Source organism: Oncorhynchus gorbuscha, linkage group LG02 (genome assembly GCF_021184085.1).
Source record: "Oncorhynchus gorbuscha isolate QuinsamMale2020 ecotype Even-year linkage group LG02, OgorEven_v1.0, whole genome shotgun sequence".
NCBI classification, from domain to species: domain Eukaryota; kingdom Metazoa; phylum Chordata; class Actinopteri; order Salmoniformes; family Salmonidae; genus Oncorhynchus; species Oncorhynchus gorbuscha.
The window spans coordinates 24,913,097-25,020,052 of NC_060174.1; the positions used below are offsets into that span (position 1 = coordinate 24,913,097).

Consider the following 106,956-nt stretch of genomic DNA (forward strand, 5'->3'; position numbering starts at 1 on the left):
TGCAAGGACTGACCATCCATGAAATCCAAATCATAGTTTTAACCATGTTTGAGGCTACATGGTGTTTGCTTACATTTTCTTTGTTTACAAACATGGGAGACGGAAACGGCGTTCGTTCGTTGAAAGAGAGTCGGACCGAAATGCAGCGTGGTTGTTACTCATGTTCTTTTAATGAATGAATCGCGATACATAAAATAACTTATACAAATACAAAACAACAAACGGAACGTGAAAACCTAATTGCAGCCTATCTGGTGAACACTACACAGAGACAGGAACAATCACCCACGAAATACACAGTGAAACCCAGGCTACCTAAATACGGTTCCCTATCAGAGACAACAAGAATCACCTGACTCTGAATGAGAACCGCCCCAGGCAGCCAAGCCTAAACTAGACACACCCCTAATCAACCACAATCCCAATGCCTACAAAAACCCCAATACGACAACACAATAAACCAATGTCACACCCTGGCCTGAACAAATATATAACGAAAACACAAAATACAATGACCAAGGCGTGACAGAAGTAAAACAAGCTTATATTTGGGGATCTGATGGGGTACGACATATTATTCAAGAATCAATGGGTACAATGGATGTAGCAACTGCTCATTTAAATGACAATTCAACCGAATAATGTTGCAGCAATGGTAATCTTACTTGTTTCTAACTACAGAATCCATTTCAGAACAATAGACATTATGCAAACATTTTGACCAGTGTTCAATGACTCAGGCTCCCGAGTGGAGCAGCGGTCTAAGGCACTGCATCTCAGTGTTGGACGCGTAACTACAGACACCCTGGTTAGAATCCAGGCTGTATCACAACCGGCCATGATTGGGAGTCCCACAGGTTTGGCTGGCTGTAGGCCGTCATTGTAAATAAGAATTTGTTCTTAACTGACTTGTCTAGTTAAATGAAGGTTACACATATGTGCGTTGGGCAGCAGTCTCTAAGGTGCAGGGCAGGGTACTGGGTGGAGGCCAGCTAGCAATGACTGCTTAACAGTCTGATGGCCTTGAGATGGAAGCTGTTTTTCAGTCTCTCGGTCCCAACTTTGATGCACGTGTACTGTCTCCTCCTGCTAGATGGTAGTGGGGTTAACAGGCCGTGGCTCGGGTGGCTGAGGTCTTGGCCTTCCTGTGACACCGGGTGCTTTAGATGTCCTGAGTGGCAGGCAGTGTGCCCCCAGTTATGTGTTTGCCTGACCACACCACCCTCTGGAGAGCCCTGCGGTTGCGGGTGGCAGTGTATGTACTGTATACATTTGTGAGGGTCTTAGGACTGACCATCCATGAACCTCTTGAGGTTGATGAGGTGTTGTTGCACCTTGTTCACCACAGTGTCGATGTGGAGGGACCATTTCAGGTCCTCAGTGATGTGCATGTGGAGGAACTTGAAGCTCTCCACTGTGGCCATATTGATGTGGATGGGGGTGTGTTCTCTCTGCTGTCTCCTATAGTCCAAGATCAGCTCCTTTGTTTTATTGGCATTGAGAAAGAGGTTACTTTCCTGACACCACTCTGCCAGGGCTCTCACCTCCACCCTGTAGTCGGTCTCGTCATTGTTGCTAATCAGGCCTGCAAATGTTGTGTCGTCAGCAAACTTGATGATTGAGTTGGAGACGTGTGTAGGCACACAGTCATGGGTGAACCGGGATAGGGCAGTGTAAAGTGCAATTGCGATTGCGTCATCCATTAATTTCTTGGGGTAGTATGCAAATTGTAGTGGGTCTAGGGTGTTGGGTAAGGTAGACGTGATATGGTCCTTAAATAACACTTCATGATGACAGATGTGAGTGCTGCGGGGCTAAAGTCATTTAGTTCAACTAAAACAACATGACTTAATCAGTTTGAGAGACGGACCACATAGTTCCACACCACTTCAGATTATTATATTTTGGTTTTAATCCAAGTATAAGTCAATATCCACCCAATAAATAATGGCCTTGCATTTTAGAAAACACTTTCTTGAAGGGTTGTACATTTGAGAAGATAATAATGAAGAAATTGAACCAAGGTTGTTGATTAGAAACGGATAATCTCAAGTCACTTTCTTTCTTCTTTAAATCATGCTTAACTGAGCTGTGTCACTGGAGAAAATCAGTGCAGCATGCTTCCACTGTATTAAATTACAGTACGAAAATGACCCTGCTAAAACAGGCCCTTTCCGGTTCATATTTGAAGTCTATTGAACAAGTGGCAATGGCAGGCACAGATAGCTTATGTAGTACTGGGTCTAAACTGGGAGGATCTAATATCAATGGTCTGATGCTCTAGTCATAAACCTAAGAATGGCATCATCCTGCATGTCTCGTAGACATGACAAGCAAGCAGCAGATACATTTATACATTTATGATTGTTGCCCTTTCCTAGGATTACATTGGTTGCTGCGTTGCCAAGACAACAGCAATTAGCAGGGACTGGGTTACCAGGCAGACAGTGGCTATAACACTCTATGCACCTCGTAGCCATAGCAACCAAGGTCAGGCCAACAGCGGAGCGCTCCTCTGCTGGCTCCTTAGCTGTGCAACAGAAGACACATATTCCACATGAGGCCTTTGCCCGATCATACATTGTGACTAAACATACATCAAATTAACATGAGGCGTCTGACATTGACCAAGAAAAAATGTTTTTATGGACATTAATGTTCATGCATTTGTACAAGACCACCTTTATTTCATGTGTGCCAGTAACAGCAAAAATACCTACAATACATTAGAAGTAGAACGTAATACATGTGTTTGTCACTGAGATCATCTCCTCCTATTGTTCATACATTACTGTGATCCTTTCGTGCAAATGAGTAAATCCATTTCCAATATGGTGAACAAACTTCATTTATGAGGATCATTTACCAAATTTTCATTGAAAGATACAGTACATCAGCATCAGTGAAGTGAACTACAAGTCAAAAAGGGTGGGTATACTTTCAATAATGCAAAGAAGTGTAAAGACAAGCTACCGTATGCTCCGTCACTCACTCACATGCTAGATTTCACATTTCTCTGAGACATAATGAGATCTACAAGATATTTAATTCATCCTACATCAGAAAATATTACAAATTAATCAACTAATTTCTGGAACCCCTACCTAACCTCTCATCACCACCACCACCCCCTCCTATTCCCCATTCCCATCACAGCAGCAGAATCCTCCGATAGCTGTCAAGCAGGTGTTTGAATGTGTTCAATTAGCCTGTAACCAGAGGCAGGGTGAACACTTAATCCCACAGCACCTGCTGTCTGTTCACAAGTTAACCCCAGAGAGCTGGGCCTCTGATGGGGGCCGGCAGGATATCACTACGCTTGGCCCTTTGTCCAGCTGCCCTGGACTTACTCCCACTATCTGATTGGAGATTACTGCAGAGTGGGGTGACAGGCAACTAGCTGGGCAGCAGTTATTACTCATACATTTATTCTAACATTTGGTTAATACAGTAAGATACGTTTCAGGATTGATTTCTTACTGAGGAATGGACACAGATACGAAGAAAAAATGCATATCAGCACCATGCTATACATTTCCCAACTTTAGTTTCCCAAGTGTTCAAAGCCTACTGTAGAACTCACCTAACTGTTATCTGTTATTCAGATGGGACACATATGCCTAAGTATTTCAGCCCTGAATCAAGCTGAAATGGATTTGCAGTAAGAGATTGTTTAGCTGGTATGACACGCCTTTGTCTTTTGTGATAAAGCCTGTTACCACACTTTGATTTATTCCATTGAGTCTACAGATGGGCACAGAACACAGAGGCATTTAACCTTGAGAGGTGCTTAAAAGAGGATAGTACATTAAACATCTTATGAATGTTGGTTGACATGAACGTCATCTATTTCCCTTCACTTATAAATCTGTTGTAGAAGAGTAACCTTCTGATTTACAGTTGGTCCATATTTATTGGCACCTTTGATAAAGATGACAGAAATGTGCAAAAAAAAAAATAATAATACAAATACTGGGCTAAATTGAACAAATATATAAATGCAACATGCAACAATTTCAACAATTTTACTGAATTACAGTTCATATAAAGGAAATCAGTTCATTAAAATAAATCAATTAGGCCCTAATCTATGGATTTCACATGACTAGGCATGGCCGCAGTCATGGGTGGGCCTGGAAGGGAATAGGCCCATTCACTGGGGAACCAGGCCCAGCTAATTAGATTTTGTTTTTCCCCTCAAAAGGGCGTTATTACAAACAGAAACACTCCTCAATTTCATCAGCCGTCTGGTTTGCTGGTCTCAGATGATCCAGCAAGTGAAGAAGCTGGATGTGGATGGACTGAGTTGGCGTGGTTGTGAGGCCGGTTGAACGTACTGCCACATTTTCTAAAACAACGTTGGAGGCGGCTTAATTGAATTAACATTCAAATTTATGGAAACAACTCTGGTGGACTTTCCTGCAGTTAACATGCCAATTGCACGCTCCCTCAAAAATGTAGACATCTGTGGCATTGTGTTGACAAAACTGCACAAAATTGTCATTTTGTTGTCCACAGCCCAATGTGCACCTGTGTAATTCTCACTAACAGGCATGTAAACAAATATTTGCGAAGCATTTGAGAGAAATAAGCTTTTTGTCTGTATGGAACATTTCTGGGATCATTTATTTCAGCTTATGAAATATGGGACCAACACTTTACATGTTGCGTTTATATTTTTGTTCAGTATATATTGCATGCTAAAAATGTTTTGACAATTAGATATTTTCTACTAAGAAAATTGAGAAATAGATTTTGTTTAACAAGTAATAAATATAAAATCCACTAAGAAATGCTTAATTGGCAACAAGCTCAACATTTTGCAATGCTCATCTCAGTCTCTGGAATTGAACCCCATTGAAAACCTGGGATTTGAATTGAAAAGGGTAGTCTATGAGAGCAGGCGAAAGATATCAAGGTTCTGGAAAGATTATGTGTGGAGGAATGGTCTAAGATCCCTCCCAACGTGTTCTCCAATCTTATAAAACATTTTAGAAAAAGTCTCAACTTTTGCTTGAAAACAGGTGTCAAAATTATTAACACACCTATCTTTTAGAGATGTTTTTGTATTACTTGTTACACCTATCTTCCTCTGGGCAATTGTAATAGTATAAAATATAATTTCCTAATTGTTTAGAGCATACCATATAGTTCAGTATTTGTAATTCTTTTATAGTATTTTTTGCTCATCTTTATCAAGGGTGCTAATAATTATGAACCTGAATGTAGATAAATGAGCAAGATAAAATCATCATAAATTGAGGGAAATGCCCTGCAAATTTTACTTCCTATTTTTTTTAAACGGAGCTGATTGCACTGTGAAAACATGATCGCCATAGCATTTATTTCTTCATTCCTTTGTCTTTTTGGTCCCGTTTTGCTGCAGTATCATTATGTCTGAGTAAAATGAGAAAGGTGATGTACACAAACATCTTCCCACTCACACACCCACAGAAAGCTCCAGTTGGATCACACTTCTCGTTCCACTCCTCAGCTGAGACTTTTCACTCCACATTTCCTGCAGGCAGAGGCTCATGCAGTGGATAATCCCAAGAATGCATCCACCTCAAGATTTGTTGATTTTTTTTATCAGTAATGCAAGCAAGATATCTTCGGTCAAATTCATAAGTTGGAGTAATTACTAGCATGGATGTAATATTCTTTACAAGGTACATCCAGTGATATTCTTTAGTGTTTTCGGTGATCGGGTCAACAAGGAATCGTTATTTTCATATAACATTAATGGTAATTTCCTTTATAACTTCCCCACATAATATATTTAATTTCTAACACAGTATGAGCTGGGTTAGCAACATATAGTAGATCATTTGTTAAATTGGAAAAGAGGAAAATAAATTACATTGTCCCCTTTTTGCTCATGTTAAAGATGGTTTAGACCAATCAGGTTTTAATAACTAAGTCCACTAAGCAAAGCATATTACAGATAGTCCTTATTCAAGTAAAATATTCATAATAAAGAATCACAATCAATATTTAAATAATTTTATTGAAATATAAAACAAATGTAAAAAGGCTAAATAAAAATACATAGAATAAAATGTGACCAAAAAAGTACATTTTGAGAGCCAGAATAAAATGTGACCAAAAAAGTACATTTTGAGAGCCAGCCAAAAACATCTTTGGTCCCTGCAAGGAATCCATCCCCCATCCCCAAGCTCCCAATTTCAACTTCAAGTGGTTCCGCCCACAGTCCAGTCTTATTTTGTTCCTCACACTAGGGGGAGAAAAAGGACAGAGTGACTACTTTTTGCTCTACACAGTACAATGCCAAGTTCTCCAGGTCTAGTCCACTGCTTTCCTCTCATACACAGACATGACGCATGTGGAAATTCACCACATACTCAGCGTTGGTCCTCTGTACTGAGATGGCGAACGGCTCAAAGGGGTGGAATGTGAAGGCCACCAGCCGCCGGACGGCATGGTTAATGGGCCGGCCCAGGAGGCCTGCCTGGATCTTGAACTTCAGCAAGCCAGAGTCCCGAGCGTAAAACCTGCCGTTATAACAAGAAAAACAGTCAGTCTTTTCAAATGCAAGTTTGAAATGAAAGAGGGTATCTAGGAACACACAGTAACATCCAAATGGTTGTCCTATAACGTTATTAGTTATTGTAGTTTCATTTCCTAACAATAAATGTAATCATTTCAAAAACAAGAGAGCTTACCGGTACCATAAAATGTCAATTAAACAGTATCCAATAAGTCCCTGCCTTTTATAATGGCCAGGCATCATTTACACATTTGAGCTAATAAATGGCGGTCTCTATAATAAACACCTGGTCAAGAAAAGTTTAATTATGCATTCATGCTCCGGTGGAATCGAACAGAATCTTTATCTCGCTCTGAATGATTGATGTCTCTAACAGACTTCGGGGCAGCTCCACAGTTGAAGCAAATAACACCCCCTTATACATTTTTATGGAAGTTTTATGGTATGAATGATTGATTATTAATTACATGTCATTTTTACTTAAAGCAAAAATGTTTGTTGTGCCCTACAGAAAAACATTAGAAATCAGCATTATCTAGTCAATGTTACCTGATGGGGTGGTCTCCACATGTTTTGGGCCGTTCCATCACAGACACCCACTTGTCGTCGTAGCTGAAGAGAGAAAGATCGAGGTAGGGGCTGCTGCTGTAGGACTGAGCACTAATGGGCAGCTGTCCCAGCAGCCTCCTCACAGCCTCAGTGTGACCGCCATACTTTGCATTCACTATGGTGTCTTTGAACCTGATGAGGAAGGAGCATAAGCAGCAGGATTTCTGAATCACTTAACTGAAAAATTCTAAGGAATACTGTGAAATGCTCAGAACTCTACTAAACACTGTTTTAAGAGTCTAATTTCTGTAAATTGGTTCAATTTATTGGCCTTTGGACTGGGACACACTGTATGGATTCATTTTCATGGTAGCCCTGTGGTGGGCCTTCCCCCCCAGTCACCAATACCTTCTCTGGACCTGCCGTGCAAAGTTGTTGCTGGAGGCAGAGCAGGGGAACTGAACAGCTTCACTGTGGAGTGTGGCGTTCCGGAACAGGTCACAGAAGTTCTCAAACAGCTCCAGCAGTTTGTCAGAGGTGTTCTCAAAGACTGCCATCACCTCTGTGCTCACCATGTTGTACACTACAAAGAACGAGGGCTGAGAGAAGAGCAGACAGATATGAAGTTAGAAATAAAGATGATATGCACTAATGCCACAGCAGCAAACAATCATATGAAATAGGCCTATAGTTAATGTTTGAGACAAAATCAATTTCAATTTTTCATAACAGAAGTTTTCTGAGCAATAAGCTGAAATGAGCCTGAATCTACAGTATTAATTCCCCAGTCCCTTTATGTAGAGTACAGAAAAACAAAATCAAATAACAGGATCTAATCAACTGCAGATTGGATTGACAGATAGCACTTTCAGAAGTGCATACTTGTATGATTTCCACACCAACAAGGCCTTATTACAGAAACTTAATTATGGAAGAGGGGGTAAGTGTACCTGAGAGGGGTCAGTGACTCGCAGGGTGACCACGTCCTCACTGGTATATTTGATGAAGAGGTGGTGCTCATCTAGTAGCTGCATCTTCCACATCCTCAGCTGTCTCAGCTGGTCAAAGAACTGGAAGAAGCGTCGCTTGGCGGTGGCGCTGCCGTCCTGCTCAGCCCGTCTCCACAGGTAGACCAGTAGTCTGTGCTTCAGGGAGTTGATGGTCTTCTCCTTGTAGAGGCGGGAGAAGCCTGGCTGGCCCTCGGCCCGGGCCTCAGTATACACCGCAGACAGAGTGAGGAGGTCGTCTTCGTAGCAGAACCGACCAATGGTTCGCACGTCCAGGAACGTCCCCTCTGATGTCACCTACCGGATGAAAGCAAAATGTTTGTAAAAATGTTAATTACATTCGATAATCTTACTTCCAGGTAGGCATAGGGTTCAGAGGGTGATGCAGGATGAGATATATACCTGAAAGACATGGATTGTCTGCTGCTGAACAGAAAGAACAGCCAGTATGTTACGGTAGAGGTAGAGTCCCTGGTTGTGCGAGAGGATGATCTTGTCGCACTTGAAGGACCTGGTGTCACAAAGCCGGCCAGTGTGCAGGTCAATGACGTGCAGTGAGTAGTCCTCCAGAGGAGAGCGGGGGTTGGGAGTCACGGACTCATTGTTGCGGTACACCTCAAAGAAGTGTGGAGAGGGCTCCTCGGGCACATAGACCGCTGAGCCCACGATCACATAGCGACAGTCATCAGTGAATAGGCTGCACTCTCGGTTCAGGTGCTCTCCATTGGAGGCCACATTAGTAACGTGCAGTAATGAAAAAAAGCGTTCAAAGAGGCGGCCGCGGATGTTGAGGGAGCGTTGGTCATTGCCATTGGCCAGGGTCTCCCCATCCTGCCCCAGCAGCAGATCCTCAGCCGCCTGGCAGCCCTGGTACTCATAGATCTCCAGGGAGGTCTGGTCAGAGGAGAAGGCTATGAAGCAGCGTCCATCTGGGGAGAACTTGCGGAGGAAGCAGGGAGGCTTCTCTACATTGACCACAGTGAAGTTGGGGAAAAGGTTCTGGTGGAAGCAGCGCACGCGGTACCAGTGGGCTCCAGCCCGTCCAGAGAAGATCCGCCGCCGCTCCAGTCGATGGACTACATTCTGGTTCTGGATGCGCCTGGGTTTCAGGGTTGGGGAATCATCTTCCATGGTTTGATTGTTGCCAGCTCCCACTTACTGGTTGCTACATCACAAATCTCTCTGTATAGCAACGGGTAAAAGAGGTAATACAAACAATGATTATATCAGTTTACAATTAAGTTGAAAATGCAACAAGCTTATCAGAAGATTCATATATCATACAGGTAATTTCTAACTAAAATGAGTTTAGCCTAGATCAGGGGTGTAGTCACTGAGACCAAGCAATGTGAAACGTACACAAATAGAAGCAAATGGAACTAAAAAGGGACCTACATGAATTTGTCCAATACTCTACGTGGAGTAAACCGTTTCTGCCGCAAAAAGTTTTACAATGGTGTGAAACGTTTTGCAACAGTGTCCGACTAAATGAATACACTACAGGGCTGTGTTCAGTTCGTTTCAACATTTGCTACATTACATGATGGGGTAGGTACTGGACAACACATTCAAAACAGTGCACAATGTTCCATAGCCAGTCCATCCAGGAAAAAAAGAATGAAAAGAGGGCTTGAAATTTCAACCAATTACTGCACATTTCCTGCATAATATGGTTCAATCAAGCCACACATCAACAAACATGCATATTTTCACGACAAGTTGGACAACCATTGCATATTGCCATGCAAAATGCCAGCATTGCCCCAGTAAAATCATGAATATTTGCCCAAAAATATCACACAAAATTTCCCTGCAAAATCCATTCACTCCCGTTTGATGGGTGTGGCCTGATCAAAATGGGTGTGTTCATTTGAAATCGCAAAACTCGTACATCACACACTATACACGATCTCCCTTTGGGCCACCATAATCACACTGTTCTTCAACTGGTTGTTCTATACAGTACTGTTTCCATTGAATTAAACATTGAACACTGTTCTTTAGTAGAGAGCGCACCTTGTTCACAGACACTTCCGCACAGTGTTTGAAAACATACACAATAGAGCTCGCCAGCTTGTATTCCTAAAAAACAGAAATAAGTTACCTCTGGTTCATCAGCCATTCCTATGTGGAAAATAAATCAGGAAATAATGGGGTTTTGGGATAAACGCTTAAAATAAGGCCTGAGGTTAACACAGGCTTAGGAGATCTTATATGTTTTGTTCTATGAGATAATATTCCGTTAACATGACCTTTATGAATTATGATGCCTTTGTGCTTGTATTTAATTTGATTACATTTCGGGGGCTCTCAAGAGGTGCAACACAACTGGCCATGATTGGGAGTCCCATAGAGCGGCGTACAATTGGCTGAGCGTCGCCCGAGTCTGGCCGGGTTAGGCCATCAATGTAAATAAGATTTTGTTCTTAACTGACTTGCCTAGTTAAATAAAGGTTAATATATATATATATAAATTCTTCAACATTCACAAAAAGTGACAAACTGAAGATTATCTCAAAGAACAAAAGGTCTGTATTGATATGTTGTTAAAAAAAATTAAAGGCTTAGGAGATCCCTAGGCCTTTAAAAAAAAATAACAATATATCAATACAGGAAGTACATGTGGGAACACAAGTATATATATAAATAATATACAATGGACAATTGGTCTAGGGGGTACAATATCGCATTACACAAGGACCTTAAGGGACATGCATAGAATTATAATTCTAACAGCTTTTGTTAGTAGAGTATTTAATTGTCTTAAAATACAGTTCCATTAATTTTTGTAAGGTAAGAAAATGTGGTGTTTTGTTTGTAAATTTACATTTGTGAATATGAAATTTGGCCAAAAGAATAATTAAATTAATTACATTTAAAAAAAAAATCAGCTTATTTCTATCGTAGGTAAAGAATCCAAGCAGTACATCTCTTCAGAATAGTGTAAGATCTTCATAAATGTGTTCAATTATAAATCTACTGATGTCTTGCCAGTTTCCTTACATGAATACAATGCCAAAAAAAGATGCAACACTGTTTCTGGATGGTCATTACAAAAGGAACAATTTGAGTTGATGTTTGCCTTAAACGTCTTCATATAGTGGTTAGCAGGATAATATTTATTTATTTAATTTTGTTAACAAGTAGGTATGTGTGTGGCAACATCCAAACTTTTGTCCAACAGATCTTATTGGAATGGATTTATTGATAATATCTCCTAAACCTGTGTTTACAACATGCCTTATTACCGACGTTTATCCCCCAAAAACATGGCGGAGTTAGTGCCTACAAAAAAAATCCATTACTATTGTTCTCTATGGGCAATGCGCAATTAGCCTGTGTAGTGAGTCGATGGAGTACAGCTAAGAGCGGAAGTAACTTTTCGTAGCAGGTTAAGAGAGCAATTTAGCTAACTCTAACTCTTTTCTTAGCCTCAGTCTGCTGTTAATTTACCTAACCTGCTAAGTAAATTATCCTAGCCTGATACGTTCGTAGCTGTATTACACCTAGTCAGAACCATTAACTTGGCGACGGGTTAGTAGGTCATTATTTCATTTTATAGATTAACCACAGGAAAAAAAAAGTGTGGCTCCCATTTTCCATTCATACTAACATGCTAATTACCAAGCTAGCCCTGAAAAATAGCAGCTAGCGTTCCATCTGAAGTCACGAGCTTCCCGAAACGAAGCTGAATATTATTTCGTTTTGGGCCAGACAGTAACAGATGCAGCAAAATACACCACCAACAGAAATACATTGTCAAGCCGGTATGCTAACGTTAGCTCGCTAGCTTGCTACTAGTACTAGCCCAGACAGAAGGCTTATAAATATATTTGGTACTAGTGCTGACTGTGCAGTCACAAAAATAAACAAATGCGGGAATAACGTTTAACTTACAGGCTTGAGGCTAGCGTCTTGAGGGCAGGCAATAAAAAAACGAATGTATGACAAGCTTGGAACATTTGTTCTGCACATACGACATAAGTGAGACGTGATTTCTCAACACTGTTCAATGTTGTTGGTATTAGTTAGCTAGCTAATAGAGCCGTCAGCGAAGACGCATCCTCTTCCGTGGAACCATTCCTCACAGCGCCACCGTAAACTCAGGTTGAAAAGAGTATTGCATCACGTTGACACCACATTTGACCAAATACAGACTGGTAGTAAGCCTACACTGCAATGACACAGCAATTGCCTGGGGCACAGACCCTGTGATTTCCTGGGGCCCTAATAGTGTTTTTTCTACTTGAAATTAATTTGAATATAATTACTTTAAATATGTGGTCAGGATGAAACCCTAAGAGAGAAGCATGAAGTGATTAAATGAGAAAACCTCCACTCGCATGTAGCTGACAAATTCGGTTCAGTAGTTTTCCTGGCCATATGACCATAGTACACTATGTACACTATGTACTATGTACACTATGTACATAGTACACCCTCTCTCTCCAGATGAAATCTCGCGTCTTGTGACGGCCGGCCGCCCAACAACCTGCCCGCTCGACCCTATCCCCTCCTCTCTTCTCCAGACCATTTCCGGAGACCTTCTCCCTTACCTCACCTCGCTCATCAACTTATCCCTGACCGCTGGCTACGTCCCTTCCGTCTTCAAGAGAGCGAGAGTTGCACCCCTTCTGAAAAAACCTACAATCGATCCCTCCGATGTTAACAACTACAGACCAGTATCCCTTCTTTCTTTTCTCTCCAAAACTCTTGAACGTGCCGTCCTTGGTCAGCTCTCCTGCTATCTCTCTCAGAATGACCTTCTTGATCCAAATCAGTCAGGTTTCAAGACTAGTCATTCAACTGAGACTGCTCTTCTCTGTATCACGGAGGCGCTCCGCACCGCTAAAGCTAACTCTCTCTCCTCTGCTCTCATCCTTCTAGACCTATCGGCTGCCTTCGATACTGTGAACCATCAGATCCTCCTCTCCACCCTCTCCGAGTTGGGCATCTCTGGCGCGGCCCACGCTTGGATTGCGTCCTACCTGACAGGTCGCTCCTACCAGGTGGCGTGGCGAGAATCTGTCTCCTCACCACGCGCTCTCACCACTGGTGTCCCCCAGGGCTCTGTTCTAGGCCCTCTCCTATTCTCGCTATACACCAAGTCACTTGGCTCTGTCATAACCTCACATGGTCTCTCCTATCATTGCTATGCAGACGACACACAATTAATCTTCTCCTTTCCCCCTTCTGATGACCAGGTGGCGAATCGCATCTCTGCATGTCTAGCAGACATATCAGTGTGGATGACGGATCACCATCTCAAGCTGAACTTCGGCAAGACGGAGCTGCTCTTCCTCCCGGGGAAGGACTGCCCGTTCCATGATCTCGCCATCACGGTTGACAACTCCATTGTGTCCTCCTCCCAGAGCGCTAAGAACCTTGGCGTGATCCTGGACAACACCCTGTCGTTCTCAACTAACATCAAGGCGGTGGCCCGTTCCTGTAGGTTCATGCTCTACAACATCCGCAGAGTACGACCTTGCCTCACACTGGAAGCGGCGCAGGTCCTAATCCAGGCACTTGTCATCTCCCGTCTGGATTACTGCAACTCGCTGTTGGCTGGGCTCCCTGCCTGTGCCATTAAACCCCTACAACTCATCCAGAACGCCGCAGCCCGTCTAGTGTTCAACCTTCCCAAGTTCTCTCACGTCACCCCGCTCCTCCGCTCTCTCCACTGGCTTCCAGTTGAAGCTCGCATCCGCTACAAGACCATGGTGCTTGCCTACGGAGCTGTGAGGGGAACGGCACCTCAGTACCTCCAGGCTCTGATCAGGCCCTACACCCAAATAAGGGCACTGCGTTCATCCACCTCTGGCCTGCTCGTCTCCCTACCACTGAGGAAGTACAGTTCCCGCTCAGCCCAGTCAAAACTGTTCGCTGCTCTGGCTCCCCAATGGTGGAACAAACTCCCTCACGACGCCAGGACAGCGGAGTCAATCACCACCTTCCGGAGACACCTGAAACCCCACCTCTTTAAGGAATACTTAGGATAGGATAAAGTAATCCTTCTCACCCCCCCCCCCTTAAAATATTTAGATGCACTATTGTAAAGTGGCTGTTCCACTGGATGTCATAAGGTGAATGCACCAATTTGTAAGTCGCTCTGGATAAGAGCGTCTGCTAAATGACTTAAATGTAAAATGTAAAAAAATGTACACTACTGGCCCTGCTAATAGGTCTAATCAACTGAAACCATCACAAAGTAGGGGATGGAGAGATATGGGTCTTAACGATTAAATGTTCTATACAATCCCAAAATGGATCTTGTTCTTAAGACTCAAAAATTGCACAGAAAAAGCAGAAGGAAGACCAACAGAAGAATGCCTTCATGCTTGGTCTTGAGAGCATGATAATGGCTCTATGTGCAATTATCCCTGAAGAACCTGTCTCGCAGCTTACAAGTCATAATTTCCAGTAATAGCATGCTGTTAACAAGGAAAGGTAGTGCTAAAAACAGTGCCAAGAACATAAAATGGTCTACTTTTCAATGTACTGTAGATTTTACCATGTCATGCAATGCAAGCCTTCTGTGGTATTTTTTAAATACCCAATAATAATACCTGGTGCTCTGTTACTCAGAGGGGATTTGTGTAGCACATAAATAACTTATTCAGGAAGATTATCCTCTCCCACACCTTTTCTTTTGGGTTTTGTATATCAGCTCATTAATTTCTTGTACTGTATGTCTTATGCTCTTTTCACCTCAGCTTTTAGCAGCTGTTTGCAAAGTATGATTTGGATTGAGAAAAGGCTATGGCAGAAGGGGTATTCAAATACTTTTGGGCTATTCTTTCTGGAGGAATAGAGGGATAGAGCCTAGATCAATTGACTTCCTCCATATGCCCCACATACACGGAGGCTGTAATTATGAGCGGACTGGGATAAGGACGAGAGACCTCAAGGGACCATTTCAAAGACGTATGTTTAACAGCTAATGGAAAATAAACACACAGTGCCTTCAGAAAGTATTCATACCTCTTGACTTATTCCACTTTTTTTACAGCCTGATTTCAAAATGGATTAAATAGATTTTTTGTTTCATCCATCTACACACAATACCCCATAATGATAAAGTGAAAAAAATGTTTTTAGAAATGTTTGCACATTTATTGAAATTGAAATACATAAATATCTCATTTACATAAGTATTCAGACCCCTGAGTCAATGCATGTTAGAATCACCTTTGGCAGTGATTATATCTGTGAGTCTTTCTGGGTAAGTCTTTAAGAGCTTTGCATACCTGGACAGTGGTGGACCCCCCCCCCCCCAATTGTAATACTTGAGTAAAAGTAAAGATACATTAATAGTAAAGGTAAAAGTTAAAGTTAAAGTCACCCAGTAAAATACCACTTGAGTAAAAGTCTGAAAGTATTTGGTTTTAAATATACTTTATTATCAAAAGTAAATGTAATTGCTAAAATGTCAAAAGAAACAAAATAAGTCATTGAAAATTCCTTATATTAAGCAAACCAGACGGCACCATTATTATTTTTTTATTATTTTATTTTTTTACAGATAGCCAGGGGCACACTCCAGCAATCAGACAAAATGTACATGTGTGTTTAGTGAGTCCGCCAGATCAGAGGCAGTCAGGATGACCAGGGCTAAGTGCTTGAATTGGACAATTTTTCTGTCCTGTTAAAAGCATACCAAATGTAACCACTACTTTTGAGTGTCACAGAAAATGTATGGTGTAAAAGTACATTATTTTCTTAAGGAATGAGGTGTAAAAGTAGTAAAACATATAAAGAGTACAGTAAAATACAGATAAAGTCAAGTACTTACACAACTGCACCTGGATTGTACAATATTTGCACATTCTTTTAAAAATATCATCAAGTTCTGTCAAGTTGGTTGTTGATCATTGCTAGGAAGCAGTTTTCAGGTCTTGCCATAGATTTTCAATCAAAACTGTAACTAGACCACTCAGGAACATTCAATGTCATCTTGGTAAGAAACTCCAGTGTATATTTGGCCTTGTGTTTCAAGTTATTGTCCTGCTGAAATGCAAATGTCTCTCCCAGTGTCTGTTGGAAAAAAGACTGAACCAGGTTTTCCTCTAGGATTTTGCCTGTGCTTAGCTCTATTCTATTTATTTTTATCCCAAAAAACTCCCTAGTCCTTGCCAATGACAAGCATACCTATAACATGATGCAGCCACCACTATTCTTGAAAATATGAATAGTGGTACTCAGTGATGTGTTGTGTTGGATTTGTCCTAAACATAACACTTTCAGGACATGACGTTAATTTCTTTACCACATTTTTTTGCGGTTTTACATTAGTATCTTATTGCAAACATGATGTTTTGGACTATTTTAATTCCCTACAGGCTTCCTGTCTTTTCACTCTGACATTTAGTTTAGTATTGTGGAGTAACTACGATGTTGTTGATCAATCCTCAGTTTTCTCCTTTCACAGTCATTCAACTCTGTAACTATTTTAAAGTCCCCATTGGCCTCAAGGTGGAATCCCTGAGCAGTTTTCTTCCCCTCCTGCAACTGAGTTAGGAAAGACACATGTATCTTTGTGGTGATTGGGTATATTAATACAACATCCAAAGTGTAATTAATAACTTCATCATGCTCAAAGGAATATACAATGACCACCCATCTACCAATAAGTGCCATTCCTTGTGGTTGAATCTGTGTTTGAAATTCACTGCTCGACTGAGGGACCTAAGTCGGAAGTTTACATACACTTCAGCCAAATACATCTACTCTGTTTTTCACAATTTCTGACATTTAATCCTAGTAAAAATTCCCTGTCTTAGGTCAGTTAGGATCACCACTTAATTTTAAGAATGTGAAATGTGGAATGATCGTCGTAGGTGGAAGAAGAGGAGGACCAATGCGCAGCGTGGTAAGTGTCCATGTTTAAAAAAAACATAAAAAACTGAACACTGAACAAAAATACGACAAACGAACAGTCCTGTACGGTGAATGGAAAAACACTGAACAGAAAATAATCACCCACAAAACACAGGTGGGAAATGACTACCTAAGTATGATTTTCAATCAGAGACAACGAACGACACCTGCCTCTGATTGAGAACCATACCAGGCCAAACACATAAACGCAACATAGAAAAACAAACATAGACTACCCACCTCAAATCACGCCCTGACCAAACTAAAACAAAGACAGAACAAAGGAACTAAGGTCAGAACGTGACAGTACCCCCCCCCCCCCCCCCCCAAAAAGGTGGCTCTGGCGCGGGACGTGGACCCCAATCCATCATAGTCTCGGCACACTTGAGTGGCGCACCTGGCGCGCCGACCCCTGCCGCCGACCTCGGACTGGGGACCCCTGTAGAGGGTCCCGAATGGAGGGGAGACACCGCACCGGACAGGCGGGAGACTCCGGCAGCTCCGGAGTGAAGAGCGATTCCGGCAGCGCCGTAGTGACGGGCGGCTCTGACAGCTCCTGACAGACCGGCGGCTCTGGCAGCTCAAGACAGACGGACACACCTGGAGGGAGGAGACGGAGAGACAGCCTGGTGCGTGGGGCTGCCACAGGAACCACCAGGCTGGGGAGACCAACAGGAGGCCTGGTGCTTGGAGGAGGCACCGGATGGACCGGGCTGTGGAGGAGCACTGGAGCCCTGGTGCCTTGGCACCACTCCTCCAGGCTGGATGACCGCTTTAGCCCGGACCATCCAGAGTGCAGGCACAGGTTGAACCGGGCTGTCGGTGAGCACTGGAGCCCTGGTGCATACCACTCGCACCTCTGCCTTCGGCTCAATATCCAAATTCGCCCGGCACGGGCGGAGCGCAGGCATAGAATGCACTGCCCCCTCCCAGCGCCTCGGAGACACAGCACGCAGAGCCAGCACAGGATACCCTGGGCCGAAACGGTGTACCAAAGACCAAACACGCTGCGCTGGCACAACATGCCCTGGCTGGATGCCCACTCTCGCTTGGCACTTGCGGGGGGCTGGCCTTTAGCCCACCGGGCTGTGAGCGCGTACTGGTAACACCGTCGTCTTGCCTGACGAGTACTGCGCTTCTTTCGGTAAGCACGAGGAGTGAGCTCAGGTCTCCAACCTGACTCTGCCACACTCCCCGTGTGCCTCCTCAACCTTTCAACCTTTAAGTCTTTACTGAAGACTCATCTCCTCAGTGGGTCTTCAGTAAAGACTTACAGGTGTCTCAGTGGCTCTAACCCTATTACAGGGGCTGATTCACTGGCTTATTGGTGCTCTTCCATGACGTCCCTAGGAGGGGTGCGTCACTTGAGTGGGTTGAGTCACTGACGTGATCTTTCTGTCTGGGTTGGCGCCCCCCCCTTGGGTCGTGCCGTGGCGGAGATCTTTTTGGGCTATACTCGGCCTTTTCTCAGGATGGTAAATTGGTGGTTGAAGATATCCCTCTAGTGGTGTGGAGGCTGTGCTTTGGCAAAGTGGGTGGGGTGTTTGGCCCTGTCCGGGGGTATCATCGGATGGGGCCACAGCGTCTCCTGACCCCTCCTGTCTCAGCCTCCAGTATCTATGCTGCAGTAGTTTATGTGTCGGGGGGCTAGGGTCCGTCTGTTATATCTGGAGTACTTCTCCTGTCTTATCCGGTGTCCTGTGTGAATTTAAGTATGCTCTCTCTAATTCTCTCTTTCTCTCTTTCTTTCTCTCTCTCGGAGGACCTGAGCCCTAGGACCATGCCTCAGGACTACCTGGCATGATGCCTCCTTGCTGTCCCCAGTCCACCTGGGCGTGCTGCTGCTCCAGTTTCAACTGTTCTGCCTGTGGCTATGGAACCCTGACCTGTTCACCGGACGTGCTACCTGTCCCAGACCTGCTGTTTTGAACTCTCTAGAGACAGCAGGAGGGGTAGAGTTACTCTTAAAGATCGGCTATGAAAAGCCAACTGACATTTACTCCTGAGGTGCTGACTTGCTGCACCCTCGACAACCACTGTGATTATTATTATTTGACCATGCTGGTCATTTATGAACATTTGAACATCTTGGCTTGGTTATAATCTCCACCCGGCACAGCCAGAAGAGGGCTGGCCACCCCTCATAGTCTGGTTCCTCTCTAGGTTTCTTCCTAGGTTTTGGCCTTTCTAGGGAGTTTTTCCTAGCCACCGTGCTTCTACACCTGCATTGCTTGCTGTTTGGGTTTAGGCTGGGTTTCTTTTCAGCACTTTGAGATATCAGCTGATGTAAGAAGGCTATATAAATACATTTGATTTGATGTTTATTCAATATATCCACATACTTTTCCTACCTTATGATGCCATCTATTTTGTGAAGTGCACCAGTCCCTTCTGCAGCAAAGCACCCCACAACATGATGCTGCAACCCCCGTGCTTCACGGTTGGGATGGTGTTCTTTGGCTTGCAAGCCTCCCCCTTTTTCCTCCAAACATAACGATGGTCATTATGGCCAAACAGTTCTGTTTTTTGTTTCGTCAGACCAGAGGACATTTCTCCAAAAAGTATGATATTTTTCCCCATGTGTAGTTGCAAATCGTAGTCTGGCTTTTTTATGACGGTTTTGGAGCAGTGGCTTCTTCTTTGCTGAGTGGCCTTTCAGGTTATGTCGATATAGGACTCATTTTACTGTTGATATAGATACTTTTGTACCTGTTTCCTCCAGCATCTCCACAAGGTCCTTTGCTGTTGTTCTGGGATTGATTTGCACTTTTCACACCAAAGTACGTTCATCTCTAGAAGACAGAACGCGTCTCCTTCTTCAGCGGTATGACGGCTGCGTGATCCCATGGTGGTTATCGTTGTCTCTGATTGAGAACCATACTTAGGTAGCCTGTTTTCCCACTGTTAGTTGTGGGTGGTTATTATCTGTTTAGTGTTGGTTGCACCTTGCAGAACTGTTTTGGCTAATCTCTTGTTATTTTGTATTCAGTGTTCAGTCAGTTAAGCTAATAAAGATGAACACGTACCCCGCTGCATTTTGGTCCAATGACTCCTCTTCTTCATCTGACGAAAGCCGTGACAGGAGGTCTACAATTTTTTTCTGGGGACTTGGCTGATTTCTTTTGATTTTCCCATGATGTCAAGCAAAGTTTGAGTTTGAAGGTAGGCATTGAAATATATCCAGTCTGTAAACAATTGTTGGAAAATGTACTTGTGTCATCCACAAAGTAGATGTCCTAACCGACTTGCCAAAATTATAGTTTGTTAACAAGAAATTTGGGGAGTGGTTGAAAAACAAGTTTTAATAACTCCAACCTCATTGTATTTAAACTTCTGACTTCAACTGTATCTGTATGTGTGGGGTACAGAGATGAGGTACACATTCAAAAATCATGTTGAATACTATTATTGCACACAGAATGAGTCCATGCAACTTATTATGTGACTTGATAAGCACATTTTTACTCCTGAACTTATTTGGGCTTGCCATAACAAAGCGGTTGAATACTCAATACATTTCAGCTTTGCATTTTTTATGAATTTGTAAACATTTTTAAAAACATTATGGGGTATTTTGTGTAGGCCAGTGACACAAAATCTCAATTTAATCTAATTTAAAATCTGGCTGTAACACAACATGTGGAAAAAGTCAAGGGTATGAATACTTTCTGAAGGCACTGTATTTAAAATAAGTGTAGACCTGTAGAAAGATAGTAGGCTACTTGGAAAATGACATGGATAGTTAATAATTATACATTTATTGTGTACATTTTTCCCTCATAATATTGTTGTACATTTCCTCTTGATGCTGAAATAGCTATTTGAAAAGGTTGCTCTTAGTACAAAGAGTAGGCAGAAATACATTGTTTCACCATTTTTGTATGTCTATTTTCCTAAAGGGTTGTATTTGACATTTTGGAAAAGCTTTTAACTTTGTAAGACACACTAAATACGCATGCATTTTAGAACGCTATCCGGCTATCTCTACCTATCTGAACCTTTCAAGTCTTTGTGAGTGAAGTAAATTCACGGTTTTCTGAGAAGTAACGGCATCCTCACAAGTCCATTTCAATGCATCAACTTTTAAGAGTTTCACATTCAAAGAACTGAAGTCAAAAGAATGTTACAAACTAGGGTACATCAGTTACTTGGCATGAACACAGCCAATCAGTTCGAATAGTGCAACTCTCATCTAAATCAATCAACAAAGACAAGCTATCTTTCTCTTCATTTCCTAAGAGATCACTACTTGATTTTCAGAGGAAGACAATTGGATGTTTATCACTATTAAAAGATCATCAATCATTTAGAATGTAATAGAAAGCCTGCATAATTTGCTTAATGTAACAGTTTGGTGTCTGGATAGTTGATAGTATTCATTGTTTCATGATATAATGTACAGTATTTTATTATTTTGGATACAGTTATAAAATACTTATAACGAAATGGAATTCCAAATGTAATTAGAATGTGATCACATTTCCATGACATTTTAATATTCCTGAATTTAATTTCCTTCTTACAATAACCTACTTACAAAAATACTTTCAGAACCTGTGGCTTCTATTTTACATTTTGTGTTTGATTCTTGCATGAAACTGCATCACAGGACATATTTCTATATCTGAATGTTTTTCAGAACTCCATTTCCAGGCTGAAAATATTGTTTAGCCCACCAAGATTTGTCCCTTTTCTTGTATAATGGGGAACCTTACTGCTCAACATTCCACATTTTACATTTTCTTCAAGTATGGGATGATTTTAAGTGCAGTTTAACACAGAAATATCTCAATGCTGAATTAATTAAGATGGTGAGAAGGAACACAGCAGTCAAGGATGTAGTCATGCCACTTACTTGTTGGTCCATTTACATGTGTGTTCATGAGTAGTGCCATGTGTTTGCTCATATGATTCATGCTATTATATCAAATATGAAACTCTTCAGAGTGCTATTATATACAGTTAGAAGACTTTACTGTTTTTCCTTATAGTACTGATTACTTCTTCCTATTTTTACGCTTTTACGAAGCACATATGGACTGTGCAGTGAAGATAACAACAGAACAATGACAATGCTTTTCTAGGGGCACCTTCTTCTAGCAAGGTCAGTGGAGATGGATGAGAAGTTGGGGAAAGAAATTATTAGCCATTTTTCAAAAACCCTTAAAAGGAGGCAGTGAGGTCAAACACTAGCGCCTGGACTCTGGCTGAATTACCCTTTTTACCTCTCCAGGAGAAAGCTAAGGGGGCCTCAGTGGGGGACATAACCGTTGCGCATGTCTGTGCCGCAGCTTCTCTGTCGCTGTAGAGGGTGGCAATTTCTGCCATTCTGAATACGGTTGAGAGAAGAGTGATGGGCACTTTTCTATTATTACTGCTCTGCTGAGTGTATAAGACGCATTAGTGCAAAAGAAACTTGTCCATCTATTTCAGAACACTCTAACTCTGACCCCAGCAGTGGTTTGATGTGACTATCCTGTTTGTTTGCACTCTTTCCCTCTTTCTGATGTTTATGTCATCGTTTAAAATTCCCCCTGTCTAAAAGTATAGAACTAGGCCCTGGGTAGAAACCCTGCTTTGTCAGAAAAAGGATCCCTTGTTTGTAAGTATTAACCCAGGGAGAGGTCATTATCTGATGAGCACAGTTACCTAGAAAAGAGATGCCTTGTGCCAGGTGTTCTGGGATTCTTGGTGGGTCAGGGGTATGGATAAACAGATGCTCCATCTCAATGAACACAATTAATTACTTATAGGCTGCTTAGGCAAACAAGGAATTGTTCTGTGCATGTTTGCATAACACTGATATGGACATGTGTTAGTGCAACTTTTGAACTTGGCTGCTCTTTGGCGATATGTAACCAAACTCTTATCAGTTGTGCTGTAGCCCTGTACAGCTCATAAAAACCCTCTGAATAAAGACAACACCCCAACAACACTTACTTGACGCCTAGGGCTTTCTAAGTCTCCAAATGTGGTTATCCATGCTGTGTGAAGACATTTCAATGTATATTAAAACCATACTGTTGTTGATCAATTGTGTTGTATCCTCATTTCATTGTGCTCATACCAGTCATCCTGCAACCACACAGTGATATACACTGAGTATACCAAACATTCGGGAACACTTTCCTAATATTCAGTGGCACCAGCTCTTGAGACAAACCGGTGCACCTGGCACCGACTACCATACCCTGTTCAAAGGCACTTAAATATTTTGACTTGTCCATTCGTCCTCTAAATGGCACACATATTCATGTCTCAATTATCTCAAGGCTTAGAAATCCTTCTTAAACCTGTCTCCTCCCCTTCATTTACACTGATTGAAGTGGATTTAACAAGTGACATCAATAAGGGATCATAGCTTTCACCTGGTCTGTCCATGTCATGGAAAGTGTTCTTAATGTTCTGTATATCTAGAATATTGGTTGTTATATTACATTATGTAAGAGGCATACACATTCCACTCAGAATGATAGGACATTGTAGCTACAGTATAAGAGATCCACAAACACTAGTGTCTAATGGTCTATTGAATAAAGGGAAAATACTACAGATAGTCACAGATGAAAAGGTATTTCTCCACTATCCCTGTATAACTGCTCAGAGACTTGAAGATGTCATTGATCGGTAGCCCTGTAAAGTGACCCAGGCTTCTGAATCAGACAGTACAGAGCCATTGTGAGCTTTCAGTGGTGCCTCAAACACACATCAGAGTAAAAAACTATCTTTACTTTCATCTCCAAAGAAACATTTGTCAAGATGCAGAAGAACACACATATAGGCAAAACACACCCCCATGGATAAATACACCACACACAGACACACTTGCGCACACACAGACACACACATGGAGATACAAATATAATGAATCAAACATTTAAAATAATCATGTTTAGTCTGGGAGGAGAACACTAAAGTTCTCAGCACAATGGGGTAGCACATTTGTGTCTGAAAATACACTCTTATGCAGCTTTTTCTTCAAAATCATGGAAATGTACAATTGCAGACTGTGATTTTTGCAGCTGTCATCTGCTAAGTGCCTAAAATCCATTTTAAAGTAAAATCTAACATAATTTTCCAATTTATTTGTTGAGCATTGACAGCAATTTAGTCCCTCTTATTATTGCAGCGAAGGAAGTGGTGCTGACTGGAAGAGGCTCTTTTTATGAAGGATTCGGACTCAAAAAGAGACATTGATTGGGGGGAATGGGGGATCATGCTTGGTGGTCTAAACAAAATCCATTCAAAGAAGCAAACTGCCTGCTAAATAACTAGATGAACATTGTTCAAAAATGTTTAGTTGTTATTTTTCTCTTGCGGCTTTTGTATTTAAAGTACAGACAGTATCAATGTTGTATTTTCTGGTAATTTAATCACTGTCTCTGGAGACATGAAAATTAGAATAGTCACGAGTATTGAGATGCATGGAGGAAACCTCAAATACAATAGATAATGCATAAAAACGGTCGGTGTATCCTATTTCCCTCTGTTGCTAAAATAATAGGAGCTAGATTTACTCTGTTCTTTCCGTGTGTTTATATAAGGCTACATGTATAAACAATTTCCTAACTGAATGTGACATTTGCCCATATGCTTGCACATATAGTTGACATGTATTAATAACACCACTGAGGTTGTAAACGTTAGATCTATGGGTCATTGTGATCATGGTGTCTTTAAAATTGGACCATTCTCTCCAATAAGAATCTCATGCAAACGAACAGAACAATGTTATAGAAAAAACTATTCTAAGAGACATGTATCGCCTAGTGTAGGTCTAGCCTACTGATAAGGTCCGCATTTTTACAACTAAAGCTACTGGCTACCATTTATTATCTCATTCTAAAATACATCCTCTGTAGGACTTTTGTTGTGAAAGATGGGTTTTTATGTCTCCCCTTCGTAAGCTGACGTCACGCTCATGAAATTGACAGGCCACCTGTGGGGACGAATCGGGATTTAAATGGATATGGCCGTCATAAAAACTGTAGGTTGTGATACGGCACATGGCAGAAAGATGCACAGTCAATACTTTCGATTCCAGTTCCAGAGGCGGCGCAGACAGCATCTGCAAGGTAGGCTATCTCTGATTTCTGATCGACTCTTGTTGTTTTATGTTTGCTGAATGATAGAATGATAAAATAATGAATGAGGTATGGATGTAAAGAAACACAGGTGTATATAAGGAGGGTAGTCTGTTTTCTCTTGACTATAAATCGTGTTTTGCAAAACCGCCTGAAACCAGCCACATCTGATTGACAAAGAACTAAGCATTGCTACAATTATACGCCTGATTCTCGAGAAGGCAAGTTGGCAAAATGAGACTTGAGAGGTGGAGCTGAAATGCAAAGAAAGGATATTAAATGCATGCCAATATGTGGGTCACATCGTGGGCGTATGTATGTGACTCTATTGAGTTGAACATTTGATTATTTCACAAATGTGACTTTTCATTTTGATTCATTTTTTCATACTCTTGTACCACACTTTCAGATGTATACGTGGGACGACTGGTCAAACCGCAATAGTTCATGTCGGGAGGGATGCTGATCATATCAACAGGTAGAACGCAGCGAGCACAACTTGTTGGAATTATTTCTGAGGGTGTCTATAGCATAAACTGTTCCTGTAGATTCGTAATGTTCCTGTGATAGCCTATATAATCAGTAAAATCTCAGCTTTATATTTTCGCATAATGTGAACAATAACCTATTGTGCGATTTTTAGTAGGCTATCATAGCCTACATATGCCCTTTAACCTCCCCATTACAAATTATTTATTCGACTATAAAAACAGAAGGTCAGAGAAAATCTGCACTTTGTTACTGTGTAATAGCCCCTAAGCAAAGTTCAAAGTGACATTTTTCTGGTTTCTCTCCGGCAGTTAGAAGGAGAAGACCGAAGGCTTGCGAAAAGGTTATATTGATTATAGGAAAGACCCCCGCAAAGAAAGATAATGTCCCTGTGGTTGTGTTTACATAATGGCTATAATTAAATTTGAAGAGCTCTTTATTACAGTTATCCCTGACAAATCCATATCAGCCAGTTGGCTATGTTCTCGTATTTACTGTTATAGTAGCCTACAATACTTTTGTTTAAGGGTGACTGGCGAATTGGATGGGTGAAATAAGACAACGTTTATCGTTCTACTTTAGGCCTACTTTAGACTCATATGGGAACACATGCTCCCGTGTAGCTTCGACCATAAGTAATTGTCACTTCAGTTTGATGGTTTAAATAATGACTAATTTTCCATTTTTGAATTGAATAATTATTTTACTATAATGTCATGCAACACGTAGTTGTGAACTCGTTTTGCAGCCTTTTAATAGCAATGACCATAGCCAAGTAGTAAGTTATGCTGGTTATGACCTCTGGAAGCATATAGAAATACGATGTTTTTAAAAGACCATAATAAGCTAATTACTTTATACTGGTCAACCTTGGAAATCAAGCAAATATAAAAGCTTACTCACATTTCTGGAACAAATATAACACAAAAATCACGTGCTTTACTATTCAGCGTGAGGTGAGTTGTTAAAAACCTGTTCACTAATCATTTCAGCACCACCGGGGTGACCAGCTCCAATGTCGAGTAATAGGCTGTGCGGGACACGTTCCCGATCAAGTCTAATCATTTCAGCACCACCGGGGTGACCAGCTCCAATGTCGAGTAATAGGCTGTGCGGGACACGTTCCCGATCAAGTCTAATCATTTTCAGCACCGCTGTTTAGTCCAAATAATCGGGGGCACTTTAGTTGAATGGAATATTTATTTTCAACAACAAGTGTTACCTAAGCATAATCAAATGTCACCATTCACTTGTTAGGCCTACATGTTTTATGATACTAACTAGGCTACAGTGTACGTCCTAATTGTAACTAATAGTCTTAGAATGTTTTATAAAAATACTTCATATTTAGAGACGCTCCTTATATCTTATACCTACGATTTGTGCAATGTAGCCTTATTACAACTCTCACATACTTCTGCGCTGTGTCTATGCTGAACAGGCTGGCTGGCAGGTTGTCTGAAACATCATGATTACACATTTACATGGAGAAACTCTCCCCATTATGGTGCCACAACTAGTGTGCTACATATTCAGTCTGTACCCAGGCAATACAATTATTTACAGCAGGTGTTCAAACAAGACCGTTTGTGCATTGATCCAATTAATGCAATTAGATGCAGCTTGGTTATGACTTAACAATGTCCAACTAGTGCATGCAGGGATAAAGGAGTAGTATGCCCCGAGAAGAGTGTTGACTCATTAGCAGTAGCTATCTCTGGGGGAAAACACCTGTCTGAATTCACTGATATGTGAACCCAACACATGCCTTAAATAAAATAAAATCTCCTCACCTATAAACACATCCAGGCATTACCATTTTCTGTTTCAATGGATTGTTTGAGACTGTAGGCTTTTGTCTTTACAGCAAACAGATGTATTCCATATCAAATTAAGCCCATTGGATTGTACAATAGCAACCATCTTCTATTTGATGAAGATACCCAGCATTGTAAGTGTGTATTTACCAAATCCCCTTCTGTTGGCACCCTCAGATAGCTAGCTGCTTTCTGTGTAACACATTTTACCTCTAATTTGGATTTATAATGTTTATAAAGTGAGACCATTGTTGGCTTCCCTTTGTGGAATGATTGGCCATCATGTCCATTGTAATTTAAAGGTATAAGAAATAATATTCTTAAATAATCTTTGTGTAACCAGTAATATTGACATCTTCAGACAGGAGCTCACCATGCAGTGGTGTTTTATCCCTCTTGGCAGCTAACCTCAGAAAGAGGGCAATCTGACGTTTTAAGGAGTACCTCCACATGAAACCTCCCCTTTTTGAGGCTTTTAAAGAAAAAGAAAGAATGAATAGCACCGTAGGGACATTTTATTGACATCAAAACATTGCAGAATCTGTGTAAAGCGGGAGCCATTTGTCGCTGTATTTGAAGTGCAATCACAATCAGCACGCATTGGCAGTGACAATGCTATTCCTCCCTGCCCCCTCCAGCGATCCCCCATGGAGCAGCAGGGAGACTGAGACCACTGTTTGATCTGGCCTTGTTACTGGCGTCTGAAGGATGAACGCTCTGCTCCGCACAACACAAAATGATCCAGGGTGAGAGAGAGAGCTTGCAAAATCTTCTCTCCTCCCAATGGCGAAATGTGTATAATTGCAGCAACTTGCTTTAAAACTGCAACATTTTCTCTACGCCCCACGGCAAAATGTGTACAATTACAGTAAATGAACTCAAAAACGTTTGTTTTCTCTCCTCCGTCAAAATTTTGCTTAGGTCCCTCAAAAGGCTGTAAACGTGTTTGTCTAAGTTGTTTTGCATATAAATTATTTAAGCTAACACAAAGTGACATTTAAAGTGCCATGCTTATGCCGGTAAATGTGTGTCATGGATTGACATTGCTTTTGTTTCTTTCTGAAGACAATTCTGAGACAGATCTTAAGGGTGCTGGCTGACATGGCTTGTTTTTCTCCAACAGAGTAATTATTTATGAAATTGTCAAATTGAAATTAATTGCACTTGTATGTCACTCTGGATAAGATTACTAAAATGACTCAAATGTAAATCAGCCTGGAAGTGAGTTAGAGAAACATTGTCTTTGCAGAAAGACACATATTGTAATATTTACATGTGATATGTATGTACAATATGTGCATCATATGTGTGGATACAGCTTTGTCTCAGAAATAGGTTGCAAAGGGACGGTATATTACTGGAAACGTTTTAAGTGTACTAGTAAATTACCAGAATTTTGGTATCTTTCAAGGATTTTATCAAGGATTTTATCTAGTGGCCCTTTTGGGTACTTCAGATTATCACAGGTGTCTGTAATTATCTCTGCCCCTCTGTGTGGCCTTATCACATGTAAAATATCTTAAATAATTCAATCATATTATTTAAAAATAGAATGACAAAGCTGTAAAAGGTTATCCTAAATATAAACCATCAACTTAGTGAATACCATTGGTGTTTCAGCATTAAATACTTTCTTTTTTTACACTTTCATTTATTTTACGATATCAATATGTATTTGCTGTCGATGTTTTGGTGTCAAACTGGTGGCAGTTGTGAAGAAAAGTGAATAGTTGGAAGAGTTGCAGAGTTAATTGAAAATAATTGAATTGTTAAATAGATGCTTTTTTCATTAGTTAGGCTATTCTCTCTTGAACAATATGGTAAATCTACTAGAACCTCATGGACAATATGGACAATTATACTTCATATAAATATATTTTTTTGTAAAGTTATTCAAGCGTAAATAACAAAAGTTACGATAGATTGCCATATATTTTCTGTTAGTTACCAAAATTACTGAAGATTCTTGTAACTTTGGTAAATTATAGGTAGCTTTGCAACCCTAATCAGAAATAAGTTATACCCTTGAGGCTCCAAAATGTTAATGTGATATATTGTTAGAACAATATAATTACAAACAAGAATTTAAGTTCTGGGTCTATCACTAAATTGCATTACATGTCTACATGTCAAAACATTTCTAATATTTTCTTTCAAGGTCTCGGTTGTGTGTGTGAAGTGACATGCCAAGCATTGCATTTTCTGCCACTGGTGCATTGTAAGGAAATTCATCAACATATCTGTATGTGGAAATGTCGTTTTTCTGACACCTCTATTTGTCAGAGAGTTTCTGTGGATGATTAGTGTGCCTCTGCTTGAAGCGTTTAAACCGAGCCCATCCACTGGATCTGTACTCAACCTCCATTTTGCTTTGGTTGCTTTGGTTACCCCACCTTCCAGGAATGTTCCTAAAGATATAACAGCTGTTATCCTACACATGCTCCCTTCCTCTCTCTGGTTGCCATGAACCTTTGTTCAGAGTGGTATACAGGTGCACAACCCGGTTGGAGAAGCTGGCTGGAATATAAAAAGCCTTACAGTGTCCTGGTGTATTGACTTGAACTGCACATCAATCCAAAAGGCATCGGTAGTGCAGTCAGGGGGAGGTTGAGGCGATTGGAGAGATTGGGGGATGGGGGCTGAGGTGGGGCATGATGGAGGATGTGCAATCTCAGAACGAAGGCAGGGACTCAACATCAGAGGTGGGCCCAGCGAGGGGCCTTAAGTCACAAAGCCTGCCAGGCACACCTCTCCTCCAGACAGAGCTCTTCCACCGCTCCAGCATGCATCCACAGGAAAGCCCCATAGCATGGGTTCACTGAACTCTCCCAATGCAATCCTTTAACCCATGAGTGGAGATCACAGCCATGATCACATGCTGCTGACCCATTGGTTCTGACGGAACACAATAGTGTTCAGTGTTCTGTCACTTTATCCATTCTAGCCCTACGCTTCCTTTGTCATTTTTAGTAGCAATCGTTTTGTGAAACTTCCACAAAAATAGGATACAATTGTGTTGATGATATCAGTAAGTCTAGAAGGGAGAAACACACCACTGTTGTAACCTGCTATTCCCATTTTGCCCAATGAGCTTGATGTCATTTTAAAACCATGATTGACATTAAACATATCCAGTTGACATTTGAACATACTGCTTTTATATTGTATTCAGTTGTACCCATTGTGGGAACAATGATTAGATTTCAGAGTAGTGGCCAGGAGGACTTATGATCTATATGTGGCATTTTACAGTGCATAGAACATTGGATGAGTTGATTTGGCACCACTGGGGACAGACATCAGTTCAAAGTCTAGTTTTGATGATTACAATTTGGTTGAGGTGTCAACTAATGTGAATTTAACGTAAAATCAACAAAACAAATCACCATGTCATTGGATTTACGTTGATGACTCCAATCAGTTTTCCATGTTCATTCAAAGTCATAACATTAAAAACAATTGAAATGACATGGAAACAAAGTTGTTTGATGCAGTTTTTGTCCAGTGGGATGCTTCTCAGGTTTTGCCTGGGTGCCTGTATTTTTCTACTTTAGCCACTTTGTTGCTGCCTTGGTTAAAAACAATATTGTGAATGGATATTGACTTGAAACCACCTCTGACCTTAAAAGACAGAGTACATATTTGGAGTAAACACACAGTGCAGTTATCTTTTATCTGTGATTGATTGAATTGGGATCATACCTTTTTACATTTCTCATGAGGAAGCCATGCTGAAAGCAGGTAGAGTGCATCTATCTGTACAGAGTCTAAAACGCAAATGGCCTAGTATGAAATATGGTGCACTGGGCTTCAGTAAAGACACATGCTTACTGTATTTGAGAGATTTTTTTGTCACTTTGACAGACGCAGAGGAGAGCAGAACACATTTCCTACCCCCACATCCTTCCAATTTCAGCAATGAAAAAATGAAAGCCCATTTCCCACAGGGCTCCTAGGAAAGAGCATGCTCAGGTAATTGAGTGGAGTACGCTCAGCCTCTTGTCAAGGCAATTAGAACAAATCATATACTCTTACTAGCTCTAATTACAGTAGATGTCTGTCCGCCTCTCCTGGCTGCCTCACTCTCCCCATAGCATGTTGACAACAATAGCAATTATGCCATGTACCATTACATGTAACTTCTATCATCAAAATAGATGTTGCTTGTTGGGGCTTACTGCAAATTTGTCTTACAAGAGAAGGGGGAAAATAAATCGATTCATTTAAAATCAATAATTATTTTAAATCAAGATGTAACCAAAAGGATTTGGAATTGTCTGTGTCAAAATCGGTTGCACTGTGACAGTATTTCTTTCTTTAATACTACATTTTGCCCTGGTTGATTCCATTTGTATGATGATGCACACAATCCAAGTGTTTCACTGGAGCTAATTAATGTCAATTGCAGGCCATGGACAATGTCCATCCTAAGCCTCTGTCTGCAGTACAGTGCATGGCAGTTGATATGATAGTCTTAACCCATAACGGGTGGCCCAGATGTCCATGCCGTGCAGTAACCCCATCCGGCCCTGCTTACATCCCCCAGTGACCATCCTAGTTAGCCCTGCTAACACAGAATCAATGAGGCAGGGCTGGAAAGAATAGGAGGAAGTCACCCCTGTGCCTCTAAGTAGCACACTTAACTCTGTTCAGTCAGTGCCTTGGGAGAGATGTCCGACTCAACTAATACATTTAAGGGGTGAATAAACAGCCATTTAAGGTGCATGGGCCATCCTCTCTGAAAGGACAGGGTCATTTGATGAGAAAATAATTGAATTAGACATTGAGGGCATGGACGTGTGAGCCACCTTAAGGTTTATGGATGGGCTCTCAGGGGATTTATTGAGTTACATGGATCATCATTTGTTCACACGGTGTAGAACAGGAATATTCGGTTTTTGTGTGTTTTTTTTACAGTTCCCCATAACCCCTTTTTAACCATGGTGCTTACTGAAATGTACTGTAAGGATCCGTGTATAACATTCGACCTGCATGTTAGTCTTACAATCTCTATTACATAACACTAGCAAGGTTTCCATCCAATTGGCAATAGATTTTCATTAGAATATCCTAAAACCCGCATGTTTTCACCAAACTGAATTGTTGCGGATAAAATCAGTATGTGATGACATAGTGCACACAACATTTATTTTTTCTCTTAAATTTTCATGTACCAAATAAAAATATTATGTTCAATCTGTTTCCATCGTGTTTTCAACTCTGCGGATAGTTTTGCCACAAAAACTGTTGCGTTAAATAGCAAATGTGACTAATCTGGGTCTTGGCCTGTGCACTCTAGCCAACAGCTTGCAGATGCGAGTAGGCTCTGCGGGTAAATTAGTCTACAATACATGATGAGATTCATACTGTGCACTTTCACTACCATGTGAAGTGCATCATAACTTATTTCATCTGTAGCCTAATAAACTGCATGGTTTCCCAAGTCATAGTGGGAGAACCACACACCATGTCATCGCGTGACACCAAGTTTACTTCGACATGATGGCTAATTATCGATTATCAATACATTTTATCAACACAAAAAGATCCCGCCACGTCGAAAGAACAAATCTTCTGTCTGCAGTTATACAATTGTACTGAAACTTCCTGTTTCCATCACAGCTGTAGTGATTTTTTTGTTATATACGGTATGACTTTACTCGCATGAAAAATGTGGATGAAACGTGGTTATTGTATTCCTTTTTTCCCCCTTATTTTTTTCTTAACTCAGGATTTGCACCAAATGTTTCCATGTTTATCCTCAGTTGTATTACACTTGTAGCAGGCTTTTCAAACCAGTAGGGGTTTTAAGGCCAAAGCCATATCTTTGTTTGGTTTTGAGTCTTGTCCTCGGGCTCTATCTATTTGTTTGGTTTTGAGTCTTGTCCTCGGGCTCTATCTATTTGTTTGGTTTTGAGTCTTGTCCTCGGGCTCTATCTATTTGTTTGGTTTTGAGTCTTGTCCTCGGGCTCTATCTATTTGTTTGGTTTTGAGTCTCGTCCTCGGGCTCTATCTATTTGTTTGCCACTTGACCTCCAGAGAAAAGCCCTTTACATCCATTGCTTTTCCCTCTGCTCAGACAGATGAACATGATAACAGATTAGCCGATTGAGAAGCCAATTAAACAAATTATCTGTGTACTGCTGCCCAGCATGGTCTGCTACTACAAGTCTGTGCTCACAGTTATAGAGACTGAAATATTTATTTGCTCAACGTAGTAAGCAAAATCTACATTTAACTGTAGCTGTAGAATCCCAATCAGATCTTTATCAAATTAAAATTATGTCAAGCCAATGATTAAATTATTCGATAATAAATGTATGGTATTATAATATCTTATACATTTGGGCATTAGTCCTATATTGGGATGTATAGTCTGTAAAAGTTTTTTTTTCATGGAATTATATTTAGCAGACTGGCAGGGACACCATAATTGAACGTTAGTCCTAATTCAACAGGCACAGGAGCAGAATGTAATTCTGCTCCACTCCAGTTGGCTGGCCATAGAGCTCCTTTCTGCACGCTGTGTCTCATCATTCTAATTGTAAAGAATGAAAGGCGTCCATCCTCAACTGGAGAGCATAATTTAACTTGCTTTAATAATACATTACTATTCAATACAGAGCCTATTATTCTCAGCCAGGACTCCTGAGTGGAGATATAAAAGAACTGCATTTTCACCTCCCCTTTTTCCCGGGAACCTTGAGTAAATGTATAAGTGCATGCAGAGACAGGTTCTGCCACTTAGAGAAAGAGTCGGTAGTAACGTTGTTCATGCGAAACAGCGATGCCCATTATATCCAAGATAGTTTTTAATGGGGAAAACCATAGTTAATGCGAGCTAATTTCCCTCGTTCAGTGTCTTAAAGTAATGCATAACCTCTCTGTTCTGTTCTGTAACTCAGTAGCAGTTAGCAGCTAAAGCCACTAATAAAGCTCTCCTTCTGAGCCTAGCATTGGCCTGTCACTCTCTCTTCAATGCCATACCCAGTTCAATGCTGCCCAATTGTTGCCTTCTTTTTGTGCGTGTTAAGCCAAGCAGTGCCTTATATAAAATTTATGGTCAATGTAACTTTAACTGTGAAGGTTCCACCACCTCAAAGAGCCTGTCAATCTTGTCATTGTTACAGCAGGCAGGTGGTTTTTAAAGGGTTATTGTAAGTGAGAAATAAAAAATAGTTTGTTATAAAAGTCTTCTATATTGTTCTTAAAAAGAGTCTTTATCAATTTCAAAAACATTTAAATGTTTTTTAGTTTTAAGAAGGAAACAAGGCATTGGCTTTACCATCTTCAGTTTTAAAGACTCAGTGGTGCCCATAAAAGTTAGTGGAGACTGAGAAGAGAGTGGTAAGTAGTGAGAAGTTGTAGAAGTTGTAGGCATGTGCAGAATGAATATGGACAGACAGAGGTTCTCCATAAAAAACTAGCATGAGATTGAACCTTTTTGGTTTTGTTAAGATTTGATAGGGTTCTGGACCCCATGCACCTAGAACAGAACTGAAAGTCCCAAAGCCTTCCAGTGTGAATGAGATGCATTAAGGTCCATGACGCCTCTCCAGTAAGAAAAGAAAAGCAAAGCACTCCGAGATCCACTGGGTTATTTCATCCTCTTCAAATTTCAACAGCCTTTGTTGAGCTCACTAAATGTCCATGTGTGATCATGTGTCTGTGTGTGTGTGTGTGTGGGGGGGGGGGGGGGGGGGTTAGTGTGTGCGTGCGTGTGTGCAAAGGGCTTTGGCGGTCATGGAATTTTGGACGACAATTATTGGTCAAATGACCACGTTCAACATTATAATCGTTTGAATAGCAAACATAAATATCTAAATAAAAGACGCACCTTTTCTCCTCTCCGTCGCCCCTGACTGCACATGCTTCTACTGCTGTAGGGAGGGGGTATTGCCTAGGCAACCAAAGACTCGTTTGCTACAACACTTTGCCTGCGTTCAATACGGAAAAACATAACGCAATGTTCAATTAAATGGAAACAGTACTATTCTGAACGACCAGTTGAAACACGGGGAGGGGTTGGATTGTGGGTTCAAAATGCACCACTGCCCTTTCAATACGCCACTCATTGTTTCAAGCCACAACCCGCCACACTCACCAAACAGAGCAAACGTACCTCAAAGTATTTTCAAGAACGTTGACGAGTGTGTAGTTCAGTTCAAGCTGTTACGCAGTGTAGCAACCGTTTAATCGAACTGAACGCACCTCTTGCTTGTTTTAGCAAGGAGCAACAAAGTTTCATCACATTGTAAAGACTCCATGTTACCCCGGAAACGGACTCAACCATGTGAATGTCCGGATGTCCCGTCTTCAGTCAGCTGTGTGTTCCACACACACAGACAGGCAAAACTGGTTATGACAGTTATTTTATTTTAGTGACGGTCTTCATCCATTATACGTAATTGTACCTGCCCTATGGGAACGTACCTACCCGTACCCAGGACACAGTACCACTCTCCTTCCGTGCTCGTAATGAATAATAATCAGACCCTGTGTTGCTGCTATTCCAGTCTAGTTCACCATGTACATATGAGGATAAGTAGAGGAGCCAGCCAGGACAGACAGACACAGTGATCAACAGCTTGCTGAGGTCTCTGTTCTGCTATCTCCATAATCACTCATTTCCATGTACTCACCAATTCATTAGCTGCCTGATGGAAGGCCAGGCCTGTGCTCCTCTTTTATGACACCTTCTGTCACATTGTTAGTCATTACACCACTTAGATGTGACTGAATAACTGGCTTTAAAACAAGAATGCTAGAATCAACAGTGTTAAGTATCCTACAAGTACAATTGTGGGAAATGAGGCATTTCTTTCCTTTTTCTTTTCCATCAGCCACAAGGAGAAGTGAGACATTGTCTGAACGCCTTGTGCTGTGGGTACACACACACCACCAAAATATATGAACACATTCATAAGATGATGCTAACGCAGAACACACTAATATAAACATGATTCAAGAGTGTGAATGGTAAGACATAAGCTGCTATTTCCTTACATTTTAACAGGAGCGTTGTGATTCAGAAGATATCACCACCCAGAATGTATCATATTCATCTTTGGCTTGAATGACAAATACCTAATAAATACAGACCTCTCTAATGTTGTCCTTTATTCACAATTACGTTCTCTTTTCTCCCCCTCATCTGAGTCGAAATATACCTCCCTTTATTGGCTGAGCTTTAGGAAACCAATAGATACAATGTTACTTTTATAAACGTTCTACTTTAATTAAAACTTAGAGCTTGTCCTTTAGCTCAACTTTGTCTTTCATTTGAGTGAACTCAGAGGCTGGGGATATGGGTGATGATATGGGGACAGGTGATAGCCTTTAGAAAGGAAAGGGGGTGGATTTGTGTGTGATATGTGATCTCTGTGGAAAGGGCAGGCAGGCTTCAGGTATTACCACATTATTAACGGCTTCAGAGGGGGATTCGTATTGTACACAACAGCTATTTGCATTTACTGTTTTTCTTTGTTTCTTTGTTTTATACATTTGTCAACATGTTTATGTACAAATACATATCTCTTTATAACATCAATATATTTGTGTATATATATATATATCTTTATCTTGGCCAGTTCGCAGTTGTAAATGAGAACTTGTTCTCAACAAGCCTACCTGGTTAAATAAAGGTGAAATAAATAAATAAAATAAAAATAAATATAAAATTCAATAATTCTGGTTAGCTTTAGCATGTATATGGTCATGCATGGGATCTCAATTATTTGATTAATTGTAAAATATAAATGCAATATTGATGAGAAATATGTAGTTGAGTAGCCTGGCTTTATGATTGTCAATGGAAAAAAAACTCATGTTCAGGTGAATAATGATACATGTATAACTTGTCATTTTCCTTTTCTATGCTTGCAGGAGTATGTGCACTTTGGTCCTGGACGCTGTGGAAGACTAGTGATTTTGTTGTTGTAAATTTAGCTCACTGACAACAAGTCACAGTCTACCTCAGTGACCAGGTCTCTCACACCATTATTTCAACAGCTTTTAGTTTAGTCACTCCACGAAATGGCATTTTAGTCCACCCACAACATTTCCAGTTTCCTATTCATCAGAAAGCAGTCCTACGAACCTTCAGTTCAGAATATAGAGTGCACTCATAGTTTGTTGTTTGCAGGCAGCAACAAACCTTTGAATCATTGTTTATTGTCTGTCATTTCAGTTTTGTTTGTGTTGCAGCAAAACAAAATGTCAACAAAATATAAACAAATAAATGCTAACAAGAGCTATTGTGTTTCATGTCATAATGTGTTCATCTAACTCTGAAGATGTCACTGCATTTTCCAATCCAGTCAGTGAGATCTTAACACTGTCAAAACCGGTAAGTCCAGCCAGTGTGAACAATTCTACACTCATCTCTATCACTCATGAAAGTGTACATAAAAGTATACTAACACATTTCCTTATTTAACTGAGCACCAACTACCCTGGAAAGACATATGAGGTATACAAGTGTACAGTACATAGTTATACTTTATTCCATGTGCATGCTTGCAATTAAAGTATTACTCAATACGGTATGATTTGTATGCTTTTACTTTGTATCGTGTGTATTGATTTGACCTAAATTTCAGCACAATATAAATCAACATCACTCATCTAAGACCTCAACACTATTCTCTTGCAATCTGTAAATAATGTATGCTGAAATAAAGCTCCTTCGATATGCCATGCACAGATTCTGATAATATAAATGAATTACACAATATTGTACATCTCATTCTGCTTTAACTGTGGTAATCAATTCAATCAAGCAAGGTTATGAATTTAGTAACATTTGTTGAAAGGATGGAGAGTGCATTTGTGAACTATTGCCATAGTAGTAAAAGGGTAGATGGATGAATGAATATATAGATTGGTATACTAATACAAACATTTCATAATAGCTTGTCTGAGGGTATAAATATGCATTACAGAGATTGGACAATGAGAGTGGGTGTTACCTTCAACTCTCAGTGAAGTGTAGGATGTTTCCATGGATACTGCCACAGCAACCCATACTGAATGACTAGCCTTGGCCTGAAGCTTCCCAGCAGCACAGAATGGGCTGGATGATTTTAGAGGCCTCGAGGGTCATTGTTGAAGACACTTGGCATCCCCTTTATCATTCGAACACTAGATCCATAAAGATTGTTTAAAAATCCATTACCTCAATGAGCAGTGTGTTTATTAGATATTGAATGGATGGCCATTTAGGGATCTATTCAATCCGTTTCACAGAAGTTCATGGTTACAGCGTGATTGAAATTTAAAGGCAATGTTCCCACGTTAGCGGAACCTGCATTCATGGTAAACACTGCATATGTCGGCCCGATCTAAAATCATCTTTACATTTCTATCATGCGATCTGTAACGCTTCAGTGATACAGATTGAATAGATCCCTTAGATTAGCATAATTTATGTTCTTACTGTGACCTAGAGGGAGATAGTGGCAGGCAAGCTGATCCTCATTCATATCCAGCAACAAGCTTCAGGCTGCTGCATATAGAAAGAGCAACGTCTGGTGAGCAAGAACAGAGAAAGGCTTATAATGATGGATTTAATTAAAGGTAGGCCTATTTTGTTTTGAAACAGGGTTTGCTGTTTGCAAATATATACTAACATAGTATCATTGTGTGAGAGCAGGCACAGCACCAACGCGCGAAGAACCTTTTCCTTTCTTGAACATTAATGTCTATTAGTCTATACAAACATTCAAATCACATTATTTCAATCTTGAGAAGTAAAATGATTAGTTGGTGCCATGTTATTATTTTAAGAATTTATTTTATTTAAATAATTTATTGATACTTATTTTGATTTTAGTCTCAGATCAGGCTGCGGTCTGCAGTGATCAAAAGTAGGTACTAGGCCTAGTACAACCTAGGCTACTTTTGAGAAAAATACTGTCACTCCCCTTCAATACTCCCCAGGTCATAATTATACATTTTTTCTCAATCAACTTTACAGAGTAAAAAAGGTCAAATGAAAAGATTCTGCTCCTAGTAATCAACAGTAGGTAGGCCTAGTCATTACCTCTGTCTCACCCCTTCCCTGCAATATTCCCCATCATTGTTTCCCAAACTCGGTCCTGGGGCTTCCCAGGGGTGCACATTTTGGTTTTTGCCCTAGCACTACATAGCTGATTCAAATAATCAAAGCTTGATGATGAGTTGATTATTTGAATCAGCTGTGCAGTGCTAGGGAAAAAAACAAAACATGCACCCCTGGGAGGCCCCAGGACCGAGTTTGGGAAACCCTTAATGGTGAATATTGAAGGGGAGTGACAGTATCTTTCTCAACAGTAGCATAGCCAATCAACCTCATCTGGTGAATTAAAGGTAAAATGTATAAATGTTTTTTTTCGGGTGAATATCTTAGACACTGTAGTCTTTTAAAATGTCTGAATCTGTTACAAACTACACAAAATGTCTAAATCTGCAGGATGCTTGGCAGAGGTTATCAGAGAGCGCCACCTGCTGTTCAAACGGGAGCGGCCACTTCTGACCAATGTTTGTGCATAAACTGATGGACAGAAGATGGACGAAAGAAGAGAAAGGCTTTTTAGGTTCCATCATCTGCTACACAATGTTTGTTAACCTGCTACGGCTAAAGAAGAGGACAAGAGCGTGGAGGCGAGCTGAGCCTGTGGATATGAGCTACACTGCTTCCTGACTAACTTTATTGATGCTGAGCGTTGCTAAGAGACTGAACCAAAAGTGTTACTCTAGTGTATAGGCTAAACTCTTGTGTTATACTAGGTTAATTGTGTTTCCATAGCTAGGGCTGACAGTGAAGACTTGTAAAGAGCAGAATCAACAACCTCTGCATAACCAAAACAGTTGCTTTGTGAAAAGGTGTTTGTATTTCTATTTATTAAGCATCCCCATTAGCTGCAGCTACTCCTCTAGGGGTCCAAACAAGATTATGGCAATTACCGTTAACCCATGTTCACAGTTAGCCGCTGATATGTAAATCCAGTCAGAATAGTCCCAGCGGTCTTGCCTTGGTCACAAGTCAGGGCATGTTCACTGAGGCCATGGCCCGATGAGTCCCAGGAGCAGGGTGTGAAGGTGGAAACACAAAAGTCTGAGGCTTTTTGGTAAAACACTGGAGTAAATCCTCAGTGGAAATGCACCACGAGTCTTTTGAATTTAAGGGTGCAGCATGTTCTTTTTTGGCACATTGTAACCATAGCTGATCGCTTCAAAATGAATGAAGACGCTGGAACGTGGTGCAAGACAAATATGGTCAAATTGAATTAAAGGTTTGAAGATGAGGGCTGGAAAGAGAGATCCCTGTTTTTTCTGACAGAAAATAACTTCATGTCACTAATGCCATTCAGGCTGTGGTTTGGTCTTCAACCATTCAACCCGGTGTGTCACGGCTCATTCACTCCCCCTCCTGGATTTAAAAGTAATAGACTACAGTAAGAAAATGGCAGAAGTGCTTATCCTACACAAATCCACGAGGGGAAATTAGTTTAATTATGTCCAGAAATAATCCCTACCTCCTAGGGACTTCCTAGGGCCCCTTGAAAATATTGTTTAGAACTATCCAGTTCCCTCAGGTGTGTACGGGCTAGTAGGTTTGTCTCTCTGTGGGACCCGTTGTCTCTGTCTCAAACTTAGTTTGGCTTGTCTAAATGACTAGCTTGCTTTAATGTCATATGGTATATGTCCAATATACAACGGCTCAGGGCTATTTTACACACAACGCAATGCGGAGTGTCTGTACACAGCCCTTAGCCATGGTATATTGGCCATATGTAACAAACCCCCAAGGTGCCTTATTACTATTATAAACTGGTTACCAACATAATTAGAGCAGTAAAAATATATGTTTTGTCATACCCGTTGTATATTGTCTGATATACCACGGCTGTCAGCCAATCAGCATTCAGTGCTCAAACCACCCAGTTTATAATTCACATTGCTTCCTATTCTATGAGCCGACACAATAATGCACATTCCCTATGCTTGCTGATTAAGCTATGGGCAAACTTTTTGCAATTATCCCCTTCCTCTCTCTCAACCTATGGGAATACATCTTGGGATGTATTTATGTCTACTTTATCCATGTTCTCTTACTTGCTTTGTTACAGCAAATGTTACCAACAACCCTCCACCAGCTAAGCCCCGTCATAGGAACTCATGTCTCCCTTTTATTTTCCACCAGCTTCAAACAGCTGTTAAAACTATATTTTTTGTTATTGAAAATATATTTCACAGTGATTTAGATGGTACAATGATTCCCTTACCTAGTCATGGCTTGTTTTCACACATAAACTTAAATTGAGCTAACAGCTATTTCTACATTGGCCACTTAACCCGATTTCCACTAGATAAAACAGCCACAAAGTAAAAACAGCTTTCCTATTTTGACAACAGATGCTGTGCTCCCGTGGGAGAAATCAATAGGTGAATACTATTTTCTGTTTTTTGAAAAATGTGCATGGACATGTTTAACATATTACAGACCTTTTACATATTTCAATAAGACATTATAAGGGCTCCTTCATGTTCCTAACAACTAATAACGCATTAGTTTAGTAAACCTTATCTAATTCTATCTGTAGGCCAAATTTGAGTCGAATTGTTCGTTAGCCAGGTTTTCAGATTATTCACTCCAGGCCTGAACCAGGGTAATCGCTCTCTCTCTCTCTCGATGACGTCAAGTATCAGCTGACTGGTTTGTTTTGCTGTAGACTCCGCAGCAGATAGCAAGGAAGGAGTCGAACGACATCAAAGGAGTAAAATAATTTGTTATTCTTACAAAAAATTGGTCTTGGATCGCCCAACAGTTTAAATCGCCTACGGTTGAAAATATATTTACCATTCTTACAGGCATCTTTTGCCTCATTTAACGAAACAGTTTGACCTGCGTGAAATATGCCTTCAGAGAAGACATTCAAACAAAGGAGGACATTTGGTATGTACTAACACCACACATTTTAACATTGGAATCTGATTTTATAGATTATGTCGTTATTTCAATTAGTAACTGTTCACATTTGATGGATCCTTATTTCGTAATGTCATCTTTTATGTGGAAAACATATGGTTTCCCAATTGCCCCTAGTGTCTGAATAGTTCATCAGTTCAACTTCGACCAGACGCCAAAGGCAATAAACAGTCTAGGTACAAATTTGGAAGATAATTAATTTGATATAATATAGGCCTACACTTGGCTTTTCAAAGCGACAAAATCGTGATAATTAAGTGTGGTGGCTGTATCTAGGCTAATAAAAAAGGTTATATCCTCAGTGGGTCATGTTATGCAATCCGAATAGACTGAGCAAATATTGGTGTTGTGTTTAGTTGGTAGACTTTAGCCTACAATGTCTGTCTCTGTAAAATGTATGTCAATGACAGCGAAACGATAATTGGATTCTGTTGAGCTCAATTTGATTGGGAAAGGGATGTTTAAAAAACAAACCAGTAGGCTACATAGGCCTATATTGCTCTTCTCGAAATGCAGGGAAGTGCGCTGCAAAATTGGGGGATGGGACGGATTGCGGAGGTGAAGAGGGCCTTGGGGGAAGGGGCCAAAAACAAATATCTGTAGGCTAACTAACATATCATGTAGACCTAGATAACAAACCAAATATGGATTGTCGTGTTAATTTCGCTTTCTGTCAATAGGCCTTTATGTTCAATACAGTGTTGCGTCTGAGATGAGGTTCCTTGTTTAGGGTTGTGATGTGACTAGACGGAGTACAGCTACGACCGGACGTTAGTTTTCGTAGCAGGTTAGGAGAGCTTTTCAGCGAACCCTAACCCCTTTCTTAATCTTAACCTAATTATTCTAACTCAGGGATTCCCATACTTTTTTGGCCCGCGACCCCATTTTGATTTATTTTTATTATTTTTTGCCACAGTAGGGAGAACCTGGACGAAAGTAACACTTTTTTACTCCGGCAGTTTATGTCCTCTACCCGTAACTTCATTTCTAGAGCAAATTAGTTTAAATTAAATAGACCTAGAACTGAACTACTGCAATGTTACTGTTGGTTATGTTTTGCATTCAGTATGATATGTTGTGATTTGTATTATGACTTGTGGGCAGAAAGACAGATTTTTACCTTGTCAGCTCTGGGATTCTATCTAGCAACTTTTCAGTTACTGGCCCAACGCTCTAACCACTGGGCTCCCAAGTAGTCCAGTGGTCTAAGACACTGCCTCTCAATGCAAGAGGTGTCACTGCCTCTTTCGGTTCGAATGTTGCATCACACCTGGCCGTGATTGGAATAGGGCGGTTCATAATTAGCTCAGCGTCGTAAGAATTTGTTCTTAACTGGCTTGCCTAGTTAACCCTTTTAGCTAACCCTTCCCCTAACCCTTTAACTTAACTCCTTAACACTAACCCAGCTGACGTTACCAGCTAGCCAGCGTCAGCAGGTAGCCTAGTGGGTCGGCAGGTAGCCTAGTGGGGCGGCAGGTAGCCTAGTGGGGCGGCAGGTAGCCTAGTGGGGCGGCAGGTAGCCTAGTGGGGCGGCAGGTGGGGCGGCAGGTAGCCTAGTGGGTCGGCAGGTAGCCTAGTGGGTCGGCAGGTAGCCTAGTGGGGCGGCAGGTAGCCTAGTGGGGCGGCAGGTAGCCTAGTGGTTAGAGTGTTGGGCAAGTAACCAAAAGGTTGATAGATCAAATCCCTGAGCTGACAAGTTAAAAATCTGTTGTTCTGCCCCTGAACAAGGCAGTTAAGAAACTGTTCCTAGGTCGTCAGTTAAATAAGAATTTGTTCTTTAACTGACTTGCCTAAAGGTTTTAAAAAACGTTTTATTGTTTTCTTTTAATTAACTCCAACTAGCCAACGTTAGCCACCTAGCTAGAATTCGTAACTTATTACTGATTCATTTATTTATTTTTCCTTTATTTAAAGTTAGGGGTAGAGATCTTTTGGAACTGGGGCTTTCTTACCCAGACCTGATATGCATAAATACATTTTCTAAATATAGAAACCGGTTCCAAACGGACCCGAGGACAACTAGACTCATTCCGTATGGACCTGATTGGATCCAGACCCGGTCCAATCTGAGTGAGGAAAGCAACAGAAAAGTACCTTTTTAAAGCTACTTTATTAAGCGGAGCTGATAATGCGCGAGACAAGGCAGAGAGGTGCCGCTCTAGCAAGTGGGGCCTACTCACAGCTATAGTAGACTAATAGCTGCCATAGCTAGGTTATTTATCAAAAATGATTAAGTAGTACCTGTCTTGACTGCATCAAACCAGGAGAAGCTAGTTAAGCTAGCTAGTGTTATCTAGCTAGGCTAATTGAGGCTGCATACTCCATTCAGAATATTACCTAAATCGCAGCCTAACCATACCAAATGTATCATACTAATTTGTGTGTCCCGGATTCACAGTAACTATGTTATGTCTAATCTGAGAACAGACTGGGCGAGAAGTGCACAATATCTGTTTTAGCTGTACTATCAGCCATAATTTCATGTTTTTGTAACTGGAACCTTAAACAACTATACACAGCTCTACAACAGAAAAACACTTCTGGGTCAGTTTTTCTTACCTACATCGCTCAAAACCACATTTTAGGGAGGTTGTCCTCCACACTAGGAACGTGCTGACTTCACAGAATCACTCTAGTTCATGTGTTATCTGAGAACATGGGCGGTACCCCATGTGGTGAAAAAGTGATGTAATCAACGGCCAATGTTTACTTTATTAATTGCGGCTATGGCAGTCTATTACAAATCAGTCTGACAGTACTTTTGACAGTATTTGAATCCAATTGTATTTGTCACATGCGCCGAATACAGCAGGTGTTGGTAGGCCTTACCATGAAATGATTACTTACAAGCCCTTATCCAGCAATGCAGATCAAGAAATGGATTTAAGAAAGTATTTTATAAATAAACTCAAGTTAGAAAAAAATATAAATATATAAAATAAAAAAAGTAACAGAAGAAAATTACATAACAATAGCGAGACCGGTACCCGAGTCAATGTGCGGGGATACAGGTTAGTCGAGGTCATTTGTAAAGTGACTATGCATAGAAAATAACAGTGAGTAGCAGAAGTGTAAAAACAACGGGAGGGGGGTGTCAATGTATATAGTCAGAGTGGCCATTTGATTAATTATTAAACAGTCGTATGGCTTGTGGGTAGAAACTATTAAGCAGCCGTTTGTTCCAAGACATGGCTCCCCTGTGCCGCTTGCCGTGCGGTGGCAGAGAGAACAGTCTATGACTTGGGTGACTGGAGTCTGACAATTTTTTGGGGCCTTCCTGTGTCCTGGTTATCAGGAAGCTTGGCCCCAGTGATGTACTGGGTCATAGGCACTACCCTCTGTAGCGTCTTACGGTCAGACACCGAGCAGTTGCCATACCAGGCAGTGATGCAACTGGTCAGGATGCTCTCGATTGTGTAGCTGTAGAACTTTCTGAGGATCTGGGGACCCAAGTAAAATCTTTTCACTCTCCTGAGGGGGAAAGGTGTTGTCGTGCCCTCTTCACAACGGTCTTGGTGAGTTTGGACCAGGATAGTTCTTTGGCGATGTGGACACCAAGGAAGTTAACTCTCAACCCGCTCCACTTCAGCCCATCAATATTAATGGGGGCCTGTTTGGCCCTCCTTTTCCCATGATCAGCTCCTTTGTCATGCTCACATTGAGGGAGAGGTTGTTGTCTTGGCACTACACTGCCAGTTCTCTGACCACCTCCCTATAGGCTGTCTTATCGTTGTCGGTGATCAGTTCTACCACCGTTGTGTCGTCAGCAAACTTAATGATGGTGTTGGAGTTGTGCTTGGCCAAGCAGTCTTGGGAGTATAGGAGGGGACTAAGCATACACTCCTGAGTGGCCCCAGTGTTGAGAATCAGCGTGACAGATGTGTTGTTGCCTCCCTTACCACCTGGGGGCAGCCCGTCAGGAAGTCCAGGATCCAGTTGCAGAGGGAGGTGTTTAGTCTGAGGGTCCTTAGCTTAGTGATGAGCTTTGTGGGCACTGGTGTTGAATGCTGAGCTGTAGTCAGGGAACAGCATTCTCACATAGGTGTTTCTTTTATCCAGGTGGGAAAGGGCAGTGTGGAGTTTGATTTGAGATTGTGTCATCTGTGGATCTGTTGGGGAGGTATGCGAATTGTGGTGGGTCTAGGGTTTCCGGCATGATGGTGTTGATGTGAGCCATGACCAGCCTTTCAAAGCACTTCATGGCTACTGACGTGAGTGCTACGGGGCGGTAATAATTTAGGCAGGTTAACTTTGCTTTCTTGGTCACAGGGACTATGGTGGTCTGTTTGAAACATTTAGGTATTACAGACTCAATCAGGGAGAGGTTGAAAATGTCAGTGAAGATACTTGCTAGGTTCGAACATACTTTAAATACACGTCGTGGTATCTGTCTGGCCCCGCGGCTTTGAATGTTGACCTGTTTAAAGGTCTTGCTCAAATTGGCTACCCTGAGCGTGATCACACAGTCGTCCAGAACAGCTGGTGCTCTCATGCACGCTTCAGTGTTGCTTGCCTCGAAGTGAGCATAAAAGGCATTTAACTCGTCTGGTAGGCTCGTGTCACTGGGCAGCTAGCGGCTGGGTTTCCCTTTGTAGTCAGTTTTTTCAAGCCCTGCCAGATCCAGTGTGGTAGGATTCAAAATTAGTCCTGTATTGACACTTTGCCTGTTTGGTTTGTCTGAGGACATGGCGGGATTTCTTACAAGCATCCGGATTAGTGTCCCCCTCGTTGAAAGCGGCAGCTCTAGCCTTTAGCTCGGTGCGGATGTTGCCTGTATTCCATGGCTTCTGGTTGGGATATGTATGTACGGTCACTGTGTGTGGTGTCAAGGTGGTCTAGAGTTTTTTTTTTCTCCCTCTGGTTGCACATGTGACATGCTGGTAGAAATTCGGTTAAAACTGATTTAAGTTCGTTGAGTGCGGTCTTAGTGCCAGCATCAGTTTGTGGTGGTAAATAGACTGCTATGAGTAATATAGATAGTGTGGTCTACAGCATATCATGTGATATTCTACCTCAGGCGAGCAATACCTCGAGACTTGTTTAATATTAGACATTGCACACCAGCAGTTATTGACAAATAGACACACACTCCCGCCCCTCGTCTTAGTAGACATACAGTGGGGACAACAAGTATTTGATACACTGCCGATTTTGCAGGTTTTCCTACTTACAAAGCATGTATGTAATTTATCATAGGTACACTTCAACTGTGAGAGGGGGAATCTAAAAAAAAAAATCCAGAAAATCACATTGTATGATTTTTAAGTAATTCATTTTCATTTTATTGCATGACATAAGTATTTGATCACCCACCAACCAGTAAGAATTCCGGCTCTCATAGACCTGTTAGTTTTTCTTTAAGAATCCCTCCTGTTCTCCACTCATTACCTGTATTAACTGCACCTGTTTGAACTCGTTACCTGTATAAAAGACACCTGTCCACACACTCAATCAAACAGACTCCAACCTCTCCACAATGGCCAAGAACAGAGAGCTGTGTAAGGACATCAGGGATACAATTCTAGACCTGTACAAGCCTGGGATGGGCTACAGGACAATAGGCAAGCAGCTTGGTGAGAAGGCAACAACTGTTGGTGCAATTATTAGAAAATGGAAGAAGTTCAAGATGACGGTCAATCACCCTCGGTCTGGGGCTCCATGCAAGATCTCACCTCATGGGGCATCAATGATCATGAGGAAGGCGAGGGATCATCCCAGAACTACACAGCAGGACCTGCTCAATGACCTGAAGAGAGCTGGGACCACATTCTCAAAGAAAACCATCAGTAACACACTACGCCGTCATGGATTAAAATCCTGCAGCTCACGCAAGGTCCCCCTGCTCAAGCCAGTGCATGTCCAGGCCCGTCTGAAGTTTGCCAATGACCATCTGGATGATCCAGAGGAGGAATGGGAGAAGGTCATGTGGTCTGATTAGACAAAAATAGAGCTTTCTGGTCCAAACTCCACTCGCCGTGTTTGGTGGAAGAAGAAGGATGAGTACAACCCCAAGAACACCATCCCAACCGTGAAGCATGGAGGTGGAAACATAATTCTTTGGGGATGCTTTTCTGCAAAGGGGGCAGGACGACTGCACCGTATTGAGGGGAGGATGGATGGGGCCATGTATCGCGAGATCTTGGCCAACAACCACCTTCCCTCAGTAAGGGAACGCTACATTGTAGCGCAGCTGTAGGGAGTGGTTTTACCATGGTAGCTGGGCGATATGGCCAAAATATATCATGTGGTATTTGTAAGTCGCTCTGGATAAGAGTGTCTGCTAAATGACTTAAATGTTTAAATATGGTATTTTTTTACGGAATGACTATTTGACGATATTTTATGTTTTTGATTAATAAATATTCCACATTTACTTTGAGTACTGCGTGACCCTAGGGTGGCAATACATATATATTCTAAATTATTTCTCCATTCTGATTGTTTTATACTGTTCAATTCAACTTCAATCTATTTCTGAATTTCCTGCACTCATTTGAGATAATTTCCAAACTGCCACGATATGGCAAAAATACTAGGCCTTATTTTTAACCAAATGTTGCAATTGCGATTTAGATCAAAACACCCGGGTGAACTTTTGGAATCATGGAAATAGAATGTTTATTATAATTCTTTAGTTTGAATATAAATAATAGTAGGCACTTTGAATACTGTGTTTGACATGACGACGAATGAATGCCATGGACGAGTTATTGTGACAGGGTAGGAACCAAATTGATGTTCAGTGTTTCCTTCGGGACCCTATAATCTTTGGTTGCATGACATCTTTATTCATATAGCCAACATATTCATGCTTCTCCTATTCCTCTTTGATTTAGAAGATAATGTTGCACAAACAACATGCGGATTTAAGTCTCCACCAGTACTGGTATCAGGCTGCATTAGCTAGCTACGTTTGCTCTGACTCCGTACTTTTATTAGCTAGCCAGCTGACTAGCGGTTAGCATTAGTGGCTAACACGGTTTAGCTTAACTTGCTAAGAAAATAAACTAGGTGTTTGCAGATGTAAGAAACACAAACTAATAGTGTAATTATAAAACGCTTGTGGATTTACATTAAGATCAAAGTGTAAACAACATCGTTGTCATCAACATTGTTGCATGTGCTGCATTGATCATGCAGACTGAACGAAAGTATCTTGTGTGTCGGTCAAGCAACGGGGTGGGACTAGGTCTGTGGAAAGCGGCATGGAGAGAGGGATGACTTAAGTAGCTGAGTAAACTATAAAAATGGATATTACATACGGCATATCACATTTAACAAACCAAACATTTAAAATACCGTTATAGAAGGTAAAGTAAAAACCCAAACCGGTCCGTGCATAAATTCCGGTATATAGTCAAATACGGTATACCGCCCAGCCCTACAGTAGCATATTCAATGATAGATTTATAGCCATTGATCTAAAATATTTCATATGTTTAACACAAAAAAAACATTGTTTGTCCTACACACATAAGATTAATATGAGGCGAGTTCCTAACGAGTTCAGGAAGCCAAGCTAGAACTGAGACGTTCACAGCGATGCTGGCAGACGTTTTGATCAAGAGAGACCTTTAGAAAATATTTACATTTTCTCTAACACTTAACATATATGTATTTAACAGTGGAAATGACTTATATACTTTCTAAATATAGCATAATCAAATTATGAAACGACTATAAGATTTCACCTTCATTATAAGCCCTATTCATACAGTTTTGTTGAATATGGAATACATCATAAAATATTTAATTTCCAAATGTAAAAAAAAATGTGAACTTGAGCTTGTGTCCTCAAAAGTGACTACATCTCAGCAATTTATAACTATTTTTGCCAGAAAGGTGAGATTTGAACCTTTCTTTGAGTATGCAGCATTGTCCCTCTCATGATAAATCATTACTTTTGGGGATTACGTAGATTACATTTAACTGGTAAAATCCACTTCAATCAGTGTAGATGATAGAGAGGAGATGGGTTAAAGAAAGTGTTTTAAGCCTTGAGACATGGATTGTGTATGTGTGCCATTCAGAGGGTGAATGGGCAAGACAAAATATTTCAGTGCCTTTGAACAGGGTATGGTAGTAGGTGCCAGGCGAACCGGTTTGAGTGTGTCAAGAACTGCAACACTGCTGGGTTTTTCACTCTCAACAGTGTGTATCAAGAATGGTCCACCACCCAAAGGACATCCAGCTAACTTGACACAACTGTGAGAAGCATTGGAGTCAACAATGGACAAGCATCCCTGTGGAGCATTTTCAACACCTTGTAGTGTCCATGCCCTGAAGAATTGAGGCTGTTCTGAGGGCAATAGGGGGTCCAACTAAATATTATGAAGGTGTTCTTATTGTTTGTACACTCAGTGTAGGTCTAGATATAGTAAAGGCTGTTTTTAAGCCTTCAGCCTTTATATAATCATATGAATGAGTTTATATACAATATTCAACTATAAAAGACTCCTTTGAGAAAACAATTGGTCGAACTGTCTCTTTAAGTCTATTGTATTTACTTAAGAGCAAAGTGAATTATTATTCATGTAAAAATCGCTCGTGTATTTCTGGATAGAATCGCCTAAATATGAACATTTTAGTGGAGCAATTGGGATCAAGAGGTCCATCCTTCCAGGCACTTGTGGTGTTGTTTCTTCTGTCCATCAGTCAAAACTGACCCAGGGTTTGTGTGTAAACAAAGGGGCCCAGGCCTTATCTGGTGCCATGGAAACTGTTGTTTTGGCCTTGTTGCAAATGGCCACCGAGTTGCAAAGTTCAGCAGGATGGGATTAGTTTAGAAAATATTATTTTCACTTGCTGTTTCATTTATGGTCTGAGTTGATTCATTACCTGGTTTGCAGCACTAATTGTATTTATTGTCTATAACCTTAGGGGGTTTGAGATAAATGGGCAACATATATATTTTTCCTTTGAGTTACCTGTGTGAAAGGCAGATGGGATATAGAACAGATAGTCTGATAGTTGTTTTGTCATCTCACCTGTTCTCTCTTCCTCGTGTCCACAGAGCAGAGAGTAGATGATGTACGACTGATCCGAGAGCAGCACCCCAACAAGATTCCGGTTAGTATCAGATCTATTACCACCACAACCATGCAAAGATATAATATACTTAAGCGATAAGGCATGAGGGGATGTGGTGTATTGCCAATATACCACGGCTAAGGGCTGTTATTATGTACGACGCAACGCGGAGTGCCCAGATACAGCTATTACCACAAATCCCAGAGGTTCCTTATTGCTATTATAAACTGGTTACCAACTTAATTATAGCAGTAAAAATACATGTTTTGTCGTGGTATATGGTCTGATATACCACGGTTGTCAGCCAATCAGGATTCAGGGCTTGAACCACCCAGTTTATAAATTGGGATAGAGTATTCCTAAATACAGACCCATCCAATGCTTTCCTCAACAGAGGTTATCCTTCCTAACAGATATTCTCATGAAGAATAGGTAGAAGGGTATGGAACCGTCTCGGTGTTAGCCATGTGTCAGGACCCAAACAGACCACATATCAGATTGAATATCTCTCTAACCTTCCATCTGCTGCCTCTCTCCTCCACACACACACACTCTGACTGACTGAAAGGGCCTCAGTTACAGTACATGACCACTTCCTGACCCTTACCATTGTTTGTCCAGGGGCCCCAAAATCCTGAGTAATGCCCCTCCCCCTCTGACTGACACTAGCTGTGTCTTGGTTATAGAAATATAATAAATGGAACGGGCGTCCCCATTCAAGTCAATGATGGCGGTCATTGCGATGAGCAAAGCTGGAAATGAAAGCAGGAAGTGTACCCATCAATATGTGCTGTGATTTGTTGACTCAACTGACATTACAAAAAATACATTACAATACTAGGCAGTCATTGCGGGTGTACACCTGAGTTTACCAGTCAAATTGCCAGGGTTAGAGGTTCTGGAGCCCATTCTATTTCTATGGTCTTGGTAATGTGACTCCTTCTAGCATGGTGTGCTGTGGGGACAGTGAGCTCTATAACAAGATGTTTCCTCTGCTTCCTTTAAGGTCATCATTGAGAGATATAAGGGAGAGAAGCAGCTGCCCATCCTGGATAAAACCAAGTTCCTGGTTCCTGACCATGTCAACATGAGCGAACTGATCAAAATCATCAGGTGCTCTTTCATGATGTTACGTTATCTTCGACCTTCAATGTATTTCACTACAGCAAACATACTTCTACCAATGTGTGGATCTGATGTGCTGAACTCTTTTGTCCATGTATCTTTGTCCCACCAGGAGGCGCCTCCAGCTGAACTCCAACCAGGCCTTCTTCCTGCTGGTGAACGGCCACAGCATGGTGTCCGTGTCGGCAGCCATCGCTGAGGTATACGAGCGTGAGAAGGATGACGATGGCTTCCTCTACATGGTGTACGCCTCGCAGGAGACCTTCGGAACCATAGCCCCCCAGTAACAGCCTCCCACCACCACGCCAGCACTCGGACATTGATACTATCTACCACCCCCCCTACATGATCCTTCGTTCCTAAATAGACCTATCCCCCTGCCTTCCCTCCAACCCATGCTTGCTTTACATCCTTATCCAAGACCATAGGAACCAGCCGACCTCTTCTCCCATGCGCTAAAGGGCCCCTTATAGTTATTAAAAGCCCTATCCTGCACCTTCTCATACTCTGCCCCTTACCCATACATTCAGCCATGTGTTTAGGGAAAGGGATTAAATAGTTTGTTTGGGTTTTGTTGTATAGGATGGATTAGTATAGCAGAGATGATTGCCAGTTCAGCTTGAGTTCGCTCGCACAAGTTTCAAACATTTTACATGTTAAATCCCTGCTTGAGTCCATCACGGTTGAGTTCAGCAAACCCCATCTTTTCTTTTCCACTGGTTGGGTTTGCTAAACTTGAATGAGCTCAGTCTTTTGGATGAAGCTTCAATCACAACAGCTGCTGAGGAATTTTGTAACAGTTTAGTTGAATCCAGTTTGACTGACATGGGACATTACTGCCACAACATGTGTCATCATGTGGTAAAGTCTCCTGTGATGGGTGACTTAGGCCAATAGTCTTAACCGCTGTGACAAAATTACTGTTTCTATTTCCTTTTTAGTCTTTACTTTGGCCAATTCTAGGCAAACTATAGTTTTTAAGGCTTACATGTTAATATGTGTTCAGTTTAGCATTCACCTCCCCCTGTCTTTATAATGGTTATGGGTTCAGCGATAAGTACAATTTTCTCCTTAATGAAAACGAAGGTCCTTTTTCAAATATGTTTTTATTTCCCTGCCTTTGTCGTCAATGTCTCCACATAGAAGAGATGTGAGGGACTCTTGTTTAAAAAAATATATAATAATTTAAATGCTATGCTACCGAAAACCTGCTTCGATGATTGTAATAAGAGATTTGCCTCTGTGTGTACAGATATTGGACAAATGAAAGGAATAATAAACTGACCTTGAACACTATGATAGGACATGATGATGGAATTGCACGTGTGTTGAAAGGGTCACTGATGCGGGGTTGGTGGCCAGTTAGGACTGGGCGGGCATCATAGGCTGGGTCTGTCCATCTCCCCCCCCCCCCCCTAGACCTGCCCTAGGGCTCCGGACAGAGCTCATCTCTGGGTGGCATCACACTTTTAGAATATTCAATTTGTTTAATAGAGGGTTATTTACGCCTTTATAATGTGTGCTGACTTGTGTCCTCTTCCCTCTCGCTGTCCTCTTCCCTCTCGCTGTCCTCAACTGTTTAAAATGTTAGTTGCCTTTTTATGTCAGCATTTTTGGCAGTTCATCTTTATTATGTTTTCATTCAATGTAATTTTGCTTAGTTGTACAAATGTCCATATGCTATACTTGTGCATAATGAATAAGAATGATTCTATGATCAGTTTGATTGAGGGTTTAATAACAGAGGAATGGTACAGTTATCAACCCAATGTTCCTCTGCATTCTCCTGTGTTTGCCACTCATTCTTCATATTTACAGCAGTATTACAACCTTTTCTTGTATTTATGTTGGTATTTTATGAATAAAAAAAAATGTAAACGATGTGAGTTTCTGTGGTGTGTTCCCCATCTAGAACGCCTATGCTGGTATTAGACACTGTTGCCTATGAAATCAGAAAACAAAATGCTTTTTACAATGTTTTTCATGCAGTATATAAAACAAATCTTAAAACACACTACACCATACGATACAAAAATCTGATATAAAAAAATAAAACAGAATCTGCCCAACAAGTTCAAATCTGCTTCACAATAATACCAACTGTTTTAAAACACCTTTTAAATCAAACAACATGCATAGCTATTGACTAAGAAAATTGCTACGTTACAGTCAAATAATACCAGCTAATTAGATGTCATTATGTTTGACAAGAATCTCATTGGAACCAAGTAAGCTGAAACCATTCCAGAAGCAAAAATGCAGTATCATTTTATTATGGCCATACATTTTCTTTAGTAAGTGATTGTACCATGCAGGGTTGCTAAGGCATCTAGGATGCACAGCTTTGTGCACAAACGTGATTTCCCATGGTCAATAATTTCACTATTTCATTTTAATGATATAAAGATATGATTATAAATCTAATTGGTTTACACATGTTTGCAGCATGAACCTGGGTGTATTAACTAAGCACAATGTTACAGAACAGTGTAAAAACAAATGAACCACCAGAGAATCATGTTTGCTCTGCAGCCATAATGTGCCTACTGTAAACTCTCTTACTCCCATGAGACCTAGACCATAAACAGCATGGATGTGGTCAAAACATTTTTGACAACAGTCCCTGACATGCAATACTGTACAGATAGTCAAGATACAATCTTGGATTGTCCTACAATTCCTTGATCTTTAGTGACCACTTCCTGATCCTTACCTACAAATATCACATCCACCAGAATGGAACTCCAAGTGGATCCTGATTTTGTCGAAGCCTTGACTATCTATTGGAAGCAATAGGTGCAAGTGTTTATTGGTACATATGATCATTATCAAAGAAATGTCCCTTATGACTGAATTGTGTCCTCCATACCTGGCTAGGGACACTCCAGTGCAACACAACAAACCTATAATAACTTGTCCATCCTTGAGGACCACTGTCCTCATGTCACACTCACATCCAATGGCCTGGGACCAGCCAGTCTCATAAAAGTGCTTCACATGCCACACCATGGTGGCAACTTAAGGAGACATTCACTGACACATTCAATATCTAATCTTTCTCAAAAAGGATCCTCTTACATTTCACCACCACCCATTTTGGTGAATATAACAATTAGACTGCTCCAACTTCTAAATGATTAAACAAGTTTGGAATCATTTCCAGGCAGTTCGGCACAAAACAAAATCAATGGCACATCTTAGTAATGCTGGCACCATCTGTTTCTTTTCATCATTAATACCTGCACTGTACAGGGCTAAGAACCCACAGTGAATGATTTGTTGAATAAAGCACTTATTTGTTTAACTTCCTCTTCCCCTGTGCTGTCTGGTAACACAAAGGGAAATGACAGAAGTACTTCCTTGTTTCCTCAGAGACATGCTTTGTTCCAGAGGAGGAGGATTTGGCAGACAGTCAGTCAATGTGCATTATTTGGCAGTCATCTTATGTCTTTACATTCACACTTCGTCATCCTCTCAGATATACATCCAACTTTCTTCTCCAGAGCAATTTAAAAGGCCATCTTGTCTTAGAACAGTACATGACTTGTTTTGAAAGGGTTGGGTCTGGCTACAGAACTGAGTGACACTGAGGTGTGACCTGAGTAGCGTGAGGAGTTTTGTCATATTTTTATTTTTTCCTTTGACCAAAATAATCTGTTATAGATGGACTGGAACTAATACAAATCTGTTGTTCTGTCGCTGAACAAGGCAGTTAACCTACTATTCCTAGGCCGTCATTGAAAACAAGAATTGGTTCTTAACTGACTTGCCTTGTTAAATAAAGGTAAAAAAATATATTTAAAAAAAATAAAAAAATAGCACCCTCCAAATTGACTCTATAATTTCACTTCCTTCATGGTCTCAAGCAAGACTCTAAGTTGAGTTGAGTGGCCACCATTCACCAGCCTACCATCAAAACTGTGTCTGGTGTTCAAAGAGTCAATGAAAGGAGCTCATCCAATCTGAGGAACATAAGGTGCTGATGTGCGCAGGTGTGAGATCACAGGAGTTTTTCTTAGTCCAAAGAGTCCTGGCTGTCTGATTTAGGAGCATACTTCAGCCGAAATGTGCCTGAAAAAGAAAATACCAATTACGGTCAATATGTCAAGTTCCCTAAGAGGTTTCTGTAGATATAAAAAATATACATTACCAGTAAAATGTTCGGACATACCTACTCATTCAAGGGTTTTTCTTTATTTTTTACTATTTTCTACATTGTAGAATAATAGTGAAGACATCAAAACGATTAAATAACACATATGGAATCATGTAGTAACCAAAAATGTGTTAAACATATATAAAAATATATTTTATATTTGAAATTCTTCAAAGTACCACCCTTTGCCTTGATGACAGCTCTGGCATTCTCTCAACCAGCTTTATGAGATAGTCACCTGGAATTAATTTCAATTAACAGGTGTGCCTTGTTAATTTGTGGAAAAAGTTAATTTGTGGAATTTCTTTCCTTCTTAATGTGTTTGACCCAATTAGTTGTGTTGTGACAAGGTAGGGGTGGTATACAGAAGACAGCCCTGTTTGGTAAAAGACCAAGTCCATAATACAGCAAGAACAGCTCAAATAAGCAAAGAGAAGAGACAGTCCATCATTACTTTAAGAAATGAAGGTCAGTCAATCCGGAAATTTCAAGAACTTTGAAAGTTTCTGCAAGTGCAGTCGCAAAAACCATCAAGCGCTATGATGAAACTGGCTCTCATGAGGACAGCCACAGGAAAGGAAGACCCAGAGTTACCTCTGCTGCAGAGGATAAGTTCATTAGAGTTACAAGGCCTCAGATTGCAGTCCAAATAAATGTTTCACAGAGTTCAAGTAACAGACACATCTCAACATCAACTGTTCAGAGGAAACTGTGTGAATCAAGTTATTCATGGTTGAATTGCTGCAAAGAAACCACTACTAAATGACAGCAATAAGAAGAAGAGACTTGCTTGGGCCAAGAAACACAAGCAATGGACATTAGACCGGTGGAAATATTTTCTTTTGTCCGATGAGTCCAAATTTGAGATTTTTGGTTCTAACCACCGTGTCTTTGTTAGACGCAGAGTAGGTGAACGGATGATCTCTGCATGTGTGGTTCCTACCGTGAAGCATGGAGGAGGTGTGATGGTGTGGGGGTGCTTTGCTGGTGACATTGTCTGTGATTTATTTAGAATTCAAGGCACACTTAACCAGCATGGCTACCACAGCATTCTGCAGCAATACGCCATCCCATCTGGTGACCCAAAACACACCTCAAGGCTGTGTAAGGGCTATTTGACCAAGAAGGAGAGTGATGGAGTGCTGCATCAGATGACCTGGCCTCCACAATCAACCGACCTAAACCCAATTGAGATGGTTTGGGATGAGTTGGACCACAGAGCGAAGGAAAAGCAGCCAACAATTGCCCAGCATATGTGGAACTCCATCAAGACTGTCGGAAAAGCATTCCACATGAAGCTGGTTGAGAGAAGGCCAAGAGTGTGCAAAGCTGCCATCAAGGCAAAGGGTTGATACTTTGAAGAATCTCAAATATATATATTTTTTTTAACACTTTCTTGGTTACTACACGATTCCATATGTGTTATTTCATAGTTCTTCACTATTATTCTACAATGTAGAAAATAGTAAAAGTTAAGAAAAAGGCTTAAATGAGTAGGTGTGTCCAAGCTTTTGACTGGTACTGTACATATTTTATATCATAGAATTACAATATTTCTTGCAGTAGCTTTACGGTTTCTACTTTATACCTTGCTGAGCAGCGTCCATGGGTGGCTGCTTGCATTGCTGTGCCCGATGGCCGATGACCCCACAGTTGTAGCAGGACAGGCTCTCTGGCTTCTTGTGCCCTCCATTCCCCACCACTCCATGAGGCTGGTACATGTTGGCCCCGGCCCCCAGAAATCCCTGCATGGGGGGCAGGACCAGCCCCTGCTGCCCCTGTGTGTCATGGCTGTGAGACATGCTGCTGTTGTAGAGGGGCGGTGCCACCAGGGGGTAGGGGAAGGCAGTACTGCTCCCAGCCAGCAGGGGACTGAGTTGAAGCAGTGGACCCATGGTGAACACTGACGTCCCTGAGAAGGGGTGCTGGAAGTACCCTGCGTAGCTGGCCGGGAGGGCCCCGTAGGAACCACAGTTCCCACTGCAACCACAGGAGCTGCACACGCACACAGATGGGCTTGGGGTGGAGCCAGAGGCGATGGTGTAGCCACTGTTCTCTGTGGAAGTGGGACTGGAGCTTGGCAGGACAGCAGTGCTACTGTTGACACAATAGGTGTTGCCTGGCACCGCTGCTATGGGAACGCTGCTCGCGGTTCCCATGGAAATGCCACTCACAGATGGGAAGGCTGACTTAAAGGAGGGAGCTAATGAGGAAGAGGAGGCGGAGGAAGACGGGTAAGGGTAGTGTCCAGCACGGGGTAAGGAGGGGGACACCTGTAGGTGTAGAGGGGGGTGTGAGACGTGGTGCAGGGTGTTAGAGGTGGTGGTGAGGGCGGTGCTGGTCTCCACCATCGGCCCTGGAAGGGAGCGCAGCATGGTGACCCCAGAGGGCACCCGGGGCCCAGCAGAATCCTGGTGGAGGGGAGGGAACCCCACACTGTCCACACTCAGGCCAGGGAACAGGCTCTCAAGCCGCACCCCAACAGCTACGCCTGAACCCAGGGGTTTGGCCCGCTCATTAGGACAAAGGGGAGGGGGCCGAGACTTACGGGGGGAGGCCAGCATGCGTCTTGGTGACAGTAGGGGCAAAGAGGGTGGAGGAAGGCCAATGTGGGAGGGGCAGGGAATAGGATCATTCTGCACGGGAAGAACCTGAGCAGTGGGCCGACTAGGACCTGTTGTAACGGTGGGGTTCAGGGGAACACATGTCCTGTCCTTCTCTCCGAGGTCTAGTCCTGACTCCATACCTGGATGGGAGACAGAACAAACTGTTATCAAAGATAAACTGTTATTAATTATATACCCTGCTTTTAAATTAGCATGACTGCTGAAAGAGGGATGGGGACTCACGTCTGTGCGGCTCCTTGGCCCTGTCGAAGGCCCCTTCCCGAGACAGAGACAGAGGGGTAATGGGGCTGGAAGAAGAGCTGGAATAACCCGAGGAGGAGCTGCTGTCCCGGGGAAGAGGGTGCATGCCCGTCTCTACCTCCACGCGTAGCTCTGAACACAGAAACACATGTAGGCTAAATGAAGCTGAAGTGTAGAGCAGGGATCATCAACCAGATTCACATGTGGGCTGATTTCTTCATGGACGGATGGTTAGGGGACAGGAACATAATTACAAATAAATTGTAGTCTGCAAATTGACCACGAGCAGATATAATATTTGACTAAACCATAATAATTTCAAACCATGCTTATATTTCTGTACGATCACATACAGTGCATATGGAAAGTATTCAGACCCCTTGACTTTTTCCACATTTTGTTATGTTACAGCCATATTCTAAAATTGATCAAATAACATTTTTTCCCTCATCAATCTACATACAATACTCCATAATGATGAAGAGAAAACAGGTTTGTAGGCATTTTTACAATTTAGGTTGAATAAATTGTCCGTAGAGCTCCGATCTGGGGAAGGGTAACAAAACATTTCTGCAGCATTGAAGGTCCCCAAGAACACAGTGGCCTCCATCATTCTTAAATGGAACAAGTTTGGAACCATCAAGACTCTTCCCAGAGCTGGCTCCCTGCCCAAACTGAGTAATCGCGGGACAAGAGCCTTGGTCAGGGAGGTGACCAAGAACACGATGGTCGCTCTGACAGAGCTCCAGAGTTCCTCTGTGGAAATGGGAGAACTTTCCAGAAGGACAACAATCTCCGCAGCACTCCACCAATCAGGCCTTTATGGTAGAGTGGCCGGACAGAAGCCACTCCTCAGTAAAAGGCACCTGACAGCCCGCTTGGAGTTTGCCAAAAGGCACCTAAAGACTCTCAGACCATGAGAAAAAATATGATTTGGTCTGATGAAACCAAAATTGAACTATTTGGCCTAAATGCCAAGCGTCATGTCTTGAGGAAACCTGGCACCATCCCTACGGTGAAGCATGGTGGTGGCAGCATCATGCTGTGGGGATGTTTTTCAGTGGCAGGGACTGTGAATATCCTTGATTGGTCCAGCCAGAGCTATTTTCTCACACCGCCCCCACCGCTCACACGCCCACACCACTCACACCACCCACACCACTCACACCGCCCACACCACCCACCCCGCTCACACCGCCCACACCGCTCACACCGCCCACACGCCCACACCACTCACACCGCTCACACCGCTCACACCGCTCACACCGCCCACCCCGCTCACACGCCCACACTGCTCACACCGCCCACCCCGCTCACACGCCCACACCGCTCACACCGCCCACACCGCTCACACACCCACACCGCCCACACCGCTCACACCGCCCACATCGCTCACACGCCCACACCGCTCACACCGCTCACACCGCCCACACTGCCCACATCGCTCACACGCCCACACCGCTCACACCGCCCACACTGCTCACACCGCCCACACCGCTCACACCGCTCACACCGCCCACATCGCTCACACGCCCACACCGCTCACACCGCCCACATCGCTCACACGCCCACACCGCTCACACCGCTCACACCGCCCACATCGCTCACACGCCCACACCGCTCACACCGCTCACACCGCCCACACTGCTCACACCGCCCACCCCGCTCACACGCCCACACTGCTCACACCGCCCACCCCGCTCACACGCCCACACCGCTCACACCGCCCACACCGCTCACACACCCACACCGCCCACACCGCTCACACCGTCCACACCACTCACATCGCCCAAACCGCCCACACCACTCACACCGCCCACCCCGCTCACACGCCCACACCACTCACACCGCTCACACCGCCCACACCGCTCACACACCCACACCGCCCACACCGCTCACACCGCCCACACCACTCACACCGCCCACACCACTCACACCGCTCACACCGCCCACACCGCTCACACCGCCCACACCACTCACACCGCCCACACCGCTCACACCGCTCACACCGCCCACACCGCTCACACCGCCCACACCGCCCACACCGCTCACACCGCCCACACCGCTCACACCGCCCACACCGCTCACACCGTCTACCGTCTGTGTAGTCAAGCGCTAAAATATACCTTGGCTCTATTGGAGAGGCAACACGCGCTGCAAGTCCACTTCTTATTGGATATCAGGAAGATACAATCCCACATGGATGCTTGAAAGGCCAACGAGGAGATATTAATTCAAGATAACTAACTAAAAACTAACTAGGTTTCCCGTTTTATCTGTGGATTTATCATCGGAGTAAAGAAACACACAATTTTGTATGACTTCGGGTCAAAATTCTACAATGAACCAGCTAAAAAGTGGACCACATACAGTGCCTTGCGAAAGTATTCGGCCCCCTTGAACTTTGCGACCTTTTGCCACATTTCAGGCTTCAAACATAAAGATATAAAACTGTATTTTTTTGTGAAGAATCAACACCAAGTGGGACACAATCATGAAGTGGAACGACATTTATTGGATATTTCAAACTTTTTTAACAAATCAAAAATTGAAAAATTGGGCGTCCAAAATTATTCTGCCCCTTTACTTTCAGTGCAGCAAACTCTCTCCAGAAGTTCAGTGAGGATCTCTGAATGATCCAATGTTGACCTAAATGACTAATGATGATAAATACAATCCACCTGTGTGTAATCAAGTCTCCGTATAAATGCACCTGCACTGTGATAGTCTCAGAGGTCCGTTAAAAGCGCAGAGAGCATCATGAAAAACAAGGAACACACCAGGCAGGTCCGAGATACTGTTGTGAAGAAGTTTAAAGCCGGATTTGGATACAAAAAGATTCCCCAAGCTTTAAACATCCCAAGGAGCACTGTGCAAGCGATAATATTGAAATGGAAGGAGTATCAGACCACTGCAAATCTACCAAGACCTGGCCATCCCTCTAAACTTTCAGCTCAAACAAGGAGAAGACTGATCAGAGATGCAGCCAAGAGGCCCATGATCACTCTGGATGAACTGCAGAGATCTACAGCTGAGGTGGGAGACTCTGTCCATAGGACAACAATCAGTCGTATATTGCACAAATCTGACCTTTATGGAAGAGTGGCAAGAAGAAAGCCATTTCTTAAAGATATCCATAAAAAGTGTAGTTTAAAGTTTGCCACAAGCCACCTGGGAGACACACCAAACATGTGGAAGAAGGTGCTCTGGTCAGATGAAACCAAAATTGAACTTTTTGGCAACAATGCAAAACGTTATGTTTGGCGTAAAAGCAACACAGCTCATCACCCTGAACACACCACCCCCACTGTCAAACATGGTGGTGGCAGCATCATGGTTTGGGCCTGCTTTTCTTCAGCAGGGACAGGGAAGATGGTTAAAATTGATGGGAAGATGGATGAAGCCAAATACAGGACCATTCTGGAAGACTCCTGATGGAGTCTGCAAAAGACCTGAGACTGGGACGGAGATTTGTCTTCCAACAAGACAATGATCCAAAACATAAAGCAAAATCTACAGTGGAATGGTTCAAAAATAAACATATCCATGTGTTAGAATGGCCAAGTCAAAGTCCAGACCTGAATCCAATCGAGAATCTGTGGAAAGAACTGAAAACTGCTGTTCACAAATGCTCTCCATCCAACCTCACTGAGCTCGAGCTGTTTTGCAAGGAGGAATGGGAAAAAATGTCAGTCTCTCGATGTGCAAAACTGATAGAGACATACCCCAAGCAACTTACAGCTGTAATCGCAGCAAAAGGTGGCGCTACAAAGTATTAACTTAAGGGGGCTGAGTAATTTATATTATATGAATTATATGAATTATATGAATATATGAATTATATATCATATATCATATATGAATTATATGAATGCACCAATTTGTAAGTCGCTCTGGATAAGAGCGTCTGCTAAATGACTTAAATGTAAATGTAAATGTAATTTTGCACGCCCAATGTTTCAGTTTTTGATTTGTTAAAAAGGTTTGAAATATCCAATAAATGTCGTTCCACTTCATGATTGTGTCCCACTTGTTGTTGATTCTTCACAAAAAAAATACAGTTTTATATCTTTATGTTTGAAGCCTGAAATGTGGCAAAAGGTCGCAAAGTTCAAGGGGGGGCGAATACTTTCGCAAGGCACTGTACATGTCAAGTAAAATAACCCAATGTTAATCTCCCAGGACAAATATCCATGAATGTTTCATACGCGCATTGACCTGCCCCAAAATTAATATAATTGATTCAAAGCTGATTTTGGCATTTTAACCTAACCTTCGTGTCATGATCGCGTCTGGTGGGGACAGACAAAATCAACAAGCGCACGATGCTGGTGTAGTCAGCATGTTAGAAGAGTTACCTGTGTTGTTGCTGGAGTGGACTTGTGCCACTGGACCAATGTGGCTGGATGGAGTAACCCTGGCGATGCCACTACAGGACACAGGGAACTGGGACATCATATACCTCTTCTCCCTACTGACAACACAAACACACACAGTCAGTCATTACACAGACACAAAACAGCATAACTGAGGGGAATATCATCACAGCCAATCAAAATAATTATAAAGTACACAAGCAGGCGCCAGACAGCTACTATATAAGGTGAAGAAATAAGCTGGAGAGATCTTTGAGATGGTCTTTCACTAGCACTCCTGAAACCCTAGAGGGTTCTCTAGTCTAGTCAACATTTCACAAGCACACCAGGGTCTGACATGCAGTAATATTTGTCTACCCCAGTCTTCACGTCACACTAATTGAACTATAAAGTACATACAGTGCATTCGGAGAGAATTCAGACCCCTTCCCCTTTTCCACATTTTGGTACTTACAGCCTTATTCTAAAATGGATTAAATGATAAATGTTCCTCATAAATCTACACACAATACCCCATAATGACAAAGTGAAAACAGTTTTGTAGAAATTTCTGCACATTGATATAAAAAAAACAGAAATACCTTATTTACATAAGTATTCAGACCCTTTGATATGAGACTCGAAATTGAGCTCAGGTGCATCCTGTTTCCATTGATCATCCTTGAGATTTTTCTACAACTTGATTGGAATCCACCTGCCATAAATTCAATTGACTAAACATGACTTGGAAAGGCACACACCTGTCTATATAGGGTCCCACAGTTAACAGTGTATGTCAAAGCAAAAACCAAGCCATGAGGTGGAAGGAATTGTACTTAGACAGGATTGTGTCGAGGCACAGATCTGGGGAAAGGTATCGAAAAAGTTCTGAGGCATTAAAGGTCCCCAAGTACACAGTGGCCTCCATCATTCTTAAATGGAACAAGTTTGGAACCACAAAGACTTTTCCCAGAGCTGGCCACCCGGCCAAACTGAGAAATCAGGGGAGAAGGGCCTTGGTCAGGGAGGTGACCAAGAACCTGATGGTCACTCTGACAGAGCTCCAGAGTTCCTCTGTGGAGATGGGAGAACATTCCAGAAGGACAACCATCTCCGCAGCACTCCACCAATCAGGCCATTATGGTAGAGTGGCCAGACGGAAGCCATTCCTCAGTAAAAGGCACATGACAGCCCGCTTGGAGTTTGCCAAAAGGTTCTTTGGTCTGATAGTGATGTGATAGAACCAAGATTTAACTCTTTGGCCTGAATGCCAGGTGTCACGTCTGGCGGAAACCTGGCACCATCCTTATGGTGAAGCATGGTTGTGGAAGTATCATACTGTGGGGATGTTGTTCAGCGGCAGGGACTATGAGACTAGTCAGGATCAAGGGAAAGATGAACTGAGGAAAGTACAGAGAGATCCTTGATGAAAACCTGTTCCAGAACACTCAGGACCTCAGACTGGGGCGAAGGGTCACCTTCCAACTAAGCACACAGTCAAGACAACGCAGGAGTGGTTTCGGGACAAGTCTCTGACAGTTCTTGAGTGGCCCAGCCAGAGTCCAGACTTGAACCCGATCGAACATCTGTGGAGAGACCTGAAAATAGCTGTGCAGCGTCGCTCCCCATCCAACCGGACAGAGGAACTGCAGAGAAAAATGGGAAAAACTCCGTAAATACATGTGTGCTAAGCTTGGAGCGTCATACCCAAGAAGACTCGAGGCTGTAATCTTTGTCATAGGTGCTTCAACAAAGTACTGAGTAAAGGGTCTGAATAATTATAAATGTGATATCTGTTTTTTTATTTGTAATACATTTGCAAAAAATTCCAGCAACCTGTTTTTGCTATGTCATTACAGGGTATTGTGTGTAGATTGATGAAGGAAAAAAACTATTTAATCTATTTTAGAATAAGGCTGTAACGTAACAAAATGTGGAAAAAGTCAAGGGGTCTGAATACTTTCCGAATGCACTGTATACTATATCAACCTTGGGACATATTTCATATTTGGTTAAATACATGGTATGATCAGGGAGAGAGATGGAGATATATGTGTGATAAGTAGTTATCTGAGATTCATTTCTGTTGTCCCTGGTGCAATAGAGAATTGATATAGAAAAGCACTTTTGTTAGCAGTCTGTGTGTCTTCCAGATATGGTACACACGGAGGAAGACATGACACATGAGTGTTTTCTGGACAACCATATAGGCCTACAGAGGGAAAATAGTGTTCATTTAGCTGCATCACCAGGTGAAGGAAAATCAGACTTGACAGTAGAAATAGTGATCCTGAATAAGCTCCCATTTAGCTCTCTGTCAGACGCACCTATGGAAAAGCACCTGAGGAACGTTCCTCTTCATGTAATCAACGGATATGGTCGTACCTGGCTAAACCTGGCTAGTGGAAACGTGTTGATATTAGCAGTGGAAACAGGCTTAGTGATAATGTTTTCTCTCAGTACCACTCCTATGCTACAAAAGGTGACTGTTTTTTCCAGGGGAGTGATTCTTTCTATCTCCCCTTTAGGTAAACTTATCTGGGCTAACCACTGGCATGCTAGTTAACCATTGATAACCAAATGGCCATTATTCCTCTATATTCCCTCACACAAAAACATAATTGATCAATCTCCTTTGTTAATGTTTAATAAAATATACCATCAACAGATTAACATTTTACACATGCTACAGAAATGATAAAGTATGACTATTTAAATAAATAAAAATATTAAACATTAGTTGTAAATAAACATAGTCGTTAATGTTGGCATAATTCTGTGTATTTTACACCGTTGTATAACAATGACCTGATTTGATCGATCTATCTATCTATCTATCTATCTATCTATCTATCTATCTATCTATCTATCTATCTATCTATCTATCTATCTATCTATCTATCTATCTATCTATCTATCTATCTATCTATCTATCTATCTATCTATCTATCTATCTATCCTCTTAGAAAATAAGGTTCCAGATTTAACCATTTTTGGTTCCAGGTAGAACTATTTTGGGTTCCATGTAGAACCCTCTGTGTAAAGAGATCTACCTAGAACCAAAAAGGGTCCTTCAAAGAGTTCTCCTATTGGGACAACCAAATAACCCCTTTAGGTTCTAGAGAGCACCTTTTTGTGTATCTATCTATGTCATTACCCTCTGAACTAGCTGTTTCTAAATAGAAGTATGTTGGGATTGTCACTGTTTTTATTGAGCTGGGGGACAGAGAGATTGATGTGGGGGTTCAGAGTTCAAGGTTCAGACTCACTTCTGCAGTTCCAGCTGCGTCTTCAGCTTTTTCTTGGCTCCCTGGGTGAGGTCATACGTGTTCAGATCCTCCTCTGTGAGTCCAAGGAACTGAGGAAAAGGAGAGCAGGTTGAAGAGAGGGAGAATGAGTCTGATAGGGAAAAACAGCAGCTGTTGTTTGATCTACTCTAATGTCTTACTGTTGGGGCTTTCTAATATTAGACGTAGCCTTTGACATGTAGCCTTACTATGAAATTGTATCATTGATATTGCACTTGTCCCACCTACTTGCTTCTAAATATCATTTGCTGTTTTGATGTTGTTGTTTGTTAATATGTGATTTAATCTGTATTGTGATTGCTGCAAAATTAATTGCCTCTTTGAGAAGCCCAAACAAACACACTTTTCCTTATGCCCTAATGTCTACAGCTCCATAGGTGTCTTAAATGCCACTCATCTGCTGTAACCTAAACTCCCCCCTTCCCGAGATCCCACCCACCTCCTCCATGGTCAGCTGTTTGAAGACTGGGTAGTACTTGTGCAGGCGGAGTTTCCTCAGCCAGTCCAGGATGCCATTCTGTTCTGGGCTACTCATCTGTGGAGGGCCAGGGTTCTGGAGGTGCCCGGGAGAGGGCGCGTTGTCCCCCCCTGATACCCCCACCCTGCCGGGGGGAAGGGTGGGCACTGTGCCCTGGGGGAGCAGCTGGTTTGGAGAGCAAGGCGGGATGGAGTTGTGAATGCTCATAACTGGCTGGATACTGGCCACACCACATACAGTCCTGAGACAAATTAGGGAGAAAGGGAGGGATGAAAGGGTGGAGGGATGAAAGACGAGTGGAAACATGGAGGGAAAATAAGGAAAAGTTCATGACAGAAAATGGACACTGAAGAGACAAATATTGCAAAGGATGGAAAGATTGTAATTCCAATATTTAGATCATTATACATCATCATTTGCAGATTTGGATAGGCAGCAACAGTCTATTTGAGACATAGTGAAAGAGTACGTTGCGTATTAGAGAGGAGAGACCACCTGTTGGCTCCTCTGTATTGAAGCAGGCACCCAAGATCTGTAGCACAAGAAAGAAACATAGATCCACAGTCATTCACATATTGAACAACTTCTAAATTAGCATACTATAAATAGCTAGATACTGTTTACAAAATGTATGTAATAATCTCTTGTCTCTTGACTTCTTGACCTCTTTGCAAGTTGCAACAAGCTAAATATCAGTTGAGTGTCGCCAGTTTGTCCAGGTTAATTTGAGAGCAGTGTGACATTGCAGCAGTGTCTGTACAGCCACGGGGGCCGGTGGTACCACATTACAGCAGAGTAAGAGACATTTTTATTTCACTGCATCCCAAGGGTCTCTTAATATCTGCCAAGGGGGGAATAGCTGGCTGCTCCAGACACACATCCAGGTCTCCCACGTCCCTGCCCGCCTGGGGGACGGAACTATAAATACACTCTAGGATGAGGTCACCAAATCGAATCATATCAAATGTTATTTGTCACATTTGCAGAATACCACAGGTGTAGACTTTACTGGGAAATGCTTACTTACGGAGCCCATTTCCAACGAAAAATAAAATAACACAACGAATACAAATATTCAAGAATGAAGCTACATGTATATACAGGGAGTAACAGTCGCCATGCCTACCAACACAAACATGCCAGCCCAAATTCACACACAACACTAAAATAGAAATCCCAACACCCCTCAAACCCCAAAGATGAAGTGTCCCTACTTTACCCCAATCAGAGAGGGGGACACATACGACCCATGAACCCTGATTAGGGTTAGGACAGGAGTCTTACTTGCAGTGGGGAGAAAGGAGGGGACGGTGACGGTGGGGGCAGTAGTGCTGAAGAAGAGTCTGGCCCGGTAGTGTTTGAGAATGTGAACTGGAAGCGCTGTTAGGCACCTGCACAGGGAGAGGGTTAAAGTGTGAACATATGAGATAACATTAAATTCAATGCTTGGCATGATTCATTCCCTCCTTATCTGTTGTCTTTGACTCAGAGCCAGTAACACCAAGAACTAGGTCAACAACAACATTACAACAGCATGGCATGTTGTTTTCTCATTTACAGTAACTCCTTGGTTGTTACTCCTTATCATACATATACAGTATGAACATATTATATATCACAACACATAGAGTATTAACTATGTACCACTGTTATCAAGGGAACATATTATATATCACAACACATACAGTATTAACTATGTACCACTGTTATCAAGTGAACATATTATATATCACAACACATACAGTATTAACTATGTACCACTGTTATCAAGTGAACATATTATATATCACAACACATACACTATTAACTATGTACCACTGTTATCAAGTGAACATATTATATATCACAACACATACGGTATTAACTATGTACCACTGTTATCAAGTGAACATATTATATATCACAACACATACAGTATTAACTATGTACCACTGTTATCAAGTGAACATATAATATATCACAACACATACAGTATTAACTATGTACCACTGTTATCAAGTGAACATATTATATATCACAACACATACAGTATTAACTATGTACCACTGTTATCAAGTGAACATATAATATATCACAACACATACAGTATTAACTATGTACCACTGTTATCAAGTGAACATATTATATATCACAACACATAGAGTATTAACTATGTACCACTGTTATCAAGTGAACATATTATATATCACAACACATACAGTATTAACTATGTACCACTGTTATCAAGTGAACATATTATATATCACAACACATACAGTATTAACTATGCACCACTGTTATCAAGTGAACATATAATATATCACAACACATACAGTATTAACTATGCACCACTGTTATCAAGTGAACATAATATATCACAACACATACAGTATTAACTATGTACCACTGTTATCAAGTGAACATATAATATATCACAACACATACAGTATTAACTATGTACCACTGTTATCAAGTGAACATATTATATATCACAACACATACAGTATTAACTATGTACCACTGTTATCAAGTGAACATATTATATATCACAACACATACAGTATTAACTATGTACCACTGTTATCAAGTGAACATATTATATATCACAACACATACAGTATTAACTATGTACCACTGTTATCAAGTGAACATATTATATATCACAACACATACAGTATTAACTATGTACCACTGTTATCAAGTGAACATATTATATATCACAACACATACAGTATTAACTATGTACCACTGTTATCAAGGGAACATATTATATATCACAACACATACAGTATTAACTATGCACCACTGTTATCAAGTGAACATATTATATATCACAACACATACAGTATTAACTATGTACCACTGTTATCAAATGAACATATTATATATCACAACACATACAGTATTAACTATGCACCACTGTTATCAAGTGAACATATTTACGCGGGCTACCTTGGTCAGTGACACAATGCTGATGGACCTTACCTGGGGTCCAGCTCAGAGGCCTGATCAAGGCCAGGGGACTGAGGCAGGAACTTCTCTAAACCTTCATCAGAGAAAAGCTGGGAGACCTGGGAGAAACACAAGATAGATAGTGACCTTCACATCAATGATTCAAGACCAGCTCAGTTAATCCCTACCGTTGTGACAATGAGTCGTCATAATGCTGCATCACATGATCCTAGGGGCGTTGGCAAACACAATTTAAATCACTTCCTTTATGTGCCCCTAATTGCACCGAATACTTCTGTTTATCATACAGCTATTGTATGCAATAATCATGAGCCTATAAACCAGAGTTTCACTGTTAGCACTGAGGCGGAGTGCAATAGTAGGAAGACCATTTTGTGCAGCTCACCGTGCACTATCAGCTCCAATATAAATAACATGTCCAAGTGTACTTCTGATAAGCTTCCCAGTAAAGCATTAAAAACAATCAAGCAACCCAGAAAAGTGCTAAAAATAGCCCATATTAACATATGCAGCCTGAGAAACAAGGTCCATGAGGTCAATAACTTGCTTGTAACTGATGACATTCATATTCTGACTATCTCTGAAACTCACTTAGATAATACCTTTGATGATACAGTGGTAGCAATACATGGTTATAACACCTTCCCGAAAAGACAGAAATGCCAACGGAGGCGTTGTTGCGGTCTATATTCAGAACCACATTCCTATAAAGCTTAGAGACGATCTAATATTAAATACTGTTGAAGTAATATGTCTACAGGTTCATCTGCTTCACCTAAAGTAAATAAGAGACACGTGCGTTCAGTCCCCTCTCTCTGCTTCGGCCACTCTCTTACCTGGGAGAGAAAGTCCAGCACCTCCTGGTGAGTCCTGCTCACAGTGGACACAGAGGAGTCTGACCATTTGACCTGCGGGATGAGGAAAGAGAGAGTAGATGGCAACAGGACATGACAACGAACATACAGTACATACGTAACTGTGTGTGTGTGTATGTGTGTGTGTGTGTGTGTGTGTGTGTGTGTGTGTGTGTGTGTGTGTGTGTGTGTGTGCGTGCGTGCGTGCGTGCGTGTGTGTGTGTGCGTGCGTGCGTGTGTGTTTGTGCATGCATGAATGTGTGTGTACTCACCTCTAGCATATATTCACTTGGTTTCCCCCCCTTGTTGGTTACTCCCCTCAGCTCTATCCTCTCTATGTTCACTGAAATACAAAACAAATGATCCTTCTCATTATCTGATAACACTGTCTAACAAACTAAGAGCATCATGTGCTTTAGAGTCCTACATTATACCATGCTATAGTATGGTAGCACATGCTAGACGAAATAGAGTGATTAGTGGTACTATTAGCTCTGCTGTAGGTTGTGCCTTCAGGGCTGATTCAGCCACAGACACATGTTGTTTTGGCACCAAATATATGTAATTAAATCAAATGTCTGAGTTCAGAGAGGGAAAATCACAGGGAACGATATCACCTGGTGTTCATTTAAACACATTAAACACTTGAAACTGGCAATCTCATAGAACCACAGGAAAATTGAAAAGAGTTCAGAGGAAGACAGAGAGAAAGAACAAAAAAAGACTAAAGGGAGCATACAGATCGAGAAACTAGATAGAAAGAGAGAGCAATGGAGAGAAACAGTGACAGGAGGATCATATAGATTTATGGTTGGATTAATGGCACATTTCAGGGATCCTGCCAGTGACATTTTGGAGAGAGATTCAGAGAACACACACACCCTCTGAAATCACATACACAACACTCATAAACACACACACAGTAGATTACACACACACACACACACACACACACACACACACACACACACACACACACACACACACACACACACACACACACACACACACACACACACACACACACACACACACACACACACACACACACACACACACACACACACACACACACACACACACACACACACACACACACATACAGGTCTGTGTGTTAAATATACCCTGCAGACTCAGCACTTCCTCTGTTGTGTATTAGCATTGGGAGAGGTGCTAGCTAGCTGAATGAAGCTCTGTGCTGAAAACCTCCTATCTGGGAGGATCAGAAATGACTAAATATTGTGAAAAACCTCCCCCGTCACTACTTCCCCAGAGGGATGGGTCTCAGTCAGGCCAGGAAAGGGCCTCTCCCCTGGCGGGCAAGTGTGAACTTATCTGGAATGTTTTGAGGGGCAGAGCACAAAGTCTATAGGCCTGCTCATTGTAAGACTGCTTGCCTGCCTGCTCCTACCTAACCACCCACTCAAACCTTCATTACTCTCGAGAACTTCCATCAAGATCAATACAGAAGCAGCAGGGTCAAACCAATTGTGTGTGTGTGTGTACGTGTACGTGTACGTGTGTACACATGTACATGTGAGTGAGTAAGTGTGTAGAAAAGAAAAGTGAGTGAGTGAAAGAGAGAGTAGGGACAGTGTGTAGAAAAGAAAGGTGAGTGAGTGAAAGGTGAGTTCCGTTCCTGCTCCCAGCTGTTCCTCATTCTCCTAACGACCTCGTTTACTCTTTCACACCTGTCCCCTATTTTGCCCTCTGATTAAGTCTCTATTTCTCTCTCTGTTTCTGCTTCTGTCCTTGTCGGATCCTTGTTTGCTGTTCGCTGTGTACTTGTTCCGTCCTGTCGTGTTTTGCCTTCATCAGATGTGTGAGCTGGTGTCTCTGTCAGCTACGGCCTGCGCCTACCCGAAGGGACCTGCAGTCTGTGGCCGCTTATCCTGCTATTCCCCTCTACAACTAGAGGATTTCTGTTATCCCCGTTTGGACATTTCCTGTTAAGGATTCAGGTTTATGTTATTTTCTGTTTGGACTTAAATAAACTCTGTTTCTGTTAAGTCACTTTTGGGTCCTCACTCACCTGCATAACAGTAGGGACAGTGTGTAGAAAAGTGAGTGAGTGAGTGAAAGAGAGAGTAGGGACAGTGTGTAGAAAAGTGAGTGAGTAAGTGAAAGTGAGAGTAGGGACAGCGTGTAGAAAAGTGAGTGAGTAAGTGAAAGTGAGAGTACGGACAGTGTGTAGAAAAGTGAGTGAGTGAAAGAGAGAGTAGGGACAGTGTGTAGAAAAGTGAGTGAGTGAAAGAGAGAGTAGGGACAGTGTGTAGAAAAGTGAGTGAGTGAAAGAGAGAGTAGAGACAGTGTGTAGAAAAGTGAGTGAGTGAAAGAGAGAGTAGGGACAGTGTGTAGAAAGGTGAGTGAGTGAAAGAGAGAGTAGGGACAGTGTGTAGAAAAGTGAGTGAGTGAAAGAGAGAGTAGGGACAGTGTGTAGAAAAGTGAGTGAGTGAAAGAGAGAGTAGGGACAGTGTGTAGAAAAGTGAGTGAGTGAAAGAGAGAGTAGGGACAGTGTGTAGAAAGGTGAGTGAGTGAAAGAGAGAGTAGGGACAGTGTGTAGAAAAGTGAGTGAGTGAAAGAGAGAGTAGGGACAGTGTGTAGAAAAGTGAGTGAGTGAAAGAGAGAGTTGGGACAGTGTGTAGAAAAGTGAGTGAGTGAAAGAGAGAGTTGGGACAGTGTGTAGAAACGTGAGTGAGTGAAAGGGAGAGTAGGGACAGTGTGTAGAAAAGAAAGGTGAGTAAGTAAGTGAAAGAGAGAGTAGGGACAGTGTGTAGAAAAGTGAGTGAGTGAAAGAGAGAGTTGGGACAGTGTGTAGAAACGTGAGTGAGTGAAAGGGAGAGTAGGGACAGTGTGTAGAAAAGAAAGGTGAGTAAGTAAGTGAAAGAGAGAGTAGGGACAGTGTGTAGAAAAGTGAGTGAGTGAAAGAGAGAGTAGGGACAGTGTGTAGAAAAGAAAGGTGAGTAAGTAAGTGAAAGAGAGAGTAGGGACAGTGTGTAGAAAAGAAAGGTGAGTAAGTAAGTGAAAGAGAGAGTAGGGACAGTGTAGAAAAGTGAGTGAGTGAAAGAGAGAGCAGGGACAGTGTGTAGAAAAGTGAGTGAGTGAAAGAGAGAGTAGGAACAGTGTGTAGAAAAGTTAGTGAGTGAAAGAGAGAGTAGGGACAGTGTGTAGAAAAGTGAGTGAGTGAAAGAGAGAGTAGGGACAGTGTGTAGAAAGGTGAGTGAGTGAAAGAGAGAGTAGGGACAGTGTGTAGAAAAGTGAGTGAGTGAAAGAGAGAGTAGGGACAGTGTGTAGAAAAGTGAGTGAGTGAAAGAGAGAGTAGGGACAGTGTGTAGAAAGGTGAGTGAGTGAAAGAGAGAGTAGGGACAGTGTGTAGAAAAGTGAGTGAGTGAAAGAGAGAGTAGGGACAGTGTGTAGAAAAGTGAGTGAGTGAAAGAGAGAGTTGGGACAGTGTGTAGAAAAGTGAGTGAGTGAAAGAGAGAGTTGGGACAGTGTGTAGAAACGTGAGTGAGTGAAAGGGAGAGTAGGGACAGTGTGTAGAAAAGAAAGGTGAGTAAGTAAGTGAAAGAGAGAGTAGGGACAGTGTGTAGAAAAGTGAGTGAGTGAAAGAGAGAGTTGGGACAGTGTGTAGAAACGTGAGTGAGTGAAAGGGAGAGTAGGGACAGTGTGTAGAAAAGAAAGGTGAGTAAGTAAGTGAAAGAGAGAGTAGGGACAGTGTGTAGAAAAGTGAGTGAGTGAAAGAGAGAGTAGGGACAGTGTGTAGAAAAGAAAGGTGAGTAAGTAAGTGAAAGAGAGAGTAGGGACAGTGTGTAGAAAAGAAAGGTGAGTAAGTAAGTGAAAGAGAGAGTAGGGACAGTGTAGAAAAGTGAGTGAGTGAAAGAGAGAGCAGGGACAGTGTGTAGAAAAGTGAGTGAGTGAAAGAGAGAGTAGGAACAGTGTGTAGAAAAGTTAGTGAGTGAAAGAGAGAGCAGGGACAGTGTGTAGAAAAGTGAGTGAGTGAGTGAAAGTGAGAGCAGGGACAGTGTGTAGAAAAGAAAGGTGAGTGAGCGAAAGAGAGAGTAGGGACAGTGTGTAGAAAAGTGAGTGAGTGAAAGAAAGAGTAGGGACAGTGTGTAGAAAAGAAAGGTGAGTGAGTGAAAGAGAGAGTAGGGACAGTGTGTATAAAAGTGAGGGAGTGAAAGAGAGAGTAGGGACAGTGTGTAGAACAGTGAGTGAGTAAAAGAGAGAGCAGGGACAGTGTGTAGAAAAGAAAGGTGAGTGAGTAAAAGAGAGAGTAGGGACAGTGTGTAGAAAAGTGAGTGAGTGAAAGAGAGAGTAGGAACAGTGTGTAGAAAAGTTAGTGAGTGAAAGAGAGAGCAGGGACAGTGTGTAGAAAAGTGAGTGAGTGAGTGAAAGTGAGAGCAGGGACAGTGTGTAGAAAAGAAAGGTGAGTGAGCGAAAGAGAGAGTAGGGACAGTGTGTAGAAAAGTGAGTGAGTGAAAGAAAGAGTAGGGACAGTGTGTAGAAAAGAAAGGTGAGTGAGTGAAAGAGAGAGTAGGGACAGTGTGTATAAAAGTGAGGGAGTGAAAGAGAGAGTAGGGACAGTGTGTAGAACAGTGAGTGAGTAAAAGAGAGAGCAGGGACAGTGTGTAGAAAAGAAAGGTGAGTGAGTAAAAGAGAGAGTAGGGACAGCGTGTAGAAAAGTGAGTGAGTATGTGAAAGAGAGAGTAGGGACAGTGTGTAGAAAAGAAAGGTGAGTAAGTGAAAGAGAGAGTAGGGACAGTGTGTAGAAAAGTGAGTGAGTGAAAGAGAGAGTAGGGACAGTGTGTAGAAAAGAAAGGTGAGTAAGTGAAAGAGAGTGGGGACAGTGTGTAGAAAAGAAAGGTGAGTAAGTGAAAGAGAGAGTAGGGACAGTGTGTAGAAAAGAAAGGTGAGTAAGTGAAAGAGAGAGTAGGGACAGTGTGTATAAAAGTGAGGGAGTGAAAGAGAGAGTAGGGACAGTGTGTAGAACAGTGAGTGAGTAAAAGAGAGAGTAGGGACAGCGTGTAGAAAAGTGAGTGAGTATGTGAAAGAGAGAGTAGGGACAGTGTGTAGAAAAGAAAGGTGAGTAAGTGAAAGAGAGAGTCGGGACAGTGTGTCGAAAAGTGAAGGAGTGAAAGAGAGAGTAGGTACAGTGTGTGGAAAAGAAAGGTGAGTAAGTGAAAGATAGAGTATGGACAGTGTGTAGAAAAGTGAGTGAGTGAAAGAGAGAGTAGGGACAGTGTGTAGAAAAGAAAGGTGAGTAAGTGAAAGAGAGAGTAGGGACAGTGTGTAGAAAAGTGAGTGAGTGAGTAAGTGGGGAAAGTGAACTTGACCTGTGTGCTTCTGGAGTGTGGACAGAGGAGGAACTACAGTACTGTATGTCATGCTGTCTGTGCTGAACCCTCTCTCCTGTGTGGGCTCCTTACCCTGCCCATATTCAGACCATACAGAACCCGACAGTAGCCAGAGACAATAGCACTGACCTAATATCACTCTCACTCACAGCAGAGTTCACACAGACAAAATCCCATCCTTAGTTTAGTTTAGCATATCACCCATGTTACCGTAAGGCAACTGAAAATTAATCTACTCCCTGAAAACAAATAGTTAGTTGACTTAATTGAGATGAGTTGGTATAGTCTGATCATACATAGCCAAAGCCTGCCTGTGGAGCATTGACCATGCACATTCACCTGTTATCTGTTAGGCCTATATTCTCACAGACAAACTGAGTGCTGCTATCTTAGTATCTTTCCAGATTCAGAGCATTGCACTACAGGTATTCTACTGGCAAGAATAGCTTTTCTTTCACTGTTTAAATCGCCTAGTTACATGGACTTATTTGAGGTTTCTAAAATATGCTAGTCATTTCCCCATGACTGTCTGGTGTAGACAGGAGGGCAGTGTGTATTATTATCTGTGTTAAAGCATCACTCTCCGAAAACAGAGTGAAGGCGAAGTGATGAGAAAGAAAAAGACATTGACTGCTATTCATATCTCATAGCTAAAATAACCTAATAACCCCCTGAGGACAAGTATGTGAGTTAACTCCTAAACCAACAACAACCACTTCAGCCAAGAGATCCTCTCTGGTCCAAACTGATGCGTAGGACCAACTTCATCCAAAAACTTCTTCCAGTACTGATAATGCGCCAGATTTCCTATTTGAATTGAACTGTGATACAATGTTTCTAGGGATTTCCTAAGTCTGTAGTCTAAAAACCCACTAAAGTGAAATTAAACATATTACGAACACTGAGGAAAATAAGGACGGCCAACTGACATCAGTCCAGGAACCGATCTGGGGACAGCTTGTAAGATTTAAAAATCTATGCACCTTTCTGCCCTTTCTCACAGCGCTAGTCTTTCAAAATACACCATCTTAACCCAAAAAGCATACCTCTTAATGTGCAAACTCAGTTTATCTACCACACACTAACTCCTCCCTCCACCCACCACTCAGCCAAAGCTGAGCCCACAGATCTCCAACCTCCTCCAACACACACATCCTCAACCTAAGGGACAGAGTACATCTCCTCTCAACCACATCCTGTACTACACAGTAGAAACCCAAGCCATGTACTCACATGTAACCTAGTCATGTCCTGGTCCTTCTCACCCACCCAGGCAGTCCATCTCCCTCAGCACCCTGTCGCATACCAAGCCACCCTGCACCAGGTCATCCCTCTCCCTCAGTCCCCTGCTCTGTCACCCTGCCCCCTGTCAGGTTGTCCCTCTCCCTCAGTCCCCTGCTCTGCCACCCTGCCCCATCAGGTGGCCCCACTCCCTCAGCACCGTGCCCCTCCATCAGCCCCCTACCCTGCCAATAAGGTGACCTGTACCCTCTAGAAGAAAAAGAAACACACACCTATTAAGACGAGGTGCTGGCTAGCGGAGTAGAAATTTGAAAATAAAAGAGAGCCGCACACTCTTGGAGCTCAGATGCAAAAATGTAATACCAACGTTTCGACAGCCAAGCTGTCTTCATCAGGGTATAAACCTGTACCCTCTGCCATGCCACCCAGCCTCTCCCTCAGCACCCTGCCTGTTCTCAGTAGGTAGTAGGTGCAAGAGTCTCCATATGCCTGGTGCCAGACTCATTAATCCAGGGCATACTACCATTCTAACAGATCTGGTTACATACTATACCTATACCCTGTGCAATACACTGGCGCACAGAGACACACAAAGTGACTAATCAACAGTGACAATGTTTTTATTTTTTACATTATCAGCACATTTAATGTGGTGTGTGTAGTATGAAAATGACACCAAAACCAAGATGGCATTACAAAGTAAGTAATTCACTATCTACATGTTTGAATAACAAGTGCACCCTCGCTGCTGTGTGTGTGAGTGTGTGGAGGTATGTTCGTCCTGCTTTGTGCTGTGTGATGACAGGCATGCAGCCCTAGCCATGAGGAAGTGTAGCTAGCCCAGCATTGGGAAACCAGAGAGGGGAGAGGCCAATCCTACTGAGTAACGGAGAGACCTGCTCCTTTCAAAGCAATATCAGCCCTCATCTTAATCTGTTCCTCTAACAATCAACTCCTTAATCCTCTAAAACCCTTAACTATCAACCCATACTTAAACTCCCCTCAGATAGAAGACATTCCTACACACTGACTCATTATACCATTATACAAGTTGTGTAACCTGAGTTCAAAATATTACATGTAAGGTAGTATCTAAATTATTAATGGGGTACTAGTCCTTTCTTGGACAAAATTGGTAATCTAAGTAGGCCTGACTTGTGAGTTATTTACAATAACTCTATAAGACTCAAATTTGAATAATAGTAATACATTAATAAATTGATGAATATGAAGGTATGAATTCTTTGAGAATCAATTGGAGTTCTTTCCCAAAATAACTAGACAAATACAAGTTCTTTATACAGTCGTGGCCAAAAGTTTTGAGAATGACACAAAAATTCCTTTTCACAGTCTGCTACCTCAGTTTGTATGATGGCAATTTGCACATACTCCAGAATGTTATGATGAGTGATCAGATGAATTGCAATTTATTGCAAAGTCCCTCTTTGCTATGCAAATTAACTGAATCCCCAAAAAACATTTCCACTGCATTTCAGCCCTGCCACAAAAGGACCAGCTGACATCATGTCAGTGATTCTCTCGTTACCACAGGTGTGAGTGTTAATGAGGACAAGGCTGGAGATCACTCTGTCATGCTGATTGAGTTCAAATAACAGACTGGAAGCTTCAGGAGGGTGGTGCTTGGAATCATTGTTCTTCCTCTGTCAACCATGGTTATCTGCAAGGAAACACGTGCCATCATCATTGCTTTGCACGAAAAGGGCTTCCCAGGCAAGGATATTGCTGCCCTGATATGCAATGTCTCCAAACCCCCTCTGATTTTAAATCAAGATCTGGTTTTGGTATTTTTCACTGTTGTCAAAAATTGATGGGGTTAGGATTTGGGCTAAATCAACTGATGCTGATGTGTTTTCTGAAACCAGGCTCAGCAAGTCTGTTTTTGATAAGGATATTTGTATAAGTGTTTACAATGTTTATCGCACTGATCGGGATAAGAAAGGTGCGGGTGTAGCTATATATGTAAAATCTAAATTCCATGTAAGTGTGGCAAAGTCTGAAACTATTTGTAAACAGTTGGAATTTCTTGCTTTGAATGTTGAGGTTTCAAAGGGCCTCTCTATAACTGTGATTGGCTGTTATAGACCCCCCTCTGCTCTCGGTGATGCATTTTCTTCTTTGACGCACCTTATGTCTAAACTTCTTTACAGTGAAATGATCTTGATTGGTGATCTCATCTGGTGTTGGTTAAAGCCGGTATCTGATGATTTAAAAATGTTTTGTAATTCTATGAATTTTACCCAGTTGATTAACTTACTCACTCGCCCAAATCTTAAATGCCCAGATAAATCTACCCTGATTGATTTGATATTGACAAATGTTCCACATAAATATTCTGTGGTTGGTGTTTTTTGTAATGATTTAAGTGGCCATTGTGCTGTTGTTGCTGTTAGAAATACTAAGGTTCCAAAGACAAACCCACGTTTTATTCATAAGATAATTTTGAAGTGTTTTAATGAGCAGGCTTTCTTTCATGATTTGTTTTATTTTGACTGGAGCAAGATTGAGCTTATCCCTGATGTGGAAACTGCCTGAAAATTCTTTCATGATGGTTTTTCCCAAATAGTAAACAAACATTCCCCATTCCGCAGGTTCAAGGTTAAAGGGCGGGATAATCCATGGTTTTCTTCTGAGCTGTCTTGTATTATTCACGACCGTAATCTAGCCTGGGCTAAAGCAAGGAAATCATGTTCTGATGCTGATTGTCTTATTTTTAGGCAGTTACGAAACAAGTGTTCTTTTCTTCTCAGGAAGGCCAAGTCTGAATATTTTATGTCTGTTACCACTGACAACCTGAAGTTTTGGAAGGCTATTAAATCTATGTCTGGTAACAATAATGTTAATGAATTACCGTCATGTGTTTTGAAGGACTCTGTTGCTATATATGACAAAACTGAAATGCTGAATTGTTTCAATGAGCACTGTCCTATGTCTCTGTACAACCCTGTGTGTATGAACCACTGAGAGCTGGTCAAACTTTGAGCTTTTTGCCATTCTCAGTGCAGGTGGTACATAAAGCCCTGAAATCCTTAGATCTGCAGGTCCTGATATTTTGGATCCCTGCTTTTTAAATCTGGCAGCTGATTTCATAGCTGAACCACTTACATCTCTGGTCAATCTAACCCTGGAATGTAATGAAATTCCAAAGATCTGGAAATCAGCATTTGTCCTACCACTTTCAAAAGGGGGAGATCCAACTCTTTTAAATAATTATAGGCCAATCTCAACACTGTCACCCATGGTGAAAATACTTGAAACCCTTGTAAGTGAACAGCTAAAATAGTTTTTATTTACTAACTCTATTTTATCAATATACCAAATCGGGCTTCAGGAAGAAGCATAGCACAATTACAGCAGCCATGAAGGTTTTAAATGATATCACTGAAGCCATTGACAAACAACAGCACTGTGTCTCACTTTTTATTGATCTCTCTAAGGCTTTTGATACAGTTGATCATGCTATAGAGAGGCAGAGATTGTCGAGTGTAGGTCTTTCGGAGCATGCAGTTGCATGGTTTGCTAACTATCTGTCTGATAAAACTCAGTGCACTCAATTTGATGGGCTTATGTCTGTTAAATTGTCTGTCTTGAATGGTGTGCCCCAAGGCTCTGTACTTGGTCCTCTCTTATTCACTATTTATATAAATAATTTAGACAAAAATGTCCAAAATGCACAACTTCATTTTTATGCTGATGATACTGTTATTTACTGTTGTGCCTCGTCTCTTACAAAAGCTTTCCAGAACATGCAAACTGCTTTTTATACGGTTCAACATACCTTGTGTCAATTGAAGCTTATTCTCAATACTGACAAAACTAAACTAATGGTGTTCTCTAATGCAAGAAATAGACCTCTGAACCTTTCACCTATTACTACCTGTCACAGCAAGGAGATTGAGGTTGTAACCTCATATAAATATCTTGGAATTTTAATTGATGACGACCTCTCTTTTAAATTGCATATTCAACAACTTACAAAAAAATTGAAGCTGAAATTGGGATTTTATTTTAGGAATAAGGCCTGTTTTTCTTTTGAAGCCAGAAGGAGGCTAGTATCAGCTACATGTACACCTTTACTAGACTATGGGGATATTTTATATATGAATGCTTCCGCTCAATGTTTGAGATCAATTCACACTTTTTACCATGGCACATTGAGATTTATTTTAAACTGCAAAACCCTTACGCACCACTGCACTTTGTATACCAGGGTTGGCTGGCCTTCTCTAGTCACTCGTAGGCTCAGTCACTGGTATACTTATATTTACAAAGCCATTTTGGGTTTACTATCTTTTTATTTGTGCATTTTTATTGTTCAGAAATGTGGTGGGTACTCTCTTCGTTCACTGGACTTTATCCTGCTAACTGTTCCAAATGTCTGAACTGAATTTGGTAAAAGGGCTTTTATGTACTCTGCGCCACCGTCTTGGAACACCTTACAAAATACTTTTAAACTGGAATAACTTGTCCTGATTGGTGTTTTTAAATCACTGATGAAGGATTTCGAGGCTGATTCCCTGACCTGTCAATGTTTTTAATTGACTGTTTTATACTCTTGTGAATTCAATGGTTATTACTAAATTACTTAGTTTTTCATGTTGTCTGTCCTTAATTTCTTTGTAATGACTTGGTGCTGCCTATCTTGGCCAGGGCGCTCTTGAAAAATGATCCTGAGACCATTCATGTGTGGGGTTGCTTCTCAGCCAAGGGAGTGGGATCATTCACAATTTTGCCTAAGAACACAGCCATGAATAAAGAAGGGTACCAACACATCCTCCGAGAGCAACTTCTCCCAACCATCCAGGAAAAGTTTGATGAGGAACAATGCCTTTTCCAGCATGGAGCACCTTGCCATAAGGCAAAAGTGATAACTAAGTGGCTTGGGGAACAAAACATCGATATTTTGGATCCATGGCCAGGAAACTCCCCAGACCTTCATCCCATTGAGACCTTGTGGTCAATCCTCAAGAGGCGGGTGGACAAACAAAAACCCACAAATTCTGACAAACAGGAGTCGCTGGTGCGCGATGAGACAAGGATATCCCTACCGGCCAAACCCTCCCTAACCCGGACGACACTAGGTAGATTGTGCGTCGACCCATGGACATCCCGGTCGGTTACAACAGAGCCTGGGCGCGAACCCAGGGTCTCTGATGGCAAAGCTGGCACTGTAGTACAGCGCCCTTAACCACTGCGCCACCCAGGAGTCCACGTCCCCATTCTCATCGACGGGGCTGTAGTGGAGCAGGTTCAAATCCCTTGGTGTCCACATCAACAACACACTAGATTGGTCCACACACATCAAGACAGTTGTGAAGAGGGCACGACAAAGCCTATTCCCCCTCAGGAAACTAAAAAGATTTGGCATGGGTCCTGAGATCCTAAAAAGGATCTACAGCTGCAACATCGAGAGCATCCTGACCGATTGCATCACTGCCTGGACGGAAATCGCTCGGCGTCCGACCGCAAGGCACTTCAGAGGGTAGTGCATACGGCCCAGTACATCACTGGGGCAAAGCTGCCTGCCATCCAGGACCTCTACACCAAGCGGTGTCAGAGGAAGGCCCTAAAAATTGTCAAAGACCCCAGCCACCCCAGTCATAGACTGTTCTCTCTACTACCGTATGGCAAGCGTTACCGGAGTGCCAAGTCTAGGACAAAAAGGCTTCTCAACAGTTTTTACCCCCAAGCCATAAGACTCCTGAACAGGTAACCCAATGGTTACCCGGACTATTTGCATTGTGTGCCACCCCCACCCCTCTTTTACGCTGCTGCTACTCTCTGTTTATTTTATATGCATAGTCACATTAACTATACATTCATTTACATACTACCTAAATGGCCCGACCAACCAGTGCTCCTGCACATTGGCTTACCGGGCTATCTGCATTGTGTCCCTGTCACGTCCTGACCTTAGTTCCTTTTTATTGTCTCTATTTTAGTTTGGTCCGGGCGTGAGTTGCGGTGGGCATTTTATGTTTGTTCTGTGTGTTATAGTTCTATGTGTTTGGCCTGGTATGGTTCCCAATCAGAAGCAGCTGTCAATCGTTGTCTCTGATTGAGAACCATACTTAGGTAGCCTGTTCCCACCTGGTGTTTGTGGGTAGTTGTTTCCTGTTTTGTGTTGTGTCACCTTTCAGGATTGTTTCGATTTCGTTGTTCCCCTTGGTTATTTTGTATTTCGTGTTCAGTGATATTAAATTAACATGGACACTTGCGTTTTGGTCCGATCTTTCCTGTTCCTCAGATGAAGAGATTGTTACAGTCCCACCACCCGCCAACCCCTCTTTTTACACTTCTGCTACTCTCTGTTCATCATATATACATAGCCACTTTAACAATACCTACATGTACATACTACCTAACATCTACTTAACATCTACGTAACATCTACTTCCTACTATTGTCAGGATTTCAGAAAAAAATGACATGGCTGAGGTCATCATTGTCCACCAAGTCACTCCTACCGCCAGGTAAAGCTTTCCAAAACTGGAGGAGAACATTTGGCTTGTGAATTAAAAAATAGACAAAAAAAAAGACACAAAAAAAACATGCAGACAACTAAGAAACATACAATATTTATAGCTGTAGTGTATGTGGCCTGAAAACAATCCCAAGCAACAGTATCATTCAAATCCAAACAAGCATGGCCTTTTGTGAGTTTGTTTCCTTCTGGCTGTGCATGCGTATAAGTTGTCTATTCAGGCCTATGGCAGCAAATATTTACTAATATTGTACTAAGGAGAAGAAGAACAATCTGCTACACCCCCTCAAAACAAATACCTCATTACCTAAATGACACTCTAGTAGAGTAAAAGTTTTAAACATCATTCCACATAGCAGTGGAACTGTTCAGTAGTATGTACAGTGTGAAGGAGTGAATGGGAGAATGAGAAGTGTGAAACAGAGGATGATGGGAGATTCCTGCAGCAGCTGCTCCCTCCAGACTGGAGCAGCGTAGCAGTGTGTAAAACATAACACTGATGCCCTTCATGGCACACGGCCAGCAATCCCTCAGGTTGAGAACTAGATTAATGAGCAACCTTCTCTCTCTCCTTCTGATTGGGGGAGGGCCATAGGGCAATCATGCCTCCACATTCCTCAGGGAGCCTGATTGGTCGATATCGGTATTTCAGCATGTGGTTTCTTGTTCTGGGTGCATGTGTGAGTGGCTGACACAACTACAAAGCATGATCTGTCTGACAACTACCGATGTAAAATCTTAATTTCAGACAGTTTGCTTCAAAAGGAAAATAATCCTGCAGCAAAAGGAAATGGAAATTATTATGTGGATTATAGTTAATGGATATTTTTTGCAGGTGTTGATACATTTTTCATTAGGGCAAAGCAAGTCTGGCATTTTAAAGTGGAAACTACAAACTTTAGAATACTTTTTAAACCTTGAATTACACTACAAGTTTGCATTTCCAGCTGTGCAGGAAAATTCTAAGCAACAAATGAGTGATCAAATTAAGATCCTACATCTGTAACTGAACTGCTTCCTCCAAAGACATGTACTGTATGAGCAACAACACCTGTGATCACAAGAATCCCATAGTACTACAGATTCCCATGTGTGACGTTGTTGGAGTGAACCTTGACGCTTACTGTCTCTGTAATGTCCTGCCCTTGTCTCATTCGTATATAGAGTAAATTAGTGTGAGAGAGTTCTGTGGATAAGCGTGACAGAGAAAAGTTATGTTTCTCACCTTTGCAGGGTTTCCCAACGTGCACCTTGACTGGCAGCTCCTTGCATGAGAGAGATGGCATGTGAGGCATGGATTCTGGGACAATTCCCTCGTTCCCTCGCCCTGCCCCGACCTCTCGGTGCAGTGTCTGTGAAACATGGGTCAAAGGTCATGTCAAGTAGGTTAATATCATGGTCAGAGGGTTAGGGATTACTAAACCTTCAGCACCTTGACTGTCATTCAGACTGCCCTACTCACTCACTGTCATATAATCATCTCCCTCGTGTATTATGCCTTACAGAGGTAAGAGACAGGGTCACACTCACAGACTTATGGAAATCACTGACTTTATTTGAAAATGACCTCTGATGACATCCTATGGGGTAATTTTCTTAGGACACTATATTTTTCAAAACAAAACATAGAAAATCATTGTCATCCCATACAGTGCCTTCTGAAAGTATTTATACCCTTTGACTTTTTCCACATCTGTTGTGTTACAGCCTGAATTAAACATTTATTAAATTTAGATTTTTTTTGTCATTGGCTTACACACAATACCCTGTACTTTCAAAGTGGAATTATGTTTGTTTTTTATGTTTTCAAATTAACTTAAAAAAGAAATGCTGAAATGTCTTGAGTCAATAAGTATTCAACATTTGTTATGTCAAGTAAAAATGTGCTAAACAAGTCACATAATAAGTTGCAGGGACTCACTCAGTGTGCAATAATAGTGTTTAACATAATTATTAAACGACTACTTTATCTCTGCACCCCAGAAATACAATTATCTGTAATTCCAAGGAACAGTCTGTAGATCTCAGAGGTAGAATTGTTATGAGGAATACCGTGCCTTCAGAAAGTATTCACACCCCTTTACTTTTTCCACATCCTTTTGTTGTGTCACAGTCTGAATTTTAAATGTATTAAATTGAGATTGTGTGTCACTGATCTACACACAATACCCCATAATATCAAAGTGGAATTTTGTTTGTAGAACATTTTAGAAAGAAAGAAAAATATTAAAAGAGAATGTCTTGAGTCAGTAAGTATTTAACCCCTTTGCTATGGCAAGCCTAAATAAGTTCAGGAGTAAAAATGTGCTTAACAAATCACATAATGCAGTGCATTCAGAAAGTATTCAGACCCCTGGACTTTTTCCACATTTTGTTAATTTACAGCCTTCTTCAAAAATGTATTCAATCGTTTTTTCCCCTCATCAATGTACACACAATACCCCATAATGACAAAGCAAAAACAGGTTTTCAGAAATGTTTGCAAATGTATTAAAAAATTCCATTTACATAAAGATTTAGACCCTTTACTCTGTACTTTCTTGAAGCACCTTTGGCAGCGATTACAGCCTCGAGTCTTCTTGGGTATGACGCTACATGCTTGGCACACCTGTATTTAGGGAGTTCCTCCCATTATTCTCTGCAGATCCTCTCAAGCTCTGTCAGGTTGGATGGGGAGAGTCCCTGCACAGTTATTTTCAGGTCTCTCTGGAGATGTTCGATCGGGTTCAAGTCCGGGCGCTGGCTGGGCCACTCAAGGGAATTCAGAGACTTGTCCCAAAGCAACTCCTGCATTGTCTTGACTGTGTGCTTAGTGTCGATGTCCTGTTGGAAGGTATAAACCTTTGCCCTAGTCTGAGGTCCTGAGTGCTCTGGAGCAGGTTTTCATCAAGGATCTCTCTGTACTTTGCTCCGTTCATCTTCCCTCGATCCTGACTAGTCTCCCAGTCCCTGCCGCTGAAAAACATCACAGTATGATGCTGTCATCACCATGCTTCAATGTAAGGATGTAAGGGTGGTGCCAGGTTTCTTCCAGACGTGACGCTTGGCATTCAGGCCAAAGAGTTCAAGGATGATCAATCGAAACAGGATGCACCTGCGCACAATTTCATGTCTCATAGCAAAGGGTCTGAATATTTATGTAAATAAGGCATTTCTGTTTTTTATTTTTTATAAATATGCTCAAATTTATAAAAACCTTTTTTTGCTTTGTAATTATGGGGTATTGTTTGTAGATAGATGCAGATTTTTTAAAATATACATAACAAAATGTGGAACAAGCGAATACTTTCCGAATGCACTTTACAGGTACATCCTTGATGAGAACATGATTCAGAGTGCAAACAACCTTAAAGTGGGAGGGTGAAGATTTACGTTCCAACAGGACAGTGACCCCAAGCATACAGCCAACGCAACACTGGAATGGCTTCAGAACAAGAATGTGAAAGTCCTTGAGTGGCCCAGCCAAAGCCCATACTTGAATCCTGTTGAAAATCAGTGGAAAGACTTGAAGATTGCTGTTCACCACCACTCCACATCTAACTTAACAGAGCTTGAGAAAATCTGCAAGGAATAATTGAAGAAAATCCCCAAATCCAGATGTGTAGGATTTATACAGACACACCCGACTCAAAGCTGGCATCACCACCAAAGGTGCTTCTACAAAGTATTGACTCAGGGGTGTGAATACTTACAATACCAGTAAAAACACACCTACTCATTCAAGGGTTTTTCTTTACTTTTACTATTTTCTACGTTGTAGAATAATAGTGAAGAGATCAAAACTATGAAATAACACATATGGAATCATGTAGAAATCAAAAAAGTGTTAAACAAATCTAAATATAATTTAGATTTTAGATTCTTCAAACTAGCCACCCTTTGTCTTGATGACAGCTTTGCACACCCCTGGAATTCTCTCAACCAGCTGAGGAATAAGGAATAACTTTATACATGAGGAATAACTTTCCGACAGTATTGAAGGAGTTCCCACATATGCTGAGTGCTTGATGGCTGCTTTTCCTTCACTGTGCAGTCCAACTCATCCCTAACAATCTCAATTGGGTTGAGGTTGGATGATTGTGGAGGTCAGGTCACCTGATGCAGCACTCCATCACTCTTCTTCTATGGTCAAATAGTTCCTACACAGCCTGGAGGTGTGTTTTGGGTCATTGTCCTATTGAAGCGCAAATTGTCCCACTAAGCGCAAACCAGATGGGATGGCGTATCGCTGCTGAATGCTGTGGTAGCCATGTTGGTTAAGTGTGCCTTAAATTCTATATAAATCACAGACAATGTGACCAGCAAAGCACCCACACATCATCACAACTTGACAGAAAATGTTTGTATTGACTGACCTTCATGTTTTGAAGTAATGATGGACTGTTGCTTCTCTTTGCTTATTTGAGCTGTTCTTGCCATAATACAGACTTGGTCTTTTACCAAACAGGGTTCAGTTTTGACTTAAATCTGCTTGAAAATCTACAGTTGAAGTCGGAAGTTTACATACACCTTAGCCAAATACATTTAAACTCAGTTTTCCACAATTCCTGACATTTAATCCTAGTAACAATACTGTACCCCTACCTTGTCACAACACAATTGATTGGCTCAAACGCATTAAGAAGAAAAGACATTCCACAAATACATTTTTAACAAGGAACACCTGTTCATTGAAATGCATTCCAGGTGACTACCTCATTTTTTTACCTTAATTTAACTAGGCAAGTCAGCTAAGAACAAATTCTTATTTTCAATGACGGCCTAGGAAGAGTGGGTTAACTGCCTTGTTCAGGGGCAGTTATATATATTTTTACCTTGTGTCATATTGCACAACTTGGATTCGTAACATATCATACAAATTGCAAAATTGAAAACAAATCACATGAAATAGATGACGTAGTACCAGCGCTCTAAATAAATTCATTGGTAGGTAGGAGCACCAGAAAATGTTTTACTTTATTTTTAACTGCAAATGACTGTCCTATCGTTCTTAATTGTCATCCGTTGTTACTTTGATGATGTAGACCGCATCACTAGAGAGTGGGCAAGACGTTTGAATAAAAACATATTTTAATTATTGTATTCAAAAGTGCAACTGCAAACATATTTACATAGATTATTAGTTTTGGACAAACAAATGTAATATACAAAACAGAACATTGATTGTATGCAAAAGTGAAACAACAAACATATTTATACAGGTAATTAAAACATAACCTTTATTAATCCAACCACAAACTGTTATGATATACTGCATTCAATATATATATTCAGCTAACAGATAGAAAAATAAAAAATGATACAAACTATGTAGCTAATAATAGTAATGTAACATGCTGACTATGAACTGATACGTGGATACTGAAATAAATGTTCAGTCTCCAGTCACATGAACAAATCCATTTCATTGATCTAGAATCTACCTTATAAAACAACTTTATTTTAGGGTTAGAGTTTAGGGACGCCCCAAGGATGGTGCCAATAAACCTTGTTCCATATGCCGGGTTGATTTGAAATCCACTATTTTTCTGGGTGAGTAACATCAGTCTGAATTTGGCGAAGGTCATCTCCTCTTTGGCAATGTGGTAAACGGTGATACATTTCATCTCTAGGTCAGTTAGCTCTGCCTGTTGACAGGCTTGGCTGTCAAATACGGCTGGTAGACATAGGTATGTTGCTCCAGCCCCTGCCCCGATGTACTTGTCCCGGCACTTGATGTGCTTTTGACTTAAAGTTATATTTGAGCAAAAACGTGTGTTTTAGGTTGTGGCAATGAAGTCCTCCCTGCTGCTATTACTCCACACATTCAACACTACTCACAGAACATTGTGCTCACAGAACATTGTGCAGCAACCCCTCTAGAAACATGTAGATATTTGTATTTCTCTGAGGAGGTGGTCCAGTAGCAGCATCTGCTACATTGTCCTCATCATCATCTTCTTCTGGTTGTGGTTGATCATTTCATAATTTGTTAAAGAAAGCTTCAATTGTTCTTAACTGACTCGCCGGGTTAAATAAAGGTAAAATTCCATGCGTTGTTCTTGCTAGCTAGCTTGCTAGCTAATGCCATTAATTAGCTGACAGAAAAGGGTGGCACAGTTCTGGGGGAAGAATTCTGCAAAAAGGGTTGTGACTGGTGTTTGATTGGTTTAATTAGCTGCATTGAAACATTTGTAGCATTATGATTGGTTATGATTTGTAAACAATGTTTCAGTCTGTCTTATTTGAGCAGTGAAGAGAAGAGTGTTGCAATGAAATATCTTTAGGCATTGCTTTTGTATTGGATTATTATTTTTTTGCTCCCAAAATAAAAGTCCTGTTCACACAGAACACACTGTTGAGCCCTGTGTAGTACACAAGTGGATGACTTAGTACAACAAAAACTGAGGCCATTTTGAAATTGTACAAAAGTTTGAGAGTGCATCTTTAAGTGAAGAAAAGCTGTCATTAGTAAAAGGTTACCACAAATACGGCAGCTGATTCGCAGAATATTATAGCTCTTTTGCAGTATCATATAGTCTATATTGATTTATACGTTATGGCCATAGACGGTGTATTGTTGTGACACACTGAGCAGGTGTCTGTGCTGCTTGCTCTGTGATTAGGTATCATGAAAGGCTGTCAAGACAGCTAGGGGAGAGTAATAGCCACTGCACTCTGAACTAGGGTCCTGTATTTTGGTTAATCATGTCACATGACCTGGATTTGTATTCAAGGTTTTTCAACATACTGTCTTATTTTCTTTTTCTTTCAGATGGTCCAGCACCATCCTCAGATAATTGCTTTCATTTTTGGTTCAATTCTAATTTCTGTCAAATGATCAAATCTACGTCATGTGACATGATAAACCAAAACACAGGGCTTTACCTATAACTAACTAGTTTCCTGGAAAGGAGAGACGTTTTAAAAGATCTGTTGAAAGAGACTGTCGTCCTGCTTGTGTATACATTCATATGCCCAGTAATCTTATTGCTTCTGTAATTATTAACATGTACCGGCAAAATGTCTTAGCTAAGGTTGTGCAGTCCAAATATCTTCATTCCAACCAAATATTTTGTATGTATTTTGCATCTTTCCTCTTTGAAGCCCTGTAAGTGGTGAGGCTGATGTGTATAAGAGCAGAGGTAAAACAGCACATGTGCTTAACCAAGCAGCAACAGCAACACACAGACGAGCTCTGAAACCAATTAAGCGTTCTTTACAGTGTGCTACTGCCACATCCGCATCCATTCCTGCCAAATCTGCTCTTTTTCTCAGGGGAAAGGGAAGGTCTTGCTGCTAGGAGAGATGCTAGCTGCCTGGGCTAGATTTAGAACTGAAATGGACATGGCAGTAGCGCAGGTCATGGCAGATGAAACACCACTAAGGAGTGTGTGTGGTTTAGCTATGTTTCATGCCTGATCAGGTTAGGGTTAACGTAAAAGCTTCTCCAAACAGTCAGAGAGAGCAGCAGTTAGACTAGAGCTTCCTGGTGATTCACTGGAGGGTTGAGTCTCTCTCACACAGGATTGATTTCAGCATTGAGAAATGTGCTGACCTGCACTTAATGGAGGCCAAGACCAACAAAACACTAAATACAACCAAGCACTTTCCTTTGAGCTGCCAGGGTACTTTCCCCTCAAACACATGTTTGAACAGCCCTGTGTGTTTGCTGGGTGTCTCTGATTCAACACATTGACAAACAGGCCCTTGTAATGATCCTGCCTTTGTTTAAGAATAGAAAAAAGTTAACCTGTGTCTGTGTGCCAATGTATTCAAATCCAATTGAAGTAGTAAGGTTAACTTTTCTTTTGAAGCATTACATTTAGCCTTTCATGTGTTCTTCATTCTTTCTCTCAAACAAACACACATACATACACACACACACACAAAACACACACTGTAATATTGTAAATAGAAGGGTAATGACATTTCCAGATGTTTCTTGAGGTGTATATTTTATCAACAATAATATTCCTGATGCATGACAAAATACCCTTAAAATGGCATAATATCATTTATAACTTTTTGCAATAAATGTCACAATCCTAAAAGCAAAGAAAGCTGTATATTTTGTTAAAAAGGTTTCATAATCCCACATTGCTGTGTTAACATCTGGTTGTCCAAAGAGGTAAAAAGTCATGCCGATTCTACAGACAGAGTGTATGAGTGAATGTTCAGGACACCAATGGTTGAGTACAACAGACAGATATGCCCCTGGGGGGACCAGCAAAAAGCATGTTTGTTTAGTTCAATTAATTCCTTTTAGGTCACATTTGTTAGTAGTGGGAAATTCCATGATAACAGAATGACGCTCAGACTCAGATAGTTCACGTCGAAATGTATGTCAAACCAAAACCAATAATTGCAAAGTTAAACAAACCATACAACTATTATGCACCAGGACCACTTCAAAAAAAGTCCATGAAGACTTAACAAAAACACACTTGAAGAACAGCGCTGATGCAAATTTTGATAACAGAATGTCATTTTGTGCTGTTTGTGCAGTCATTGTGTTACCAAACTTTGCATCTGCACTGTTCTGCAGGTAGCCTTGTGGTTAAGAGTGTTGGGCCAGTAACTGAAAGGTAGCTGGTTCGGTTCACTGAGCTGACTAGGTGAACAAATTGCTCCTGTAAGTTGCTCTGGAAAAGAGTGTCTGCTAAATGACAAAAAAAATAGTAAATGTGTTTTTGTCAAATTTACTGTGGAAATTATTAAGTCGTCCTTGCGCATTAAGTTATATGGTTTGTTTAACTTTGCAATCAGTGGATTTTGTTTGACATAAATTTTATAGTAAACTATCTGAGTCTCGGCATCATTTCTGTTATCGTAGAATTGCCCTAGTATGTCTCAACATGACCTAGAAATGGGGGAAGGGCTAGAATGTTATCATTCTCTTCCTACTTTTGGAAAAACCCACACAAGTAAAAGGTGTAGGCGTATTAGCGTAATTACAGTGTAACAACAATCTATTCTCAATCAGTTATAAATAATGTAGGCCAACAGTGTATGTACAAAACAATATCCCCTCGTATGATCATTTCATCCAAAAAAAGGGTACAATAGCTGCCTGTCCCACAAGACGCATCACTCCCAGAACCAGAACAGTGTAGGGAGCTGTTGAATGATTCTGGTTAGCCTCCTAGCACTGACACTCACTAACTTTTTGGCTTGTTAGGTACACTCTTAGAAAAAAAGGGTTCCAAAAAGGTTCTTCGGCTGTCCCCGTGGGGGAATGCCTTTTGGTTCCAAGTAAAAAATATTTTTGGTTCCAGGTAGAACCATTTTAGGATCCATGTTGGGGTCTACATGGAACCCAAAACGGTTCTACTTGCTACCAAAGGTGTTCTACCTGGAACCAACAAGGGTTCTTCAAAGGGTTCTCATATGGGAACCCTTTTAAGTTCTAGATAGCACCTATTTTCTACAAGTGTAGGCTATCATAGAACGTTGTGTTTTGGATGGTTGCTCAAACTTGTAAGTGGCACAATACCATTCATATATCTGGCCATCAAGTGACAACAGGGAGGACAATATATTACCTACCTTATGAGAACATGGACACCCGACCTGACAGGAGTGGAGGGTGGGCGCAGTGATGTAGGTTGGGATGTTAGTGGCAGGAGACAGGGTGGCCAGCGCTCCAGTCCCGTCGCAGCCACCAGTCCCGGGCTGCTGCTCTCCACAAGTGACCTGCAGGATCTCCTGGATCTGGGTCAGCTCCTGTCTTAGCACCTGCTTCTGATGAAAGCTGAAAGCCGGGTGATTGGATGCCATGGTGAAGAGGAGAAGGAACTGCTCATCCGTTTGTCCATCGTTGAGCTGCAGGCCGTAGTTGTTTATGATGCTGTCGATGTGCGTGAGCGTTCGGAAGAGAACACACGCAGCCTCTCGATTGTCGGAGCTGAGAAGTGCAAGGGAGATAAGCAGCTTGCTCCTCACGACCTCGTCCGTGATGTTGGTAAGGTTCGAGAGGTCAGCGGGGTTGTTGGCTTTGATCTCGGCATCCCTGAGGGAGTGATAGTCCTTGCGGGCTAAATCTTCCAAGCACGACCCGAGGAAGCGTAGTTCGATGGGAACACAGAGGTCCAAAAGCCCACAAATGAACTCAGCTCTCTGGGCCGAGTTCAATATCGAAAACCAGCGGTAGACCCCTTCCCTTTGAACGGAGCATCGATTTTCAACCATTTTAAAATCGACTCACACGTTTAAACATGGATTATTTTGTTGATTGCGATTAGGCCTAACAATAATAAAATGGCAATACCAAAATTAGTCAAGACAAACTTCCATTTACGGTACAAGTAGCCTAACCTTTAAACAGAGAGCGTGCAGGAACCTGCCTGAACAGTTAGTAAACGTCCACCTGGGTCAATGACGCTGGTTATTTGGTTGACAATAATCGTATTCAATGTAGACTATCCACGACCATGAGTTTTCGGGAAAATAAATTACAGCACGTCGTCTTTCTTTGTTTACAGGCCAGTTGCGACATTATTGAAATATGTAACCAAAGCGATAATCACTTGAAAGTCTATAAACAAAAGCATGAGTAGGGTTACTGTACTGCGAGGCTCAGCGTAGTATCCAGTCATCCAGGCTTTCTCGACCAGCCCTCCGAGGTCCTCACGTCAGTCGATTATGGAACAAGTACTACATGAAGTAGATTTAAATAACAAAAACACCATATGAGTATTACACACATAGATAATTTACTTCCAGTGTCAAAGGCACTACTTTCCGTTTATTCCCTGTAAGAAAATCATTTTCGATGGGAATCCGCACGGTATTCGTTGAAATTCTGAGTGTCTGCCAATAAAGAAGACCATAAACTGCATGTAGCCTATAAACTATAGCCAGTAACCTAGGGGTTAAAGTTTAAACGCAAACGATTCAGTTAAATCCTATTGGTCGTAAATTTAACCAGGGACGCGTTTAGATTTGTTCCAGACGAATAACAACAATTGGTGCTTTCAAAACAACTGGGAACTCGGAAAAAACGAGGTCAAATCATGACGTCAGATATCTTCAGGTCGGAAAGCCGGAGCTCTAGAAATATGCCAGAGTTTCTTTTTTCTCCCAGTGGAGATTTCCCAGTTCTCGTGAACGCACTGAAGTCGGAGATTTTCGAGTTCTGAGCCCCCCCCCGTACATCCTGTCATATCCCTGAAATCGCGAAAAACAGCTGTGTAGTAACTTTGGTGCTTTAAAGACAAGTGTGAACTTGGGGGAAAACGAGGTCAAATCATAACGTAAGTCATCTTCAGGTAGGAAAGTCTGAGATCTAACAAGATGCCAGAGTTTCCGGCTTGCAATTCCGAGTTGGATGACCGTTCAAAATATTTTTCCCAGTCGAAGCTCGTTTTTTTTTCGATTTCCCAGTTGTTTTGAACGTGACATTATTCCAAACTGCCAGCTAAACCCTTCAGCGAAAAACATACACTTCGATTGGGTGTACTACAGCTTGTCAGTAACCCCAGCTGCTGGTGTGATTGGTCAGAAAAGTATCTGCACGAGCCTACACATCTTTTTCACATGCGCTCATAATATTTACGTCTCCGATTTGGTAAACGAGAATGTACTTTGTAAAGCGCAAGTCAACCTCTAAAGTGTATGAGTTGAAGAAGTTGGTTGTTTTTAAGACAGACACATATGTCATAATTTGTCTTCAAATGTCTTTGCAAACTGATATTAGTGTAAGAGGAGCAGCAGAAGAGTGAAGTTTGTGAATCTCTGGAATTGCCATTTTCATTGCGTCACTCTGTCTGTGTACGTTTGGTCCATGAACATGGCCTTTATATACAGTTGAGCTGTACAGTAGCTTGTTCGGACTATGGCCTAAAACAGTAGGCTACCCTTCTACGTCTTTAGAAATATATTATGCACACATATTTCGAATCTCTGCATTCATATATGGACAAATATGCACTTGTTTGATGCGTGAGTATTATCTAATGGCATTTCCTTCCTTGATCTCATACAACTGGTAATCATAAACATTAAGGGCTATTTGAATATGGTAATCTTGAATTTCACGTAATGAGATTTTCAAGTTTTCTGAGCTTGTTGTGAGGCCTTTTCCCTGCTAAAATATGGCCTTGCACTTTCCATAAAAAAACAGTAGATGTCACCATTAGTTAAAGCTTTTTTGCACTACAGTACCAAAAACCTGATGGGTCAGCACACACACAAATAAAAATCTATTCTCAAATATAGCATTTTCAAAATGCTGAGCACAGTGCACAAAGATATTCCAACTCCATTATAATGCAAATTCCAAATGTTATCATATGAAAGCACTGCATATTAAAGTTAATGAACTGGGAAGGGAAAGGAGATACTGAGTCAGATGCTCAACTGAATGCATTCAACCGGAATGTGTCTTCCGGATTTAACCCAACCCCTCTGGATCAGACTGAATATCACATTGAATAAAACTATGGATGAAGTACAAAAGAAGGCCTACAAAAGTATGAGGTTTGCCTAACTGATTATATAACTGTGATGACATGTGGGAAGTGTAAATTGTGACTGTGTTAACATTACCAGAGGTCACATGTCAGTGCACTCGGTTCAGCAGATAGAGCAGCACAGCCAATCTCCCCTGATCGATCATGCTGATTCTGTTCTGCTGCCATCCCTGTTAGTATCCAAATCCCAACACACATTCACTTAGGTCAGAAACATTCACAGATCTAGATTTATTTGTTTGCCTCCTTGCCCGTCCAACATTTCCTCAACTCCCACCCCTTCTAATGCGACTAGCCCTGATGCTCCTCCCTCTTTTTCACCTGCCACACTATAAAGTTTCTCCCTGCAGGCGGTCACTGAATCCGAGGTGCTAAAAGAGCTCCTTAAACTTGACCCCCAAAAAACATCTGGTTCAGACCCTTTGTTCTTTAAGGTTGCTTCCCCTATAATCTCCAAGCCCATCTCTGACCTTTTAAACCTGTCTCTCCTCTCTGAGGAGGTTCCCATTCCTTGGAATGCAGCCACGGTTCGTCCTTTATTTAAAGGGGGAGATCAAGCTGATCCTAACCGTTATAGCCCCATTTCTATTTTGCCCTGTTTATCAAAAGTGTTGGAAACACTTGTCAATAATCAACTGATTGGCTTTCATGATGTCTATAGTATCCTCTCTGGTATGCAATCTGGTTTCCACTCAGGTTATGGATGTGTCACTGAAACCCTAAAGGTCCTCAATGATGTCACCATTGCCCTTGATTCTAAGCAATGTTGTACTGCTATTTTTATTGACTTGGCCAAAGCTTTTTATATGGTAGACCATTCTATTCTTGTGGACCGGCTAAGGAGTATTGGTGTCTCTGAGGGGTCTTTGGCCTGGTTTGCTAACTACCTCTCTCAAAGAGTGCAATGTATAAAATCAGAACATCTGCTTTGTCAGCCAATGCATGTCACCAAGGGTGTACCCCAAGGCTCGATTCTAGGCCCTACACTCTTCTCAATTTACATCAACAACATAGCTCAGGCAGTAGGAAGTTCTCTCTCTCTCTCTCTCTCTCACTCTATACTCCTCTGTAAACTGGTCATCTCTGTATACCCGTCGCAAGACCCACTGGTTGATGCTTATTTATAAAACCCTTTTAGCCCTCACTCCTACCTATCTGAGATATCTACTGCAGCCATCATCTGCCACATACAACACCCGTTCTGCCAGTCACAATCTGTTAAAGGTCCCCAAAGCACACACATCCCTGGGTTGCTCGTCTTTTCAGTCCGCTGCAGCTAGCGACTGGAACAAACACTGAAACTGGACAGTTTTATCTCAATCTCTTCATTCAAAGACTCAATCATGGACACTCTTACTGACAGTTGTAGCTGCTTTGCGTGATGTATTGTAAGATGGCACTGACAAAGAAGTTCACCTCGCTTCAGATCCTTACAAAACTATGCAGTTATTTGTTTTTTTAATGTATTATTTCTTAGATTAGGGCACAAGTTGCCTTCCAGAGAGACATCAGAGATTGTAACAATCCCTGTTTCACGGAAACATGGCTCACTTGGGATATGTTGTCAGAGTTGGTACAGCCACCCGGTTTCATTTACATTTTTACATTTAAGTCATTTAGCAGACGCTCTTATCCAGAGCGACTTACAAATTGGTGCATTCACCTTATGACATCCAGTGGAACAGTCACTTTACAATAGTGCATCTAAATCTTAAGGGGGGGGGGTGAGAGGGATTACTTATCCTATCCTAGGTATTCCTTAAAGAGGTGGGGTTTCAGGTGTCTCCGGAAGGTGGTGATTGACTCCGCTGTCCTGGCGTCGTGAGGGAGTTTGTTCCACCATTGGGGGGCCAGAGCAGCGAACAGTTTTGACTGGGTTTCTTCATGCATCGCGCCGACAGAAACAAACATCTCTCTGGTAAGAAGAAGGGCGGGGGTGATTAACCTTATGATTAATGACTCATGGTGTAATCACAACAACATACAGGAACTCAAGTCCTTTTGTTCACCTGGCTTAGAATCAATCCTTACAATCAAATGCCGACCACATTATCTTCCAAGAGAATTCTCTTCAATTATAGTCACAGCTGTGTATACCCCCCAAGCAGATACCTCGTCGGCCCTGAAAGAACTTCACTGGACTCTATGTAAACTGGAAACCGTACATCCTGAGGCTGCATTTATTGGAGCTGGGGATTTTAACAAAGCTAGCCTGAGAACAAGACTTCCTAAATTCTATCAGCATATCGAATGCGCGACACGAGCTGATGGCATTCTGGATCATTGCTACTCTAACTTCCGCAATGCTTACAAAGCCCTCCCCCGCCCTGCATTCAGCAAATCTGAACACAACTCCATTTTGTTGCTCCCAGCCTATAGACAGAAACTAAAACAGGAAACAGCCATGCTCAGGTATATAAAACTCAGGCTTCAAGATTGCTTCAAACACGTGGACTGGGATACATTCCGGATAGCCTCAGACAATAACATTGATGTATCAAGTTATATCCCGAGATGGCATAGCAGTTCAGACGTCTTTTGTCCTCGTCTTGTCGTGTCCTGTATATATATATATATATTTACAACTTTTTTTCACATACATTTTTTTATTTTCCATCAACTCATCTTCAAAACACTCTCCTGCCATCCGCCTCACCAATTTATATTTATAAATAAGTATTATTTACCTCAAATCTGCAATCCTCCAAGAAGCTAGCCAGAAGCTAGCCAGAAACTCCAAGAAGCTAGCCAGAAGCTAGCCAGGAGCTAGCTAGAAGCTAATCAGAAGCTAGTTCAGAAGCTAGTTAGCTTCTTTACTGGCAAATCGTTAGTATTCAGCTAACCACGGTTTGTGGTCATCAGCTATCCTTTAGCTTGAAAATCTATCGCCAGTTTTGTACGGCGCAGCGCGGCTCGAAACAGAACATACCGGACCAATTTTTCTCTCCATGTCCTTGGATTTCAACTGCTCTCTGGACATTCATGCCCGGATCTCACAGCTAGCCAGCTGCTATCCGTGTGTCTATCTGCTCTCGTCAAATCCGGAGCAAACATCAATTACTCCGGAGCTAGCCAGCTCCGTAAATCACTCCTGGGCTCCGTCAATCACTCCTGGGCTGCAGTCACCTATCCGGACCCGTTTTACTGCCTACGCAGAGCCCCACCGGGCCTTCACAACTGGACTGCCGACGTTGTCTACCCGAAGGAGATCCGGCTGGCTCCTCCGTCTCGACGTTACCTGAACGCCCATCTGCGGCCTGCTAACCGTTAGCTGTCTTACCGGCAGCTCTCAGAATAGACAATCGGACAATTTATTTATTTTTATTATTATTATTATGTTTATTCTTGGGCCTCTATAACTATATCTATTGTTTTTATTTTATTTTTGTTGTTGTGTGATTTGGACTAATTCCCTCTACCACACGGAACCCCACTAATCTACTGACGGAACGCAAGAGGTGGCTAACAACAGACCCCCTTCCTATGCTAGCTTGCTACCGATGTCCTGGCTAGCTGTCTAAATCGCCTTGACCCCGAAACCAACCACTCCACTCTCTGGACTCTTTTGATCACTCGACTAAGGATGCCTCTCCTTAATGTCAATATGTCTTGTCCATTGCTGTTCTGGTTAGTGTTTATTGGCTTATTTCAATGTAGAGCCTCTAGTCCTGCTCACTATACATTATCCAATTTATTAGTTCCACCACCCACACATGCAATGACATCTCCTGGTTTCAATGATGTTTCTAGAGACAATATCTCTCTCTTCATCACTCAATACCTAGGTTTACCTCCACTGTATTCACATCCTACCATACCTTTGTCTGTACATTATACCTTGATGCTATTTTATCGCCCCCAGAAACCTCCTTTTACTCTCTGTTCCAGACGTTATAGACGACCAATTCTTATTGCTTTTAGCCGTACCCTTATTCTTCTCCTCCTATGTTCCTCTGGCGATGTAGAGGTGAATCCAGGCCCTGCAATGCCTAGCTCCACTCCTATTCCCCAGGCGCTCTCTTTTGATGACTTCTGTAACCGTAATAGCCTTGGTTTCATGCATGTTAACATTAGAAGCCTCCTCCCTAAGTTTGTTCTATTCACTGCTTTAGCACACTCTGCCAACCCGGATGTTCTAGCTGTGTCTGAATCCTGGCTTAGGAAGACCACCAAAAATTCTGAAATTTTAATTCCAAATTACAACATTTTCAGACAAGATAGAACTGCAGAAGAACTGAAAATCAAAGAAATAGTCTCACATTAAGTGTGGATGTACTCAAAGGGGCGGTGTTGCAATCTACTGCAAAGATAATATAATAATAATAAGGAATATATGCCATTTAGCAGACGCTTTTATCCAAAGCGACTTACAGTCATGTGTGCATACAGGAGTGGAAACTCAACGTATGGGTGGGAAACGAATAGAATGGGGAGCCGGACAAGGGATCGAACCCCACTACCCTGGCGTTACAAGCGCCATGCTCTACCAGATAGCCTGCAGAGTTCTGTCCTACTATCCAGGTCTGTACCCAAACAATTTGAACTTCTACTTCTAAAAATCCACCTCTCTAAAAACAAGTCTCTCACCGTTGCCGCCTGCTATAGACCACCCTCTGCCCCCAGCTGTGCTCTGGACACCATATGTGAACTGATTGCCCCCATCTATCTTCAGAGCTCGTGCTGCTAGGCGACCTAAACTGGAACATGCTTAACACCCCAGCCATCCTACAATCTAAACTTGATGCCCTCAATCTCACTCAAATTATCAATGAACCTACCAGGTACCCCCAAAGCCTTAAACACGGGCACCCTCACTGACATGAATCTCGAGTGGACGGAGAAAAAATATATCATCCTAACCAACTTCCCCTCTAAATACACCTCTGCTGTCTTCAACCAAGATCTCAGCGATCACTGCCTCATTGCCTGCATCCGTAATGGGTCAGCGGTCAAACGAAACAATGAAAACCCCCACTCATCACTGTAAAACGCTCCCTGAAACACTTCAGCGAGCAGGCCTTTCGTAGAGACAATGGGTCTAAAAGGCGCTGTAGAACAGAGAACGTGCTGAAATCGACCTGGCCGGGGTATCCTGGAAGGATATTGATCTCATCCCGTCAGTAGAGGATGCCTGGATATGCGGATTTTTTTTTAAATGCCTTCCTAACCATCTTAAATAAACATGCCCCATTCAATAAATTTAGAACCAGGAACAGATATAGCCCTTGGTTCTCCCCAGACCTGACTGCCCTTAACCAACACAAAAACATCCTATGGCGTTCTGCATTAGCATCGAACAGCCCCCGTGATATGCAGCTGTTCAGGGAAGCTAGAAACCGTTATACACAGGCAGTTAGAAAAGCCAAGGCTAGCTTTTTCAAGCAGAAATTTGCTTCCTTTCAAACTAACTCAAGCGGCCTGGTTCTCCCCAGACCTGACTTAACCAACCAAAAACATCACTGGCGAGCAGCAGACAATTCCTGCTCGCTGCACAGCTCCTTGGATCTTGACGGCAGTGTAAGGGCGTCTGAAGTCCATTCACGGTTCCTTCTGAGGCATGCAAGCTGTTCAGGGTTTATTTCAAATAACTCAAAAGTTCTGGGACACTGTAAAGTCCATGGAGAATAAGAACACCTCCTCCCAGCTGCCCACTGCACTGAAGATAGGAAACACTGTCACCACTGATAAATCCACCATAATTGAGAATTTCAATAAGCATTTTTCTACGGCTGGCCATGCTTTCCACCTGGCTACTCCTACCCCGGTCAACAGCACTGCACCCCCAACAGCAACTCGCCCAAGCCTTCCCCATTTCTCCTTCTCCCAAATCCATTCTGTTGATGTTCTGAAAAAGAGCTGAAAAATCTGGACCCCTAGAAATCAGCCGGGCTAGACAATCTGGACCCTTTCTTTCTAAAATTATCTGCCGAAATTGTTGCCACCCCTATTACTAGCCTGTTCAACCTCTCTTTCGTGTCGTCTGAGATTCCCAAAGATTGGAAAGCAGCTGCGGTCATCCCCCTCTTCAAAGGGGGGACACTCTTGACCCAAACTGCTACAGACCTATATCTATCCTACCATGCCTTTCTAAGGCCTTTCTAAGGCTAAAGCCAAGTCAACAAACAGAGCCAAGTCAACAAACAGATTACCGACCATTTCGAATCTAACCTTACCTTCTCTGCTATGCAATCTGGTTTCAGAGCTGGTCATGGGTGCACCTCAGCCACGCTCAAGGTCCTAAACGATATCTTAACCGCCATCGATAAGAAACATTACTGTGCAGCCGTATTCATTGATCTGGCCAAGGCTTTCGATTCTGTCAACCACCACATCCTCATCGGCAGACTCGACAGCCTTGGTTTCTCAAATGATTGCCTCGCCTGGTTCACCAACTACTTCTCTGATAGAGTTCAGTGTGTCAAATCGGAGGGTCTGCTGTCCGGACCTCTGGCAGTCTCTATGGGGGTGCCACAGGGTTCAATTCTTGGACCGACTCTCTTCTCTGTATACATCAATGAGGTCGCTCTTGCTGCTGGTGAGTCCCTGATCCACCTCTACGCAGATGACACCATTCTGTATACTTCCGGCCCTTCTTTGGACACTGTGTTAACAACCCTCCAGGCAAGCTTCAATGCCATACAACTCTCCTTCCGTGGCCTCCAATTGCTCTTAAATACAAGTAAAACTAAATCCATGCTCTTCAACCGTTTGCTACCTGCACCTACCCGCCTGTCCAACATCACTACTCTGGACGGCTCTGACTTAGAATACGTGGACAACTACAAATACTTAGGTGTCTGGTTAGACTGTAAACTCTCCTTCCCGACCCATATCAAACATCTCCAATCCAAAGTTAAATCTAGAATTGGCTTCCTATTTCGCAACAAAGCATCCTTCACTCATGCTGCCAAACATACCCTTGTAAAACTGACCATCCTACCAATCCTCGACTTTGGCGATGTCATTTACAAAATAGCCTCCAATACCCTACTCAACAAATTGGATGCAGTCTATCACAGTGCAATCCGTTTTGTCACCAAAGCCCCATATACTACCCACCATTGCGACCTGTACGCTCTCGTTGGCTGGCCCTCGCTTCATACTCGTCGCCAAACCCACTGGCTCCATGTCATCTACAAGACCCTGCTAGGTAAAGTCCCCCCTTATCTCAGCTCGCTGGTCACCACACTTTTTTTTGCCTGTCATTTTCATCATATGTACACTTCAACTATGACAGACAAAATGAGAATTAAAAATCCAGAAAAACACATTGTAGGATTTTTAATGAATTTATTTGCAAATTATGGTGGAAAATAAGTATTTGGTCAATAACAAAAGTTTATCTCAATACTTTGTTATATACCCTTTGTTGGCAATGACAGAGGTCAAACGTTTTCTGTAAGTCTTCACAAGGTTTTCACACTCTGTTGCTGGTATTTTGTCCCATTACTCCATGCAGATCTCCTCTTGGGGTGGCAGGGTAGCCTAGTGGTTAGAGTGTTGGACTAGTAACCGCAAGGTTGCAAGTTCAAACCCCTGAGCTGACAAGGTACAAATCTGTCGTTCTGCCCCTGAACAGGCAGTTAACCCACTTTTCCTAGGCCATCATTGAAAATAAGAATTTGTTCTTTAACTGACTTGCCTAGTTAAATAAAGGTAAGAATAGAGCAGTGATGTTTTGTGGCTGTTGCTGGGCAACACAGACTTTCAACTCCCTCCAAAGATTTTCTATGGGGTTGAGATCTGGAGACTGGCTAGGCCACTCCAGGACCTTGAAATGCTTCGTACGAAGCCACTCCTTCGTTGCCCTGGCGGTGTGTTTGGGATCATTGTCATGCTGAAAGACCCAGCCACGTTTAATCTTCAATACCCTTGCTGGTGGTAGGCTTTGTTACTTTGGTCCCAGCTCTCTGCAGGTCATTCAGTAGATGCCCCTGTGTGGTTCTGGGATTTTTGCTCACCGTTCTTGTGATCATTTTGACCCCACGGGGTGAGATCTTGCGTGGAGCCCCAGATCGAGGGAGATTATCAGTGGTCTTGTATGTCTTCCATTTCCTAATAATTGCTTCCACAGTTGATTTCTTCAAACCAAGCTGCTTACCTATTGCAGATTCAGTCTTTCCAGCCTGGTGCAGGTCTACAATTTTGTTTCTGGTGTCCTTTGACAGCTCTTTGGTCTTGGCCATAGTGGAGTTTGGAGTGTGACTGTTTAAGGTTGTGGACAGGTGTCTTTTATACTGATAACAAGTTCAAACAGGTGCCATTAATACAGTTAATGAGTGGAGGACAGAGGAGCCTCTTAAAAAATAATTTACAGGTCTGTGAGAGCCAGAAATCTTGCTTGTTTGTAGGTGACCAAATACTTATTTTCCACCATAATTTGCAAATAAATTCATTAAAAATCCTACAATGTGATTTTCTGGATATTTTTCCCTCATTTTGACTGTCATAGTTGAAGTGTACCTATGATGAAAAGTACAGGCCTCTCATCTTTTTTAAGTGGGAGAACTTGCACAATTGGTGCCTAACTAAATACTTTTTTGCCCCACTGTATATGCTGTCTCAGTGAGCGAGTTTATTAGTGGAGATGTCGTACCCACTGTGACTATTAAAACCTTTTTTAATCAGACACCATGGATTGATGGCAGCATTCGCACAAAACTGAAAGAGCGAACCACTGTTTTTAATCATGACAAGGCGACTGGAAACTTGACCAAATACAAATGGTGTAGCTATACCCTCCGCAAGGCAATCAAACAAGCAAAGCGTCAGTATAGAGACAAAGTAAAGTCGCAATTCAATGGCTCAAACCCGAGACATATGTGGCAGGGTCTACAGTCAATCACGTATTACAAAAAGAAAGACATCGACGTCTTGCTCCCAGACAAATTAAACAACTTCTTTGCTTACTTTGAGGACAATACAGTGCCACTGACACAGCCCACTACCAAAGCCTGTGGGCTCTCCTTCTCTGTGGCCAACGTGAGAAAAACATTTAAACTTGTTAACCCACGCAAGGCTGCCAGCCCAAACGGCATCCCTAGCCGCGTCCTCAGAGCATGTGCAGACCAGCTGGCTGGTGTGTTTACAGACATATTCAATCAATCCCTATCCCAGTCTGTTGTCCCCACATGCTTCAAGATAGCCACCATTGTTCCTGTTCCCAAGAAAGCTAAGGTAACTGAACTAAATGACTATCGCCCTGTTGTACTCACTTCTGTCATCATGAAGTGCTTTGAGAGACTAGTCAAGGATCATTTACATTTACATTTAAGTCATTTAGCAGACGCTCTTATCCAGAGCGACTTACAAATTGGTGCATTCACCTTATGACATCCAGTGGAGCAGCCACTTTACAATAGTGCATCTAAATCATATCACCTCCACCCTGCCTGATACCCTAGACCCACTCCAATTTGCTTATCACCCCAATAGGTCCACTGACGATGCAATCGCCCTCACACTACACACTGCCCTATCCCACCTGGACAAGAGGAATACCTATGTAAGAATGCTGTTCATTGACTACAGCGCAGCATTTAACACCTTAGTACCCTCCAAACTTGTCATTAAGCTCGAGACCCTGGGTCTCGACCCCGCCCTGTGCAACTGGGTGCTGGACTTTCTGACAGGCCGCCCCTATGTGGTGAAGGTAGGAAACAACATCCTCACCCCGCTGATCCTCAACACTGGGGCCCCACAAGAGTGCGTTCTCAGTCCTCTCCTGAGCCCTGTTCACCCATGACTGCGTGGCCATGCACGCTTCGAATTCAATCATCAAGTTTGCAGACACCACTAGAGTGATAGGCCAGATTACTAACGACAAGGAGAAAGCCTACAGAGAGGAGGTGAGAGCCCTCGGAGTGTGGTGTCAGGAAGATAACCTCTCACTCAACGTCAACAAAACAAAGGAGATGATCGTGGACATCAGGAAACAGCAGAGGGAGCACCCTCCCATCCACATTGACGGGACAGTAGT

General features: G+C 41.9%; 3 protein-coding genes across 5 annotated transcripts; 1 reads left to right on the forward strand and 2 right to left on the reverse strand.

The window, feature by feature from the left end:
- Window positions 1-5,987: 5,987 nt before the first annotated feature.
- On the reverse strand, window positions 5,988-12,153 carry LOC123991981 (DET1 homolog). 2 transcript variants are annotated; one of them, XM_046293390.1, is made up of 6 exons: window positions 11,962-12,153; window positions 8,467-9,246; window positions 8,008-8,361; window positions 7,466-7,656; window positions 7,058-7,249; window positions 5,988-6,512 (listed from the first exon to the last, which is right to left on the reverse strand). In XM_046293390.1, the coding sequence occupies exons 2-6, from the start codon at window positions 9,193-9,195 to the stop codon at window positions 6,323-6,325; spliced, it is 1,656 nt and encodes a 551-aa protein (XP_046149346.1). In that variant the 5' UTR covers window positions 9,196-9,246; window positions 11,962-12,153; the 3' UTR covers window positions 5,988-6,322. The 2 variants fall into 2 exon arrangements, with proteins under 2 accessions (XP_046149346.1, XP_046149347.1); XM_046293391.1 differs by lacking the exon at window positions 11,962-12,153 and adding an exon at window positions 9,460-10,545.
- A 12,842-nt stretch (window positions 12,154-24,995) lies between these two features.
- Window positions 24,996-54,338, forward strand: LOC123999562 (microtubule-associated proteins 1A/1B light chain 3B). 2 transcript variants are annotated; one of them, XM_046305466.1, is made up of 5 exons: window positions 24,996-25,016; window positions 25,435-25,503; window positions 51,316-51,371; window positions 52,339-52,445; window positions 52,570-54,338. In XM_046305466.1, the coding sequence occupies exons 2-5, from the start codon at window positions 25,473-25,475 to the stop codon at window positions 52,742-52,744; spliced, it is 369 nt and encodes a 122-aa protein (XP_046161422.1). In that variant the 5' UTR covers window positions 24,996-25,016; window positions 25,435-25,472; the 3' UTR covers window positions 52,745-54,338. The 2 variants fall into 2 exon arrangements, with proteins under 2 accessions (XP_046161422.1, XP_046161414.1); XM_046305458.1 differs by lacking the exons at window positions 24,996-25,016; window positions 25,435-25,503 and adding an exon at window positions 42,011-42,269.
- On the reverse strand, window positions 54,175-95,842 carry LOC123999553 (zinc finger CCHC domain-containing protein 14-like). Its single transcript, XM_046305445.1, has 13 exons — window positions 94,054-95,842; window positions 85,751-85,877; window positions 71,700-71,770; window positions 71,410-71,481; window positions 70,586-70,671; window positions 68,906-69,012; window positions 68,117-68,153; window positions 67,583-67,862; window positions 67,105-67,193; window positions 63,839-63,954; window positions 59,463-59,612; window positions 58,202-59,359; window positions 54,175-56,528 (listed from the first exon to the last, which is right to left on the reverse strand). The coding sequence occupies exons 1-13, from the start codon at window positions 94,693-94,695 to the stop codon at window positions 56,473-56,475; spliced, it is 2,991 nt and encodes a 996-aa protein (XP_046161401.1). The 5' UTR covers window positions 94,696-95,842; the 3' UTR covers window positions 54,175-56,472.
- Between the last annotated feature and the right edge of the window lie 11,114 nt (window positions 95,843-106,956).

Bases quoted from the DNA above. Each gene is read 5' to 3' on its own strand.
- LOC123999562 (XM_046305458.1), top strand. From the start codon at position 42,230: ATGCCTTCAGAGAAGACATTCAAACAAAGGAGGACATTTG. The intron at 51,372-52,338 runs GTTAGTATCAGA...GCTTCCTTTAAG, and splicing joins AGCACCCCAACAAGATTCCG to GTCATCATTGAGAGATATAA. The intron at 52,446-52,569 runs GTGCTCTTTCAT...TTGTCCCACCAG, and splicing joins GAACTGATCAAAATCATCAG to GAGGCGCCTCCAGCTGAACT.
- LOC123999553 (XM_046305445.1), bottom strand. From the start codon at position 94,695: ATGGTTGAAAATCGATGCTCCGTTCAAAGGGAAGGGGTCTACCGCTGG. The intron at 71,482-71,699 runs GTGAGTACACAC...CTCATCCCGCAG, and splicing joins CAAGTGAATATATGCTAGAG to GTCAAATGGTCAGACTCCTC. The intron at 70,672-71,409 runs GTAAGAGAGTGG...TGTTTCTCCCAG, and splicing joins TGCTGGACTTTCTCTCCCAG to GTCTCCCAGCTTTTCTCTGA.
- LOC123991981 (XM_046293390.1), bottom strand. From the start codon at position 9,195: ATGGAAGATGATTCCCCAACCCTGAAACCCAGGCGCATCCAGAACCAG. The intron at 8,362-8,466 runs GTATATATCTCA...TTCATCCGGTAG, and splicing joins AGACAATCCATGTCTTTCAG to GTGACATCAGAGGGGACGTT. The intron at 7,657-8,007 runs GTACACTTACCC...CTCTTCTCTCAG, and splicing joins GAGTCACTGACCCCTCTCAG to CCCTCGTTCTTTGTAGTGTA.